This window comes from Leptosomus discolor, unplaced genomic scaffold (genome assembly GCF_034619465.1).
Source record: "Leptosomus discolor isolate bLepDis1 unplaced genomic scaffold, bLepDis1.hap2 HAP2_SCAFFOLD_43, whole genome shotgun sequence".
In the NCBI taxonomy this organism is placed as follows: Eukaryota; Metazoa; Chordata; class Aves; order Leptosomiformes; family Leptosomidae; genus Leptosomus; species Leptosomus discolor.
Window position 1 is genome coordinate 69,005 of NW_028237934.1, and position 144,179 is coordinate 213,183.

At 50.4% G+C, this 144,179-nt stretch overlaps 1 protein-coding gene across 1 annotated transcript; it reads left to right on the top strand.

Moving 5' to 3' along the window:
- The first annotated feature begins 17,295 nt into the window (after positions 1-17,295).
- Positions 17,296-96,341, top strand: LOC147412353 (uncharacterized). The gene is made up of 3 exons (XM_086481442.1): positions 17,296-17,440; positions 21,505-22,131; positions 96,280-96,341. Exons 1-3 carry the CDS (start codon positions 17,296-17,298, stop codon positions 96,339-96,341), a joined length of 834 nt encoding a protein of 277 aa, XP_086337568.1.
- The last annotated feature ends 47,838 nt before the right edge of the window (positions 96,342-144,179 follow it).

Below are 144,179 nucleotides of genomic sequence, written 5' to 3' on the forward strand. Positions count from 1 at the left end.
CTGATAGCACAAAACATGCCAATGTTCAAAGGGTGACCCCCAGCTCAGGCTTCTCAGTTCATCCCTCATTTTCTTCCCAGAGTGCGCCTGACTGCAAGCACCACGAGACTCTGGTCTGAGACTCTCTCAGGCTCACGTCACTGTGCTCTGCGCCAATACAAGAGGGAAATAAATATTGTTCTCCTGAATTCTGGACCCACAGAAGCTACACACTAAATACACAACCAGATCAGCGCTCTGGCACGCCAGGGCCTTTTGCCCGGCCTCTAGAGGAACTCCTTCACCTCACAGCACAAGTGACACAGCGTCGCTGCCTCGCCCTTGCAGAGGCTACTCACTGGCACGGCACAGAAGTGGCGGCCATGCCTACAACAACCCGTGTTTAGCAGAGTCCATGTCCAACAGCTTCTACCAACCACGGGGCAGGCGCCAGGCAGCAGCTGGAGAAGCGTCCTCAGCCTCCTGGAAAGCAGGGCTGCCCTTGGAGAGCAAGCTGCTCTGGAGGTTATCTGAGACGGCTGCTGCAGAGCTGGGATGGTTTCCAGCAGACACCTTTACTACATGCCTTGCCCAGACCTCGCTGTCTCTTCCCTTCTCCTCGTGTCTCAGAGCCAGGACGTCTCTTCCCAAGTCAGGTATATTCTGTTTCCTTCGCTGGCTCATTTCAAACCTGATTTAGTTCAGGCCAGTCTACTGCTGACTCTAAGGAATAAATTTGTCTGCTAGAGGACCTCCCCACACAAACGCACCACCACCTTCCTCCCTCTGCAACCCGCCCCCAGCAGGAAGGTCTGTGGCTGCTCACCTGAACGTCTGCAGGGAGGGGCTGCTGGTCCACATCTCAGATTAAGAAGGGTTGCCCTAAGGCCAGGACAATGCTGACTGGCAGGGAGCAGACGTTTTTTAAAGAGAGAGGCTTGTACTGAAGAGTCAGGAAATCACTGGGTTGCTACAGAAACAGAAGACAAGGAAAAAATAACCTGAAGTGCCCATGGATCTCCTTCCCCTTCCAATGCATTTCAAATTTTTCAACCCCCAAAGTGCATACATCTCTATTTACTATTTTTATTAGTTTCTACCCTTCAAGAAAGTTCTTCTCTAAGTATATCGGATGTTTTTCATGTTCAGAAACCACAGCATCCCCCAGGGGACAGGGAAACAGTCTTGGGTACGGATGAGGGAACAGGACCCTGAGAGGCGGCAGCTGCCTGAACAAGATCAAAACCAGAAAGTGAACCCAGACCCTTTGTCTCCAGTTTCGTATGCTCTCTTGGGCAGAAAGGCACAAGATGATCTTCACTCACAGACAGTCATTTCTTACAACCTTATCGGTTCCAGTAGCCTCATAAAAGCAGTGATGCCAGTCAGAGGAGAAAAGCAAGCAGGATTTGGCCCGTAGCAGAGAGCCTGCAGTAGCCCAAGGTTGGCTTTGAACACTTCAAGGCACATACAGCCAGCTAGAAACCTCAACAGTCCGCTCGCAACGTGTCTCCTGCTGCCCCTGCTACAGCGACAAGGTGTCTGTAGCCTCAAAGCTACCTCAGCCTAAGCTATTTCTTCCTGTTTATGCATTGCTCTGGGCTTCCTGCACGGTTTATATAAACTAAACTGTGTTTGGGAAACCAGTTCTGGATGTCCTGATATCAAACAGCTGCAGTGTCATAGCACTTGAAAAATCGGAGCGCGTGGCATCAAGCAGACCACAGGCAGACATCGGGGGGGCTGAAAAGCTTCTAACTAAAATCTGAACTGCCTGCTCACAGGAATTTGTGCTTCTCTGGAAGCCTGGGAACCAGAGGACAGACCTGAAAACACAGAAACTAAATAATGAAATATCTTCTCTTTTTTGACACCTCATGGGAGAGGAAAAGATGATGCAGGAGTCAGGATCAGAAGAACAAAGGGCATCTGCTTTGCATTGGTGTCATCATCACTGCAGCTGAGGACATCTGCAGGTCCTTTGAAGAAAGTAAGGCTTGGGGAAACGCAGAGCTAGCATCCATACCAACAGCAGAGAAGGCAAAGAGGGACAAGAGATGACAGTTTTTCCTCATCAGACTGAGGCGTTGACAGGAATCTCAGTCTGTCTCAGCTTCCCTACAGGATCGGTGTTAAGACATCACCATGCCTCCGAGGATCCTCAAAAACCTCCCTTTTATACTGAGTACAGAAACTGGTGGCTCTCTAGAAGTGGCCCTGATCCCCCCCACGATCCCTGAGCAGCTGTCATCTCAGTTTTACTTTGGTGAAGTCAAAAAAACCAGTCCCATCTCTGAAAACAACCTCACTTACTTTACAAAGCACCTCAGAAAGGGCAGGAGGGGGTTGAGCATCTCTCAGCTGCAGCGATCTGCTCTCCCACCTGCAGCCCCAGCATTCGAGGTAGCTGTGCAAAGCCCACGCTGTTCTCCTGGGTCCCCACACACCATCTCACCCCGTGCCCTTGGCTCAGCAGCTCAATTCTGTTTCCACATCAAGAAGGGCAGAATAGAGCTACTGAGACTGTCCCTGACCCCAGAGGAGCAAAAGGATGATCTCAGACCAACAGCCAAAGCCCCGCGGACTTGGAGAAGCTGCTTAACTCCCTCCTTTGAACACCAGCACACACACCCCACCGGCTTCCAGTCCTCAGCCACGCTACTGAATGCCAGGATGCAACCCAGAGACTTACCTTCTCCATCCGGAAAGTGATTTCTCTGGAGGACAGTTGCAGAACGGGAGCAACAAACTCACACGTGACATCCACTTGCATTATCTGTGCCTTCCCTGCCTCGCTCCCCACGACGGCGTGACACAGCAGCCGCTCCTTCACCACCTGCATGCAAGAGTCACATGTCACCCAGAGGGTCCAGAAAACACCCTGCATTTGCTGGCCACCCAACCACGGGCCGTGCTCCTGCCACACAGTTACAGTCCCTGGTCTCCTCGATCGCCCCCTTTTCTCTCCGTGCCGCGTCCTGTTTATTCTGACCCCAAAGGCCCGCAATGCTACACCCCAACAGCCACAAACGGCACTCGCGAGTCACGTGCTGCCTACAGCTGTAATAACCCCTGCCCCAAAGGATTATTGGTTTGGTTTGTCCTGTTGCCAAGCATAAGGCTTACAGAAAGCTGTAGGAACTAGTTAGAAAAAAGTATGGAACTATATTAAGAGAAAGAAGTGATAGAAGGGCCAACGGCAGCAAACGCTCCTTGGAAGCCAAGTGGAAAGCATCCTTGGGAAAAAAAAATAAATCAAATAGCCAGCCAGCCTTTAGGTAAAGGGATCGCTCATTCCTAGGATGAGCTGTGCCCTCCTAGAGCTGGTTTTAAAAGAAATCTCCCCAGGAAAGACATGCCTTGCACTTCACGTGAAAACCCTCTGCTTAAGTGGCATGCTTCAAGACTTTTTCCTGAGTTCGCATGGTTTCACTGCCTCAAAATTCCTCCCTTCATTTCTCACTCTTCCCTCTGGTACAACACCACAACCCAACTCCTCCTCAGAGCCTACAGACTTGAAAATCATCACGTGCAATGCAGGGGGCTGGGCTTCTGGCCAACCTGAAGAGTATTAAGTTCTCAAGACCTCAGGAAGGTGGAAAGCCTGCTCCCATGGTGTTGGCTTTGACTGCAGGAGCCAGGTAGCCACAGCTGAGCTCACAGATCCCCTTTTGGCCTTCCAGGCAAGACACCCTCACCAGTGCCCTCATCACTAGTTTCTTTCTGGAACCTTTTTCCCCTCTTCAGCAAAACCTCTGGGCTCAGAACTGCACAGGGACAGTCCCGCTGCAGGCACCCAGGGGAGTAATCAAGTCTGCCTCAAGCTACTGCTGAGGGAACCCTTTAAGACACCTTTCAAAACACCAGAATCAGCAGGAGCTTAACGCAGATTTATTCTGCATTTGCTTAAAACACCTGTGCCCAGCGGTCCTGAAGCCAGGGAACGCACACCAGGGTCAGCTGGCAGCTTCTGCACAGAGCTGGGTTTCCCCTGGGAAGAAGGGCATCCAGGGACCCTGCTGAAATGTTCCCCCCTGAGCTGCCACCCGAGGGTGCTGCAAGACCCGACTGCCCTTGGGACACTGGGGCAGGCTCTTACGGAAATATTGACCAAAGTCAAACTCTCAGTTATAATGATCCCTGGGAACAGTTTCCCACGTGGACGAACGTCACTCCGATCACGAGAGCTGACACCCTGTGTTCGTTTTTCTCCTCCAGGACTCAGCGCTAGACAAGCCCTCTGCCCATGTTTGTCTACAGAGGAAAAATGATGCTGCTCCCAGACACTCCCTCCCTTCGCAGGTGCTTTTACTCACTGCTCCCCCAGTCACATTACTTGGCAGTTTTTCATTTACTTTCTGCCTGTATTCATCATCTCAGTGAACTTATTTTCTCTGCCCTCCCTTCCTGCCTCAGCACACGACACCTTGTAACCCCCCATTTGCCCCTGAAGCAGCAACACTTCCTTCGGCCTATATTTTGGTATCAGCAAATTGGGTTTATGGTAGCTATGGCAACACGAAAAAGCCTTAGCAACTGACAGTGGCCAGCAAGGAAAGCCACTGGGGCTGCCACGGTAACTTGTGGCCTTAAAACAGTTTCTTGAAAGCACCTGCTCATTTTCGCAGGCAAATGTCAAGGTGCTGCAGAAGAAGTCCCAGGGGAGGTGATCTGACGGGGAAGGGACAGCCCTCGTGGGGGACCTCACCTGGGGAGTGCTGGAGGAGCCTTCCAGCATCATCTCCACACTCTTGCCCAGCCTCAGCTCTGCCCTCAGCAGTCGAAGCTTAAACACAGGGCAGGCAGGCTGGGGCCTCTGGGAGGAGCTGCTGCCCTTGGCCTTACTGCTGGCAGGGGGGCGATCACGCTGCCGAAACGGGGCAAAACCTTCCGTTGTCCAGTAGAGCAGGTGGGTGCGTCGCCCTTTGTTCGTTACCTTGAAGCGGTAACGGCAGGGATCCAGGCTAGGAGAGAAGCAGAGATGGAAAACGTCACGGGAGCTGCTGTCTCCCAGCGGTCGCCCCGCTGCAGCGCCCCGACAGCGTTCTCTGACGGCACACTCAGCAATAAAACCACCTCCGAAAAGGCTGACCCAGATCAAAGCTTCAGCAAACGTCAGACCTTGGCTGCCCCTAAGTTTATCACCATCCAGCAGCTGGTGTCTCTGCATACAGCAAGAAAAAGCTTCCTCAAGATCACCACCTCAGTTGCTGTGGACAGAGCATCACCAGCCTTTGCTGCTCAATTATCAGAGCATTTCTCCAAGGTGCTTCCTGCAGCTCTCACTGCATCGGATGCTCAGCTGGCCTTGTCCTGGCTGCAAGGAGATGGAGCAACAGCTTCACTGCCATCTCACCTTCCCCTGGGGAGCTGCTGCCTCAGGTGGCTTCCTCTGAAGATGCTATTGGGAAGCTGCAGGGTGTATGGACTCATCTGGTGATCTGGGCACCACTGGCCTCGCTGGTGAGGCCCCTGCCCTGGCACCCATGTTAGCCCCCTCATCCCCCCACCCCTTAGGGAGCACCCAGCTCTCATCGCCCCCAACACAGCACCCTTTGCCTGAACGGTGCAGCTGTTTTTGTGTTTTAGGAAGACAAACGCACTGTGAGAACACACGATCAACAGAAGCTTCCCCAACACGAACACAGCAGCAGGACCGGGTCTAGCTGCTGAGGGGGAATGGAGTGACAACAAGGGATGAATAACTGGAGCCGATGTAAGCCAAAATGGATATTCAATGGAAATTGATTCCTTAAGGTAGAGAAACACTAACTGCAGGCTAGTCTGGAGCAATTCTTTTACCTTCCATAAATCTGAGCATGGCCAGGAAATGTTCCTGCAACAGTGACTGTTTTTTTTCGAAAGGTACGGAATATGTGGCTGACAAAACGCATGTCTGCCACAAGCAGCTAAATACAAACACAGAAGTGACAGCATAGAACAAACTTATCCTTGAAACAGACTGGTGAAAATGATGTGCACCAGCTCAGTATGAAATGGTTTATGTTGCGGGCAGCAACAGCTAAAAGCTTGGAGAAGCTTTGGGTAGATGCAGAATTGGTGGCTCTGGGAAAGCCCAACTCGTCCGAGGTGTTACCTGGGTCCCATCTCAGCTCACCCAGTGGCAGCTCCACAGCCAACAGCGATGGCAACAGCTCCAAACCAAGTATGCAGGCGAAGACATGAAGGGTGGCAGAAGACAATGGCACCGATCCCATTGACATTGTCCCCTCTGTTGTGTAGCCAATTTGTGGCTGCACAGAGCACAAGCACCACCCTCCCTGCAACGTCCCTGCTTATGTGGATGGCTTGTGGGTGCACATTTATCCCCCCCGCCCCAAATCTATCCTAAATGCTTAAGGTAGGATTAACCTCCCCTTTCTACCCCAAAATTTCAGTATCAGAGCACTGTGGACCCTCTTTGCAGCCAGGGAAAGGAACAGACACTGACAAGACCATTCTTCTCATCCCAACAGGTCTCCAACACAAGGCAAACAGCACTTTGAAAAGCCTTATTTTTCTCTCATTTATAAGAACGTGCCCACCTTCAGACACAGGCATTAAGAGCAGGGAATCCCCTCCTTCGAGCTAAGCTCTTTCAATTAACACTCCCAATTTATCCCACCCAACCTCAGCGGGCTTCTCCCCCTCTCCCTTTCAGAGCTGCTCCTGCAGCCGCCTCGCCTGCCCGTGCCTCGGGCTGCTGCTGCGGAGCAGACGGCCAGGAAAGCCAGCAGGAGAAAGGAGGGAAGAGCGACTACGTCTGATAAAGAGCAGCCTGGCAGGGGAGCTGGGAAAGAGGAGTGAACTGAAGCATAATGCAGGGCAAAGAAATTCTGCTGCTCCTCCAGGACTGCTGGGCAGAAGGGAAACAAAACAGCACCATTCATTTAGCTGAGGGGTTGCTAACAAGCTACCGCCAAGGTTTGCTGTTGTGGCGAGACGATACTGCATAGCGAACGGAAAAGCAAGCAATGCTATTGCAAAGGGAAAGAGGTTTATACTTGTAATGTAGCATTTTCCAGCCGGAGGCTTCTGGGACCTGCTGTTTTCCTCCAAATTTTTGTTTGGTAGAGTGAGAAAATAAATGGTTTATAACTGAAAACAATTCAGTGACAATTGAGCAACTGCTTTCCATTTGGATGGCTTTTGAGGGTATCTAAGAACTTTCAAGTGGCCATAAAATGTCTCTAAAGGAATCCCTGGGGCTTCAGTGAAACAGAGCCAGGACCTTGAGCACTAAAGAACCAGCCTGAAGGACCACAGCCAAACTCCTCCTTGCTGAGCCCACGGGAGGAGTGGGAGCTGAGAGATACCCTACCTGAAGTGAGGTCCCAAGTTGAGCTCCGGAGCAAATCGTTCGTCGGTGACGATCGTGGTGCCGATGCCAACAGCCCGGACAGGGATGACGTAGGTACAGCTGTTCTCGATGTACACGTTCACCTCGTCCTCGAACTTCTCAGTGTTGCCCAAGTTTCCTATGACAGCCACAGACACCTCGGCCTCGGGGGGGATCACTCCTTTACTGGGCTCAATCCTCCAGCACGAGTATTTGCCAGACTGTAAGACAGGGCAAACACTAACTTAGGATGGAACCCAGGAAGCCTGGGGGAGGGCAGGAAAAGGAAAGACTAAAGATTCGAAGGTAAAAACCACAACGGCTTAATTTCCCTAAATCTAAGCTACGGTGTCTGGAAACAGCAGCTATGCAGGAGCTTATACAACCTCTACTTTACCCTCCTTTAACAGACTCACTTCGCTGACCCAGTTTTGCCCAAGCCAAGGGATGCTCATCCTCCAAGAAAGTTATTCCCCCTCCAGTCTCTCTTTTGGAGAGTGGGCCAAGAGAAGCTGCTTTCTCTCTCCTGGCTTCCCGACAACAGTGGCCGCATTTGGAAAATTCAGCTCTAAGTGGTTACAGCAGGGCAGTAAAGCCATAAGCACAAAGAAAACTGCAAGACATGTTCTGTGGACATGACCCCAGCTTCCCAAGCCCTCTCCTCCTCTGGTTTCTCTTGCACCTCCCTCTGTAAATGGGGCAATAAGGGTGCTGGACCCCCAGACCATCTAAAACCACAGTCACAGGGAGCAAGCTTGCTCGCAGAAGAGAAGCTGCATGTAACGCTCCTTGTCCAGCACGAAACACACTGGGGTGTAGATGTACGCCTTCCAAGTGTCCATCACTGTGTTGGTGGTACCTGCACCCCACAGTTCAGTGCTGGGTTTGGGACGACAGGCACTACTCACCCACAACTCTGCAGTATTGTAACAGAAGGGGTTTTTCCTTTTTTTTTTTTTTTTTTACTAGAAACCAACGCTGTGCTTGGAGGCCTGACACAAGCCAAGCAAGGCTAGATCCAGGTGAAGTCCGCTCGAGTTTCCATCTGTCAGGCTGGCAGCACTGAGCTTTAACAGGCCACCAGCCAGCCCGGGGGAGAGAAGCATCAGAAAACCAAGCAGCACTCCAACGTCACGGGAAGCATTTTAAATAACCCCCTCAGAACGACCTCTGCTAACAAGGGTAAGACGAGCTGGAGGCCAGGGAAGCAACAACCTGGTGAGCACTCAGGGTCCCCGCAGTGTGTGTAGGTGCCTGAGCTACGGCATCTCCTTAGGCTGGCTGTGCCCAGCACGGAGAGCAGGTCAGGCCTGCACGCCTGCATCCCAGGATGGAGCACGCCAAAGGCATCAAAAGGATTCAGGCGCTGGCCAAACTAATAAACTCAGCTCCGTTTAATTTGTCCTCTAGAGCTGCAAAAGAAAGTCTTAGGTAAGAATGGGATGGAGGAAGGCAGTTGGCACAGGGTGAACACTCACTGACCACACAGGATCCCACCAACCCTCTTCTGCTGTCGCTGCATCCCGCCCGTAGCTGATCGCCAGGCCTCGGAGGCAGCCACTGCGCTGCCATCGGCCCAGGGCCACCCAGCCAACACGTTCCTACCGAGCCGCTGGGCGGGAGGTTCTCACTGACATCAATGTACAACTCTTCCTCTGATTCAGGCGGGCACAGGGTAGCTCGCTTGAAAAGGAGACCTGGCAGCTCTGCTCCAGAGGTGAAGCGGCAAGTCTGCTCTCTGACAAAGCTCATTTATCAAAGCTTGGCCACAAGCTGGGCAGTAAGTTGTACCCAAGAAGCTATTACTGAGGAATAATGACAGGCTGTCTCGATGGAGCCAGACTCTGAACCTCCCAGAGTGGCCCAGCGCAGACCCAGCAGGCCCTGCCAGGCCAACAGCCCGCTCCGGAGGAGCACCATTTGCATCATGTCCTCATTCTTTCAGGTAGCATTTGGTGTGGGTCCAAGGGGCAGCACAGGGCATCGCTGAACAGGAGACCTGACAGGACAAAAGGCTCTGCCGGGCTAGATTCACTCGGGTTTCTAGGTCAGCTTCTGCCTACACCCATCCAGGCTGTGTCCCAGAGACAAGAAATCTCTCAGGGTCACACTAAAAAAATTCCTCCACTTTGAAGACCACGCTCTAACTTCTGATAACATCCCTGCTACTTGCTTAGCCTTGAATGCTCTGGAAAATGATGCAATAGCTGTAGGCACTGGATAGACAAAGACGGTGGCTATTTTTGCCCCTGTAGGGGCTTGCACTACTGGACATCAGAGTCCCTGAGTTCTAGGCAAGCGTTGGGATCAATCACTCAATCAAGAAGTTCAATGCTGAGATCATTAGCTTCTCCCAGGCCAGATTTCCAGTGTGAAGAAGAGCTGCCAACATTTGGTTATAACCAGCGTGCATCTGAGAGATGGCTGGATGGCTGCCCTGAGGGATGACTGAGGAGCCACCGCACTCCGTTCTCCTGACGATACTGCAGCCCAGTTCATTAAAGGGATCCGGTCATTCTGGCCTTGCGCAAGCGAACGAGGAAGCAGAACTCAATATCAAAAATGCAGCTGTGCTGTACCAAGGCCCAGCTCTAGCAAGACAGCATTCACACCTCGTCAGGCTGACCCATCGCTCCTCGCAGAGGTTGCACACGAAGGGGAAATAAAGCCCTCTCCTACCTCAGCTGTGCACAGAGCCTTGTCCCAGCTGTCCCAGCAGGCCCAAGGTGGGGGACCTCGTGTTCTTCCTTTCAAAGCTACTCTTTACCACACAGGCTGCCAGTGACAGAAGACAGCCCAAAAGTACCCTAAGCCCCAGGAGGAGGTGGAGATCAGAGCCTGAGGCTGGCTAGATGCTCCCACCAACAACCAGCCTCCTCCTGGCACCTCAGCACCAGCATCTCCCTGGCAAAAGCACAGGCACCACTTTGGTTTAGCCTCTGCCCCAGAGCACCAGCAAGGGGATGTTCTACTGAAATCAAGAGACATGGCCTCTAAAGCCAGCAGAAAAGACAAAAATTGAAGTGTGGCACTCGCTGCCACTGACAGTGGAGCCTAATTTGTCACGCTTGGTTCAGCTAAGAGACCGCCGAGTGAGGGGACGAGGCTTGTCTCCATTTGCGTCCCCTGTCCATAGCTCCAGATCCCACCTGCTCTCCCCATTGGGCTGGGGAGACCAGTGCCACCACTCTGCACGTTGGGGTTCTCCAGCCAGGACACAGCTTGGCCGGCTGTGGCCAAGCACAACGGTTAATAACCAAACTCCTCCTGCTTTTCCCCTGGGAAAAGCACTTAGCGGAGTCACTCTTGCTTGCAGGAGCCTAATTGCCTTCAAGACTTCCACCCTTCTTCAGTTCAGCTGGCCAGTGGGTGCAGCACAGTACGACAAGTTCAGTTGCCCTAGACAAGCAGAATAACAATTTCTTTGATTACTGAAATACAGCAATTTTGAAAGGGCATGAACAGCTCCTTCATGTTGACCTACTCCTCCAGACTTTTCTACCCAAGAAAAAACCAAATCCTCCCCTTGCTGGATCCAGACGATTCTCTAATGGGGCTGCCTGGCAGCTGGGAAAGCAACCTGACAAGGACAAGCACATCAGACACAGGATTCAGAGGATGACATGGGATGACACACTGGTCCCAAGGGTCGCAGACCCGCAGACACCCTGGCAAGCAGGGATAAGCCAACACAGGCCTCAGGTATCAAGTCCTTCAAACTCCTCTTCAAACCCAAAAAGCCCCATCTCAGCACACAGCTTTGGAGGTTCCTTACTTATTTCCTTCTGGTGGCAGAGATGCTCAGTGCTGCTCCCTGCAACTCGTCCAACAGAGAGGACAGGGGGATGGGAAAGCCTGTGCACGAGGGGTACTCCAGGTAATCCCGTGTCGCTATCCCAAACTGAAGTTATCCACCAAAACCATCTCTGCTTGCTCAGATAATGCTCTTTTCTCCCATAAAGCAAGAAGAAAGCTTGACTTGACAGGAACAGCAATTTGCACATGACAGTTAAGGATATCACCGAGGTGGCAGCGTGGCCATCTGCATTCCAGCATTTGCCTTTGGACAAGACACCAGCCCTTTACTTGCCCTGTTGCTGCCCCTTCATTTAATCTCACTCAGTTTGTCAAGCTGCCAGTCAGTGTGCTGTAACATTGCTGATCCAACACCACTGTGAAAATTTCAGTCAACAGCTCTATCTTTCAAGTGGGGACCGTGATCTCTAAGCCTGACTGCAAACAGCCACAGTTTCCAGATGAGCCATCAAACGGGAGCTGGGGAAATCCCACCTCACCATCCTGCAGGGATCTCCAAGCAGGAAATCAAAGCAGAGGCTTTGGCATCTTAGAGAGCACAAGACTTGGGTGCAGGGGCACAAGTGAATGAAGGATGCCCAAGCCACCCACCAGCTAGGCTAAGGGGCAGCCGGAGCCAGTTCTGCTCTCGGATGTACGTGTGCAAGTCACCCTGACACCCCACTGCATCTCAAATTTGAGTTCTAAAATTATCCAGTCCTCTCTTCTTTCCATCAATAATCTGCCAGGCAGCCTAAGGCAGCAGCAAAAGGGCAAAACTTCAACTGAGGCACCAAAACAGCACCAAAGCAGGCAGCTGCTGAGGGCAGGGGAGCAGCTGGAGCACACCTCACCTCCACAGTGCTGCTCCCGCCCGGAAGGCTCAGCATCACCGTGTTGAGGCGTCTGAAGAGCCCTCGTTGAAACAACTGATCGAGCAGCTTCTCGGGACCTGCCTGCTTGAACATCTCCATGACAGCAGCAGCTGTCCTGAGAAGCGGAGATGCTCACCAGGAGGTAACTCAACCCTGGGGAGTCAGCAGCGGGGACTATGGAGCAGCAGAGCCCATCTTACTGCAGGGAGAGAAACCATCCCCGAACCACTCCTATTATTGTTCTGCTTGTCGATTAGGCACAATATTGGCGGAGCTTGCAGTGAAGTAGGACAGGATTTATTGCTCAGTCCCATACAATAGGGCCCTGAGGCAATGGAGAGGCACATCTACTCCTGCCAGCCCCCCCGGGTACACTGCAAGCTGCCCAGGGGAGGGAGGGAAGGCATCACCCCAGGACAGAAGTACCTCAACAGCTCTGCCTGTCAGTGCCTGGTACAAGCATGCAAAACTCAGCATTTATACACCAGCACCACCCATCCGAGGTGGCCTGCTCTCTGCAGAGATGGAAAGTGCATTTTCATTGTGGAGTCAAAGAAAGCTGCCCTGGGAATCCCCCACTTGGAGATTACATTTATCCCCCAAACAGCTGGAAAAGCAGCAAGAGGGAAATTCAGCCCCTTCCTCCTTAGCCCAGGAGGCTGAGCCCGGACTCTCACACACTGCCTGATGCTTTATCCACAGACACAGCCAAGCCTGCCGTGCCAGGGCTGAGTTTACCAGCTCCACAAGTCCAACCCACCTAGCATGGAGAACAAATCTCTCCCGAGCCCTGTTTGCAAGCCCCTCACAGCAGGGAGCACATCCCACCCAGCCTCAGCACACGAGCCGTTCCTGGCTGCAGCAGCCTTGCTCTCCCTGCCAGGGGAGCAACCCAAGCTCTTTCTGCTAGGCAGCTTGGCACACGAGGCAGCCTCCAGGAATTAAACAGCCTTTTTCTGCAGCCGGTCTCCAGAGAGGCTCTGCCACACGACGGAGTCCGCAGGCTGAAAGTACACAACCTCGAAAGTGTATTTTTCTGCAACAACCCAGCTGGTTTGATCCCCAGTAGGTGTGAAACTCGCCTCGCCAGGAGCAGTTTGAGGACAGACCTCACACCCTCGTTTCTACCATTAACAGCAGTTTGACACAAAGTGAATGCAGATGCAAGAGGCAAACCGTAGGGAAATCTGTGCTCTTTCTGGAGCAAAGGGGCACAGGGTTCTCTTGAGCTCAGAGCTCCAAACCCCACGACTCTCACAGCTAAATACCTTCCACAAAATAAAGGGAGAACTTGTAAAAATGATCCAGACTCTTTTCTGCTCAAAAATCTACACAAACTCTACTTAACTGAGGGGTGCCCCAGCTAAAACTGCCCCAGAGCCAGGCTCCTCGTGCCGCATTGCAACGGAATAGCTTGCCTTCTCTCTCAGACAGCAATATGGAAATGTTGCATGTAAAAATCAAGTCACAGGCTGCTACAGACCAGTCATTTTCATTGGAAAACAGCCCCACAGCTACTTACCATCTCTGCCCGGAAGGACGCAGGGATGACAGTCTGATTGGAGAGGCGGAGAGTTCGAGAAGCATCTTGTAGAACTTGGATACTGCCGAAATTTATCTTACTCGGATGCATGTAGACAACCGGTCCTTCTCCAATGCTCACTAGATGGATTTTCTGCTCCAAGAAGCAGGTAGGAAAGATAAAAAAAACCAACAGCAAACGTTTAAAAAGACTAGACAGCTCTAAGGGTACTCCTAGGCTGGGGATAACTACATCTGTTTGGAGTTTTCAGTGTTGTAAGACTGAAACAGAAGGCCTGGAGCAAGTGTGGAAACTGGAGTGATCCCATCTGAAAGTCACAAGCTCCCGTTACCAGAGGATAAAGAAACCCTGTTCCCCACGCTGCCTTCTTCACATCTCTCCCACACTGTTACCTTCAGGAAAGCTCAAATCCAGCCTTGCACAAAACATCCCCTCAGCATGGTTTCTTACACAGCGCTTGCTTTAGCGGCGTTCGGGGAGGTCCCTGGGTGCTCCTGAACAAAAGCCCCAACGAAGCAGCAGTCGCTCTTCATCTAATGACACAGCAGAGTACGAGACCCAGGGACTGTGCTGGGTTTCACACTGGGCTTCTTATGGCATCTCCCATATCCACCATTACATGCTGTGTCGGACACTTAGATCACCACCGAAGAGGACACCATCCTTCCTCTTCTCTAGGCATTAGCTGTTGCTTACGCCATGAATCCCTCCTCCTCTCACCCACACCAGCCATATCAAGTTCTTGTTTTCCCTGGAAGAAGCCCTCTGCACTTCATGCCCCACCAAGATGAGTCACACAAAGGCACACTTTTCCCCTCGCACTCACCAGTGGGGATCCTTCACTCCCAAACACCGCGATACGAGCGATGGTGTCCTGCTTCCCCATCACCTGGGCTTCCAGTGTGAACGGGACCTCCACCGAGCTGTGAGGCTGGATGATCCCACACGGCACAGGGCTGCAGTACCGCACAGCAGCGTCCTCCTTGCGTTTCTGCAAGGGACAGAAGCAAATGCAACTTCAGAGGGACTTCTGAGGAAACTTTAGACTCCTTAACATCTACCACATTGGCAACTCACACACATTTTTAAAAATCCCTAGGAGAAACGCAGAAAGGCACAGCCCAACACAACATGCAAGACTTGCATGGGCTTAGCACCCTCAGGGCGTTCAAAAGCTGCTGCATCCACAACCACCCACTCCTGTGCTGGCAGCCTCCTTGCAGCAGCTTTTCACAACCCTCTAAGTTCTCCTGCATGAAAGCATCCCAAAGACCAGAATATCAACTGCTTCCTGAAGTTTATATTCAGGTAGGCTCCTATTTAACTGCTTCCTAAAGATTATACTCAGGTAGGTTCCTGTTCTCAGCAAACCTTTAGGTTTGAATATAAACTAGCAAGGTCTTATCCAAACCACTTTTTTTCCTTAATAAACCCCTTGATAACCTTTGAGGGCAGGAGGCGGACGCGATGCCAAACCTGAGGAAGAACCCTGTAGCAGCCTGGAAGATCGCTGTCGTTCACAAGGGTCAGCGTCTGCTGGCAAGGGACTTTCAGTAGGCACTGTTCAAACGGCACGACGGGGATGAGCGCTCGCAGCAGAGGCACCACGCATCTAGGCAAAGAGATGGCCGAAAGGGAATTGGGCACACTGAGAGAATGTAGAATGTTCACTCCCCAGATAGCGTGAAACGGAGCCTAACACATTTGTCACTGTCAAATAGACCTTTAATACCCCTACAGTGATAAATCACCTTTGACTTCGTTTTACTCAACAACCTCTTGTAAAGGAGGGGCAAACCCTGAGACTCAGCATCACAGAGGCTGCCAAGGGCCCAGGCAGAGCACGGTGCCCTGTCCCACAGCTGTCCCACCAGCTCTGCCCCTCCTCTGCCCTAGGAGGCTTGCAAGGACCCTCCCAAGGGTCCCAGCAAGGCACGACCTCTGGAGAAGCCTTCCCACCGAGGACCAGGCCTCGCCAAGACTCAAGGACACAAGACTCCAGTAAAAAGACTCCCTCCTCTCCCACACCACTGTTGCCCTGCCTGAAAACTCAGCCATTTGCCCCAGCGATGGAGGGCACAGGCCACCACCTGCCTCATGCAGCGGGTGATCATCCTCTCCCAGCTCCTACAGCTACCTTGGCCCTTCGCCCCCACGGGTCCGTGCGCTGTCTGTGCCCACTTGCTCTTGTTCTACAAAACTGCAGCCCAGGCGCTGACTGGATGACTCTGCCTGGGCGAGGGAACAGCACCAGGGAACTGCACCCCTCTTGTCATTAAACTGACACCCACTGCAGCCCAACAGGACTGAGTCTGGCTGCAACAAGAACAACTTCTGGCTGAAGTCTGAGAACATTGATGCTCAAAAGAAACCTGAGCTCACTCACCTTCCACATCAAGGACTGCTTTCCCCTTCATAAGATCTTGCCTTTATTTTTCCCTCACCAGTCCTGCCATAAGCTCCTTTCCCATTTGCATGTGTCTTCACCAACCGAACCAGACACCAACTTTCAGCAGGCTGCTCGCTGCGTCCCAAACAAATGTTGTATTTCGGTCGCAGCCCAGCACAAGCCCACCACTTGCAGGGAGGAGAGGTGGCCCTTTGGAAATTTGTTACACCTCAAGCACCAAAACCAAGGCCAATAATGAGTATAATTACTGTTCCCTCTCAAAAAAGGCTCAGGGCCGTGCCTGTCCGCTGAGCACAGGTGCTTCTCCACACGGGCTGCTTTCAAAGCCCTGCTGTTCTCGTACCCAGCTGGGCAGAACTCGCTCATTGAGCAACACTTCTCATTTGGAGCTGGAGCCAACAAACCAGGTGCGAGGCAACGTGCTGGTGATGGATGCACAAGGAGAGACGAGGAGCTGCAAGGAAAGCGCTGATACCTGGCTGTGAGGAGCAGCGCCGACACTTCCTTGCCCACACCATCCACGTCCACCACCAGTGCCAGCTCGTAGCTCCTCACGGTGTTGGAACACAGGGTGACCTGGTGGAAGAGAAGAGCATCAAACACTTCATGACTCCCAAAAGCCATTATCCAAGGGTGGTGCCCTCCGGTTCTCGTTCCATGGTAAGGAAAGGGACAATTTTGCCTTAATTCTGCTGCTGGCCCACGGGTAGAACACTGCCTCTGGGAGGAACAAAAGGCTTCTGACAACATCTTCTGTGTTAAATACACCTTGCAGTTAGCAGGACACATGCAAGCCAAATTAAAGCACAGTTAGACTAACGCTCTACCCACCACCGTATTAAAATCAAGGGATGAGTTTTTAATCTCAACTCCAACAGCAAAAAACCAGAGGAAATCTGTTGACTTCAACAGAATGAGTTCAGCTTTACAGCGGGAAGCAGAGGGCAAAATGGGGCCCAGCAAAAGTCCACAAACAGCAGGAAAACACAGAAAATGTGCCACTCATGGCTGCCAGAGCTTTTGTAGTCCCCGTTGGAGATCGCCGCAGTGAACACAACTCATTCTGCACAACAGGAGAGGAGAAATAAGACCGGGAAGAAAAGCAAACTGCTTTATACAATGACATCTCTTTTTTTTAACAGCCACCTTCTGTCCTCATCCTTCCTCTGCCCACTCTAAATCAAAGAAATTGCTCCAAGCAGCTCTCAAACACATGAATGGCTTCTGTACTTGATCACAGGGTGCACGGTCTTCAGCTTATGATTTTGGAAACAAAACGTTTCTCCTTCAGAAAAGCCCCACAGTAACCCAGCTAACAAAAGCCCAACGCTACTGCAGGGATATCACGCGTGTTATGCTCCAAGCCAGCATCACCAAAGCCCTCCCATACACCCATGAAGCTTCAGCTCCACCTGCTGAAGCACGTACGGCCGGACTCTTCCCCTACCTGGATATCCAGGTGTCCCTGGGAACGGAGGGTCCCTCTGCAGGGCGTTATGGTAAATTCCGTCGGCTTGACGTGACTTTGGGCTCCTCTTCTCCAGGATGACCGAGTGTTGTCCACCACTTGAACAAAACTGCTGACACTGGGCTCTCCTGAGCCATCCCCAGGAATGCGAAGGTTGAAGGTCACGGGTACCGAGGACGTGTTAGTGAGGCGACATGACAAGGTACAAGGAAAACCTGGGAAAATAACACAAATATGAATTTATCCGCCAGTTATCCCATGATTCCTGGTGTCAATATTCTGTTATGATCAAACTGCACTTGGAGTTCAGCTCTTTTGGATCTGAATTACAGCTGATGGAGAAGCTAAGCGAGGAACTGGTCGTCACTTAAGTTCCCTTTTACGCTGATCACGGATTGCTTCATTGGAAATGCCCTCTCTTAGCGACGTTGAACACCAGTTTTTCTCTCTCTGACTGTGAGGAGCACTCTCGCCAAAACTAGCACTAGTTATTTCTCATGTAGGAGTCTGCACCCAGACAGACTATTTCTTCTGAAAATTCAACCCATAACATTCCCTATTAACTCCACAAACATTCCTCCCACAGTTTTCAACGTATAAAAGGAGTGTATTGTCATCGAGGAGAAGCTACAGTAAGAGAAAGGAAAGATGAAATTGGGAACTACAGCATGATGCAAAGCAATCTGAGGCAGCTTCTCTAGGCAGGATCCTTAAGGCACCTCCTGGTGTAATAAGTAACATATTGTGCTTTGTTCATTAAACCTGTATGGGAAGGTATGGATGGAAGATTTCTGTGCCCGCAAGGCTTGATAGCCCAACCGAAGGACATCCGGCAAAGTAAACAGGACCCGCAGCTGAGGGGGTTGAGTAATCACATTCTTGCATAAGTCCACCCACAGGGCAACGAGGAAGACCTTCAGCCTTCATCCTTACGATCACCAGGAGGCAGAGAAAGACCCCCCAGCAACAGAAGGAACATGCGCAGAGTATCGACCTGATTGCGACATCGCGAATGCAGGAAATGAGACTGTATATAATGTGCTTACACGAGGCGGGAAGGCGCGAGCCGTTGGCGGAGCGCAGACTCCCCGGCCGCCCAGCGCTGCCTTTGCTCTTGTTCGCTTGCTAATATAATAAAATTCGCATTGGATTTTGACACTTTAAATTGTCCGTGTCTCTACCTATCACAATTTGGTGCCGTGACTCGGATCACGACTAGATTGTGGCCTGCAGCTGCATTGGGGAGGCGCCCCGCCATCCGGCGGCCCCTGCAGCCCTCAGGTCGCTTCTGTCTCGACCGACGAACCTAAATTGAACACTGAGCAAAGGAGAACCGGTAACCCTGTAATCTTTGTGCACGAAGCTCCGAACGAAGACGCAGGACGCGTGAGTATAGGCCGGGAATCCGTTCGGTTTGGGTTGGGTATCCTGGGGCACGGTGTATGAGACGTCCTGCCAGGGCGAAGTGAGTGCGGACCCTCTAGTAGTGCGTTTCTCGTAGCCCGCGAGGGAGCGAGCCCCAAACGAGGGGAGCGGTTGGTGTGTGTGTGTGAGTGCCTCAGAAGATGGGACAAAGGAAAAGCAAGCCCTTTGAGCCCATGGGAGAGGGGCCCCATGTGAAATTGCCCCAAATACCGCCCGATAGTCCCCTAGGGCTGATGTTGAAACACTGGGATAACTTTCCCTCTAGGCAGGGAAAGGATAAGGTAAAAATGATCCATTATTGCATAGAGGTCTGGGGCGGAAAACAGATTCAAGGAGACCATCTGTATTGGCCTGGTTTTGGATCATTTGAGGATTGGATATGTCAGGCGCTAAACATTTATGTTAACTCAAAGGAACCATTTAATTTGGAAGAAAGTGAATATGCCAGTCTGTGGATGGTGGCCGACACTAGGGTAAATTTATACCCTTTAAAAGAAAAGGGGGGTGGCTACCGAGGGAGGAAGAATAGAGAGGAAGAATTAATAAAGCTTTCAAGGAATATCAAGAAGCAGATGAGTCGCCCACTAAATGGTTAGAGAGACTACGAAAGAGTCTCCAAATGCATTCCAGTCTGAATGTAGACACTCAGGAGGGGCAGGCCCTGCTGAAAATGCAATTTGTAGCAAACGCATGGGAAGATAGTAAAAGAAAAATTGAGAAGACAGATGATTGGCAGAACAGAGGTTTGGACAGGCTGTTGAGGGAGGCACAGAAGGTGTTTGTCAGAAGGAAAGACGAGAGGTTTAAGAAGCAGGCAAAGGTGATGGTAGCAGTGGCTCGGGAAGGACAACGTGGAGGTGGGATTAGATCGACTCACAAAACGGACCCAAGACCCGGGGTGGAAGGAACAAGGAGAAAGGACGTAGGGTGTTATTATTGTGGGAGGAAGGGTCATATGAGAAGGGAATGCAGAAAGCGGCTGCAGGATGAGAAAATATTCAAGGAGGATTAGGGGTGTCAGGGGCTCTATTTGCTGGGGGCTAGACGTAAGACCGAGCCCTTGATAAAAATTAAAGTAAGTCCCCAGCAACAGGAAATCGAGTTCCTTGTGGACTCCGGGGCCGAAAGGTCCACAGTACAAGAATTACCCCGGGGATGTCACTTGTCCCCGGAGACAATGCAAGTCATTGGAGCAAAAGGAGAGCCTTTCGGGGTTCCAGTAATAAAAGACGTTCTTTTTGAAATGGAATCTAAATTTGGGGTGGGATCCCTATTGTTGGTCCCAGAAGCAGATTATAACCTATTGGGACGAGATATGATCATCACACTGGGCATTAATTTGGAAGTTAAAAATAATGAGTTGCAAGTAAAATTATGTCCCCTTAGGAGTGAGGATGAAGTAAAAATTAACCCCGAGGTTTGGTACACTCCGGAGACAGTGGGCAAATTAGATATCCCACCCTTCACTGTAACTATCAAGGATCCGGAAATTCCAATAAAAATAAAACAATACCCAATCTCACAAGAAGGCAGGATGGGGTTGAAACCAGAGATTGAAAGATTAATTAAACCAAGGCTACTGGAACCATGCATGTCTCCCTTCAATACACCCATCTTACCCGTAAAGAAAACTGATCGGTCCTATAGATTAGTCCATGACCTACGGGAAATTAACAAAAGAACACTTGCAAGGTTCCCAGTTGTGGCAAATCCGTATATTTTACTCAGCCAGCTGGGACCTGAAAGTAAAGAGACCTTACTAACCCCATAGTGGGATATCCTGGTTTACTTACTACAGAAACCTCCATACGAACAGCTGAAAGAGGGTGGACTCACGCCAGCCGAATCAAAGGACCCGTAAAGAATCAACAGTGGCAAGTGACCAGTGTACCCGGGGACCTAAAAATAAAATTTCAAAGGACCTGAATGAACACCTTTAAAATTGAATATAGTGAGAATCCAATTCTGACTGAAGATGGGCATGTAGATGCTGAAATCAAGTGTGGTATATTAACTGTTACCCATTCGTGTGCTTTGTGTGTAAGGTGTGTCGGGAACGGTGGTGGGCCCATTGCCGAAACGGAAGACCCCAAAGAGTGTCTGCCGGATCTGCTGGGAGTGGGAAAGGGAACTCACAGAATTGGCATTAAAATTAAAAGAATCACAGGGAGAGATTATTCTTGAATCAGAGGAATGGTGGGAGATATTTGCTAAAGGAATTCGGCCCAAAAATTATTGTTACCATTCGAATGAACCAATTCCTTTTGTCGCTGAAATAGTAAGAGGGCAGTGCCGGAAGTTCCTGAAAGGGGTGAAGTGCAACGCACCCCAAGTTAAAGATACCAACTGGAGTTCATACATCCTGAGGCAAGTGGCTAAAATAAGCACGAGTCCTCCTGAAGAATTCCTCTGCTGCCGAGAAGACGGTACCCCTCGTGGCTCGAAGCAACCGAGTCGACGAGCGAGGCAGAGGAGTAAAAGACTATGGAGGAATGAACCCAACGATTGGGACCGTAAAGCAGTGCTTGAGATCCTGCCTCAAGGATGGTAGCGAAAAGGCGAAGCCCTGGAGTGCAAACGACAAAAATCAGGGACGGGTATCAAATCGGGGTAGGAATAAGCAATTGGTATATTACAAAAACCACCACTTTTCCCGATACGTATTTATAGGGGCAATCTGGGTAGTATTATGCATCCCTGTTTGTGAGCCGTACGCGCACGAACCTTTTAAATGGACCCTGTTTAGATGGGAAGACCAAGCTGTAGTACAGACAAAAATAGTCTCTGGACCTCCCAGTTTTACTCCCACATTGTGCCAACTCGTGCCAATACAACCATGCTTAAACCTGAAAGGGTTTTATTTTTGCCCTAGTTCAAATCCAGGAAGGACCTATTGTAATTCACCAGGACATTATTATTGCACATACTGGGGTTGTGAAACCATAGCATCGGACTGGGCTCCCGGGGGAGGGAATGACAAGTTTATTACAGTAACATGGGGACCAGTGGGATGTGCACCCCCTCAGCGTGATAGTTCTGGTGGTATACTATTGTCTGGAAATTGCCAGTTTGTATACATGAATATTTCTCAAGACCAGAACCCTACATGGTTTGTGGGAAAAACTTGGGGAATGCGTTATTGGGAACCAGGAACTGATAGAGGAGGACTGATACTAATAAAAAAAGAGACCATTCCAAATGATCCGGAACCAATTGGACCAAATCCCGTGCTAACACATGAACAAACTCTGGGACCCGCGAATGATACTGAAACTAGCAATGATACCCAGTTTACTGGTAATAATACTCACTCTGGTATAACTATCTCAGAAGAAGAAAACTTAGAAGGAAATACCCTATGGAAAGTGATGCAAGCTAGCTACCGAATACTAAATAAGACTAACCCGCAAATAACCAGCTCCTGCTGGCTATGTTATAGCATTAAACCGCCCTTTTACGAGGCTGTAGGAATTACATCCAAGGCTAGGCAGGTAAATGGGACAAACCCTGCACAATGTTTATGGAGAAAAAGGAAAGGATCAGGTCCAAGGTCTCACCTTGGAACAAGTAACGGGAAAAGGACGGTGCGTTGGGACAATTCCACCCACAAAACAACATTTGTGTAATGTAAGTATTTCACTCACAAAGGAAGCTCCTGCGGATTGGTTAATACCAGCGGCAAACACAAAATGGGTGTGCTCAAGCATCGGAGTAACACCTTGCTTGAGCCTCCGAAATGTTAATAAAAGCAAAGATTATTGCATACAAGTAGCAATAATTCCAAAAATTGTATATCACTCAAATGAGTTTGTCTACAATTATCAAACCACCCCCGAGCACCATCTTGCTAGGAGGGAACCGTTTACAGCTCTGACCATAGCCGCCCTCCTTACAATTGGAGGAACCGGAGCGACCACAGGGATGACCTCTCTATTAATCAACAAGCTGAATTTAAGTCACTTAGAGTAGCAGTGGATGAGGATTTGAGCAGAATAGAAAAATCGATAGACGCATTGGAAAAATCACTAAGATCACTATCAGAAGTGGTGCTTCAGAATAGACGCGGCTTGGATTTATTATTCTTGCAGCAAGGGGGATTGTGTGCAGCTTTAAAGGAAGAGTGCTGTGTGTATGCAGATCATACCGGAATAGTACGGGACACAATGGCAGAGCTAAGAAAGGGGTTGGAACAACGAAGGAGAGAGCGAGAATCCCAACAAAGTTGGTACGAATCATGGTGTAACCATTCTCCTTGGCTTACTACTTTATTGTCAACATTGGCGGGACCATTAATACTGCTCACTTTAACGCTTGCATTTGGACCTTGTATTTTTAATAAAGTTATCGCGATAGTTAAGAACCGTTTAGAAGCCGCTCACCTGATGCTTGTTCGAGCGAAGTACGAATCGGTATCCGATGAGCCCGATTTGGCAGAAACCCTTATTTTGAGTGCTCAAGAGCTACAACGGTTCAATGAACAAAATAATGGACAAAAGACAAAGGGGGGATTGTAATAGGTAGCATATTGTGTTTTGTTCATTAAACCTGTATGGGAAGGTACGGATGGAAGATTTATGTGCCCCCAAGGCTTGATAGCCCAACCGAAGGACATTCGGCAAAGTAAACAAGACCCGTAGCTGAGGGGGTTGAGTAATCACATTCTTGCATAAGTTCACCCACAGGGCAACAAGGAAGACCTTCAGCCTTCATCCTTACGACCACCAGGAGGCAGAGAAAGACCCCCCAGCAACAGAAGGAACATGCGCAGAGTATCGACCTGATTGCGACATCGCGAATGCAGGAAATGAGACTGTATATAATGTGCTTACACGAGGCGGGAAGGCGCGAGCCGTTGGCGGAGCGCAGACTCCCCGGCCGCCCAGCGCTGCCTTTGCTCTTGTTCGCTTGCTAATATAATAAAATTCGCATTGGATTTTGACACTTTAAATTGTCCGTGTCTCTACTTATCACAAACAGAATTAATTAAAAAATTTCAACAAAACAAGGAACAAAGTCTGAAATACAAATTACTGGGATAAACCTATGTTAAGGCAGGTTTATTAAATGCAGTTCTTCTGTCACAGAACAGATTGACAGAACAGTCGAGGTTGGAAGGAACTTCTGGAGACCATCTAGTCCAACCTCCCTGCTCAAAGCCTATGACCTCGTCTAGTCTTTCAGTTGGCTTCGGATTTTTTTATTTGACTCCAGTTTCTACCCAAAGGTATTCTGACAAGTGTTCAAGCCATCCAATCCCAGTTAACCTTAAGCCCAACAACAAAGAAGCAAAAGAAAAGGTAAGTGAAGGTAGTTTTTCTTCAAGGCAATAAATATTATTAAACATCACCAATTAACATGTGTACGCCCTGCAACTGAAGCATCCTGAATTGACAATAATTACAGCAGTGAGTCTAAAGTTTTACAATACTTACTTCAGAAAAAGCAATTCCAAACCTAAGACTTTGCAGCTGTTTAGTTTAATATCCACCTACACCTGTTCTTTTACTCATTTTATTGACTCTATCAGCCTGTCTGGGCTCTACATTTTTCAGAATGCAAGATGTATATAGATATGGTCCTACTTTCTATCTCAATGAACAGTGACACACTAAAGTACTCGGACATTTCCGATCATCACTCCAAGCTGGGCTAAAAACTGGCTGGATGGCCAAGCACAGAGAGTGGTGGTGAAGGGAGTTCAATCCAGCTGGCGGCCGGTCACAAGGGGTGTCCCCCAGGGCTCAGCATTGGGACCGCTCTGGTGTCACGTCTTGATGGATGAGCTGGATGAGGGGATCGAGTGCTCCCGCAGGGAGCTTGCAGATGACACCACGCTGGGTGGGAGCGTCGATCTGCTGGAGGGCAGGGAAGCTCTACAGAGGGATCTGGACAGGCTGGATTGCTGGGCCAAGGCCAGTTCCACAAGTTGCAACAAGGTCAAGTGCCGGGTCCTGCACTTCGGCCACAACAACCCCCAGCAGCGCTACAGGCTGGGGAGGAGTGGCTGGGAAGCTGCCCGGCAGAGAGGGACCTGGGGGTGCTGGTCGACAGGCGGCTGAACGTGAGCCGGCAGTGTGCCCAGGTGGGCAAGGCGGCCAACAGCATCCTGGCCTGTGTCAGCCATGGTGTGGCCAGCAGGAGCAGGGAGGTGATCGTGCCCCTGTACTGGGCACTGGTGAGGCCGCCCCTCGAATGCTGGGTGCGGTTTTGGGCCCCTCAGGACAAGACAGACACGGAGGTGCTGGAGCGTGTCCAGAGAAGGGCAGCGAAGCTGGTGAGGGCTCTGGAGAGCAGGTCTGATGGGGAGCAGCTGAGGGAGCTGGGGTGGTTTAGTCTGGAGAAGAGGAGGCTGAGGGGAGACCTTACTGCTCTCTGCAACTGCCTGAAAGGAGGCTGGAGTGAGGTGGGGTCGGTCTCTTGTCCCAAGTGACAAGCCATAGGACAAGAGGAAATGGCCTCAAGTTGTGCCAGGGGAGGTTTAGATTGGACATGAGGAAAATTTTCTTTACTGAAAGAGTGGTCAGACATAAGAACAGGCTGCCCAGGGAGGTGGTGGAGTCACCATCCCTGGAGGTGTTCAAGGACGTACCCATGTGGTGCTCAGGGTCCTGGTTTAGTGGCGGGCTTGGTAGTGTTAGGATAACGGTTGGACCTGATGATCTTAAAGGTCTTTTCCAACCAAAATGATTCTTCTCTGTTGCGCCAGGGAGGTTTAGATTGGACATCAGGATAAATTTCTTTACCGAAAGGGTTATCCAGCATTGGGACAGGCTGCCGAGGGAAGTGGTGGAGTCACCAGCCTTGGAGGTGTTCAAAAAACGTGTTGATGTAGTGCTTCTAGACATGGTTTAGTGCGCATGGTGGTGTTAGGTCAACGGTTGGACTTGATGATCTTAGAGGTCTACTCCAGCCTAATGATTCCATCATTCTATGATCACTACTGGCACAGTTTTAAGAATGGGTCAGTTCATACCTCAGAGCTATTGTTTTAAGCTCTCTGACAGCTCAAGCAGACAGTGTGTTACTGGATTGACTTGGTTTTGGTGTTGAATGTTTCCTGGCAACTACAACTACAGAACTGGTTCTCATTTGAAAACAAAATCAAAAACACAGGTCTACCTCTGTTCCCAAGATACTTTCTTTTATGTCCCCTGGGATTGCTGCTATTACTCTAAGAAGTTTGGCTTTACACAAAATCCTGCTTAAATTGAAGATGGCAAGGAACAGCATGTATTACACAAATCTGCACACAAAGTTCCACCAACAGAACTTCATTGATTCAGGTTATGAAAATTTATGGCTACTGATCACCATGTTCAGAAAAAGGAATCAAATAGCTACACAAGTTCACTACAAATATTTCAAATCTTACTGTATTAAGCCTTTGAGTGGAATGGATCATCAAAAGCAACAGGACTGCTTAAAGAATGGAAGAGAACTTGCATTTCCAATGCACTGAGAAAAAAAATAATAACCACCATCATCATCATTTAGTCGGATCAAAGTAAGTCCTCGCTTTTTATCTGTTATCTGTTTAAAGGCTCCATATTTAATAACAGAGCTTTAATAAAGAACAGAGGACTTCCCACATTTAAGATACCCAGAGGACTTCATTAAGCTCCTCAGTACAACCTGACACCTGAAATAACAACATCCAAACAAAACACAGACATCTCACTGCGTTACTCAAAGGTCCATGGGGACTAAGGGTTTCTGTACAAAAGCCGGGGTAGTACAGATCTGGAAAAAACCAAAACCCATAAAGCACACTGGAGACTTTCTGGACTAAATAGTTGCCAAAGGAAGGTGCAATGGAGAGGGGATAAAACTAAACAAAATACAATCCGTTTAACTCCCAGGACACTGTACACTTTGTAAGTGAACAGGACAAAGTCTCCTTATCACAGTAACAGGTAAAACTTGGGGATAACACTATAGATTAGCCATGAGAGGTAGTTTTATGCATTTTATGCATATGAATATAACTTTTGATGAAGCTATTACAAAGTAAACACTTGAAGCCAGTTTATTCCCTACTAGTTGGTTTTCTGTAGTGGTTTTATTGCTTTTTACCCAAGGGCTTACAGAAATAAGCATTAATTAGGTCTTTTTTTTTCCGCTGATGGCAGAATACACACATGGTAATCTGCCCAAACCATTGTTTTCCCATGCTACAGCTACTGGCATAGTAGAAGCTAGCCCTAAAAGAAAAAAAGAGAGGACTAGAAGCTACTGAATATATTTTCCTGTTCATTGTCAGAGAAGTGATTGTCTCGATCTCTTTCAAAACAGACTTTGCTTTATACCCGTGTGTTTAGATACCCTTGCAGCTGGTTACCCTATGGAGAACTCCAAAGATTAACAGCCAAATCTGAAGACCCAGGTGAACCTTGTAAAACACCATTCAGTGATTCTGCACCTTCCACACTGGTTTTGTTCAGCCATGTGCCTCTAGTGGTATATTCTACTTTTTGTAGTGAGATGCTCTAAGAGCTTTTACCGGCACATTATGTCAGCTTACGTGCCCCGTCATGACAAGCTTGAGTAAGGAATGCACTTGAACGCCAAGCTATGACTTTTCCTAAAGTCACTGGACGTGACCAGATCCGAAAGCACGCAGGGTGTTAACGTCAACGGTGTGATACACTTTGCAACAGCCCTACTGCTCATTGCTTAGTGAAGACACACCTCAAAAGAGCACTTAAGTCTTCCTCAGAAACTATCACTGACATTTCCAAGAACTGAAAAGACAGGCTGTCTTTCTGAAGCCGTGCAACAACTTCATGCTAATCATCCAGTGTCAGGAGACAGATCAAGAAGTTGTACAAGTTCAGAAGTACACTGACAAATCATACCTCCAAGTTTTTTGTCCCTGAGGTCGGTTGGAGAGTTATCGCTGCAGTGAACTCACAGTCCACAAAGATCACTAACTAGTAAAATGTTTTGGGGCTGTTGAACTATAAAGTTGCAACTGTCTCTCACTCAAAATAAAAAGGTTGTCAGGACGCACTCAGTTTTGTAAAGCAGTCAGAGTACTACTTAACTAGAGGCTCTAGTTTGAGACTGGAAAACTCTCTGAACACCAGTATCACAGAACACAACTATTCCCGTTCTCGTGTTTCAGATTTGGAAGTATTTGCATCTTATTTCCAGTACTAATGGCATCACTTTTGTTCTAGCCAGTTTTATTATTTTGCTGTCCTGGCTCCCGGTCCTTTTGAGAGAAAGGTTTCATTCAGTCCTTTGAACAATAACGATGAGGTTACTAACAATGAGTTTAAGAAAGAACTGACACACACAAACTTGTTCAGGCATCCAGAACAAAAGAACCTGGAAGTGTTGAGAGCAAAGTTCAGGACGATGAAGAAAAGGATCTATTTTTCATTTGTAATTAGACCAAGAAGGGAAAATGCTATAAAGTAGATTCAAATCATTTAGATCAGATTACCAGTGCAGCACTGTGCCAAATTATAAATTAGGACTTTACTTCATTTGACATTTTTATCGTTATTAGAAGCATTTTCCAAAGCCTCAGTAGAAATTGATGGAAAAACCAAAATCTGAACTCTCACACCCTAACCATCAGACTGCTCTTCAGTCAACACTTACTCTTCCAGTGGTCATTCCAACACTTGGGACAACTGAAATAAACAGACTGTAACCAGGAATAAAAATCTGTGCTTTAAAAGTATTTTGCATAGTTAAGGCCAACACTTGACTGATTATTGCAAGTCCTGGCCAATTAACTTGAGTATATCAAAAGTAAAATAAACACAAAGTGCATTGAGAGCAAAGCACAAACCAACAGGAACTTCTCACACAGGTGACCGCCACAGCATAGTATTAATAGCGATGGCTGGGGCTGGGACAACCACCTGAAAACCTCCTATTGATGGAAAGTAAGACTAAGGCTTGTGCAACTCTACAGAGAAGCTGGCCATTCAAATCCCTGGGGCTCTAGCCCTTTAAGAGACAAAGAATTCCTTTATTTCTAGGAAAAGCAGAAAAGAATTGCCATCGAAACCACCAGAAGACCTTGAGATCTAAAACCACAGGTCAGGCTATTTATTTTGTCGTGGCTTTGGTCAGAAACTCATTCAGCAGTGTCACCGGGGTGTTTCTGCACTGTCCTCTTCTAAAATGAATGCTCCAGCAAACTTCATATTCATTTCTTCAGAAAACAAAACAAAACAAAAACCACCTTTAAGAGAAAAACCCACTATATTTCTAGCTCTTTGATGACAAAGGCAGACTTCCAAATAAGAATCATTTCAACCCTGTGCCTGTAGAAAAATTGTTCCTCTGCCTGCTCTGTTGCTATTCAGAGATTTCTAAGCAGCTACGAGTCCCGACCAGACAAACGTAACAACTTCAAACACTCCTGGCAGAGGCCTGTTTATTATTTTCCAGTATGACTGTCTGCCAAGTTTCCCTGTCCAGGGTTTGGCTTGGCTTTGTTTGGCTTTTTTTTTTTTTTAAAAAAAAGAAAGGAACTGTGTGAGCTAAGCTGTGTCAGGGACTCTCCTTCCAACAGTTCTTGCAGAAAGTGGAAGTGCACCAGCACGTATGCAGACTTGTATCTGAATACGGTTCAAAACCATTACAAGACACAGCACAGTCAAAACCTTAGTCTTCAAAAACCAAAATGCTATGCTGTGAGTCTTGGAAATCATTTACCAGTACAGAATACTCAAAGTTGTTCTTAACACATGATGAAAAAAGCATAAACTTTAATGAAATCAAGCTGAAACTGATGAACACAGACATCTTTGGCTCCCCTCAAAATACAACCTTTTAATAACACCTTTGGTTTGATGACTTTTCAATGCAATTCTACAGCGCCTGTTTCCAGTCTATTGCCCATCAGTTTAGCTGTACAAATCTGCACACGGCGTTACAGCACAAAGGCACAGATCTGGTGAGGGTTTCTTAGAAGCACTGCTGCACACTGTTATCTTAAATGATGGTCTTGTGATTAAGGCACCTAAAGGCAAGAAAAGGAGGACGAACCCCCCTTCAAACCCCTCGCGACCCTGTACAGGTCATCCAATCCCTCGCTCTATATTCCACATCTAAAATACCAAATTAAGAATTGCTCAAATATTTTAAATTTTTTAAAATCATTTGCTAACTGCATACGTGGCACTCAGACACAAATGCAGTCAGGCAGTCTGTATGGGCGATAAACACTGAAAACAATTTCTTTGCAGGAGTAGAATTAAAAGCAAGAAAAAAATCAAGAGCCTTTGCAAAGGTTCTGCACACAATTCTCAGCTTTCAATCTGAACACGGTCTGGAAAGGCCAACGCGAAGGAATCATCCTCTGGCGAGAGTTTAATCCAATCTCAAATAACTCCAGTAAAAGCACCCAACAACAGAGATATTGCTTAAAAGGGCAGTGGTTTGACACGGCAAGCCTTTTGATGACTCTTGCTATTAGGAGGTTTTCAGGTCTTGAGGTACAAAACTCTGTTCAGGACATGAACTGGGGAGTTGTGGGGGAGACAAAACCCTGAAGTTATGACTGCATGAACAACAGCAATCACTTAAAAGTTACCATCCTGAAGAACTAAAAACTTAAGCCCATACACGACTCACAAATGAGACCGTGGGTTCTGCTGCTTCTCTCCTACAAATAAGTAACTCTCCTTGACAATTATGCATTAGAAAAATGCAGGGCTCCAATTTTTGTTTCTAACTAAAAACATTTGTAGCGTATTTCTAGGAAAAAAGGATTAAGGGTGGAACTCCTGGAGGCAGCCAGACATACACTGATTTTATAGGAATTGTGATCATTCTATACTTTTGAAAAACCACGTTCTCGATGTTATGGAGCCAGACCAGGCAGATCATCTCCTGACAAACTTCCTTGCACCCAACGGAAGGATTGCCCCTTGAAATTTTAATCATGTCTCAACTATTAAGAAACTGTCTTAAAACAAAAAGATAGATCTAATACATGATTTCCTACAACAACGGCAAGCTAACAAAAATATTTAAATGTGACATTTTGGACACATTCATCCTGTTATTGTGGCTGCTACTGGTCAATAGCCAGGGATCAAGGTCTCTGTTAACACAGACAACTCCAGAACATAATCCTCACATGAATACACTACCTCTAGTGCTAGCAGTACCCTGGTTTGAGGAGCTGAAACAGCAGAATTCCTCTGCAGAGCTTCAGTGTGTGCAGCATTTCAGGACACACAACTGGTAGAAAATCCCCTGCCCTTCTTTAGTTACTCATCGCAGCATCCACAGGCAGCTCACAAAATACTCTGAAACAGTAAACTACTTTCAGCTCCAGAACAGCTCAAACCTCCATTAGGGCTAACAAAGAACTCAGTCATTTGAGGACAACACACTGAGTTGACCTCCCGAAGAAAAAACCCGAACCAAAACACCCCCCAGCCCTCCTCAGCTCAGCAAATAAATCGCATCAGGCTTTCCCCTCTGCTTCCCCCTGCCCCACAATTCTAAGTGACTTTCTAGTCTAAAGGCACTCACAAATAGCCACACCGTGCCTTTGTCCAAACAAGCCCAATGAAATCAGACGGCTTCAGAAAGCAACATTTACGCCGTGTGACGGCTGCCGCATCAAACCCTCGCACTAGGAAACTCCTGTTCACTATTGCACACCACGAAACATCTAGGATTATTAACAAAACATAAAAGAAAAATAATGCAAGCTACTGGATTTGAAAACTCAGCCATCCACCTTCGAGGAAGGTGCAGATTCAACTGCATGACCAAGCTTCCAGTTTCAACTGATGGCTGCTGCAAAGCAGCTGTAAAAACGGCCAAAGTTTTGCCCTACTCAGTTTGAAGCATTACTTGTGCTTCTCCTGACCCTTCTACACCAAATTATCTATCTTCAGATAATAAAAGCATTACGCTGCAATCTTAGTCGCCAAGGTTTCTCCTAAACCAACTTCTTACTAAAGGGTCTTTGGCCAACGCCACTCTGATCTACTGTTACTTTTCCATCACCATTTTATCTCCACAATTTTATTGTCAAATGTATAAGCTTCGGCCTCTCGCCGTCAATGTTCTGCTATCAAAATACCAAGTCCCTGGTCACGAGGGTACTACAAGTAAAAAAATGAAACCGCTCAACCTTTAGAAACTACAGAATTCAAACATCCAGTGAAATTAAATGGTTTACTACGAGACAGATGACTATTGACAGAAACCAGATTATTAATAAAATTAAAATATCACATTGCTAGTGGTTTCCACAAGAGAATGACATTCTGAAAAAGCCGAAGGCTATCTTGGAAAGAATCAGATGTTGCTAAGGTTTTCTTTCAACAACTCAAGCTCCCACAAAACAAGTAAGGTATTTATGGAAGCAACTGAAGAACATGACAAACAAACAGGCTACAGAAAGCCCCCTGAGCCTAAAGAAGAGATGATCAGTTGAAGAAGTGACCTGTTTCTCACTGTGTTTGTGTTTTGTTCTGTTTTTTAAATCTGCCACATAGGCACCTAGATTAGGCAGCTCCACCAAGCTTTCTCTGCCAGCAAAAGTATTTTCTTGTGCACGCATCACCCTGCAGTCAGGCTTGAAGTCTGGCTGGTTTTAGTTTATTTCTGCTGATACACGGGGAAGATGAACACTAGATATTTGGAATCCATTTTATTTACATTTTCACATCCCTTAACCTAAATATAACCACCCAAATTTTCACGAAAGCAGGCAACACAAAATGTGCTCACAAACTGCACAGTGCTCACTATGTTCAACACCTCTTGGACACTTCTCAGCCAGGGGGACTTTGTTCTCCTTCTCTCCTCTCCCACTGCACAGAGCAATCAACCTCACCTAACACTTCACCTACTTCCAGCCACAAGTCTGGAGATAAGAAATTCCAGGGGATGAGTCAGCCCCGTGAACCAAAGCAAGCGAAACCAAAAGGGAGCACCTTGGATCACTGGTCCCTGTTGTTGCAACTCCCACGTCAGCATTTTCTGCAGCCCTGGCTCTCAGCGCTCTCTTCCTCCAGCCACCCCCACCCTCCCCCCCACCTCACCTCACATGCTCTGCATCTCCCTTTCCGCTCCCAGCCTTCCTTTCAACACATCCTCCCCTCCTCCTGTTTGTCCACTCGGGCAATCCCTCCTACAAAATCTCACTTCAAAATGACGACTAACAATATTGCCATGCCATCTGTTTTCGTAATATATCACTCTTCCTACACCTTTTAACTCCTCCTTTTATAGAGAACAGAATTCTTTTGGAGTGAGGACTATCCACCATTACACTGTCTAAAACAACTGGTTTCTGTTCTTAAGTCTTTCATCTTTAATATAGCCGTGGTTAAAAACGACTATGTATTTCCTTGATTAGGTTTCCAACTGCTGGCATAAGAACACAAGCTCACCAAAACCTGACATGCTGGCACAACCTCTAAATGCTTAGCAGAGCTTTAGTCTGTTCTTTCCACCTATCCTATGGTGGGTGGTTTTGTTGGTGGGTTTTGGAGGTGTTTCAAGCACCAGACTCAAAACAGAAATCTAGACTGTAAAGGTACTAAATCCATCTCTGCACGGGCATTGCAGGTTCACAAACATACATGTGAATGCACAAATTCCTTAAGAACCATCCATTAAAAAAGAACATAATAAAGAATGACCTGAATTACCATGGCAAGTTAAATTACTTTATGCACAACATATGCCACTCTTCTGAAGTAAAGAAAACATGGGACAATTTAAAACTGTATTTCTGGTACAGAACACCTTCTTAGTCAAATGACGACTTATATTCAGTTATTTTAGATCATTCCTGTGTTTTCTGTTCAGGTAATACATACCATCAAAAATCAGAAAATACAGACCCAGGATTTGTCACTATTACTTTAGTCATACCATACCCAAGATATCTACATAAAAGTTTTCTAAAAGCTACAAAACAAGCCTTGCTGTAATCAGAAATGAAATGCAGCGCGTACACGTTCACCCCAGAGGACGGCATGTTAAAAAAAGGAAGAGGTAACAACAAAACACACCCTGGAGAGCTCTAAACCAGATTTGGCTGTTATGCAGCGGAGAGAGAAATGAAACTGAAGTGAGGAGAAGCAGCCTTGCGGTAATGCAACACAGAGGCCAGTCACTAGTGGTGCTCCAGAGGTCAACACTGAGGCAAATATTGCTGAACACCTTCATTAACGGCCTGGACAGTGAACAGGTGTACCCTCAGCAGGTCTGCAGATGATAACATTTGGAGGAGTGCCTTACACACCAGAGGGTTGTGCTGACATTCAGCAGGACCTCGGCAGGCCGGAGAAACGGGCAGAGAGGAATCTCCTGAAGCCCTACAAGGGGAAATGCAAAGTCCTCACGCGGGGAGGAATAACCCCGTCCCTCACTGCGGGCTGGAGGCAGACTGTCTGGAAAGCAGCTCTGCAGAACAGGACCCGGGGTCCTGGGTGAAGCAGCCAGCAACGCGCCTCGGCCACAAAGGCGGCCAACAGTGTCCCGGGCTGCATTAGGAAGAGCACCAGCAGGTCGAGGGACGTGACCCTTTCCCTCTGCTCAGCACTGGTGAGACACATCTGGAGTGCTGGGCCCAGGTCTAGGCTCCCCAGTACAAGGCAAACACGGACATACTGGAGCCCGATGAAGGGCTTGGAGCATCAGACATACAAGGGAAGGCTGTGTGAGCCAGGATTTTGTAGCCTCAAGAAGGACTGGGGGCGGCGGGAAAGAATCTTATCGATGCGTATAAAAACCTGATGGGAAGCAGTAAAAAAGAGTGGGTCTGACTCACCCAAGTGGTGCCCAGTGAACAGACAAGAGGCAACAGGCACAACTGGAAACACAAGAAACTTAAAAAGGAAGTTTTGGGTGGGTTTGGTATCTTTCTTTCTTTTTTTTTCCCCCCTCTTGCTGTTTGTTTTGTTTTTCTGTGAGGGTGGTCAAACACTGGAACTTACCCAGACAGGCTGTGGCGTTTCCATCCCTGGAGCTGGTCTAGGTGACCCTGATGGGAGCAGGGCGCTTGGACTAACTAAATGATCTCTAGAGGTCCCTTCCAACCTGAACATTAATCTGAGGGTAAAAAACCCACTTCTGTGGTAGGAAACAGAGGAACAGATAATACTCGCAGCAGAACTGGGTTGGTTTTCCTGCTGCTATTTACACCTAACAGTAAAGATGATTAAGCCTCAGTACTACAAAGCTAATTCAAACAGCCTAAAAGTCAAAATAGTTGATACCAAGTATTTATAAAACCAGCTTCATTTTACCTCAATGTAAGAAACTGCCAGACAACATCAGGCTCTACAGTTTTTAATAATGAATAGTTACTCATGCATTGCATAAATATTATTACATCATATCTCGTATGTATGCAAAATCAGAACTACAATAAAATAGGTTCCTCTGTTTCAATATTGTATCAATTAACCCACTCATCTACTTAATTTGGAGCTGTAGATGCATCAGGTCACAACAGCTTTAACATCTCACATGCCTCTGTGTCTAAACAGGGAACAGACAGACCATTCTAAATACAAAAAAACCCAACCCAACAACAACAAAAACCCCAACAAAAAAACTTGCTCTACTATAATAACTGGGTGAGAGGGAAAGATACCATTACTGTGCTTTTCTATTATGTTTTTGTCCTGCCTAACATCTAACGTACATATCAACACCTCACTTTCAAGATGTAAGTCAATAAAACACGCAGAAATACCTTCATCCCCAAGGTCAGCATTACACAACGTGAGTATAAAATGGATCACAACAAGGATGCTGAACACGGCTCACATCTCAAAGAACACGGCTTTTTTTCCAACTCAGTAATTAATGCATGAGTAAACTACAATAAGTATTACATTCATTTTCCTAAATATTAAACCCATTAGAAATTTGTTCTGACGGTCAGAAACACACTTGAGACACGGGAAGACTGTAACCCTGAGCCCATGGAGAAGGGGCAACGAAGAAGTGGGATGTGACATGAGGAAGTCTCGGGGGCAACACGGGCCAGGGGTTAGGACGTTCCCTTCTGCAGCGCAGCACCAGTGCCCGCCGTTGTAGGCACTTTGTACCACGCTAGCGTAGGACCACCATAAAACCCCCACTTTGCAAGTCCTGCACAAGTCTCCCTTGTGACTACGCCCAGAGGTTTCCCCTCGCACACTCACCCCTTCGCCACCCGCCCCGCAGGAACACACCTCCTGCTGTGCCGCCTTCACCCCCGCGCGCACAGACTGACCCCCCAGGTGACAACCCAGGAATCATTTACAGCCACATGAAACATCTGAATTCGAATTACTTCACATCTCCAGCTTCTGACTAGCAGCACGAAATTCAGTGGCTTTAATTGTGAAACAACCTTTCCTAATTCTAAGCTGCTGAAATAGGCTGCTGAGTCAGCACCATGTAAAAACTTAAGTCTTACGCTAAAGGGGGAGATGAAAACACAGGAATTTGTGCCCCCCTGTGCTGCACAGTAATCCCACCCCGAAATTCCACTCCCCGTGGCTGAGCGTAGGCTGTATCTAACAGACCCCAGCCTGGCACGAGCAAACCTGTCCCCACGGCATTCCAGAAGTCTGGGCAGAGACCGACTGCTGCTCCTGGCCCCGGCAACTCGGACCCAGGGGTCTCCCTCTTCACCACCTGACGTTGCCCTTGGCAAGCGAGCCCTGGTTTGAACACCTCCCCAGCAACCCACCAGCACAACTGGTCTTGTACCAGACAGCTGCCCTTTTTCCTCACAGAAGCAAGGGGCTCAAGGAACTGGAAGACCAGCAGCCAATTATCTTTCCTAATCACAAAACAACCCCGCAGACCTTTACTTCAGCTGATGGCAAACTCCTTCCGTTCACAGCTCAGTCCTTGCACAGTCCTCACCATCCTCCAGGAAACTGGGTGGGCCTGGAAATAACTGGGTTCTCTGGACATACACACACTCTTCACCTTGAAGGTGTACTGATAGCTACACCCACAAGGTACCCCAGGGGTCACAGCATACAGGCCTGTTCTTCTGCCAGAATAAAACACACAGCGCACACCCAGAAACCTGTACCGTGAACTCTGGTCTGAGAATCAGAGCTTTTAAAATCCCCAGTTGCTGACACTGCTGAACTGGTAAAGCACGGTAGAGGTCTAAAGCTTTTCCAAGAAACTTCTCTGCCTACGTTGTATTTACGTGCACAGGCTACAGGTATTTAGAGGTTCTTATTCGTGAGTGCCTAAATTTTAACCAAACCTTCTGAAGCACAGCAAGTTCTCCACTACTTCAGGGTTCTTTGTTTTCGAGGAGACTTTCACACTTTGAATCAGCCTGTCTCTAGCTAGATGAAGCTAGCCATTTCTATACCCCTTCATTGCCAAAAAAGCTTGTTTCATGTCCCCCCGAGATGAAGGTGTTTGTTAACTGACCTGCTCCCGTCTCTCCAATCCCACACGTGGGACCAGTCCGTAAGTATCGCCTCGGGGTTGCTCAGCCACAGCTTTCCAGGCTCAGCTTCTCCTCGTCCACCAAGCACCTCGTAAAAAAAGACGTAATTACAAAAGTTACTGCCTTTGCAAAGTTGTGGGATTCTAACTGGGCAGAAAAGTTCCCCAAGTCATCATACTACCCAGTGTTACAGCACCCTCAAACACAGGGCTCAACTGGCGGTTCACAGGAAGGCCGAACACTCCTGCCTCGAGCACAGCCACACTCAGAAGCACCAGGAACACCTTTGGGGGCTGTAGCAGTTTGGGCTGTCTAATTGCAGTCCACGGGCCTCAGTCCGTTAGAGTTTGCATCCAGCAGCGTGCCTGGCTACGTCACCCCTGAGCCATGACTTTTCCCAGTCCTTCCCCCTCCACCTCTACCAGGAGAGTTGTTTCAAGGGACACAGGAAAAGTTGTGTTTAAAAAAATCCAAACAAAACCACAAAACAAAATAAAACAAGAGATAATTCTAAAGCCTCACTGATTGATGTGAGCGAGCTTAAAGCTTTGCAGAAACTTCAGGCAAAGCACCTAGAAACTGAAATGGCTATTTTTATCTTCTTTGCTGGAGGCACCTACACAAAACTGTTTAGAAACTCCACCCAAAAGGGAGCGATTCCTAGGTACTGCCTTTTTATTTGGGTTGAGGTTTGGGAAACCGTAGAACAGTAGGTACACCAGAGACATCAGAGAGGACTTCTCTGAAGGAAGGTGAGGCTAAGAACGCTTCTGAACACACTGCGAATGGTCAACACAGCATCAAATTGGGACTGCAGACAGTAAAACAGTGTTGAGTCCTTCATACCAAGTAAAATACCATCTCCCCTCAAAACCCACACCGACAAGCAGCAAGGGTTACTGACACTGGCATTACTGAAGCTACAGAGAACTGTGCCTGCTGCAGCTCAACAGCTGAAATTTTTACCTCACCTACAAAGCCAAAAGCTAGAACATTATCTTCCCATGGAACATACTTATTTGCCACTTAAGAGGCCACCTGAATGCAAAACCATCGGCTCCGTTCCCGCAGCTTTCAACAGCGAGGGTTCTCCTAAGGAAAACCCACTGTGTGCTGTAAGAAAGCACAACCAGGGGCATTGATTGTCATTTTGCTCCAGTTAAACACAACCGCATCTCCGAGCCCAACGATTCAGCTCTGCCCTCCCTCGCTTCCCGGCGAGGTGACCTCGAGTACGGCGTCACGGCCAAGGTGACAAGTCCCGAAAGCTGCGGCTTCCCAGTTCAGCTCCCAGCCCCCACGGTCTGCAGTTACGGCAAGGGCCGTCAAGCACTTCCCTCCCTCCCTCCCTCTCTCCCTGCCTCCCTGCCTCCCCCCCCGGCAGCGCCGAGATGAAACCCTCTCACCTCCACCCCGCCGCGGCCGTCCCCGGCAGGCGGCTCTCCGAAGGCACGGGGCGGCCAGGGAAGGGGAGCGGGCCCGGCGGCAGGGACGCAGAGAGCGGGACCGGAGGCCCCGCGGGCGGACGCCGCGTTACCTCGCTCCCCTCCGGGGCCCCGCAGCGGCGCTCCCGCCGGGAGAGGCCTCCCGGCCGCGGGGCTGCAGCTCCCTCGGCCCGGGCCGGGGCTGGTGTCGCGGCAGCCGCAGCGCCGGCCCCGCCGCCGGACGGCGAGGCGGCCCCGGCAGCGCCTCTTCCCCCGGGCTCTCACCGCAAGTGCGAGCGGCGCAAGAGCGCAGGCGCCGGCGCGGCGCGGGGAGGGCGGCCCGGGGCGGGGGCCGGGGCGGCCCCTCCGCTGCCCGGGGGAGGGCGGGCGCGTCCGGGCCGCGTCTCCCGCCGTGCCGGCGCCTGCGGGACAACGGTCCCGGGGCTGCGAGCGTCCCGCCGGTTGCTTCCGCCTTCGGTCCCCGCTGCGGCGATGAACGCGCTCGCGGGGCGGCGGGCGGGAGGCACGCGCGGCTCCGAGACAAAGCCGCGATCGGGCACAGGGTCATCGGCCACCGCCGGGGCTTGGGGCCTGACCCCCCCCTCTGACGAGGCTGCAGAGCTGGCAGGTAGGAGGTGCCCTTGGGCCAGCGCCTTGTAGCTCCTTTTTAGCTGTTTTTCATCTCAAAACGGAGCGCGCGAGCTGGGGAGGCTCGTGTGGCGCCGTGGGGGATGTGGCTGGGGAGCTGACGTAGGCAGGATCTCCCTGCGGTTCCTTCCCTCGGGCAGAAATCAATCTGAAACTCGACTTTCCCGGGTGAGTTCGCCTTCCCGGTGGCAGCGTGGGATCCAGGAGCAGCGTCGTGAGTGATAAACCTCATGTTCGCCTCCGTGGTCAGAGCTGAGGCTTCTGCTTACCCGCTTCAAACACCCCCCCCGCCCCCCGTTCTTTTTTACCTTCCAATCTAGAATTTATTTTCCTCTGTGAGAGAAGGGGAAAGTACTGTTTCTGTGAGGTACATAGTGGTAAGGGGATGGCACGACTTGCAACTGAGGAAACGGTTTCAACCATTGAGTCTTGACGGTGCTGTAAGCCTTTGTGTTCTGTCTTGATGGTCACTGCTTTTTAAACAAGATCGAGCTCGTTTTGTACTTTAGATATAGGAAGGAAAGGATTGCAGAAGAGTTGGATTTGTGGGACAACAAGGGGAGGCAACTCATCCTACTTCTACTTAGGGGAGAGGGAGTGGGGAGAGGGAGTGGTTTGCGGGGGTTTTTTTGTACTTGGTATTGATGTCCTCAACTTGATTGTCATTTAAAAATGCAGCCAACAAATGAACCAAACCCAAAAACCACAACCAAAACCAACCAACCAACCAAAAAAACCCCATACAAAAACCCAAACTGGTTTGGATTTTGCGTTTCAGTGGGGTTTTTTTCACTATGGTGAAAATTCTTGTTTTAAGACAGCTTATAGTAGCTTCTCAGTACCTCCCTACTTCTGGCAAATTTGGAAAATCCAAGCCTTGTTCTACACCTATTATGTTCTTAAGTTTAGGCTGTAGAAGTTGTAGGCATTTGAACATCTGAAACTTGGGCCATTTTTTGGTTTAAGTGTATGTTTTAAGAAAGTTTTAGTCATGTGTTTAGTGCCATTTGTGTTCAGAAAAATCACAGAATCACACGCTCTGCTGACTTGTGCGTCTGTGTATCTCTTTAAATGTGTGTTTTGAAGCTTAATTTGGCTCTGTGTAGTTAAAATCTTGATGTTTACCCAAACTGAGTTTTTCGTGAGGCCACTTCACCTCCAGAGCCTGGGAAGCATTTGCTGAAGCAGTGCTGTAACTGACTCAAAGAAAACTCACTGACAACTCAGTGTTATTAAGCAGGGATTCTGTATTACGGTGCCGGGCAGCACGGGGGATGGCTCCTTCCACCCGTGCTCCAACGGGTTAGCAAAACACATCAGTTCCTATACACAAAAATCATACGTTTGTGAAAATGAATTTGTGAAACATACCTTTGTGTAGAAACTGGAGTCAAATTAAAAAAATCCAAAGCCAACTGAAAGACTAGACGAGGTCATAGGCTCTGAGCAGGGAGGTTGGACTAGATGGTCTCCAGAAGCTCCTTCCAACCTCGACTGTTCTGTCAATCTGTTCTGTGACAGAAGAATTGCATTTAATAAACCTGCATTAAAAGAGGTTTATCCAACTAGTTTGTATTTCAGATTTTGTTCCTTGTTTTGTTGAAATTTTTTAACTCATTCTGTTGTCTTCAATGACAAGAAGGAATACCTGAGTCATTTCCACGTAGTAGAAATTAATGGAATCAAAACTAAAACCAAGTTTTCAGCTCTTCCTCAGTGTTGAAAGTTTTACAAGACCTTTTTTAAAGGTGTTTTTTTTCTTTTATTTTATTAAGCTATCTTGAATATTCCATAGTAGACGAAACAAATCTAAGAGGGAGATGGTCATAGACCTAGGGATTATTAGTCAGATGACTGAAGAACTTGCTGAACACTAGAAAAAAGAAAACAAAACCAACCCAAACCCCTCGCTCTTGCCAGATCCAGTCCCTGAGCACCTCATCACACACCTGAGCTCAGCACTGGACACAACTTAGTGCAAGGCAGCAGCAGCAGCTCATGCTGCTGCAGAGCTACACTTTCAAACCCCAACCTGTTTGTGAGGTAGCAGGGTCTGGTTAAAGCTGTTGGTTCTCTGAGTTCATTGATAACGTCAGAGTTAAAGAAATTAGACCGAAGCCGTTCAGTACAATACTTGAATGTGTAGTGCGTCAGGCAGAGGGCTTTTGAGCCGTGATTGAGTTGCTTACAAAGAACAGAATCAGGATTACATGGGGCTGTTCTTTGATATTTTGGGATTTTCAGTCCTTTGCCACCCATGTGTGTAATTTTCAGCTATTTTGTTTTTTATTGTGAATGGACACAGTGAATACCTGGCTATCAGTGCTTTTAAAGCCTTACTAAAGCATTGAGTAATAAATAAATAGGACTGGTTTTTCTCATGTTGCTACCTCCACATGCAACATTTTGTGATGTCTCGAACAAGGTGACAGTTCTTAAACTTTTGGGGTTTTATGCTTCCTGTACTACTTGTGGCATCCTCAGGCAGAAAGCACGATACCCAGAGCAAAGCAGCAGACTTTTGAACTGGGCTAACTTGGATTCTTCCCTTAGTTCTCTTGCTGCAAAGCACGTTCTAGTTACTCCTCACGGTTAAAAGCTTGGAGGCACAATTACCAGCTGACACAGCTCCCGTGTCATTTCTCTGTTTTCCCAGATGTTGAAATCATAATGCAGTGCCTCTTTCCTGGAATGATGACCGGGAAAATGCTCACCAGCTGCATGTTATACTGTGTTTTCTTCAGTGTTCTGCAAGTCCAACAAAACTACAGTTTAGTAAACGCTTGTTCCCTGACTGCAGCATGGCCATCCGCACATGTTGTTGCAGCCTGTTGGGTGTTTATTTTTCCATAGGTAAAAATTAGAAGTACTTGATTTTCAGTTATTAGGGCTAAATGATGAGGAAACACATGGAAAAGTTCCACTGTATGTGATAGAAAATGTACCTTAAAAGCAAGAGCGTGGCTGTTTATTTTGGAAAACTGGTTGTCCGTGCTTTAAGTTCAGGAAATGTGAGTGTGTACTCGCACAGTTGGATACAGCCGTGTTTACTCTGCATTTCTGAAATTACAGTGACTGTATCCAACCTGTTGTGCAGTATCGTGTGGAGTCCGTGGTGCTGCGTATTGCAAAGCCAACGAATTGTGTTCCTGGGACACCCAGCATCCAGCAGCGAGCTCAAGGGAAAGCCCTGCAACGTGCTCCCTCAGTACCGGAGCCAGAATCCCGCTCCTGCGGCAGTGCTGTTCTCATGTGAGCCTTCCAGCCGCTAGAGCCTTCCGCTGGGATAGCGCACAGCTACTGGTTTTCAGCCTGCCTGGGACAGGTTGAAAGCTTAGGGAAGTAAGTGGTTCATCTTTTCTCACAAACTTTAATCTTTTCGAAGGTACTGAGAACCCTTGGGTTTCATTGGAAACCAGGGGCAGGTGTGAATAGCACCATTTTCTGCTACACAATAGAGATGATAAAAATCTACCCTGTGGGTGTGTGCATGCACACACACATACCTATGCACATCAATAGGTATTTTTAATTAAACCGAGAATTAGACTGTTCTGTTAAAAAAGAAAAAAATCAGCTCTGTATGTCCATGTGTGTAGGGCTGTCCCATTCTTGTGGTGAGGCCGGTTTTTCCTATTGCTTCAGAATAACTTAGAATGTCACATAAATGTACTCCCTGTTTTCCAAACTGGACTGGTATTATTCGGCTGTATGTTAATAAATGATTGTTGTTCTCTTTTAACAGTTGTAGTTCATTCTGGTCTTAACTATGCGAAATGGAAAGATACAATGAGTTACTCTGTGTGGCCTCTCTTATGGAGCTTAACAGCGATTCTGTTGATTGGAAATCTCATGGGTCATTATAACGTGTTATTTGTAATTGTACGTAGCTAAGAAATTTTGAATGACAGTATGTTTGTTTATAGCTGAGATTATAATTGTGACTGTATCCTTGGTAGTGTTACCAGCATTTAATGTGAGTTGGTGGGTTTCCTTGCTCGGGCTGTAAATGAAAGAATTGTCGTCATATTTCATTTTCCTCTTTATCAGACAGGATGCATTCCAATCTGGCCGTGCATCTCTCAGAGCCCTTCTTGACTGACTGTACCAGATTAGAGATGATACCCCAGTGTCACCCAGTGGAGGAGCTTTTGTCAAGGTGATGATATCAGGGCTCTCTGACAGGCACTTTCCCTTCCTGTCGGCCGAGCAGCTGGAGATCAACTTGATCTTGTGGTTTCTCTTTTGCTGCATTACGAGCAGACAGAAGGGGGGGAGGTTCAGTCTCCCATTTCCCCATGTTTTTTGGTATTTGTCAGATGGCTGAACTTCTGGCAGTTCAGGAAATATTTACACTTTATGCTTTCATGTACACTGAAGGCTCATTTCATCAATAATTCAACTGTGTTTTACTTGTGCAGTTTGGGGATCAAACAGTAATTATCTGTGTGTAACACGTCATTCTTCCTCTGCCTGTAGAGCAGAATGTCTTCCCAGAAAAAGAGTCCTGGTTCGGGAGATGAAACTCCCTGACCTGCTTTCTGTTGTTCTCATTTTATATGAGGTGTCTGCTGGCTGCTTGGTAAGGAAGTAATAAATATGGCCTGGAACTCTTTCAAATAATTAGCCAATCACCAGCATACACCTATTTAACGTAAACCACAAACTTCAAGTAAAGAATATTTGCAGAATTTTTAAACAGTGTTCCTTTAGCATTTAACATTTTGAGAATGAACAAGTAAGTCTTGAAGTCCCGTTTCAGTTAACAAGGGTATCTAACCAGGGGGTGAGTGGGGCTGATGAGAACAAAGAACAACAAGCTGTTTACCCTGCCCTTGAGAGCTTTGCCTGCATTCGGAGTTGCTCGTGGTAGTTGTGGGAAGAGCCAAATCATTGGTGCCTGAGGCACCTTGCACATTAATTTGTCCTCTGAACGGCGATTATCTTAACAGTTCTGGGTTTTGCTTTTACTCCTCACTCTTTAGGTTGGGCTTTTGAACGTGATTTTTTCCTTGGTTCCCTTTGTGGCAGCCTTCAAGAAGAAAGGGTGTGCTGGCGGGAGTGCTGGGAGGGATCTTGGAGCCGAGGACGGCGGTGAAACAGCCCGTGAAGGCTTATGAGCCTGACAAGGCTGTGACTGGAATGCCTGCAGCTCGGCAGTCGGGTCTGGAATTTACAGCTGACGTCACGGGCGGTGCCAGCGGTGCTGATGGCTCTGGAGGAGGGCCGGCGGGGGCGGGGCGGCGCTGCCGCGGCGGGGGCCGCCGCTGGGGAGAGCGGGGCCGGCCCGGGCCTGGGCTGGCGGCCGGTCTGGGCGGCGGAGAGCGGCGGAGCCACCGGCTGCTCGCTAGGGGCTGCTGGGGAGCGGCGGCCCCGGCCCCGGCGGCGTCGCGGGGCTCCCGGCGGGCGGGCGGTGCCGGACTCCGCTGCCCGGGGCGCGGGGCGGCGCAGGCGCAGCGCGGACCCGCGCGGGGCCGGCCGGGCCGCGGGTGCCGGTGCCCGCGGGGCAGGAGGAGCCGTCGGCCGAGCGGGAGCGCCGGGGACCGGGGCAGGCGGGGTCGCAGTGCCCGCGGCGGGGCCGGGGCAGGGGCGTCTTTGGGCCTCGGGTAGCGGCGGGGGGGGCGGCAGGCGGCGGCAGCGACCGTGCGGGAGCCGCCCGGCCCGGCCCGGGTGCGGGGAGGGGAGGGGCCCCCCGGGTGGCGAGCGGTTTCGCTGCGGGTGTGGAGCGAAGGGCGCGGTAGAGGTTTCCGCGGGGCTGCCCCGTCCGTGCGGGCCAGGCGGTCTGGGAGCCGTTCCGGCTCGGCCCCGCTCTCTCCCGAGCCAGGACCCCCAGGGGTGCGCCCTGGGGCTCCGGTGGCTTCGCGTCAGGGTCGGGACGGGCCGTGGCGAGGAGTGAGGCGGCTCCGACATGGCCGGGCTGGAGCTTGGGTCAGCCCGTCCTGCTCTCCCCGCCTGGAAGCCTTGTGGGGGAAAAAACAGCTTGTCCCGCGCTTTTTTCTTTTTCTTTTCTTTTTTTTTTTTTTTTTTTCTTTGATGACCAAAGGACGATGGCTTTGTGCTGGCATCAGAGCCGATAATCCCGGGAAGTTTTCATTCCCGCTGAGCAGTGCTTGCACAGCGTCCGGGTCTTTTCTGCTTCTCCCACTGCCCCAGCAGCGAGCAGGCCGGCCGTGCGGAAGAATTTGGGAGGGGACAGAGCCGGGACAGCGGGCCCCAGCTGACCGAAGGACTGTGCCGTACCGTGTGACGTCATGCTCGGCAGTAAAGAGCTGGGGGAAGAAGGAAGGGGGACACGTTGGGAGCGGTGGCGTTTGTCTGCCCAAGTACCCGTAAGGCGTGGTGGAGCCCGGCTCTCCTGGAGGGGGCTGCACGCCTGCCTGCCGATGGGAAGGGGTGACTGGAGCCCTTGTCTCGCTTTGCCTGTGTGCGCAGCTTTTGCTTTGCCTCTTAAACGGCCTTTATCTCCACCCACGAGTTCTCTCACTTTTACCCCTCCGATTCTCTCCGCCGTCACACCAGGGGGAAGTGAGCAGCGGCTGTGTGGGGCTGAGCTCCCGGCGGCGGTTAAACGGCAACTGTGCCGACGGCTGCTGTTCCTGCCCAGAGGAAAGGCCGGCAGGGGATTAGGTGTGGAAGAGGCGCGGGCTGTTGGTTTTGCTGTTCAAAGTGCAGGGAAGGCTAACGGAGGGGTTATGACTGCGAGGGCAGAAGGAGGGTGGGGGCGCTTTGGGAGAAGCCCCGGGCTGCGATACAGCGAAAGTTGGGCAAGTTCCTCCCCGCGGGGCAGGGGGAGGCTGCAGCCGCTCGCCGCGACCCTCTGCGTGAGAGCCCGGCCGGGAGCCGCTGCGCCTCGCCTGCTCCTGGCTGCGGGGGGAGATGCTGCAGCCCAGGAGGTCCCGTCGGGTCTGGTTCAGCATCGGCTGGGGCAGAGCCCAGGCGCTGACGAACCTCCTTTCCCCGCGGCGAACGCGCAGAGACGCCCCGGCCCCCGCGGTGCTGCCGCTGGTCGTGTCCGTCTGAGCGAGAGGGGTGCGCAGCGCGGTTCCCGGGACAGAGCGGGCCCCCGGGGAGCCCCTGCTGGCGCCTGGTCTGCCCGTGCGTGATCCGGGCTGTGCCGGCGAAGGACGATTTGAGAGAGGCACCTCTGTCTGTCAGGGATTTGAACTCTCCCTCACTGTCAGCAGTTCTGACTGAAATAGCGGAGCTGTTGCGTTCCAGGGTGCGGAGCGAGGGCCGCGGTAGCTGTCTGTGCTGCCCCGGGGCGCTCCGGTGCCGGGCAGGACGGCGGCTCCGTGCCGAGCGCGGGGCGCTGGTTTCTGCCGCCCGCCGCGGTGGAGCTGCGGGACCGTCCCCGCTCCCTGGGGGGAGACTTGCCGGGCCGGAGGCTGAGCACGGGCCTCGGGTGCCGAACGGCCGGAGGAGTGACAGGGGGTCGTGGCTGTGGAACGCTCCTGCGGCGCCTCGGTCTGGTCGGGGGCGTTTCCAGCCCCCACAGCCCAGCCCCCGCCCTGCCGGTCTCCTCCCTCCTGCCCTGCCCCGCCCGCCCCCGCGCTCCCAGCGGAGCCGCAGCCGGCGGGGACTCGCCCGGCGCCCGGTACGTCCCGCCCGGCGCCCCCAGCCGCCGGCCGGGCTCGCCTCTGCCGCGGGCGGACCGGCTCCGGGAGCGGCGGGGGCGGGAGGCGGGGACGGCAGCGGGACCCTCCGAGCCCCGCGTCCGCGGGAGGGGCCGGCGGGAGCAGCTGCCGTGAGCGCTCCGCTCTCCGCACGCCTCCGCGGGGCGCGCTGGCGCGGGCGGTTTGCAGGCAGAGAGCGGGGTGTCTGTGAGGGGCCGAGCGCGGTTTGGGGGGAGGTGGCAGCCGCTCCGGCCGGAGTCGGTCACTGCCGAGCCGCGCCGTCCCGGGGGAGGGGCGCGGCGGTGACGGCGGGGCCGGGGCTGAGCGCTGCCGCCGGGGCGGGCGCTGGGACGCGGCACTGTCCCCCGGGCGCTGCGGGGGTCCCGGCTCCCGGCTGGTCTCCGCTGGGCGCAGGCACCGGGAGAGGATTTGGGGGGCGCCGGCCGATGCCGAGCTGCCAGGTCGGAGCCGGGCGAGGAGAAGGCCCGGTCTCTCGCTGATTCACGTCAATCGTTGCCGTTAAAAGGATTCGCGCCTCGGGGTGCGAGCCCTCGGCCCTGCCCCCTCGGCGTGTCCCCTGAGCTCGGCCGTCCCTCGGCCCCCACCGAGCGGGAGCGCGGCCGGGGACGGAGCGGAGCGGGCTCCCCGGCACCCCGCGCCCCGCAGGCGCCTTTCGGGTGCGTCATTAGTGATAATAATATCCGTTCTTTTTGTAGCGAGATTGAGGATGGATGGGGGAAAGCGATGGGAAATAATCGCCTTTTTTTCCGGTGGAAATAAGGAAACGTGAAAATCATGCACTGGGGGGGGGGGGGGGGGGGGGGGAATTTCAAACAGAAAGAAAAGGCTTTTATTGGGAAAAATATGTCTGTAATCAAACCTGTCTAAATTAAATGCTGTGTACAAACCAGAAGTCACCAACCAGCAAAAAGTATACGCGCTCAGTTCGGTTTCCCCTTAGTTTTATAGTTTCGCTTCCGACTCGAAATTTCCAAGTGATTACCGCTCCGATTTCAAGGCTGAAAGAGCATTTTCTGTAAACGTTCGGTTTATAAGTACAGGGAGAAACACGTATTTGGGGATCCTGATATTCAGGCGAACGCGCCAAGAAGAAACCAGCTGCCGGCGGCGGAAGAACAAATGAACGGGAGAGAAAGGTGCGGGGGATGCCCTGCGAATAAAGTAATCGCTACAGAGATATTTAGATGTATTTAATGGGATGCGTTATTCAAAAGCCCTGCTGACTGGTCTAATCATTTAGAATCGCCTGTTTTCCTAAAAACTTTACCAAATATTTACACTCAATAAACATTAATCGATTAACAAGCCGGTCATGCTCTTACAGGACCTTTCCTGCGGTCCCGCCGTCGCGTTGTCCCCGCACGTCTCCACCGTTTTGTCGTTTTGACAAAGTATAACCGGAGCCCTTCAGGCGGTGGTGTTTATAAACCAGCTCGTTTGGGCTCGGAGTGAGTCTCTCCGTCCATCCACATCACCAGATAGAATAATAGTAACGAATCAGACAGGGAAGATCCGGACTGAACCACCGGCCTTTTCCCTTTTTCCCCAGGGGTACTGAAGTCCCGAATCACCAATTCTTCTGACTTTCTGGCCGTTGATCCACGGGAATTCGTAGTTCAACGACAAAGGTAACAACAAAGCATTATTCGACTGTTCGACAGCTGGAGGAAAAGGGTAACTCCTGTGTACGAGCTGCTGCTGAGCTTGGCCAGATTGAGGGGAAAAAAGGGCGAACAGCCCGGCGGGGTGACGTCAGGCGCACCCAGCGCGCTGTCCGGGCTCCGGGGCTCCTTTCCCGGCGGGCCGGCAGGAGCCCCGGCGGGCGGCAGCCGCTGCGCTCTCTCCCCCTGCGCAGCCCGCGCCCTCCCGGCCCGGCCTCCCGCTCTCCCCCGCGGCTCCTCTGGCTGCCGGTGGCGGGACCCGGCTCCCACGGCCGTTCCCGGCTCGCTGTCCCGGGCAAGGCCGGCACCGCGCCCGGGCTCCGGCGGCGGATCCCGCTGCCCCTTGCGAGGTGCGGTGAGACCCGAGTCCTCCGGCCGAGGCGGGGGAAGCCGCGCTCGGCGCCGCTCCTCGGGGCCGGGCCGGGGGCCGGGTGCGGAGCGGAGCGATGCTCTCCCTGAGCCCGCCCGGGGCCCCGCTGCTCCTTCGGCCCCGCTGCCAGGGGCGGCCCGGAGCCCCCCGGGAGAGCCGAGCTCTGGGCGGGCGGCCGGGCTGTCCCCGCCGCTCGGGGGGAGGGAGGGGGGCGGCGGGGCCGGCGGCGGCCGAGCTCCCGCGGGGGGACCCGCCCGTCCCCGCCTCCCCATCCCGGGGCAGCGCCGGCGGGGCTCGCTGCTGCCCACCCTGCCCTCCCCGGGCGTTTGCGGGGCGGACGGACACCCGCCGCCGGGGCTGCCCGGTGCCGGGGATGCTCCCGCCGTGCCTCGGTCCCGCCGTGCCCGGGGCGGGGGGGCTCTCGCCCCTGCACCCCCCGCAGCCCCCTCTTTTCTTTGCCCCCCCCGGCGCCGCCGTAAAAGGCGGAGCTCTGCAGGGGGCGCGGCGGGGACGGGCGCGGGTGCCCCCGAGCGAGAGGCGACTGCTGCCGGGCGGCCGCTGGCCTCGCCGGGACCGGCGAGGGGCCCGATCCCGTCCGGCCGCGACTTGCCGGCCGAAGCTCTCCCCTCCCGCTGGCAGCGCTTCGCCGGCGCTGTCGTGCCGACCCGGCGCTCCGCTGTGACGAGCTTTAGCGGCAGCGGCGCTTCCCCGCCCGCTCGACCCCTCGTCCCGGCCCCACCGTCGATTATCCCGGGCCAGCCCGGGAAATGTCTCGAGGGGCAACGGCCGGGGGCCGGGCCGGGCCGCGGAGGGTGGGTGGGCTGCTGCGCGCCCGATCCCCAGACAGCTCCGGGACTTGATTTTCGCGGGGGCCACTGCAGCGGCGGAGCCCGGGAGAGCGGCGCTCCCCCTCTCCCCTCCTCGCCCCGTATCCCCGGCACTGGTTTCCCTGTGGGAGGGGGGAGCAGTCGGCCCCCTCTCCCCCGCACCGCAGCCGGCGGCCCCGCGGCTCCCCGCCCCCTCGCCCCGACCTCCCCGCCCCGCTCCGCTCCGCTCGCCACCCGGGCCCCTCCGGGAAGGGGCTCTGGCCCTGTCACCCGGATCCTGCCGCTCTGGCCCCCCCGGAGGAGGGCAAGGAGGGGCCGGGGGAAGGAGCAGGAGCGGCGAAAGCGGCGTGAGAGGGAAGGAGGACACTGCCCCTTCCCGGGCTCTCTCCCCCCGCCCCGTGGGCAGAGCCCAGCTCGGCCAAGCCACGGGCGGGCCGGGGCCGGGCCGGGCGCTCTGGGGGTTCCCCCGCGGCGGCACCGCCGCCCGGCCTGGCAGCCCCTTCCCGCGGCCCCCTGGGGCCCGACGGCGCCGGCCCCGAGCCGAAGGAACAGCGCGGGCGCGCACCCGGCGGCACCGGCAGCGCGGGCAGAAACGGCTCCGACCGGAGCGGGGCGCCGGGCGCGGGGCCGGGGCCGCTGCGGGGGCGTTTGCCCTGCGGGACAGCGGCGGGGCCGGGGGCTGCGGGGCGCTTCCCTCCCGTGAGATACGGGGAGGAAACTCTTCCCGGGAGGGCGGCGAGGCGCTGGCACAGGCTGCCCGGAGCGGCTGGGGCTGCCCCTGCCTGGCAGGGCTCCAGGCCAGGCTGGACGGGGCTGGGAGCGACTGGGCTAATGGGAGGTGTCCCTGCCCAGGGCAGCGGGTGGCACTGGGTGGCCTTGGAGGCCCCTTCCAGCCCAAACCCTTCTGGGATGAGTCTGGGAAAGAAGCAGAGCAAACACACTCTAAGCACCAAACTAGTATATGTTAATCCAGCTTTGTGATGAGAACGTACACTGCAGCCTCTGCCTTCCTCAGTCAGTACACATGGATTACATCAGCTGCATACATTAAAATTAGGGAAAAAAATCAATGTCAGACTGGTGACTTCAGCTCTGTTCGCTGCACAGATTCATACAGGAAATGTGTCTGTTCTGCGAGGGAAACAAACAAAAAAGGACAATAAATCCAGTAAAGAAACCTCACAGAAAAGTCCTTACACCAGAAAGAAAACAACGACAATTCAAACGAGAAGAAAAATGTCAAATGATTCAATCTTCTGGGGATATTCTAAAACCTGATGCTTTGGGGTGGGAATTAGCTTTGTATTTGTTCTGGCACCATTTACTCCAAAATATACCACACTAAAGCATACAGCCCTAGTTGGGGGGGAGGGCGGGGAACAACACCCCAAAACCAACAAACAAAAACATGTCTCTGCTTTTATTCACTTAACATCCCGGAGAAGTTAGATAATGGAAAAGTAATTCTGTGGAGCCTTGCTAAGTTTTAATGCATTTGTAATCATTAATTATTCTTCCAATATATTGAATTTATTCACAGTGAATGCGAACAGTTTAAACATCTTGTCTCTACAATGGAAAAATTAGATATTTATCACAATTATTTGTCAATATTAGAAAATTGTTTAATCTTCCTCCATATGCAATCTCTCCAAGCGGGCAGAGAGATCATTCTTTCTAGTCTAATTCTGTTTAGGATGACTGAACACCTACACAGAACGTTAAATGCTGCTTGCAAAGTGCTCTCAAAATATAAGTAACCCTCTTCACCACCTCTTGAGTGGGTAAATATTGCACCTTTTTTTAAAGGGAGTAAATAATGTCATTTAAATCTGTTTATGATAGTGTAACCCAGGAAAGATCTCAAAGGAACTACTTTGGTACACAAGCAGCAGGTACCCAGAACATGGCTCAGCCCAGTGGGGTCGGTAATTTTCAGGAATTCTGACTAACTGTGATTATTTGAGTGTTGGATGCAGTTCACTGGGCTGCAATGAAGAGAGCTCACGCTTCAGTTACCACACTGACCTAACTAAAGCTTCGGACAGTGTTAATCCGCAACTCGACTAAATCCGAATGGCTTTTCCTGGTTTTTGTTCCCACTCGGTCCACTTCGTGGAAAAGGCCACTTTTCTTCACGATTTGAGGACTTGCCTTTTCCTGAGCTTCTTTTTCCTGGGAGGAAGGCAGAACATTTTTTCTCATCTTTAGAAAAGGCACCCAGACAATGTGGGCTCAGAAGGAACTTGTGTACCCCTTCAGTACTGCAACTCGTGATGCCTGACATTCCTGAAGGTGTTACTCTTGTCCTTTTGGTGGCATTTTGTTGTGCAAAATTTAGGTGCAGAGTAGCTGCGCTGAAAATGCCCCCTGGGAAATCCCCAGGCCCCTTCCCACTCGTCAGTGGTGCCAGGGAATTTGTTGAGCTTTTTAAATGACATTGGCCAAACCTGTAACTGTTAACCTCCAAATGATTTAGCACTGCAGATGATCAAGGTCCAGTTCACGGGAGCACTCGCTGGTGCTGTTTAATTCAATACCAGAGATGCTGCCAAAAGGGCTCCCTCAGACAGCACCTCACGCTCACAGACACCGGGTAGGTTCTTCCATACCCTCTTAGAGCAGCGGTGAACAGCAGCAGAGGAAGGCCATGTGAGGAACCCAAGCTCATCCATTGTCTCAAGGACAGAAGAGTGGCTCATCCTCTTAAGAACACAGCCTAAAGAGCATCTGGCTTCAAACCGCTGCTGTGATGAACAGGTAGAAGGTGTGCAGGTTTTTGTTGGTTTGGTTTGGCTTTTTAAACCTTTTACTTTTAAATAAAAAAGGGAACAAAAGGTATTACGTGTCTACAAAGAGACAAGGCACTGTCAGAAGAGTAGGATCTAGTAACAAGCAGTGATGGAAGAAATAGAGACAGAAAATGGGAAGGCTCAGCAAGTCCCGAAGCACGATCCACAAGTGAAGTGATCCTGTCAGCAGAGCACTTTTTGCCATCAAAATACTTGATCAGCAAACAGTTCGGTCCTTCAAACAAGGGACATCCGAGCAACGAAAAAGTGAAAAGGGAACACGTATCTTGAAAGACAATGCCTGAAGAGGGAGTTCTTTCAGAGGAAGGAGAGATTGGAAGAGACCTCCAGGCTCATCATAGACTTACTGAACTCCGTATTAAGCAAGAAGGGGTTGGCTGGTTGCTTTCTCCTTTCTTTATTCCCATTGGAAGGCCGTTGCAGAACACAAATCTTCTAACCATTATGAGTCTTCTTGTAGTTTTCAGCTTAAATTCACTCAGGGCCAGGCGGTACACGTTTTTTCTGGTGCCCATACCTTTCAGCTTAGTAACTGTTCTCCCTAAAGCGTTATTTCCCTCGTCTGCATTTACAGCACTCACCCCACTCTTCTTCCACTTGCTTTTCTAGCCTAAGCAAATCAAGAACTCCTGGTGTCATCACACAGGTCCACCCCCCATGTCCCACCGATCCCTGCAGCTCTCCTCTCCAGTTTTTCCAGGGGGAGTTCGTCTTGCTGGTATGTGAAGGGTCAGCAGGGAAACCACATCAGCCCAGCTGGGCGCTGTTCAGGGGCAATAACTCTTCTCGAGGGCTCCTGAAACACTTGCCCTGACACACTGCAGGGCAGCACTTTCTTATCCCCACAGCACACTGGTGTCTCCCAGCTGCTCTCAAGTGCTTCCCTTCAGCAACCTGCAGGTCTCCTCCCCCCTCCTCAGTTCTGGCCAGCTGAAGCACATCCAGCTTACGGCTCTAAAATTCTTTCCCCCTTCTAAATGTTTTCTTGGGGGTCTCTGCCCTTCAAGTAAGTAGCTTATTGTAACAGGACAAACATAGCACTGGGGGTCTCCCCAAGTAAGCAAACACTTAAACTGTTAATTTAAATGTAAAAATTAAGAGGAAGGGAGAAAAAAATGACAGCTAAGTGGGAAGGGAAAGTTTATTTTGGTGCGTAAGCAACTTGAATACTTCTGCTGCAGCTGTAGCAGAGGGCTGGCACTTAGATGTCTGATCCTGAGAAAACCAAACATCCTTCCACTAAGGTTTCAAATGACACAGTAACTTCATCTAAGAGAAGACAAAACGCATACATACCAACATTGCCACCTGTTTGTAGGGCCGTCTCAGCACAACGTTTCTCTTATGGCACCAAGAACTTACTGGTATGAAAAATTACAAGCTTTAAGTGCTGTTTTAAAGCAATTCACAGTTAAAGCAACAGTAGTGAGAAAATAGTCAAGAACTTGAGTGGCAGAATGGTAAATGATTCGTAACTTTCTCAACAGCTTTTCCTACTGATGAAGCTTGGAAGCATCTCACTGTTTGGGAATGACATACTCTGTTAGTGTTGGTCTGGTTAGAAACTCAGCAGGATGGCTTGTCCATCACGGCAGGTTTTCCATCGGAGGAAAGAAAGAACCGAGGAAGAACTATGCAGAAAGAAGGCCAGCAGGTACCAGTTTCAACTAACTTCCTCCTGGGAGCAGAATGAAGCTTCTCTCTACAAACAAAAACTGCATCTCTCTCAGGATATTGGCTATTCTAGGAAGTGTGTTTTTTCCACTCTTTGCCTCACTAGAAAGCTTTTTGGCCCAGAAGGTTTTCTCCTGATGCAGAAATGTGAAAGCACTGGGAATCTTGCACATTCATATGGGAAAGCTGTTGCCCACTTAGCTCTGCAGCTGCGAGGGCAGATGCTGCACCGGTAACACCCCCCTGCAAACAGCAATGGGCTTTGCCTTCTGCCCCAACACATCACAGGTGAGCCATGTCATGAGGAAAACCTGCTCAGTTACAACTCCTGGGCCGGACGAGCAAGGACACCACCAGCAGGTCTGCAGGTCAGAAGCCCGGTGCTGGTGCCCCACTTCAGGTTCTTGACACAATGATAAGTCAGCATGAGAAACTTAAAGGTGGAGTGGTTCCTGTTGGAATGCCAAAATAGAGGAGAGATCTGGCCTCTGGGGGATTTTAAAAAAAGAAAGCAAGATCTTACTCTCTCTCTATTCCATTTTACAAAATGAAATGCAATATGCAAAAAGCAATCAAGACAGGATGAACAGTTACCAACAAGTAAAACAAATTTCCTGGAATTATTCTGGAATCATATAATCCCTGTCCTAAGGAAGCTACATGCCTTGAAGGTGCAAGACAGCCAGTGACATGTCAAAGGTGAAAGTGTTTCTGAGGTAGTTCAGCTACCTTTTAGCTCATCAGCTGGTATACAGCCTGGGTTTTAAAAGAGCTTGTGCTGGATAGAAGAGTCAGCGTTGAGTTGCACTATCACAGGAAGCTGAGGGGAGCAGAACACCACAAACCAGATTCAGCATGAACTGGCACACAGCTGACAAAACGCTCATCCCTTTGGCGTGGCAGGCTGGTCGTGATTTGGATGTGCCAACATCTCTGTCAGGAGCTGCCGTGACTTCAGGAGCTGTTGTTATCCCTAAGCAGTAGCCAGCACTCATTGGCATTAGGGCTGGGGTGAGACCGTGGCAATTACTACGCTCACTGACTCAGCCTGCAGTAAATCAGTCAATCAATCAATCAATCAATTAAATCACATGTAGCACAAAAGGGCTGTCTTCAGAAGTGAATGGCTCTGTAGATAAAACAATGGAGAAGATTAGTTTCTAATTAATTCTGACGTTCTCTGTCCTCTACTTTGATTCAAGACCTCTCTGTACTCAGAAACTCTACACTGGGATAGCCCAGCAGGAGCAGTGGGGAACGGCAGACCGGCGGATCAGGACCTATTCCTTGTTCTTTGTGTTACGCCAATAAACCTTAAGGACCATAGATGTTACTCTCTGAGAGCAAAAGCAGGCCTGATGAAGGGGACTGCGATTTTTAGAATGGGTCTCCCATATATCATAACTAGGTATCATGAAAAACATTATTTTGATCACATTTCCCAGTTCCTTCATAGCCAGAAGGAATTTCATGACTGGCATTTTCACAACCACTATACTAGCAAAAAGGCTTACAAGCCTTTTTATCCTTTTACACCTGTTCCAGAAAAGCATTTTCCACCCTCCAGCCCATGACCTCTCTAAGCAGAAAAGTCCTATCTGCCACATAAGCTGTCATAAACCAGGCAGGATATGTCAATGTTTCAAATACATCAGTATTTATAAAATTAGAAACTTTAAAGCACAAAAAGGAAAAAAAAAGAAAAAAGGATGGTGGGGGAAAAATGATATTCTACCTTGACTGTTATGTTCTTAAGCTGACAGTATTTAACATTAATGTCTCTGTATTTCCAGGTCACGGTTGAACAGTTCTATTTGTGGGTATCAGTGAGAGATGATCTGCCTTTCACCAGTTCAGGCACTTCACCTACACTTATTCACAGATTATTATTATTTTTAAATGTTTCAAAGGTTTGAATCTGCCCCTTCAAGGTATAATGGGGAAAAAAGCATATTGTAACTGAAATTAAATTACACTTCTCTTGATTTAAATACAGGTTAAATAAAGGTTAGCTCCACCTGTACATTCATCCACAAGAATGTCAACACCTCCAACTTCACAGACACCCATAAGCTCTTTTCGTAAACGCAAATTCCTAACGACAGAACACCGCTCTGTGACAGTGAAACAGAATGCACACAACCAGCATTTCCCTTTTTGATGAGAAAATGAACATCTCTAACAGACAAGCTGGGATTAAAAATCAACCAAATCTGGACCCCAAAGGCAGTGTGGGTTATGATATGCCGCCATAGATCTGGACTCGACACCCGACAGCAATCATGCACGAAGGAAAATTTTAGAAAGTTGTTATGCAGAGGTTTAACTAGAGCCTGGCAGCTTAATTAGGGACAGGAAAGGTATTTGCACGGCAGTCCCATGTGCAGTAAGGCAAAGCGGTGTCACAGTTCCGTTTCAATGCCGCACCCACCCTCCAACAAAACAAGGACACTGCGTCTGAGTAACATGGGTGGAAATCTCACCCGCCATCCCCAAGTTAAACTGGGGCATTTCTTCACTTTCTGTCACTTCCCTCTGGCTTGGTAAATCTTTTGCAGAGTCTGATGCCAAGGCCCGCAGCTTTTTCCTGTTTCTAACAGCGGATGTCTTGGTTTTCACAGGTTGGTTTGTTGTTGGGCACCACTTGTACCCGGGATTTGCCTTCATAAATTCATCCTTGTGCTAGAAAAGAAAAGGAAAAGGACCCGTTACGCCAGTCATGGCACTATACTATTCACAGGGCAACAGAGCGCACCCCTTGTAAGAGGATTTAATACAGTAAATAATCCTTAAATATCTTGATTTTTAACAGTTCAATCACATGCCGAGAGTCTCACTGACAACACAATTTAATAGGAAGAAATAATAAGATCAGTAGAGCTGTATTTAAAAAAGTGGGTTTTCTCTTCCCTCTCCTGAGGCTCTATCACCCAGAGCAGGCTGAAGTTCTGGTCCTGCAAGCTGCTCTCCAGTGCTTGTACACTCACTCTGGGAAACAGACACCATTTGAGTAATTTTGCAGGTACAATCTTGGTTTACTTTCTAGTTTGAATGCAATTAAAACATACATTTAGCAATAAATGCAGCATGATGCTCCCTAACTTGCACTCATTGTTCTCTAGGAGATCTGTATTTTAGAATAGTTGAGTATACGCTTTCCCAAACCAGGCACCAAATGTAAACCACTACCAGTATCATTTTGTTTTCAGTAATTTCTGATACATGATCCCAGCGTTCCTTCCAAATGTACCGTGCTGCATGGCTGCATACAATAAACTGGGACCATTTAAAACTTTCTTTGGCCCAGAGCACACCGCACACATCTCACTTGTTTGCTATATTCTTGGTAGCAGGCACCAAAACAAACAAAGCCAGGCTACACGTAGCAGGGTGGGGGAAAAGCTCTGGATTCTCAACAGTTTGGGGAGTAGGGAAAGGATGGGGACCTATTTCGTTCACAAAATGCAACAGTGATGTTTTCCAAGTATCTTGCTGATCTTGCTGTAGATGTCTGCCTGACGGCTGACAGGGGTGTACAGCACTGGCTGCTGTGGGAGGCCACCCAGCAAGGACCAGTGCTGACCCCAGGGAGGAGGAACCCAACACCCACCACCTTCCCGGGCACTCAGCAGCTCTCGATGGCAGCAAAGGACCAGAAGAGCTGTTTTACCCTGAAGCACACGGCAGGGCAGCTGCAGGAAGTTCTCCTGGGCTTGCACATGTTCCCACCCACCAGCTGCCGCCAGGCCCCACCACGGCACAGAGAAGCACCTACGTTTCACGCGTGTGCCTGCACAGAAACACGCGCAGAAGGAAGAAAACCCCTTGGGTGTCCCACACAGAAACAGCTCCGGGAACCTGGCCCTCTGATGGAGTCCCTGCAGTGGTTCCCAGCCCAACACCCCACACGCCTTGCGGCAGGATCACCATCGCACGTGCGTCGCTTGCTTCCATTTCCATCTGAACCTGCCAGCCGGCACTTGCTGCCTGCAGGCTGTAGCAAGGGGGAAAACTATTCAGTGGCCAAGCAGCTCAGCGCCAAGTGAACCCGCCGTGTGAAAGCCTGGATTTACAGGAACGGCTGTAAACAACAAAACCCTGCAGGGCTCGCTGACCCCCCCACACCCCCCGCCTTTTCTGAATAGGGCCCGTGTCTTTAATCTGCAGCCTGAGGACTGCAACACTTCTCACCTCGCCCCTTTCCCCCAGTTCGGTTTGGGAGCTCAGTAGGCCACAAAAATAGCCTGGTGGAGGGAAGGGAAGAGGAGGGGGTAAGGGAAGAGATGGGAGGGAAATACACAGTGAAGCAGCTTTGCCTCCCCTCGTTAAAGCCACAGCCCACGCAGGAATCACGTTTCCAGCCTGCAGAGTGGAAAGCACAGAACCGCTAGCAATGAGGTGTGTGAGCTCTTTGTATCAGCCTTGCTGCTTCGAGTAACCGAACTGTTCCACGGAGAAATCCGACGAGCTGACAGGCTGTCCATCACAGGAGAACCGGAACGCCTGCCATTCACCAGACAAGGCAGCGATCAGCTTTCCATCGGTTCCCAACAGGAGCAGTTCACGTGAGCTGCTGTATGAATGGATTTGCTCTGCAAAGCCAGGGCTGAACATTAACCGACCTCCCCAAAGGGGAGGGAGCAAACTGCGGGAGGGCAACACTTGTCCCCTCCTACCGCAGGCGGCTGCCAAAGCAGCAGCACAGCAAGGACAGGAGCTCCCAGTTGGGCTGCCTGTACCTGCGGAACCGCTGGCCGAGCACTCATGGGCAGACCCGTCCAGCTCCGTCACTGAGCAGCAGCAGCCGGGATTCATCAGGCTGCTCCCTGCAGGAACAATCCCCACTGCCGGGGTCTTGCTGACGCACGGCCGTGTTTAAAAACAACGGGCTTTCTCGCAAGGGAAACGGGGCTTGAGCAACCGTAACCTGGCTGGCGATTTTCCAAGGCAGCTGGATATTCCCAGTAAGGCCTGTGAGAGTTAACAGAAGAACACTACCCCTGTTATGGGAGTAACTAAAAACGCTGGAGCACGTTTATGAGTGGCCAGATTTCATTTTCCCCTCGGTGAAGGGAAACGCTAACGAACGGCAGGAACGCTTGTGGTTCCACTTGATAAATCCTCTCAGCTAATGGGCTTATATCCTAGATCGTGGAACTTTAAAAGTTAAGTTGATCAAGGGAGTCTGCAGGATACAAATAGACAGCCTGCTGCTAAGGAAACCACCAACAGAAGCCAACACTGAGTTCTACAGGCACAGCACGAGCTCTCCAGGGCAGGTGTTTAAAGAATAAAAATTATATGCTATCTCTCTTCTACACATTCTTGGAACCAGTTGTAATGATGCAAACTACTTAGATTTATTGTTTTGCTTTGACTGTGAGTATGCAATTTGTTCTTCATGACAAGAAAAAGAAATAAATCGCTACGGGAGCAATGATTTCTACAGCAGTATCATTAATAGTTTCAAATCTGTCACTCCATGCAGAACTCCTGCAATTATTTTCCTTGTTAATGAATGAGTTTCCTTCATTCAAGACAAAAGGCTAAGAAAAATAGTGATGGATCTCCTAACTGCCCTTTTCCCACACCTTTCAGGAAGCTTCACCAATTTGTGAGTGGGAATGCAGAACAAACCAGGAACAGCTGGACAAAGCTGATACTCAGGTATTTCTACACTGTCACAGACAGGGAACTACAGAGGCATTCCAGACCCCGCTTCAGAAATGACCTGCCATGCAGAACACTTCAATTTCCCTGTGGGCTCTTCCATGCTCACACAAAGTACTGAACCGCCAAACCTTGTACCCGTGTGTTAACAGTAACAGACAACTTCGGGTGACAGGTACAGGTACAGAGAATGGTTTCTCCATCATTTCACAGCTCTCTGTGCTTCTTGTAGCGCTCCACCGTTGCTGGACAAATGAGAGATGTCCTTCCTTCTGACTGGCCCTCCATCATTTTTCCTAAGATCGAGTTCAGTGGTTACCCACAACCTACATCACGTGGGTAACTACAGGGATCTGTTCTGGGGTGATGTTATCAGCCTGAGTGCCTGGCTGTGTCCCCCTCACTCTGCTATTGAGATCTGCAGCCTTCCTGGGGCCAGCTTACCAAGCAAGCTATTTCTTAAAAGACCTCATTTAAATTTGAAGTTGACCTAAAGATACTTTGTGAAATATGGGGATAAATCTCTTTTCCTTGCTCCCAGTTAAAGGACTCTGACGATGGGTTGCTCTCTGATTCAGACACCGGACTCTGCCTCACGAAACGCTGCTCTGTCGGAAACTGGGGAACAATACATAGGGAGAGTACTTCATGAAACACTAAGAATTTTTAAATTCTTTAGCATCAAAAGTAAAAAGCAACTACATTTGTTGACTACGCTTTTTCTTTTGTCCACCTGTATTATAACAGCAACCTGTATTACCGATAGCAAATGCACAGCCTGAGCGAAGGATCACTGGTCAGCTGACACTGAACTGTATGTTACTGTGTTCAGTGGCCCCTGCCCATGCACTGTCCCCCTGTTAATGCTCGTACCGCAGGGATTACCAGGTGATATCTACCACAAAATACGTAGATTTGTGCCAATGACTACTAGAGCCAGGTTAGTTTGTGTACACAGACCAATTTCTTTTCATTCTGGTCCGAAGGACCACGTGATTCAAAGCAAGAACAGCAGCTGCTCTGGGCACCAGAATCCCACTGGGGAAGCTGAGGAACTCAGGGAAGAGGAAGACCTCACAGAAAACATTGAATACACAGAGAAACAGAAAACAGGCAAATAGGTAATGAACTCCCTTTACATCCCGGCAGAACACACCTCCTTGGCCATGTTAGTGTATTTCTGCTCTTCTTCTGTCTCTACAACAGCCCACCGACCCGCCAGGACCTTGGTTGCATCACGGCTATTGAGCCAAGGGTGGTCTTTATGCACGAGAGCGCGATGGTGTTTGCAGAACAAGAAAAACGCATTCACTGGTCGGCGAGCTCGTTGCTCTGAGGACTTCTCTTCGGTTCCATCAGCATCCCGCTCTAAACCATCTGCGCCAAGGAGTGACACCTAGCAACAACAAAAGGGAAGGGGTGAGATCCGAGACGGAGCTGAGAAGGTAGCACAGCTTGTCAAGAGCATGGACTGCTACCCACTGTTCCTCTTTCATGTGGGCATGAATGACCTAACAAGTCACAACCTGTGTGGAATCAAAGAAGACTACAAAGTCCTGGGGTCAACAGTGCAAAATTCAGGTGCCCGAGTTACCTTTTCCTGCATTTTACCAGTTAGGGGGAAAGAGGCAGCCGCAAATCAACAGATAATGCACATCAACTCTTGGTTGTGCGGCTGGTGCCGTTGTGAGGGCTTTGGGGTGTATGACAGTGGGGCATCCTTTGACATTAACCTATTGGGGAGGGATGGAGTTCACCTGTCTGGCAGAGGCAAGGGTATCTTTGGTAAAAGGCCAGCCAGCTTGGTAAGGAGGGCTTCAAACTGAATGTGCCCAGGCATGGGGTCCAGGGTGGCAATGCCCCTGCCGTTTCATTTGACTGGGGAATAGACCAGGCGAAGCAGAGCAACAACAAGTGTCCCACAGCTGCCTCTCCAGAAGAAAACCAGAAGGCCAGCTCCCTCCAGGGCATGTCTAGTTATGGTAGATCCTCCTCCGTCCCTCCAGGGAAACCTGCGTGCTCAGTTACCTCCCCAAAATGCCTGTACACCAATGCACACAGCACGGGGAGCAAACAGGAGGAGTTAGAGATCTGTGTGCGGCTGCAGGGCCGTGATCTCATAGCACCAACGGAGACACGGTGGGACAGCTCAATGACGGGAACACTGTCATGGATGGCTACGGGCTCTTCAGGAAAGACAGGCCAGCCAGGCGAGGTGGGGGAGTTGCCCTCTGTGAAAAAGGATCTGGAATGTATCGAGCTTTGCCTAGGGGAGGGACAAGTTGAGAGCTTACGGGTGAGACTTAAGGGGCAGGCTAATGTGGGTGACACTATTGTGGGTGTTTACTACAGGCCACCTGACCAGGAGGAGGAAGTCAATGAGGCCTTCTACAGCCAGCTGAAAGTGGCCTCACAATCACAGGCTCTGGGTCTCATGGGGGACTTCAACTACCCTGACATTTGCTGGAAAAGCAACCCAGCCAAGCAGCCACAGTCCAAGAGGTTCCTACAGAGCACTGAGGACACTTTCTGACACAGGTGGTGGAGGAACCAATGAGGAGAGGGGCGCTGCTTGACCTCATACTGACAAACAAAGAAGGATTGGTTGGAGATGTGAAGGTTGGGGGCACCCTTGCTGTAGTGACCACGAGATGGTGGAGTTCAGGGTCCTGCATGGGAGAAGCAGGGCACTAAGTAGGATGGCAACCCTGGACTTGGAGAGCCAACTTCAGCCTCCTCAAAAACCTACCTGGAGGAATCCCGTGGGCTGGGGCTCTAGAAAGCAGAGGGGCCCAAGAGAGCTGGTTGCTATTCAAGCAGCACTTCCTCCAAGCTCAAGATGGGTGCATTCCTATGAGGAAGAAGTGGAGCAAAGGAGGCAGGAGGCCTGCTTGGATGGGCAAGGAGCTTCTAGTAAAACTCAAAGGGAAGAAAGAAATGTACAGCAGGTGGAAAAAGGGGCTAGTCACTTGGGAGGGATATAGAAACACTGCCAGAGAACGCAGGGATGCAACCAGGAAAGCTAAGGCCCACTTGGAATTAAAGCTAGCCAAGGATGTCAAAAACAACAAGAAGGGCTTCTTCAAACACACTGGCAGTAAAAGAAAGACGAAGGAAACTGTGGGCCCATTGCTGAATGAGGTGGGTGCCCTGGTGACAGAGGATATGGAGAAGGTGGAGTTGTTAAGTGTTGCCTTTGCCTCAGTCTTTACTACTAAAGCTGACCCTCAGGAGTCCCTGACCCTGGCACTAGGGAAAGAAGTCAGAAGAAAGGAAGACTACCCCTTGGTCGAGAAGGATTGGGTTAGGGATCTTCTAGGTAAACTAGACACCCACAAATCCATGGGCCCTGAGGGGATGCACCCACAAGTGTTGAGAGAGCTGGCGGATGCCATTGCAAAGCCGCTCTCTCCCCTAAAATAAATGAACCAAAGCTTACTGCACATTAGTGCGGAAATAAAAATGTATGCTCAGCTCCAAGAATTCAAGTGGTGTTCAGAAGGTTGTTTTCTTAAATTGTGAACCATTTAACCCGAGTCATCACCCTGAAGCAGCAGTTCTACTCTAAAGAGGCTTTTGAGCAAGATGGGTCATCATCCTCTAGGCTGAACACACATTTAGGAGATCCGAGACACAGAGTAAGTCAGATCCTGGCTGTTACACAGGCACCACTTACTACAGGAAGACACACGGTCGCTCTTTGCTTCAACTTTGGAGTGAATCTCTGCAATCATCAACCACAAAAATCCTCAGGATTTAGCCCCACTGATGGAAGGACTGAGGCCACAGACTGACTTCAAACTTTACCTTTGCAGCATGGCCTGGAAGCCCCCAGCCCCTTAAGTATGTCGAGCTACATAATCTATCCTCTGTGCCCTCTCTTCTCTCCTATAAAATAGGGGGTCGTTCATAGCATGAACAGGTAAAATATTTCAGCCCCTGTATTTTAATAAATCTGTGTTTCCAAATCTTTTCCCCCCCATTTTTGCTTATTCAAGTTCTCCTAAGTTTTGACCTGCATTTCAGAGACTTTTTTGGGATTCACTTGTTGCTGATGCCTCTCTCAGTCAAATGTAGGATTGGCATAATGAAAAATGTTCTAATTCTCTAGTACATCGCATAGGACTTTTCCTCTTAAAAAAGGGATGCTGACATAGTGTGATGAACTTGTTTTCCTTTGGATTGCTTCATCTACCATATTGCTACCACACTTCATGGGCACTTCTGTCATAATTGTTGATATATTCACATACTATTAATATAATTATGAGAGAGAGAAGCTGTCCCATCAAAAGAAAATAAATCCAATCAAATGCAAAACACAGCTAACATGGACACTTTCATTCATTTTTTTTGTATGGAAGATTTTGGCAAGACACAGCGTAACTACTTAGACAAGGCACTCCATGGTCACGTGAATGCACATATGATTATATGACAGCACAAGTTTTACTGGCATTATTTACTTTTTGAATGGCAAAACATCAGTGGAATCCATTTAGAGGACTTTTCAGATTCTATTTATTTACCCGATTTTTTTTCCCCTCAACACATCATCAGTACCATGTTAGTTGCTTGTTTTGTACGGGAGATGGGAAGCTGGCAGACAGAAGCAAGCCAAAATACCGACTCCTGCTCTCCCTCTCAGGGATCCCTGAGTGCTGGCAAGCATCCCTAGCAGCAGGCTTTTGGAAAGAGAGCTGGACCTGGACTGTACCAGAACCGAAGCATGGGTTTAAGCTTGGCCGTTAAATAGTTCCCTGGAAAGTCAGAGTCTTTGCAGGATTTGGGGCTTAAAAGTATAGAAGCTTGTCCCGGTTTGGCTGGGACAGAATCACAGCCCAGCCACACTAGGCAGTTCCAGGGCAGCCGACCTGAGTTAGCTCCAGGGGTAGCCCACACCATGATGGCATGGTCATTCTAAAGGGGGAAGGTTTGCTGAGGAGAGGGAGCTCCTGTGGGGTTCCTCTGGCTTCTCCTCAGGACTGCCCTCTGGCCAATGGGGACAGCTGCATATTCCCTTGGCTAAGCACGTCTCTGGTGGTATTGGTGGTGTTTTCACTAAATCTGCTGCACTTCTACCCCAGGTCTGCTCTCCTTTTCCCCAATTCCCCTCCCTGGCTGGTGAGGGTTCACCAGGTGACAGAGTAACTGTTACAGCTTAGCCCCGGGTACAGGCTCAATGTAGACAAGGATACACGACACCCACAGTGCAAAGTCTGCAATAACTGGAATTTATGAACCATATCACAAAAAAAGGCTTTTCTTCTAAAGTACAAGTAAAAATACCATGTATCTTTTAAGGCAGACGCAATGGCTTTTAAAAGTTAGCAGGAGGGCAGACAATTAAAACAAGCTAATGAGATTTTACAAGACATTTCTCAGCGTAAGGATGACAAGCGAGAGATGCTATGGAAAAAGTAGGAATACTCCAACAAGACAAGACAAAAGTACGGACAGCTTTGCTTACAGGAAGCCATAGATGCTTTATAACATCACCAGAGGATGCTTGTCAAGGCTGACATTCATGATCCACTGACAGCAAGAGATACCTTCAGGGTGATGTTCTACACCTCCCTTTGGTGCAGATACAGATCAAATAGAAGAGAGATATTACACCAGTAAAAAAAATTAACAATTCCATTTCTTTTTATGTGTGTGTGTGTGTGTGTGCTGGCTGTATTATTTCCTTTCTAGTCCTTGAAACATTAACCAAAGAATGACAGTTTTATTGGATGACTCAGAAATACGTATACCTAATAGGGCTTCAGAGAGAAAAAAATAGATTCCTTAAGAAAAGAGCTGGATGGTGGGGTGGAGCAGGGGAGAAGAATAATTGTTCAGGTTTTTTACAGCATATGTTTCTATTTCAATGAGACAACTGTATGCAGGTCTTCTTTTTCTTTGAGTGTTCATTAAAAACAAGTGTTTGATTACCTTCATGAACATTAAGTTTTGTTTTCCTCCTATCATCCTCTGTTATTTACAAAACCTGATAACAGACAGCAGACTGACTTCTGCGGTCCTCGTTTTGGGACAAGCTCACCCCACAGTTGACCTGTCACCAAGAATGCTGCTAGTGGTTGTGCTGAACCAGCTGCACTCACCAGGCATTGCCCAAACTACGTCTACAGACACAGAAATCCTTACAAAGCTCTTCAAAAGCAACCAGGCGCTGTAAGGCACACAGTGATACAGGCTAGAAAGAAATCCAAGACCTGCAGAAGCAGAACCCTGGAGATGTGAATTTTGACTACGGTGGTTTTGACTTCCCTGTGGGAAGGTTCTCTGTGGAAGAATGTCTGAACTTCAGCAACGCTCATCTCACCTCCATGAGGACAGTGGAAATGAATTTCTGGTTTCCTGTTACCTTAAAACCCCATTTCCTGGAGTCCAGCTGGGCCCTCAGCTGACTCCATGCAGATAACTGGTACAAAGGAACAAAGGGAAAGTTTCAAGTGGATTTCCCACACCTTCTGCTCCGTTTTACACGATCTAATTCTCTACTACCTTGTAAAAACAAATACCAAAGAGAGAAAAGGGGACCAAACTATGGCACTAATGGCTTGGTGTACTGGGGGTGACCGAGGCAGAGACCTGAGCTGTTCCAACAAAGAAGCAGGCGACTGGGACATGAGTTCATGTTCTCACAGGTCTAGTGGGCTGAAGAGGTATTTGAACTTTCAAATAAATGCAAAAGGAGATTGCTGGCAGTAAAATACACCTACATCATGCAACAACTTTTTTTTTTTTAAAATAAATTTCTTTTCACTCTGGAATAACTGGACCAGAATATTTCTATAATGAAGAACAAGAACTGGTTGACGCTAATTACTGACTAGTCAGTGAATATATTCTTTATTGTTGCACAGCCGAAAAACATGAGCGAGCTTTCTAATTTTCAGCAATGTGATGGTTTAATGGAGGATGTGCTGAGACTCAGTGGAGCCCTGTTTGCTAGCAGAGGTTTGGGACAGACTGTCACGCCATGAAATTCTTGGCAACACAGCAACAGGTCTCACTTAATTTTTAACGACATACTCTTCCATCTTCAGAAATTTTTTTAAACTGACTTAAAACTCAGATCTGAGTTACTTGTTTTGTTCTCTAACATATAAAATCAAGCCCCAAGATCAAGAGGATGTCAACAGCACTTTTTAAATTATTTTTTTTTAAGTGAATCTTTCGTACCTAATAATCTAAAGGGCGTTTCAAGTGCTGGCTCTCTCCAAATCTGCTTTTAAAATGGAAACCACACAGACAGCGAGTGCACAGGATGGCACAAGAACCGAACAAGAACACCTCATCCATTCAACGCATAGAAAAAGCTTGCTTATTCTGTGCAAGGAATACTCTGCCCAGGTGTGCTCGTGTCACCATTTCAGGCAACTGTACTAAATGAACATGAACCTTTCCATCAGACTTAACCATAATATAAAAAATAAAGCTTGAAAAGTCAGGAGAAGATACGTAATCTACTGCAAAGTCTTTTAATGATAGCTAATTTTAAACAAAGATTTCTTTTTTGTTTTTCTTTCTAGTTCTCTTCTTTTACAGAAGACAACATGAAGAAATACAATAAAACAATATTTTACCTTGTAGGGATTTCTTCAGCCTTCAGGAATGTCCTCATTGAAATAAGTGGGAGACAGGCAAATCCTGCCTGCTACAAAATTGCCCTCAAAAGACACACTTAGGAACCGGATCCTATCGTTACAGTGCATGAGCACAGCGATCAGGAAATTAAAAAGACAAAACTTAGCATAGATCTCGATTATCGGGTCTTCCTTACACCCCTGTCAGAGAACAAACACAGATGACTGGACCTGAATTCCGCATTTAACCCAAATTTGTGAGTGCCACATTAGGTATGGTACCGGAAAACCAAGGTAAGAGTGTACCATCATCAGGCTGCCAGCAAGTGCTTGTTGTCAGTAGGGCAAACTACTTGGCAGCTGTAATCTAGAAAATACACTCAAAAAAATAAAAAAAGAAAAGAAAGGAAAGAGAAAACAGTAAAAAGTCAGGGAAAGACGAGGGAAGCAAAAAGAGTGAAAAAAGGGCAAAGGAAAAAAAAAAGAATGAAGAAATAGGGCAAAGAAAAATAAAGGAAAAGCTCTGTGAAAGCTCATTGTTTAGCTTGAGAGAGACAAAATAACGGGCTTTGAATACAAAAAAAGACATCAGCAATTAGCCTTATTTTCCACATCCTTAATGCAGAGCACAAGTGGGTGGCTCTGCTGAGGGGAAGGAAACTGGAGGCCGAGCCCGTGGGAGCACTCGCTTACAGGCAGCGGCACAGGAGCAGCAGAAGGGAAGTGTCTGCCAGGGGTCACCCAGCGCCAGGTCATCGTGGGTCATTGTCCCTACTCCATAGGCTGAACATAGAAAAAAATCATCTCATTAAGAAAACTAAGTGGTGCATGACATTGCAAATATGTAACTAAAAAAGTATTTTTTAAAAGGACTCAAAATGTCCTGAACACAAGTAGGACAGGACTTCGGACAATCTTTATAAATACAACCACCGCCCCAGTTCTCTGAAGTCTTTCATTATGCTGCTGTTTGCTGTCTTTTTCCCTCCATTTGAATGGTCGTTCCCCAGGCTGAATGCCAACAGCCACTTATTAGGTAAAACAAATCAGTACATTTATCTTAAACTTGTCAGTGCTGGAAGGTACCAGCTCCCAGGCTTGTGGGAGTCGGCCCCTAGACCTACAAAAATAACCTTTATAAAGTGAGATATGGTTTAGGATATGGTTAAGCCTTTATTTTCTACTATGCTTTATCCTAAATACACCTAATCCCTGAAAAAAGTCAGGACCTCAAACACTAATTATTCATTTTGTAAAAATAACAAAGTACCCAGCACTTTCCCAATGGAGTTGCTGAGGCTGGGCACAGCAGGTTTGGCTCTATTTTGAACCAAGCTTTAAGGAACCTCTCGCGGATGAAATGGCAAGCCACCCACCCTGCAGGAAACGCTCGCTCTGCCCGGGCAATGCAGCTGCTGCTTGGCAGAAACACATCGCTTCCACACCAAAACAAAACACCGACGCCACTCCAACACGGTACACGTCCCCCAGCCCAGCAGCTCCGCAGTAGGTGAGCATTAAGTGCGGAAGGGAAGGAGGTGGCACGGGAAACAAGCCTGCCCAAATGGCACAGCAGTGTGGGAGCAGGAGGGATTGGCACGCCGTGGGCGATGGGTCGGGGAAAAGGAGGAGGACGCAGCAGAAATGCGGCCGCTACCCAGTGCCAAAGGTGACCCGTGCCGGGGCTGCGATGAAATGGCCAGTAACCGCATCACGGCACTGGTGCCCGCACTGGATACAGCGGGGCCAAAAGGGAGCAGCTGGGGTGCTGGCCCCAGGCAGGCAGGCAGGCAGGGAGGAGCAGGCAGGCAAGGGCTGCAGGGCAGCCCAGGGCAGGGCACCCCACCGGCTGGCTGCCCCCCAGGCTGGCAGTGCTCCCGGGCACAGCGAGGGGCACGGCTGGGCGCCAGCTGATGCAGCTGCTGGGGTGCGGGGGGACAGGTCCCATCGGCCAGCCAGGCACTGCTCCTGCTGTCCCCAGCCCCCGAGTGAGGGGCTGGGCACGTTGGCTGCTTTGGGGCTCCTGCACCCCTGGGTCACCTCTTCAGCCATATCGAGCCCCCACCCAGTGTTTTGGGAAGAGGGAAATGACAGGGAAGAGGAGAAGCCAGGCTGGCGTTCAGCAGCTCTGCTGAGCCATGCCCTCACTGGAGACCTTCGCAGGCCCAGAGGAAAGCCAACGAGGTGCTCGAGGCTTACTCGAAGCAGGCTCCCCGTGAGCTCAGGGTTGGAGGAGAGGGAGGACACAGAGCAGGGGCCAAGCCTGGGCAGCAGGGGAAGGGGTTGGAGGTGCTTACTTCTAATGCGGCTTTGGAACCCAGCCCTGGGGGTTCCAGGTGCCAGCCCAGGGGGAGCAGGCAAGGGTGGGGCAGGCAGGGAGGCAAAGGGAAGCTTACACCGAAGGCTCACCCTTTTAAAACTAAACTTAAAACAAAACCCCAACCACAAGCAGCATGCACCGTGGAAATAAACCACCAGCCAACCTGCCCAAATGATGGCCTGCAACTGTCTGCAGAGCGGCTCACTGGTGCAGCTGAGGGGAACACTGCTCACCACAGAAGGACGCCAACTAAAGAGTCTGAAGTAGCCAGCCAGAACCCTTTTGCATTGACTTTTATTTTTCAGATTGTGTGGCTTTCTTCCATAGTCACTTGAAAAAAAGCAGTTGGCTGAAGACTCATGTCTTAGGCAAAACAGGCCACCTGCTATTGCAGGGCTCATTGCAGCCTTCAGCAGCTGCAGAGGCAGGAACAAGAAACCCGGCAAGTCACAGGCCACAGCTACACTTACTGCACTGAAACGTTAACGAGACTCCAGTGACACACCCCTCCAGCCAAAATTCCGGGTCATAAAGCACAGAAGACAGCCACTTCTTGGAGTGAGAGCTGCCTTTCCGGACACCAGGCACTAACCTCCCCAGGCGCCAACCAACGGCCACAGCAGGTCTGCCCGCAGCCACGCACATCCCCTGGGAAAATCCACCCAGATCAGCCCAGTGCTTTCCTTTGCCTGGAGCTCCTGGAGAGCAGGCAGGAGGTGCCCTCGCTGCGTGCTCTGTGCAGCGCTGACGCCAAGGAGATGGGCACCGGAGAGCAGCGCCAAGCCCCCCCCATGAGGTCAGTCACCCCGGGGGTGGATACACTGGGACACCTGCGCTCCTAAACCTGGCCCTGCTCCTAGGTGAAGGAGGCAGGACCCACCCAGCCAGAAAGCTTTGTCGTCCTTTTGCTCCAAAGCAGCAGTTCTTTTTGCTCCTACGTCTGCTGCCACAACAGGAGAGAGTGCCAAGAACCCCGGGAGGGTGAGCAGAACAAACGTCCGAAATCCCAAATGCAGAGGAGGCAGAGTCAGTGCTTTGCAGGGCTTCCCCCCAGAGCCGTTTCTCAATAGCACACTTCTCCTCCAGAACACAGAGCAGGCTGTGAAATGCCTCCACCTCTCAGACAGGGGACGAGTGCTTGTCTGCAGAGCAGTACAGAGCACAGCAGCAGCACAACCCAAAACCCACTGACTTTTAGCAGGTTAAAGTAGGGGAGAAATTTTGACAGACTGAATAGTTGCATGACAATGAAAACAGGGGTCCAGAACCGAGGAAGCACTCACATACAGACCCTGAAACATTGTCCACATAGATCAGTAATACCTGTATTTCTCTTTTTTCTGAAGGCAGCATTTTAAGCATCAGGAATGAGCTTTTAATGCGGACTAGATTCCTTAGTGCAGTGGTTTAATTTGATCACAGAAGAAGGAGATACAGCTGAAGGAACTTTGACTCTGTTTTTGGAAACACCACCATCTCGCAGAACTATGCAGATCCACTTAAAATCCTTTTGGGTCTAGCAAAATTTGTAATGATTCTGAAAACAGATGTACCATCTCATTACACAAGTTTCAAGTGTCATCTAGCGGCTATTTTCACTTTTATTTCAATTTGGCATTTAAAAATAACTTTCCCCCTTCTTAAATTTTAAAAAGCTTGTTATTTCTATCATTACTGTTATTTTATTATGCGACTCTGGCTCCTGCAATGGTAAGTAGATGCCTAAGTTTAAGCATTCAGATGGACTGAATCTGAGCCATAAGACAGCTGATTTCAGGACTAAAGAATTAAAAGAAAAAGAGAAAAAAAATCATATCCATCTTGTCTATAGAAACAAAACAAGGCACAAATGTCAGTTCATGATTTAGAGCTTTTTCAGTACACCTTAATCACTTCTTACAATGAGAAAATTCTGACACGTTAAAGTCCGTAATAAAGCGTATTCTAAGCATTCCTCACATCAGATAAAGCCAAAAATCCACAGTGCCATGTCAGGAGGTTTGTGTTTTACACTAACCCAACTGGTGATCTCACACAGGCCCAAAACTTTGATACTCAGCTCAAATTGGTGATTTATCATATCACTCTCATAATGGGAACAATTAGTTCAAGTTTTCTGTCTCCTACCTCAAATAGCCTCTTATTCGCCAAGAATAAGGAATGGAGCTGACTAGGTAGCCGGAAAAATGGCTAAACCTGCACATGCAATGCAGCGTGCCCAAACAGGCATCAGACCTGCACTGCATGCCAGGCAGACATGGCGTGAAACATGCAAAGCACATCAAATCCTGAATCCCATGTGTCACAAAGACATGCAAGTCCATTTATGCTGCAGCCTGCTAGAGCTCGGTGACAAGACGCGCTGTACGTAAGCCCTACACCAAATTAGAAGCCAGTTACATTCCTCAGTGAGTGTTTGATATTTGACATTTTTCTTTCCCCAGATCACCTCTGTCGTGTAACTTTTCACAGGCTGTTACAGAAATTCAACTCTGCAGGCTTCTAAAATTTCCTGCTTGTTTAGGCCATGGAAGTTACACTACATATACAAGAACAAGCCCTTCTTTACACAGGAGCTCACATTAGTAAATCCAAACCAACTCAGCTACCTCCAATTCTTATTTCAGTCTCAGAGCTGTTGATTCTCAGTTACCTTAGGCTGCTTCCTCAACACCACAAAGCTCAGAGGATGTCAGGGGAATAAAGCTGTACTGAATGTTGATAGTGGTTGACAGGCAGCTGAATATGAGTCAGCAGTGTGCCCAGGTGGCCAAAAAAGCCAACAGCATCCTGGCTTGTATTAGGAATAGTGCGGCCAGCAAGAGTAGGGAGGTGATTGTCCCTGTCTACTCAGCACTGGTGAGGCCACACCTCAAGTACTGTGTCCAGTTCTGGGCACCTCAATACAAGAAGGTCATTGAGGTGCTGGAGAGAGCGCAGAGAAGGGCACAAAGCTGGTGAAGGGCCTAGAGAACAAGTCTTATGGAGAGCGGCTGAGGGAACTGGGGCTGTTTAGTCTTAAGCAAAGGAGGCTGAGGGGAGACCTTACTGCTCTCTACAACTGCCTGAGAGGACATTGTAGAGGGGCAGGTGCTGGTCTCTTCTCACAGGTAATTAATGACAGGACAAGAGGGAACGGGCTCAAGCTGCACCAGGGTAGGTTTAGGCTTGACATTAGGAAAAAATTTTTCACTGAAAGGGTGTCAGGCACTGGAATAGGCTCCCCAGGGAGGTGGTGGAGTCACCATCCCTCAATGTGTTTAAAGGTCATTTAGATGTGGTGCTTAGTGGTTGATGGTTTAGGGGTGTCCTTGGTACAGTAGGGTTGATGGTTGGACTCGATCTCAAAGGTCTTTTCCAACCTGAGTGATTCTATGATTCTAATGTTGGAATTTACATCCATGACATATGTGGCTGCCAGTGTGTCACAAAACCCAGACTGATTTCAGATGAAAGAAACCACAAAGCTGAAGCCTTACAAGGCAAATAATTGACTACTTCGATTTAGGTTAAACAGATTTATGAGCTTAGAAACAGGACTAAGTTACTGCAATTTGAGTAGCTGAGCTGTACAGCACTTCAGCCTACAGCAAAGCCAGGTCAAGCACATTTTTGGCTTATGCAAGTCAAACAATCGGAGATTTGAATGTTGCTTACGGAGCAGGCTACCACCCACTCACTCATTCCCAGGCAGGTTCTTTCTTTCACCCAAAAACATTGTACATAGATTTTGTGTATTTTTGTGAAGAGGTTGTTTATACATACATCTCATGTGTAAAAGTAACTTCAGTGATGTTAGCCCCTGAAAGGAACATGCATAGAAGCCAGAACTTTTATGCCATAGTTGTGCTGACAGGAGAGGATCTAACAAATGAGGAGAAAGCAGTAACAATGGAATTCATCATGTGATTAAATAATTTTAGTTGATGACCCAGACAGAAAGAGAAGTCAGGCAGTGAGATCTGCTGATGACACTAAGCCATCACTTAGAGGAGCACCAGAATATCACAAGCATGATGCTGAGCACCTCAGTAATGTAACAGGGTTGAAATTCAATAGCAGAGACCAATGCCATTATGGACCAATTCAAATTTTAGTCAAATTTAGTCAAATTTAAGTCACAGGTCACAACCTCAGCAAGGCCCTTTCTTCAGCTGACTACACCGATTCACAGTACGTAGACGATCTGCCCCATGTTATCAATAAACAACTTGCACCCCCGGAGCTCTATAAACTATTACCTCTGGCTTGACAGCAGTAAAATCTACCCACCTTCTTCCTACCAGGACTCCTTGATAAATGGCAACTGCTGCTCAAACCAATGCTAGAGATGAAATACTTCAAGATTTTGAAGTGTTCACCTAACCTCTAGCACAGAGATTATTCCTGGTGAAGATGTTACAGTCTGGAAGAGCTGCAGGCTGGAGGTGCCCGCCCGAGCCTGAGGACATGGGCTCAGGAACCCCCAGGACCCAGGAGGCCACCGTCTCCGTGGAAAACAGAAGCGCCACAGAGACCCAAGTAAATGAAAACAGAATGGCCGCTCCCAGTGCTCGTCAGGATGCTGATTCCCCGTTTGCTTAGGACCTGCCAACACTTCAAATGTCCTTTTGAAGGGACCAAGTTTAAGAAGTGCTGTCAAGCAAGTGGGAACTGCAAGCAAACCTGCCTGTGTATCCCTACAGCTCACAGCAACCAGCTTCGCTTTCATTTACCAGCTCACTCAGAGCCACTGATGCAACAAACTTCATCCCCTAGTAAAAAGCTTTTTCAGGAGCTGTACGATACCAAAGTATTCCAAACACTCCAGCAACATAACCCTTTGCCTAAGGACCTCACAGCTTAAAGAGTATCTGATACACAAAGCTACACAAAACAGTAACCAGCTTCCAAATTGGAAAAGGCTCCTAAAGGTGCTAGAGAGCTGAGAACTATCCCAGCTAATCACATTAGATGTTATGATCCTGGCTATAGTTCAGAATCACACAAACAGAAAATGCAATCCCCTTCCAACTTGTCAGGGGCTTATCCACATGGACTTTGTCTGAAAATCAGAGGGTGATACAAGTATGGGAAGTGCTTTTCACTATCACCTCCTGATGGATCCCAAGTCTTGCCTCCTAAATCCTAAGAGACTTTAATTCTAAGAGGCTGGGGGGGGGGGGGGGGGGCAGGGCCGGACAGGGGGGAGAAAATAACATAGAGGCATCTCATCTGAACACCTGACATGCCCATGCATCCACCAGGATTAGGACAGGTTTCTGCCACCTGCTCCATGCTAGATGGAGAGAGAGGGGGAGATAGGGCTGAGAAGAGAATGGGTTTATCCTGAGTTTCAAAAGAAATTTTCCTCCTTCTTTCTACACAGCTTTCCCTTTGGGTGGAACAGGGTGAGCGCTGAAAGGGCTGATCTGGCGATACCCAACTGATAACGCATTTCAAAAGGAAAAACCTAACTTTCATAGGTTAATTCAGCTTATGCCCTCAAATAAAGTCATGCAACTGAATTTCTCATTACGACAAAGCTTGGCATAAGGCATAGTGTTTCCATATGAGCAGAAGTTGCTTTCACTTGGACGTTTACACAGCTTGCACAAGTCTGGAAACTTGGCTGTGAAAAGAGAGTTGAAAACACAGCGGTTATCTCCTCCCTTAGGTGTGCTCCTGGGCCCTTTCAGACCACTCTGAACTACTGGGGACCAGCCTCTTTGCCTTGCCAAGCTCTTCCAAGCCATTATATGGGACCTGCTCCCACAAGTGAGGAACTGTTCTGCAGAGGAAAGAGGTGGTTGACAGTGCACATGCTTGTCTGTAGAGTGGGCACAGCAGAGCCACAGCATTGCTGTACGTGCTGCTACTGCTACGCAACAACTGCTGAGAGAGAACAGCAAGAGCTCCTGGTTACCCGTGTGGGAACACAGGAACCATCAAACAAGGACCTGCACAGTGGCCATGAACTTACTGAGACCAGGAAGACGCCTGTGCACGCACGCCTGAAGCTTGGGAAGACAGGTCCTGAAGGTGTGTACATCAAATTCCAAATCTGTTCATTTTAATGTCCTCCCCAGCCTAAAATAGCTCTGTAATCTTGCTGCAGTACCTGATATTTATTTAGTACTACATATACAATATATCGCTGTTCAATGAAAAGCTTCTGGGCACTATAAACAGATAACTGTCCACCAGAATAAGGCCAATTTTAATTCCACTTAGCCAGTTCTCTTTAGTTCTCCAAGCGTTCTCAAAAAGGCCTCCATTGCAAGCAGCTGTAGATCATCAGCACAATCCATAGTCCAACACATTTTGCACTGAAAAAATGTTAACCTAGAGCATGAAATGTTTAGTGCAAATGAAAGTTAATCATCTGATAATATCAGAATACCTGAATGTAGCGATATTGCTTGTTTTCCTGAACATCATTTCTTAATAGTGCATTAAATGGGTAAGACACTGTTCTTTTATTTTCAGCCCTCATTCACCCAAGTTTCATCATTCCTTAGAAATATTCATGAAACTAGAAAAAAAAAATTAAGCAAAAACATTAAAGCAAAGTCTTCAATAAGGAGGAGAGAAGCGTACATCCAGCTTCTTGTGGCTAGAGAGAGGGCAGTCAGAGCAAGGCGAGTGAACACGACCATCAGAAAAGCAAGAGCTGAGCAGCCCAGGAACCACAAAGCAGAGCAAAAAGGGAAGGCAGGGGGGCCGAGCTAGAAAGAGAGACAAGGAGACCCAGAAAAGACAACTTGAAATACAAGTGTCAACTAGTCTTCAAAAGCCTTTGTGACTTCTCAAGTGTTTATTCAAAGGAAGGTGTCTTCATGATATGTCTTGCAGCAATCAACCTCTCCAGCAAACACCTCCTGAAGGCTGCTGCGGCAGCTCTGCTCAGCCAAGCACAGCGCTGCAGTCCAGTATCACCTTCACGTATCATAATTTTGATCTGAGTGTGCTGTACCTGCTGTTGTTACAGGCAGCTGGTAACATGCTCCTAAGTGAGAGGAGGTGAGAAAATATCTTCTGTTTGCATATATTCTTCTTAACTGTTACTCATCTCACACCTTAGCCCTTATCGAAGAGCCACACCAATTTAGTGTCCAACCACCCGAGCTGCAGGAACGATTCAGCTAAGAAACAAAGGCAGAAAACAGAGGATGTTGAAAGAGTTCTTTGTACGAAAAGGAGGAAATCCTACTGCATTTTAAATCTCATGTGTAAGCAGCATACATGGCCTTCACTTCGGCTCTGCTGAACATTGCATCTCCCAACAGGTCTTTGCCAAATGGAGGGGTACGGCTGTGCATAACCGAGTTCACTGCTCTTTGCCCAGGGCCTGCACAGGGGGATGTTTACGAGCCTTCACCCCAGAACAGCTGGCAATGAAGAGGCACCAATACAGAGGGAGCTCAGGGAAAAAGAAAGATAAAGAAAGGCCCTTTCGGTGTTGTTCATCTATCGAGATACTTGCACTATTTATAGGGTAGGTAGAAGACAGAATCTTACAGAGAGAACTTCTTAAGACCAGAGGAGATTCCAGGACTGAGTCAACAATTGTATGGTTTCAAATAACAGTCATTATGAACTCCACAGTTTGGCGTCTAACTCTGAAGCTTCAAGGACTTGCAAGTTATTTTTTGGGTTTCAAATAATAGAACCATCGGGCAGTTACTTTAATTAAAGTCAAGAATTTTAAAATCAAGAATTTAAATGAACATAATTTGAAGAGCTGAATCTTTAAATCAGTCATTAGATAGCATGAAACCCAAGAAAAGAGGAGCTGTTAATAGCAACACCTCTTTGAAGGCTATTTTTATAAACTCTTGTGAATTTTATTACAAATAGCTGATAATCCACACCCCCCCAGCACTCTTATGCTAGGCCTCAGCACACTTAATGTCTCTATCAACTAATCAAACTGCTAACACCACTACTAAATGAGCCTTTTACTACAATGTAGGGACATCCCAGATGTTCTCTCGCTGGTTTTGAAATCTGAGATAACAAGCAATAAAACAGAGTTATGTTTATGATCCACAAGACAATGTTGAGCAAATCAATTCCGTTACTGTATTTCATTAACATACCTGCATTTGGGGGATTTAAAGGGGAAAGCACAGCCAAGACAAGTAAGTAGGCATGAAATTCTAAGACAGAGAGGGTTGCTTTGCATTAATCTCAATGTCATTTAAAAGAAAATGACTAAAGCCATTAATTGTAAGGTATTTCCAGTGTCATACCTCTGTTGGTGCACGTCAACTCTTCATACCAGTGCAAAATGCTTCCCACCTGCATGGCAGAACAGTCTTCAAGCTTCACACTGGGAAAAGAATTACAGAGATGTAGTGCAATAACGGTGATTTTGGCCTCAAATATCAGGCAACTCATTTCTATCTCAATATTCTTTTGTTAGTTCACTGAATGGAAAATACAGTGGACTCAGTAGACTTTGAGCACAGAACATATGCAAACACACAGTTTCTATGAGGCAATGTGCATACAAAGTGGGAGATGGAAGGGAATCAAGCTTGCCCACCAATCCTGTCAATGTTATTTCAAATAAACGAGAGCAAGCAAATTTCAGAGCAGTGAAGCAATTCAGAAAACACAGCAACAATGAAATCCACAATGAAGCATCTTTAAGTAAAATGAAAATGGTAATGTTTCCATTTGCTTTATTTCAAAAAAGCATCAAAAATGCTTGTTTTCATTTAGCAACTATTTCTGCTTCTTCAGCTCTAATTACTAGCTTGCAGTTACTACTTTATCCAGTGAAGTACAAGTCTGACCTCTAGTGACCGCAATATGCAGATTGAGTGGGATTAACGCCGTAATTTCGCCGCCCCCCCCCCCCCCTTTTGACCAATGAAATATTTGAATCCTGATGATTCCTGCTTGCAAGATAAGATGGGACAGACAAAAATCATGTAAGAAGGCTGGATTCATACCATAAAGAGAAGTTGATCACTGGAGTTTATTAAAGGGGTTCTCACCAAGAACAAACTCAAGCCACTCCAATTTGGTTTTCTTTGGTACCGTGGAAGCCACATGGTTTGCTAGAGGAAAGCAAACAAACAAAAACCCCTGCATCTTACAGGGCTGCATGGAATGCTGAAGACAGGCAAACTGCTCTAGGTAAGACAGAGACAGTAAATGACAACAACAACAACCACCCAAACAAAAAGCCAACCAAACAAAAAACCCCAAACATACACACACAGGAAACCCATAAATAAACCCCACCAACCTGCAAGCGGGACTTGCTCTTTCTTAGGATCTGAAAGGAAACACGGAAATTTAAACAGCAAAAAAGGAGATCGGAGGAACTGGATTTTCAAAGGGAGTGTGTGTTCAATCTGAGGTTGAATCAACTGGGGAAAAGGAATCCCTCTCTTCACAAAGTGTAACAAAGTGTATTGCAAAAGCGAACATTTGGCACCCCGCAGTTACAAGTTAGGGCCAAGAACGTTAAAGCACTATTGGATGAGCCATTTCTTCAGGTGCCCTGCAGATGACTGAGGAAATGGGTCCCCAACGCTGATCCTCTTAACGATCCTCCTCAGGCCATGGAATACACTTGCAAGGCTGAAAAGCCCCCCGGGGAATGGAAAGAGAATCACCTCCACCACACTGTCAGGTCAGACAGCTTTCTAGCTCGCTGCATGGTACTTGGGGAAGCAGCCTTTCACACCTCCAAATTATATTCTATGTTCATCTCAGGCACACAGACACGGAAAGTTACACGGTATGATTATTCCATTAGCATGTTGCAAATTCTTGGAATCCAGTGGTTTCTGCTTTCCTTCAGAGCAAAAGATGACAAAACTCCTAAGTGCAGAGGAATGTTTAAAAACCTAAGTCGCATGCATGGGGACAAAAACCCACAAAGCTGAAAAAGCCTCCTTGTCCAGCTTCATTAAAAAGAGGGACACATCAGTAAGCAACCACTGCTCTTGGATGCCTGTGTTATGTGGGGTTTTTTCAGTGGCTCGAATTGGCCCTGTGCAAGCAGGGACTCTCACAGAGAGGCTGCCTTCTCAACAACCCCTCTCCAGTCCCATTTTGTCTCAAAATGGGAGGCACTGCATTTAACTTAAGGAAATAAAGATACTCTAAGTATGATTACAAGTCCACAAAGACATATTTAAAAACAGACTTACAAGAGTGCTAGAACAAAGCTGGGTTTTAAAAGGCAAAAATTAATCCTAGTTGCTCTTGCTGTTTCATCTCAAGAACACAACATTAAAACTATATCATGGTACCAAGTTTTACACACAGATTACATAAACTTGCTGTGAATGTATAGATGTGCAGTGCTCTGTGATCTTTGATAATTTTTGTCCAAGTGTGCCTTCAGCTACATTTTCAGTCTTTTCCTTCCTCTTCAGGGACATAGGTTTGGGTCAAGAAAATTCTAGTCCTGGTTTGCAAAGACTCAACTTAATCCAGAATTGCATTTTTGGGAGCTAACTCAGAAGGGGTTTTGCACCTATCAACAGGTCTTAAGTATCTAAGAGAGAAAAAGCAAAACTACAGCTGAAGAAAACTTCCAAACATAAAATGGTTTGGGTTGGAAGGACCTTAAAGATCATCTAGTTCCAACCCCACTGCCATGGGCAGGGGCACCTTCCACTAGACCAGGCTGCTCAAAGTCCTGTCCAACCTGGTCTTGAACACTGCCACGGAGGGCACTCACAACTTCTCTGGGCCACAACATGATAGAAGCAGAAAGGCTGATACACCTGACCCTTACTTAAAAGATAGACACTCTTAATGTATACTAAGTTCAAAACCAGGACTAGCACTATGCTCACTGTGAACACTGAAGCTGTAATGTTTGAATGCTTCCAAGAGTACCATAAAATCTTCACAGGTCAAGCCACAGTTGAGGGCCAAATCTCTATGGGATTCTTGGCTGATGAAAACAATTATGAAAAAGAAATACCATCAGCCTCGGGCACCGCCATTTTACCCAGCACATACTTTGCACCAGGAAGTGGTCACATTTAATGGCAACTAAGGATTCATTATTACATCTCAGAAATAAAAATGGATGTCAGAGAAACACATGGAGCAACAGCGGGACCATCTCATTGTTTAATTACCTTGATAAAGTGACCACATGCTTAGTACAGACACTGGCAAACACACGTTTATGAAACTGAAGCATCATTTACGCTGTCTCTAAACAACAGGAAGACTATTTACTCCCGAGCATCTCAGGGTGAGTGGACCCTCTGAGTACGCAGGGAAATCTGTAGGGAGTTTGTGGAAATTCTGCCTGGGCCTTAATTTCAACAGAGTCTGTTGAAATTTTTTCCAGCCTAACAAGATTCATCCATCCATCCACCTCCAAGACGCAAAGCAGTGGCAAAGATAGTGTTATGTTGCTGCTGATTTGGGTGGGGTCTTTTGTGAGTCTTCTTGCTTTGTAAGCTCGCAAAAGAAGAGTTCTAACAGCAGAGCTTGACATAAAACCAGGCATCATTTGCAATCTAGTCACCCATCAGGACAACCTGTAAAATTAGCTTCTTCACATGTTCATTGCCTCAGTAAATCCACCCTGACCTTAGGGAGGTCTAGACCTTTGTTTTGCAAATGCTTTCAAAGGACATATTAACAAACCTCACCAACTTGTGATCTGCAGAGGTATATTCCCCTGTAGCTTCTTCAACTCAAACTACAAACCACGTTAACACTTCCTTCAGTTGCGAGACACATCAACCATGTATTTTGGTGCCTCTCATTCAGTACAGACCAAGAACAGCCCTCTCCTTCCCACACCAGCTCTTCACTTCCACAGCTTTCCTCACCTTTACCTACCAGCAGGCTGAAGGAGTCATCTAGTGCCCACAGATAATTCCCGCAGCCTCACCCGCTTCTTCAGTCCAGCTGTCAGGGCAAGACACCAGAGGTCTGAACCCTTCAAGTACACGCAGCCCTGACAAGATCCGGGCGGTGAGCCTTTGCGTCCCACGTCACTCATTACCTCATTAGTATTGCTGTTGTTACCGTTGTTTCTTCTCTCTTCGTGCTGTTCCATTAAAACTGTTCTTATCTCAACCCGTGGGGTTTCACCCTTTTCTCCCCATTCTCCTCCCCACCCCGCCACAGGGCGAGGGGTGACTGAGCGGCCGCGTGGTGCCTGCTCCCAGCCGGGCCCAAACCACGACGGTCCTTTTTGGTGCCCAACATGGGGCACGAGGGGTTGAGACAACGGCAGATCTGGCCAGAGCGCGTTGAAAGGTCTGTCACACCCCTCTGTGACAGCAGTTAAATCACCGCTGGTCACGCTGGTTCGGCTGCTCACGCGGCGGTGCTGTGTCAACTCGTACAGGCACTGTGTGCTCCCTGCGCTGATGGTCGGGACCTCTGGGAGGGGGATCAGGACTAGCATCTTGCTGCACCGGCTGATGTCGACTTAGGGTCTGATTGCATCCCTGGCCACTGCATCACTGGTCACGAGGTTAAGCTGGTATTTGTATGTGGCATTGCTGTCATGCCCAGCCCCCAGGCACCTTCTCACGGCATTTGTTACTCATCGCACCCAGCCCACAGAAGGGACAAAGGAGGTCACTTTCTCCCACTCTTCCACCTCTCCTTCCACATTCAGGCTCATTATAGCAGCTTTTGAGAATTCCAAATATCCCTGGGATGCCCAAGCCAGCATGTTCTTGCTCTATCTCCTGAATGTGTCCCAGGGTATCGTTCACGGTTAAACAAACTTTTGCTAAGAACACCACCCAGAGATCTGCCCTGAGGATGGATAATTATGAGTGGCAGGGTGTGTGGGAGAGTACGGGCAAGTGCCTGGGACAGTGGTCACCCCCACTGTTTTGGAATTTCACCCCTGAACAAATACAGAATCCTGAAAAACTAGTAAAATACTTGGAAAAGGTATGCTGTCACCCTGGCAATTCCAGAGAGACACAAATCACTGCAATATGCTGGGGCCTGGCCCATGCCTACCGAGCCCTTCTCAGCACTGGTCAGTGCCCTCAAGGGGAAGAGAAGGTCTCTGGACCTTCTGAGTAATTTTCACAAGGAGCGACTCTGATGAGGATTAGAGGGGCCCTGCCTCCAGCCAGGGGGAGGAAAGGGACAACCGGCTTTACTGGACTGCGTGGGCCCGATGACCTGGAACGTCAGACCCACAGGAGTCTAAGGCTCCAGGAGACGCTGGTGCACACTGTACCCTAATGCCATCGAGCTATAGAGGGGCAGAACCCTTTCGTCTTTCTGGAGTGACAGGCGCATCCCAACAGCTAACTGTACTGGAAGCTGACCTGAGTCTAACTGGGAATGACTGGCATAAACACCCCATTGTGACTGGCCCAGAGGCTCCATGCATCCTTGGCACAGACTACCTCAGGAGGGGGTATTTCAAGAACCCAAGAGGGTACCTGTGGGCCTTTGGTATAGCTACCTTGGAGACGGAGGATGTTGAATAGTTGTCCACCTTGCCCGGTCTCTCAGAGGACCCTTCTGTGGTGGGGCTGCTGAAGGCTGAAGAATAACAGGTGCCAATCGCTACCACAACAGTACATCGGCGGCAATATTGCACCGACCGAGACTCTCCGATTCCCACCCATGAGCTGATTCGTCAACCGGAGAGTCAAGGGGTGATCGGCACAACTCGCTCACCCTTTAACAGCCCCACGTGGCCAGTGTGAAAATCTAATGGAGAGTGGAGACTAACAGTAGACTACGGTGGCCTGAATGAAGTCACGCCACCCCTGAGTGCTGCCGTGCCAGCCACGCTAGAACTTCAATCCCAACTGGAGTCAAAGGCAGCCAAGGGGTACGCCACAACTGGTATCGTTCATGCATTTTTCTCAATCCCTTTGGCAGCAGAGTGCAGGGCACCGTCTGCTTTCACTTGAAGGGGTGTCCAGTACCCCTGGAATTGACTGCCCCAGGGGTGGAAACACAGTCCCACCATTTGCCATGGACTGATTCAGACTACACTGCAACAGGTGAAGCTCCACAACACCTGCAATACATCGATGACATCATTGTGATGGCCAAACCATCTGGTTCCCGACATCTGGATACCAGCATCTGCACAAAGCACCTCTGACCAGTGCAACTGGCGCAGCAGCTGCCCCTGGGACTCAGCTGGAACCACAACTGGTAGCAGACGCTGTGCTGGGCCATCTCTGTGCCTCACCAGCCCACGCAAGGCATGAAATTGAGCGTCGCTGCAGCGAGGCTCTGACTGATCCCTTCCTGCTCTGCAGGCTACAGCACGTCCACGCATGGATCTGAACCTCAGCTTCCAAAGTCGGACGGTTACCAGAGGGAAATACACTGACCGGGTGCTGCTTTCTCCAAGGCTGTCGGGATTTCCTTTGGAACTTGGGAGGTTTTTTGGGAATAGCTCCCTATTCTAGCTTTCTACTTCCCTCTTTAACAACATTAACAGAAAGTATGAAGGTAAATGTCACGCGAATAAAATACTGAAAATGAGTTCTTACTCTGTAAAGTCAGCAAAGCTGGACTACTCACCCCTGGGATGCCAGCTAGGAATCAGCCTGGGATCCAGCCGAGGAGTTGGAAAAGCCCTCCCGGTGGCCGCATCTGCAACCAAACACCCACAAGAAGTTACCGTCATGTGTTCTGACCCACGGGGCCATAACTGAACAGCAGAACACAGAAAGGGGCCACATCATGACACAGCACAGGCGCGCAGGGCTGCGTTCTCACCCCCGCAGAGGCGCCTGGCTGACTTTGGGCTTTGAGCTGGCAGCTCCAGAAGGTTTAAGGACAAGGCCATGACGCACCCGCGCGACCTCTCTGCAGGCCAGCCCTGGAACCCAGCCGGGAAGCTGGACAGCCCTCGCCTGCAACCGTGTCCGTGAATGAACACAGGACAGAGCAGCTCCTGTGAAACATTTCAATGTGCTGCTTCAGGTCTGAATGCCAGCGAACGCAGCTCAGACACAGGACTGCTCCAGAGCGCTCCTCTCGCCTTCTGCTCAGGTGCCTCTTGCAGATAGTTACCGGCTGCCTGCAGTGGTGTGGAGCTGTCAGCTCCCTGGAACTCCCAAGGCTCCTAATCAGGCTCTAGCTGAGAAGCTTGATAAGCCAGGCCAAGGCCATTGCCTGCAATCCAGCAGAGCTCAGAGAAGTTTCCATGCACACAGAGGAAGCCCACCCCTGGGAACCGGAGGAAAAAGCGACAACAGGCTGTTCCAGGCGGCAGCAGCGCTACCCCTGCCTGTTCCTGCAGGCTGGGGACCTGTGGTTCATCCGAGGGGAGCAGGACTGCAGGACTGGAGCAGAAATGCTCCTGTTTTCCCAAGCAGACCTCTCCTGAGCGTGCCCCTCTGGGGTGGCCACGAGGCTGACAGCTGGGATCCAGCCAGGGAGTGGCAGAGCCATGGCCCTGGGCACGACTGCAGCCAGCCCGGGGAGAAACGCTGCCGTGGGCTGTTGTCTGGCTCCCGTGGTGCCACGCGCTCACTCGCCCTGGCACACAGCGGGGGCAGGCTGCCCTGGGGCAGGGCACTGTGGCACAGAGCCGGGTGTCCCCACAGGGACTTAGTGCTGGGTTTCTTACCCTGCACGGCCGCTCCCACCAGAAAATGCCCCCAAAGCAGCCACAGCCCCTCTACAGCTCCCCGCAGGGTGTCTGCCCCCTCTGCCTGCACCGTGGTGCCTGCCTGGCTTGCCCGGCCCGGCCCAGCTGCTCTCCCAGACCCAGCCTTAGCCTTGGCCCCGCCGCCGCCCCACTGAGGCGCACTGGATGCCACACTGCACTCCTCGGGGCTGGGTGCTGGCCCTCTGCCTGCCTACCTGCTCCCTGTGCTCGTCTTGGAGCAGCCTGCGGGCTTGCAGGACCACCAGGAGGAGGAGAAGGAGGCGGGTAAGGACCCGGGCCCCACACGCTCGCACCATGCTGCTACCGGCTGCTGCTGCTGCCGCCGCCGCTGCCGGAGTGTTGCCCACAGCTGGCGGGGCACAGCACAGCAGGGCAGGGCTCTGTCACCTCAGAGACCTGCCAGACCCCACGCCCCACCAGGCCCCCTCAGCGTACCCCTGGTGCCATTGAGTTACCGAGTCTGCACACTCTTGTGTTTCCTCGTTCTCCGTGCGCAGGGAAGAAGCCGAAGTGGAGAAGGGTGGATGGACCTGTTTTGGGAGGTGTCGTGTCTCTAGTACCTCACCTGTCGTGCCTCTAGGATAGAGCTCTTGTGTGAATACATTTCAAAACACCTTTCTCTGTCTTTGAGATGAGAGGGAGAGTTATATACCCTGTTTGCTTTCTGGGTTAAGAAATCTAGGAAAACAAGGCCTGTCTTCTCAAGTGTGGCTTCAGGAACCCACTGGTGAAAGAGCCTGCAAGGCTGGAGCAGATGGTGAGCCTCTGAGGACAGCGACCTGTCTAACTGCAGTGCACTTCAAAGTTAATGGCTGAAATACGTGGCTGAAATCTTTTGTGCCTTTCCTCGGGAGCCAAATGCACTATGTCTGACCTCACAGGCACGCTGGTTCTCCAGATGCCCGCGGGCTATACCCAGGTGGGTCCGGAAGAGCAGTCCAGGGTCACTTCTGCTGTCCCCTCCACGTGGGCACCAGATACGTCAGTGTGCTCAGAGGTGCAGGTCCCGCCCTGCCCAGCGACCGGTAGTTTGTATCAGGTGATAACAAACAGCACGTAAGCGCCTTGACTGAGCACCGGTTTGGTGTCAGGAAGGGCTGTTGAGGCCTCTTCCATTCGGTGCCAAAGCCCGTTACCGGCCTGCAAGTACAGACCAGGCTGTATGAGGGGGCTCCATCTGATGCCTTCGAGTTCAGCTGATGACAAAACCAGGACACAGCGCAGCTCTTTCACCTGCAGCCGCTTCGCGTTTTACCTGCAGAAGGTCCTGGGCAGACCCTCGCCTGCCCACGTCCACCTCCAGGCAGCAGCTCAAAAAGGCCTGAAACTCAGTGCACAGTTGCTCGGGGTTCTGCAGCTCCGGTGTCGCGTTGGTCGCTACCAGATACGTCACCTAGAGAGAACAGAAACACGAGACTCCACCTGTTTCTTTCTTACCCAGAACTGCTCACAGAGAGCCCATTTTTTAAGGTCCAGTCTTCGGTGCCAGTTTCTTCCCTGGCAGAGGGTTAGAGATGATTTTTCTATACCTACAAAAAAAAACACCTGATGCAGCCACAGCTACTCCAACATCAACATGATCTTGCCTTGACAGCTGATTGCAGTGGCTGACTCAGTATGAACTCCATCAGCAAAAGCACATCTTGTTTCTCCATGCATCGACACCAACTTTACTGGCTATTTTAAAGAGTGAATTCGGGCCAGCTGTATTATTTCAAAGGATGATTACATAAAATGCATCCCTGCAGTGCTCACTGCTCCCTAAAGTACAGCTTCCTTAAAACAAACCTAGTCCAGATTTTTGCCCTGTTCTAGATAAAAATGGTAACCAGATGAAAAAAAAAAGTAGATCCATCAGCTTATTCCTTGGATAAACAGAAACATTTGGAATCTCATTTTCTACACAGACATGTAAGCTGCGTACACAAATATACTACGAAGAAAAAGCATCACTGGGCAGACAGGAGCCACCGCAACTATGTCTTTCAGCAGTCTCCAAATTCCAGATCAGCAAGTCTTCCTGACAGACCTCAGGCCAAGGAATTAGAACAGAATTTTGCAAAACATGGAGCGAGCATTATCCAGGGCAGTTCACTTGGAACCAAGGTCTCACATGCTGAGAAGCTGGACAGATGAGTTCATTCTGCTTCTGCAAGACGTTCTTTAGAAACGCAAGACAAACATTTTGAACCGTTTGCACCTAAACTTCCAATATATGTCTCAAATATACAGCAATAATAACAGAAATAGATCTAGGAGTCTTCCATAAAAACGTCTGCCATGACAAGAACAGCTCTGCGCTACTGGCGTTTAAAGACACGGTGGCCAAAGGGACTTTGCTCTTATCCTCTTAAACACAGAGGAAAAATTCCAGGCCTAAAAAGGCAAATGAACTATCCTAGAGGAAAAACAATAAAAGGAAGTTTCTCTACTTTTCCCACAACAGAAGTGTCACAAAATCAGTCCTGTCCCGTCCCTCTGCAGCTGCCCTCAGGCACCAGGCACAGCGGTGAGCCGGAGGGCCTGTCCTCACTGCGGTTAAATGGTGCTGCCCCAGGGACGTCCCTTCTCCTGCGGTAAAGGAACACAGCACCCATGTCAGCCTTGGGAATTTTATTCCGGCTCCATTCACCTGGCTGTGAAACAGGAGTGCCAGGACAAAGGGAGCTCTTTCAGCTGCTCCTTTCTTCACAGAACTCCAATCAGCAGAGTCATCTGTAGCTGGGTACTGCACCTTTTAAACAGTTCTACGACCACAGAAAAAGATCTAGGGGAAGCTGAAGCACCTTCTTGCCGTGTCTCTTTTGCTTTCCTGTGATCCAGCTGGCAGAGAAAAACAAGGACAGTACAAAGGAAAGAAGTGTTTGCAGTAGCTGCAAAGGGGCAACAAGCTCATGGATTTCTTTAACGTACCCAGAAACAAGAAGGGATTTGGCATACAGCTGCAGTCTGTGAAAATGAGACCCTAAAGTCATCCGGGGCACCCAGATACATGACAGAACAACATATGGATGATTTAGAAGCCGGAGACTGTAAAAGATTCGCAGCATTTGGAAAATGGCTACAGTTTTGAAGAAAATTGATGCAGAGTGGTTAATAAATGCAAAAGCAAACAGAAATGCCTGGGATTTGGTTTGTTGGGTTTTCTTAAAACTGGAACTGGGCAGGTCTAACCAGCATTTCAAAGGATATTTATCGCACCAGTATTTGTCCCTCAGGCCCCAGGCATACGCCTGGTGGAAGGAAATCACAGTGAGAGAAAACAAACACCGTCACAGAAATATCCAGGCCACTCTTGGCTGGAAAATGGTTCATTCCTGTGAGTTCTGCATCGGCTGGAAAGAACGTGAGCAACAGGGGATGCATTTGCTCCACATGTGGAAAACGAGAATCATATCTACATTCAGACTGGTGTAAACTCTATGATCAACGATCCTTTAATGCCCTTAGAGTACGTTTAGGTATTTCAACTCCTATCAGGAACGGAAGCTGCTGCGTGCCTTGCACTGTTAAAAAAAGCATTCACGAAAATGTGAAAGAACATCCTTTGGTTTCCAGGCTTCGCAGAACTCCCTGGATGGGGTCTAAATGTGACTATTAAACTCAACAGCTACTGTGTGCCATCAGCTAAAAACCTGACCTGCAAACACAGGCCTTGCTTATCAGCTCTCCTGTCTGGATGCAGCTGAGAGCTCTCACTGCACCCTGTGATTCCACACACAACAGCAGAGGGATCCTGTCCCTGCTGGGGATGATTCACCTTCATAAAACCAGCTGGGAACTGGGAAACTTCAGGTGATCCACCACAAGCTGTTCACTGTTCCCAGCTCAGGGGCAACAGCCTCTGCCCAAGACTCCAGGAGTGAACACAGACGGGACCAACTCCAGGTGACTGATTTTAACCTCCTGCAGGTTGACTCAGACACCTGAAGATGCCTTGAAGCTCCAAGTGCTGATCTCAACTCCCGCAGCAGACGAGGCATGTATGAAGAAAAAGAGCATCTCAAATAATCTGGGCAAGGGCAGGAATGGCTGAATGTGAATTTGATCAGAGAGAAAAAATCCAGTTCCCTGCCTCACAGTTGACCTGAGGCTTCTCGAGGAGCCCTAATCAACAGTTGAGGTTAAGGAAGCTGGGAATTTTCAGCCTGTAAACCAGGGACACAGGCCTACTGCCACCCTGCCAGCTGCGGTGCACTCAGCTGACTCAGCATCAGGCTGAACCCAAACCTGTTTGCTTCTTCTGAGATAAAAGCCGAACCAAAAAGCCCACCCCGAAACAGGCAGCTCAGATGCAAACCCCAAGCCTAAAGGTGAGCTAAAGCCCAAACCAGAAAGGTCACTGAGACAGGTAGGTCAGATGCAAACTCGAACTCTAAAAGTGAAATAAAAACCAGAACTAAAAAGCTCACCCTGAAACTGGCATCTCAGATGCAAACCCCAAGTCTAAAGGTGAGCTAAAGCCTGAAACAAAAAGCTCACCCTGAAACACGCAGATCAGACACAAACCTGAACTTTAAATTTGAAGCTAAAAGCCGAAGCAAAAAGCTGACCCTGAAACAGGCAGGTCAGATGCAAACCCAAACTCTAAATTTGAAGCTAAAACCCGAACCAAAAAACTCCTCCTGTGAGGGAAGGGGCTAAGGAAATCTTGGTGAAAATATTATTGCTTAATGATGATCTAGATTACTGTGTAACCCAAAGAATTAGGCTAATGGATACCGCTTAATATTTTGCTGACTATTGTACAAACTAGTTGAAGCAAGGAATGTTGTGGCCCCTTACAAAAGACAATTCCTGATAAACTCACAGAATCACGAAGATTTATGGCTCCACACAAGGATAGTTCCTGATAAGAACCTAGGGGATGCCTCAAGGACCGACTGAAACCAACCCTACGGTTTGAGCAAGAGCCAAGGAGCAACTGAGTCTGCGCAAGAACAAGGGGTTACTAGCGGTGACGAAGAGGAGCCATCAGCCTTCATCTCCACGACCCCCCTACCTGCCCCCCCCCCCCCCCCCCCGACGACCACCACAAGGAGGCACTGCGCAAGCGCAGTTAGGAGGAGTTTATGGAAACGACCTTTTGGAACTAATTTTAATACAAAGCAGGGACAGGTTATGCCTATGTATAGGTGTATTGGGAAACCTTGGGTATATGTAGCATCTGACCGTTTAAATCAGAGACAAGTTGCCGCGTTGGGGCGCGCACGATTTTGGTGGGGCTGCTCCCCGTGCTGCCCAGCGCTGAATACACATACCTACTTTACAGTCTCACAGATTGGGGAGTGCGTTTTCTGCACATCACCTGAAACAGGAAGGTCTGATGCAAACCCAAACTCTAAATTTGAAACTAAAAGTGAAACCAAAAATCTCACTCTGAAACAGGCAGCTCAGGTGCAAACCCAAACCCTCAACGTGGGCTAGAACATGAACCGAAAAGCTCACCCTGAAATAGGAAGTTAAAATCCAAACCTAAACTCTAAACAGAACCCAAACGTGAAATGACATAACCCCCCGCTGCTCCTTTCTGGACCACCAGGCTGCAAGGGATGTCTTTTCAAGCTGAACTGAAGAGCGCATCAGCCTGCTCCTGGTGACACACGGGCGTTGTGCCAGTGCTCAGGAGCATCGGACTGGCAACATATACAGAAAAATGACATGAAACCTACAATCTAGATCTAAAATCCAAGGCAATGAAAAACCTAAGGGGATGCAAACCCCAACATCTAGATAAAAAGCCTAAAGCAATGTAGAGCCTAAAGTAAGGTAGACAATAACATCTGGACGTAAACGCTAACATCTAAACGTAAAGCCTAAGCCGATGTAAATTCTAACATCTAAACGTAAAGCCTAAGCCGATGTGAACCCCTAAGCCGATGTGAACCCCTAAGCCGATGTGAACCCCTAAGCCGATGTGAACCGTAACATCCAGATGTAAACCCTAAACCGATCTAAACCGTAACATCCAGATGTAAACCCCTAAACCGAGGTAAACCCCTAAACCGAGGTAAAAGGGAACATGCAGATGTAACCCCTAAACCGACGTGAACCCCTAAACCGACGTGAATCCCTAAACCGATGTAAAAGGGAACATCCAGATGTAACTCCTAAACCGATGCAAACCCCTAAACCGATGCAAACGGTAATATCCAGGTGTAACCCCTAAACCAACGTAAACCCCTAAACCGACGTAAACCGTAACATCCAGATGTAAACGCAAAACCGAGGTGAAACCCGAAACCAAGGTGAACCATAACATCCACATGTAAACCCTAAACCGGTGTGAAACCCTAACATCCAGATGTAAACCCTAAACCGATGTGGAACCCTACACCAACGTAAACCATAACACCCAGGTGGAACCCCTAAACCGAGGCAAACCCCTAAACCGAGGCAAACCCCAACATCCATATGGAAACATTAAACCGATGCAGACCCTAACATCAAGATGTAGACCCCAAAGCGAGGGAAGGCCCTAAAGCGAGGTAAAGAGTAATATGCAGATGTAGACCGTAAAGCCAGGTAAACCGTGACATTCACACATAGACGCCAAAGCGATCTACGACCCCAAAGCCCTCTACGACCCCAAAGCCCTCTACGACCCCAAAGCCCTCTACGAACCCAACGCCAGGTAAACCATCACATCCAGATGTACACCCCAACGCCCTCGACGACCCCAACGCCAGGTAAACCGTCACATCCAGATGTACACGCCAAAGCCCTCGACGACGCCAAAGCCCTCGACGACCCCAAAGCCCTCGACGACCCCAAAGCCAGGTAAACCGTCACATCCAGATGTACGCCCCAAAGACCTCGACGACCCCAACGCCCTCGACGACCCCAACGCCCTCGACGACCCCAAAGCCAGGTAAACCGTCACATCCAGATGTACGCCCCAAAGACCTCGACGACCCCAACGCCCTCGACGACCCCAACGCCCGGTAAACCGTCACATCCACATGTACGCCCCAACGCCCTCGACGACCCCAACGCCCTCGACGACCCCAACGCCCTCGACGACCCCAACGCCCGGTAAACCGTCACATCCAGATGTACACGCCAAAGCCCTCGACGACGCCAAAGCCCTCGACGACGCTAAAGCCAGGTAAACCGTCACATCCAGATGTACACCCCAAAGCCCTCGACGACCCCAAAGCCCTCGACGACGCCAAAGCCAGGTAAACCGTCACATCCAGATGTACACCCCAAAGCCCTCGACGACCCCAACACCCGGTAAACCGTCACATCCAGATGTACACCCCAACGCCCTCGACGACCCCAACGCCAGGTAAACCGTCACATCCAGATGTACACCCCAACGCCCCCGACGACCCCAACGCCCTCAACGACCCCAACGCCAGTTAAACCGTCACATCCAGATATATGCCCCAACGCCCTCGACGACGCCAACGCCCTCGACGACGCCAACGCCCTCGACGACGCCAACGCCCTCGACGACGCCAACGCCCTCGACGACGCCAACGCCCTCGACGACCCCAACGCCCGGTAAAACGTCACATCCAGATGTACGCCCCAACGCCCTCGACGACCCCAACGCCCTCGACGACCCCAACGCCCTCGACGACCCCAACGCCCGGTAAAACGTCACATCCAGATGTACGCCCCAACGCCCTCGACGACCCCAACGCCCTCGACGACCCCAACGCCCGGTAAAACGTCACATCCAGATGTACGCCCCAACGCCCTCGACGACCCCAACGCCCTCGACGACCCCAACGCCCGGTAAACCGTCACATCCAGATGTACACCCCAACGCCCTCGACGACCCCAACGCCCGGTAAACCGTCACATCCAGATGTACGCCCCAACGCCCTCAACGACCCCAACGCCCGGTAAACCGTCACATCCAGATGTACGCCCCAACGCCCGGTAAACCGTCACATCCAGATGTACGCCCCAACGCCCTCGACGACCCCAACGCCCGGTAAACCGTCACATCCAGATGTACGCCCCAAAGCCCTCGACGACCCCAAAGCCCGGTAAACCGTCACATCCAGATGTACGCCCCAAAGCCCTCGACGACCCCAAAGCCCGGTAAACCGTCACATCCAGATGTACGCCCCAAAGCCCTCGACGACCCCAAAGCCCTCGACGACCCCAAAGCCCTCGACGACCCCAAAGCCCTCGACGACCCCAAAGCCAGGTAAACCGTCACATCCAGATGTACACCCCAAAGCCCTCGACGACCCCAAAGCCCTCGACGACCCCAAAGCCAGGTAAACCGTCACATCCAGATGTACGCCCCAACGCCCTCGACAACCCCAACGCCCGGTAAACCGTCACATCCACATGTACGCCCCAACGCCCTCGACGACCCCAACGCCCGGTAAACCGTCACATCCACATGTACGCCCCAACGCCCTCGACGACCCCAACGCGCGGTAAACCGTCACATCCACATGTACGCCCCAACGCCCTCGACGACCCCAACGCGCGGTAAACCGTCACATCCACATGTACGCCCCAACGCCCTCGACGACCCCAACGCCCGGTAAACCGTCACATCCACATGTACGCCCCAACGCCCTCGACGACCCCAACGCCCGGTAAACCGTCACATCCAGATGTAAACCCCAAAGCGCTCTACGACCCCAAAGGCCTCGACGACCCCAAAGCCAGGTAAACCGTCACATCCAGATGTACACCCCAAAGCCCTCGACGACCCCTAAGGCCTCGACGACCCCAAAGCCAGGTAAAGCGTCACATCCAGATGTACACCCCAAAGCCCTCGACGACCCCAAAGCCCGGTTAAACCGTCACATCCAGATGTACACCCCAAAGCCCTCGACGACCCCAAAGGCCTCGACGACCCCAAAGCCAGGTAAAGCGTCACATCCAGATGTACACCCCAAAGCCCTCGACGACCCCAAAGCCCTCGACGACCCCAAAGCCAGGTAAACCGTCACATCCCGATGTACACCCCAACGCCCTCGACGACCCCAACGCCCTCGACGACCCCAACGCCCTCGACGACCCCAACGCCCGGTAAACCGTCACATCCAGATGTACGCCCCAACGCCCTCGACGACCCCAACGCCCTCGACGACCCCAACGCCCGGTAAACCGTCACATCCACATGTACGCCCCAACGCCCTCGACGACCCCAACGCCCTCGACGACCCCAACGCCCGGTAAACCGTCACATCCAGATGTACGCCCCAACGCCCTCGACGACCCCAACGCCCTCGACGACCCCAACGCCCTCGACGACCCCAACGCCTGGTAAACCGTCACATCCACATGTACGCCCCAAAGCCCTCGACGACCCCAAAGCCAGGTAAACCGTCACATCCAGATGTACGCCCCAACGCCCTCGACGACCCCAACGCCAGGTAAACCGTCACATCCAGATGTACACCCCAACGCCCTCGACGACCCCAACGCCCTCGACGACCCCAACGCCAGGTAAACCGTCACATCCAGATGTACACCCCAACGCCCTCGACGACCCCAACGCCCTCGACGACCCCAACGCCCTCGACGACCCCAACGCCAGGTAAACCGTCACATCCAGATGTACGCCCCAAAGCCCTCGACGACCCCAACGCCCTCGACGACCCCAACGCCCGGTAAATAGTCACATCCAGATGTACACCCCAAAGCCCTCGACGACCCCAAAGCCCTCGACGACCCCAAAGCCAGGTAAACCGTCACATCCAGATGTACACCCCAAAGCCCTCGACGGCCCCAACGCCCTCGACGGCCCCAACGCCCGGTAAACCGTCACATCCAGATGTACGCCCCAAAGCCCTCGACGACCCCAACGCCCGGTAAACCGTCACATCCAGTTGTACGCCCCAAAGCCCTCGACGACCAACGCCCGGTAAACCGTCACATCCAGATGTATGCCGCAAAGTCCTCGATGACCCCAAAGCCCTCGATGACCTCAAAGTCCGGTAATCCGTCACATCCAGATGTACGCCCGAAAGCCCTCGACGACCCCAAAGCCCTCGACGACCCCAAAGCCAGGTAAACCGTCACATCCAGAGGTACGCCCCAAAGCCCTCGACGACCCCAAAGCCCTCGACGACCCCAAAGCCCTCGACGACCCCAAAGCCCGGTAAACCGTCGCGTCCAGATGTACGCCCCAACGCCCTCGACGACCCCAACGCCCGGTAAACCGTCGCGTCCAGATGTACGCCCCAACGCCCGGTAAACCGTCACATCCAGATGTACGCCCCAAAGCCCTCGACGACCCCAAAGCCCTCGACGACCCCAAAGCCAGGTAAACCGTCACATCCAGATGTACACCCCAACGCCCTCGACGACCCCAACGCCCTCGACGACCCCAACGCCCTCGACGACCCCAAAGCCAGGTAAACCGTCACATCCAGATGTACACCCCAAAGCCCTCGACGACCCCAAAGCCCTCGACGACCCCAAAGCCCGGTAAACCGTCACATCCAGATGTACACCCCAAAGCCCTCGACGACCCCAAAGCCCTCGACGACCCCAAAGCCAGGTAAACCGTCACATCCAGATGTACGCCCCAACGCCCTCGACGACCCCAACGCCCTCGACGACCCCAACGCCCTCGACGACCCCAACGCCCGGTAAACCGTCACATCCAGATGTACGCCCCAACGCCCTCGACGACCCCAACGCCCGGTAAACCGTCACATCCAGATGTACGCCCCAACGCCCTCGACGACCCCAAAGCCCGGTAAACCGTCACATCCAGATGTACGCCCCAAAGCCCTCGACGACCCCAAAGCCCTCGACGACCCCAAAGCCAGGTAAACCGTCACATCCAGATGTACACCCCAAAGCCCTCGACGACGCCAAGGCCCTCGACGACGCCAAGGCCCTCGACGACGCCAAGGCCCGGTAAACCGTCACATCCAGATGTACACGCCAAAGCCCTCGACGACGCCAAGGCCCGGTAAACCGTCACATCCAGATGTACACGCCAAAGCCCTCGACGACGCCAAAGCCCTCGACGACGCCAAAGCCCTCGACGACGCCAAAGCCTGGTAAACCGTCACATCCAGATGTACACCCCAACGCCATCTACCACCCCAACGCCATCTACCACCCCAACGCCATCTACCACCCCAACGCCGGGTAAACCGTCACATCCAGAGGCACACCCCAAAGCCCTCTACCACCCCAACGCCGGGTAAACCGTCACATCCAGAGGCACACCGCAAAGCCTTCTACGACCGCAAAGCCTTCTACGACCGCAAAGCCTTCTACGACCGCAAAGCCTTCTACGACCGCAAAGCCTTCTACGACCGCAAAGCCTTCTACGACCGCAAAGCCTTCTACGACCGCAAAGCCTTCTACGACCGCAAAGCCGGGTAAACCGTCACATCCAGAGGCACACCCCAAAGCCCTCTACCACCCCAAAGGCAGGTAAACCGTCACATCCAGAGGCACACCGCAAAGCCTTCTACGACCGCAAAGCCTTCTACGACCGCAAAGCCTTCTACGACCGCAAAGCCTTCTACGACCGCAAAGCCTTCTACGACCGCAAAGCCTTCTACGACCGCAAAGCCTTCTACGACCGCAAAGCCTTCTACGACCGCAAAGCCTTCTACGACCGCAAAGCCTTCTACGACCGCAAAGCCTTCTACGACCGCAAAGCCTTCTACGACCGCAAAGCCTTCTACGACCGCAAAGCCGGGTAAACCGTCACATCCAGAGGCACACCCCAAAGCCCTCTACCACCCCAAAGGCAGGTAAACCGTCACATCCAGAGGCACACCGCAAAGCCTTCTACGACCGCAAAGCCTTCTACGACCGCAAAGCCTTCTACGACCGCAAAGCCTTCTACGACCGCAAAGCCTTCTACGACCGCAAAGCCGGGTAAACCGTCACATCCAGAGGCACACCCCAACGCCTTCTACGACCGCAAAGCCGGGTAAACCGTCACATCCAGAGGCACACCCCAACGCCTTCTACGACCGCAAAGCCGGGTAAACCGTCACATCCAGAGGCACACCCCAACGCCTTCTACGACCGCAAAGCCGGGTAAACCGTCACATCCAGAGGCACACCCCAAAGCCCTCTACCACCCCAAAGCCGGGTAAACCGTCACATCCAGAGGCACACCCCAAAGCCCTCTACCACCCCAAAGGCAGGTAAACCGTCACATCCAGAGGCACACCGCAAAGCCTTCTACGACCGCAAAGCCTTCTACGACCGCAAAGCCTTCTACGACCGCAAAGTCGGGTAAACCGTCACATCCAGAGGTACACCCCAACGCCATCTACCACCCCAACGCCATCTACCACCCCAACGCCATCTACCACCCCAACGCCGGGTAAACCGTCACATCCAGAGGCACACCCCAAAGCCATCTACCACCCCAAAGACAGGTAAACTGTCACATCCAGATGTAGACCCTGTCCCCCTCCAAAGCCTGCCAAACGTCCCCCTCCAAAGCCTGCCAAACGTCCCCCTCCAAAGCCTGCCAAACGTCCCCCTCCAAAGCCTGCCAAACGTCCCCCTCCAAAGCCTGCCAAACGTCCCCCTCCAAAGCCTGCCAAACGTCCCCCTCCAAAGCCTGCCAAACGTCCCCCTCCAAAGCCTGCCAAACGTCCCCCTCCAAAGCCTGCCAAACGTCCCCCTCCAAAGCCTGCCAAACGTCCCCCTCCAAAGCCTGCCAAACGTCCCCCTCCAAAGCCTGCCAAACGTCCCCCTCCAAAGCCTGCCAAACGTCCCCCTCCAAAGCCTGCCAAACGTCCCCCTCCAAAGCCTGCCAAACGTCCCCCTCCAAAGCCTGCCAAACGTCCCCCTCCAAAGCCTGCCAAACGTCCCCCTCCAAAGCCTGCCAAACGTCCCCCTCCAAAGCCTGCCAAACGTCCCCCTCCAAAGCCTGCCAAACGTCCCCCTCCAAAGCCTGCCAAACGTCCCCCTCCAAAGCCTGCCAAACGTCCCCCTCCAAAGCCTGCCAAACGTCCCCCTCCAAAGCCTGCCAAACGTCCCCCTCCAAAGCCTGCCAAACGTCCCCCTCCAAAGCCTGCCAAACGTCCCCCTCCAAAGCCTGCCAAACGTCCCCCTCCAAAGCCTGCCAAACGTCCCCCTCCAAAGCCTGCCAAACGTCCCCCTCCAAAGCCTGCCAAACGTCCCCCTCCAAAGCCTGCCAAACGTCCCCCTCCAAAGCCTGCCAAACGTCCCCCTCCAAAGCCTGCCAAACGTCCCCCTCCAAAGCCTGCCAAACGTCCCCCTCCAAAGCCTGCCAAACGTCCCCCTCCAAAGCCTGCCAAACGTCCCCCTCCAAAGCCTGCCAAACGTCCCCCTCCAAAGCCTGCCAAACGTCCCCCTCCAAAGCCTGCCAAACGTCCCCCTCCAAAGCCTGCCAAACGTCCCCCTCCAAAGCCTGCCAAACGTCCCCCTCCAAAGCCTGCCAAACGTCCCCCTCCAAAGCCTGCCAAACGTCCCCCTCCAAAGCCTGCCAAACGTCCCCCTCCAAAGCCTGCCAAACGTCCCCCTCCAAAGCCTGCCAAACGTCCCCCTCCAAAGCCTGCCAAACGTCCCCCTCCAAAGCCTGCCAAACGTCCCCCTCCAAAGCCTGCCAAACGTCCCCCTCCAAAGCCTGCCAAACGTCCCCCTCCAAAGCCTAAACCGATCCAAACCCTAAAATCCCGACGTAAACCCTAACCTCCGAACCCTAAACCGATCCAAACCCCAAAATCCCGACGTAAACCCCAACGTCCCAACATAAACCCTAAACCTAACACCTAGGTGTAAACCCAAACGTGAAATGACATAACCCCCCGCTGCTCTTTTCTGGACCCCTGTGACCGTCCCTCACCAGGTTGCAAGGGATGTCTTTTCAAGCTGAACTGAAGAACGCATCAGCCTGCTCCTGGCGACACACGGGAGTTGTGTCAGTGCTCGGGAGCATCGGCTCAGAAACAGATTCACAAAAACAAAAGTAAAATGACATAGAACAAACATGTGAAATCGAGGCAAAAAAAGTAAATGTGTAATTTAAACTGAAAATTACAGAAAAGTTAAATGTAAAATCTGAATCAGAAACGTAAACATAAAAAGAGATAGAATCTAAATCTCAAATCTCAGCCTAACATCCAGACCTAAAATCTAAACATAAAGTTGTATAAATACTAGATGTTAAATCTAGACTTAAAAAGTTGAACTTGAAATCTGAATGTAAAATCTAACCCTAAAATCAAATTGTAAAGTGACATAAAACGTAAACATAAAAACAAAACCTAAAATGACGTAAAATCTAAATGGAAAATAGGACAAAATCTAAACCGAAAATCGAAATCTAAAATCTAGACCTAAAATCTCACTGTAAAGTGGCATAAAATCCTGCTGCTCCTTTCTGTACCTCTATGACCGCTCTTCAGCTCAGAAACAGATTCAGAAAAATAATCTAAATGGAAAATGCCATAAAATCGACAGGCAAAACCTAAACAAAAAAAGGTCAACTCTACACCTAAAATGACAGACTTCCCTCAAACAGTATTTATAACCTATCCAAGTAAGGGGACGCCAATACTTCCAATAGGTTTCATAATCCATAATGTAGGTCTTTGTGCTCAACTAGAGATTCTGATTTCAAACAAGAACAAACAATGAAATAACCCCTTTCCCCACAAAAAAACCCCACACCAAACCAAAACCTTCCTGCCGTCATATTGGCACGCCAGGGCTGTGATCTAACCTGCTTTGAGCCAGCTCTAGAAGCAGAAGGAAAGGTTGCTTCCCAGTCCAGGCACAGCAAGAGCAGGCTGCTCCTGACGGGATGGGGATCTCCGGGCCAGCAGGACCTACCTCAGCATCCCAGTAAGGCAGCAGGGCAGCCCCAGAGGTGGCTACAAGTCCAGATCACCAGGCAAAGCCACGGGGACAAGGCAGGGCCCATACCAAGCCAGGAAGGTAAGTCAGGATCACGGCCAGCCAGCACAGCCAAGGTCAGACACAGTCCCGTGGGGGCCAGGCAGGCCTACAAGGACAAGACAGACAGACAGAACAACAGCCAGCATGCTGGGGCCGGGAGCAATGAAGACCCACACTCCCACAGCACTGCTCAGGGAGAAGGTTATAGCCTCAGGCTGAGCTTCAGTGGAGCTCCTGGGCTGGGGGCAGGCTGGGGGGAGACCCCAGGAGAGGCTGAGCAGGGTCATTAAGGCTGTTCTCGCCCTTGGGGCCCTGGAAGTGAAGGTTCCCCCCAGAAGGGAAAAAGGGTTTTAAAAGACGGAACAAATATTCCCATTCCATTATGAGGAAGGCAACTCTACTTATATCATGGCCACAGGATACTGAACTAAAATCAAACCTATCACCTGGAATCTCCCTCCTACCAATCCCAAGGCACTCGCTTGTCCAAGCTCGTTTCCAAATCCTGCAAACTTAGGAGAAGAACCCATATTCCTTCTCGCTTCACCATCAGCATGTGAAGTGGCACTCCTAAAGAAATCACAGGCAGCTCAGTGTCCAAGGAAGGCTTAAACAGGGAATACTTCTTCACCGACCTTTCAGGAGTAGCCGGAGGAAACCTGCCTATCAGATTTGAGTGCTCAGGAAACGCGGGATACCTTTACAGTACAGATTAAACATTGCTCAGAACAGGACCACAAGAAAACTGGCTGCATTCATCTTACACGATGGTCCTGGTACCCAGCACTATCTCCTCAAGGCACTTGCAGGAAAGTGGATCTTTCCACTAAGCACAGCTGATTGGATAGTCCCCAACTGCCCCTGGAGAGGAACAACCCCAGGCACCAGTATATGCTGGGGGCTGCCTGGCTGGAAAGTGGCTTTGCAGAAAAGGACCTGGGGGACACCAAGTCGAACACGAGGCAGCAACGTGCCCTTGCTGCAAAGGCGGCCAACAGCACCCAGGGCTGCCTTGCAAGGAGTGCTGCTGGCAGGCTGAGGGCAGTGATCCTTCCCCTCTGCACAGCTGTGGAAGCAGAGCTAGAGGCGACTTGGAAATTAGACTAGGATTAACGGTGCAGCAGTGTTCCCCCGCTAAGGAAGGGCACAAAAGCAGAGTGCGGCGGGTACACAAGGAATCCATTCCCCAGGAGCTCCCCAGGCAACCTTGGCTGTTGGCAACATCAGGGGAGCTTGATGTGCTGACTCTGAGAGACAAACGGCACGGCACAGAGGGTGGGGGCGGCCAGGCTCTGCGGTACCGCCCTGCGATGGGAACTGGATGGTGCTGCGGAACCGATAAGCTGCGTATTTGCTACCCGGGGCCGACGCTGTCATTCCTTGAGAGAATACTGTCCTTTGGGTGGACTTTGCCCATCATAATCTCACTATAATCCCAGAACACGCCTCCATCCCAAAAGCTACCCGCCTTCAAGGTGCGGCCATCCCTTGCTAAGCTTGAGCCCTGAATGTCTCTAGCCCGTACCTCTAAAAGTGAAGCGAGAGAGTTGGACACCAATCATAATGAGGGTCTGTACGACTGGAGTCACTCAAGCTCCACCCAAAAAGTAAAAAATAGTATAAAAATAGCTTAAGAGGAGGATGTTCGGGAAGATGTCATCGCTGACAAGTCACAGACTCCCTTAAACTTCTGGGATCAGTCAACAGGCTGAGCCTCTCTTTCCCCCCACAGGGAGACCTTTGGGTAAGACTCAAACACTCGCTTGCACCACGTGCTCCCCAGCAAACTTAGAAATCTCTGTCGAGTTGCTTTTATAACTTAATGTGTTTTATAGCCAGGCTGTGTTACTCTTACCTGAAACTTGCACGTGCTTTGCAGACAGTGAGTTTATCACCAGCAATCCAACCAACTTGTGTGTCTGTTGCCTTGGTGGCACCCAACTAATCTCAAAGACAACAAGAGAATCGACATAAAAGAATGTTAAAGGTCTGGTTTCATATGTAAGGTTAGGAGTGACATCGCTGACTTCACTGTAGTTTTGTATATAAGACCCAGCTTTAGTTCTCAAAAGCCGTGCTAGCTTTATGGAGTTACCACCTCACACCCTTTTTTGTGCAGACTGGAATTAAACCAGTATCTGGACTCTGAGGTTGTCTGCTCTTTGTACACTGGGTAAAAGAACCCTGATTTTGGGACAGCAGAACCTCCAGGCCAGCAGAACAAAAGGCTGCTGAGCATCAAACAGATGGAAGCACTTTGAAGAGCTTTCAGAACTCAACAGTGCTCTGCCACAAGGTTTGTGGTGACGCAGCCTGAAGCTGCTTTTCAACAAACGATCCAGCTTAGTACCTGCCAGCACTCTAACGAACAGCAGTCTCTCAGCTCAGGGCTCGGGTTTTAGAGAGACTTGGGCCACAAACAAATGCCACAGATGTAGAAAACTTGAAGACTGAGAGCAACTGAAACGTAACTATTATTTTCCATTCCAGCAACCAGTTCTAAAACTACTTAACTCGTGCACTTCCGTAACAGAACACGGTAACTAACAAAAAGAAAGCCTTTTCTTCAGAACAGATTAGTGCGTTTTACAAGAAAGCCACCATTGCAACTTACAAAGTCAGCATTATCATTAGCAATGCACCTCTCCTGAAGAGGGAATCCCGACCCTTTTTCAAATGTCAGCTGCAAGACTGTGTGAATAAAAATCCCCACAAAAACCCCACACCAAATCCCACCCACACTCATACCCCAAAAGCTCCATTTAGATTATATACCCACGTATTTATAACAGGTCTTCAGAGATGACAACAATAGCAATTCTGGTCCTTCTCCTCCAGGAACCAGCTACAAAAGAGTAAGACAATTCTGTGTTAGTACCATAGCGCCGAGTTCTACAACCCCCTACGTGACAGTTCTTGCTTTACAACACTTTAGCAGATGGAGACTTCACGGTAGACCACAAAAGTGGTTTTTAGATCCACAATTACCTTCCTCTTCCAACACAGGAAATCAAGTTACTGCCAGAGAAGCACATGCCAAAAACAATCTCCAAACTAAAAAGAATGTTTAACAAACCACAAAGGACATCCAAGATAACACACATTTTGGGTTTTGTCTTTATTATTCTCTTCAAGATGATTCTGTCTAGAAACACTACAGCTCATTTTGAAAAGGACAAAGAACATGCTTCCCTTCAGGAAGAATTTTTCCAATTGCTGATTCTTCCCCAGACTGTTGTTATACTGGGGAGCTCCTTTCCTCTTGCCAACTTCTGTTGCTATGCAGAGCCCAAAAACTAAGAGCGAACCTGAACCCTTCTACAGGCAGCAGGGTCAGCACAGCATTTTACTGTTAAGGAGGTAGAGAACGGAATAATAGAAAAAGAAATACCAAATAAAAAATATGAATAAGGGGAAAAAGAAAAGACTAACCATTTCTTTTACTTATATATATATCCTAATGTCATATATCTAAATATCTCTTATTAACCATTTTAAGCCTCTTAGCCATTCCTTTTCCATTTATAAACTCTTAATAAATCAGCTGAGCACTTCTAAAGACAAAAAACTTTGCCACTTTTTGGACTGCGGTAAGAAAATTCTAAAGCAGAGTCTTCCTGGCGTGGGGTGAAGTGTCCCCAACAGAGACACAAGCCCTAACACAGGAACAGATCTGTGTCTTGCTGAAAATTTGCACTCCAAGAATCACAAGTTCTGCTCCAGGGCAGTACAGCACTATTTTACCCCCCAGACTTTGGGTTTCCTCTGGGCTGCGGCTGCTGAAATCGCCCCCCCGTGTGCCCCCAGGCCTTCTGCTGAAGGGGGCTGGGCAGAGGGGTGGTGGGCGGGGTGGTGCATGGGGGCTGCATCACCCCCATGGCACAATGCCCCGGGGCAGGATCAAGGGAGCCCCCTGCCTTGTCCCTGCCAGAGCTGGCCCGGGCAGCCCAAGGGAGACATCCCCGAGGAGGTCCCTGAGGAGCCGGCGGAATGGCTTGGAGGGACTGAGGGAGGACGAGCGGAGGCCGCACGGGGCTGCTGGGGAGGAGAACCACCAGCGACAGCCGGAGGTGCCCAGGGCTGTCGGGCCTTTCCAGCTGGAGAGCAGCGGCCAGGCAAGGGGATGCCTTCTGGAGGAGCACTGCGGAGCTCGCCATCCTCACCCCTGCGGAGCCAGGGGCAGCGGCAGTAAGAAGGGGGACGCAGGCACGCTGGCAGGGGTGCCAGTGCTTTGGAGCACCCACAGGTGCCCTGCCAGGCGTGGTGGAGGGGGATTCTGGCCCCCGAGGTCGATCAGGCCGGGGGCATTTGGCCGCTCTGGGCAGCCCCGGAGGTGGCTCCAGGTTGAGGGAGAAGCACGGGTCAGGCACCTCCTGGGAGGCACGACCAGCCTGTGGGAGAAGGAGGAGGCGGCAGGTCATGCTCACATGCTCAGGGAGCAGCCGATCACCAGCGCTGGGGTCAGGAAGGAATTTTCCCCCGGGGCAGATTGGCACTGGGCCCTGGGGGTTTTTTGCCTTCCTCTGCAGCACTGAGCACCACCACTTGTGAGGGCCCCTCTGCTCCGGTTTGGCTGGGTCACTGCCTGCTGCTCCTGCCCCACGACAATGGCCTCTCGGGCCCTGCAGCTGGGCGGAGGAAGGCTTTTTTACCCCCGAGGTGGGCTAGCAAGTGTCCCCGGGGGTTTTTTGCTTTCCTGCGCAGCACAGAGCACGGCCCCTTGCCAGGGCTCCTCTGGGCCGTTCTGGCCAGCTTCTTGCCTGCGGCTCTCGCACCTCCCAGGCGCTGCTTGTGCCCTGGCTCTCTCGGGCTCTCGTGCCCTTTGCAGTTTGTAGCGGGAGCGAGCTCTGCTCTTGCCTCGGCTCCATTTCCCCAGGGGTTTGGGCTTGGGCAAAGCAGCCTGTGCCTCGACAGATTCCACCCGTCCAACCTAACCCTAAAACGATATAAAACAGTAACCTGAAACCCAAACCTAAAAACTATACCTCATTATAAAAAATAAAGTCTAGACTTAAAAAACAAAACATAACATATAGACATATAATTATGTAACATCTAAACATAAAAAGACATCAACGAAGTCTAAAGCTAAAATGACATAATGTAAGCTAAAAGCCCGAACAAAAAAGCTCACCCTGAAACAAGCAGTTCAAATGCAAACCCGAAGTCTAAAGGTGAGCTAAAAGCCGAACCAAAAAAAGCTCGCCCTGAAACAGGCAGCTCAGATGCAGATCGTAACTCTAAAAGGTGAGCTAAACCCCGAACCAAAAACCTAACCATGAAACACGCAGGTCAGATGCAAACTCGAAGTCTAAAGGTGAGCTAGAAGCCGAACCAAAAGACTCACCCTGAAACTGGCAGGTCAGATGCAAACCCAAAATCTAAAGGCAAGCTAAAGCCTAAACCAAAAAGCTCACCCTGAAAAGGCAGCTCAGATGCAAACCCAAACCCTAAAGGTGAGCTAAAAGCCAAACGAAAAAGCTCACAGATAAACAGGCAGATCCAATGCAAACCCAAACTTTAAATTTGAAGCTAAAAGCCGAACGAAAAACCCCACTCAGAAACAGGCAGGTCAGATGCAAACACAAACTCTAAACGTGAGCTTAAAGCCCGAACCAAAAAGCACGCCCTGAAACAGGCAGGTCAGATGCAAATCCCAACTCTAAAGGGGAGGTAAAAACCGAACAAAAAGGCTCACCCCGAAACAGGAAGGTCAGATGCAAACCAAACTTGAAATGTGAGCTTGAAGCCGAACCAAAAGGCTCACCCTGAAACAGGCAGCTCAGATGCAAACCCAAACTCTAAATTTGAAGCTAAAAGTAGAGCCGCATTTTAAATGAAATCTCAAACTTCCCCCAGACACTTCAGACGCATTTGAGGATTTCAAAAGCTGTCATTGAACTGATCTGCGAAAGAACTCCACAACCCAAGCTGATGGTGAAGCAGGTCTGTTTATTACAGCTCTGCAGCACTGGGTGCAGCGAGGGTCAGGTACCCTAAGGATGCTGCACCCCGAGCCGCGGTAATTGCGTCCTATTTAAAGCAACAAAACTTACATATTTACCTATTTATCACTCTGTCCCGCTTCGGATGTCAATTAGATCTCCTCCCCCTTGCGCAGGCACAGTCTTCCCCTTCGGGGGTCTTTTGGTGGTCTTGGGGAGGAAATAAGAGTTCCTCGACAGTCTTCATCATGACTGTCCTTTTGAACCCGTCCTCCAGAGTGAGCAGTTCAGCCACAGCTGGGCAGTGTCTCGTCTCCACACACCCTCCCACCCCCACCCCACGACCACAGCTCAAGGCAACATCCCCCTCCGTGGTCACGGTCTCTTGCACAAATACAATTCCTCCCCCATCCCCATCTCACCTAAAACAATGAAGCAGGCCTTCGAGTGATCAAGACCCTACTTGAGCACATCGAAGCAGGCCTTCAAGTGATAAAGACCCTACTTAAGCCCTGCCAAGGGCTGGGGGTCACACTCTTGTTTACCAAAGACAAGGCTAGCTAGCTAATATTGCAGAGACTAAAGAATATCACATATTTCAAAAAGAACATTTTCAGATATTTCCTACTTTCCCATATCAAAACACATACACACGACTATTTTTGAAACAGTACAATTCACACCGCGACATACACTACAGGTACCTCCTTTTTCAGAAAGTTTCCTTCCTACTAGCACCATCTGCAAACTCATCTCTAGTAACTGTTTGTCATCCGATGGTTTTGGCAAGGCTGAACAAAACCTTCGGAGGGGGCAGTGATATTTATCCTCAGCGAGAGGAAAACACAGGGCCGGTAACATTCCAGGATTCATTTGTCATTTGAGCCCAACTATTCTCTTTTAGCTATCCCATCAGATATCGAGGGGGCTGTTAAAACCTTTAGAACACACGGCAGATTATACTAAAACCACCCACTGCCAACCTCCCAGGAAGGCTCTTCAATTCCGCTGTACGGGCCCCCACACCTGCCCTTCTGCACAGCACACACAGGCTCTACACAGCTCTCACAGAAGCCTCTCACAAAACAGTCTGCCTAAACCAGCGGAATCACCGGAGGAGAAGCAACTGGCCCCTGTGGCACTGAGCTCATCGCCCACAGAGGCGGTGCCAGAGCTTTTAGGAGTGCAGCATTTAAGGTAACTAGAACCAGAAGCGAGGAATTGTTATACAATCAACTTCAATCACAGTCATTCTGTCGTTATTTAACTAAGAGTGTATTTAATAGATCAACGCTGATTTACTTGCTTATAAAATATACACACAGATCAACACAAGGTATTTTTAGCCTAAAACCTCGGTATTTGACAACATCCCAAGACACAATTAAAGTGTCTTTTCCCCTGAACCTTCTGCAAATGCTAGAGCTTTCCACAAACTGCATGTTTTACACACACAAATAACACGTACAAATGGACTCGTCACACTTGCAACACTGCAGAACACAAACATTACTTTTTACATCTTCTCAACACTATTTCCTAGTAACAACACTGTCAGAACTTCAAAACATCAAGGCCACTGGAGTCATCTCAGAATTCAAACACCACAGAGCTTTCAGTTTTCTTCTGTTAAGTTCCTCATCACCGTCAGCCACCCAGGAGAACTCCTCCCTTCCACTCACGAGGGTGTCGTGACTTTAAAAAACCCCAAAGGCAAGTTCCCTACGGCGCACCCCCGCACTCCGCGGCCGAGCCGCCCCGCAGGTCACTCCCAGCCCCCGGCACACAGTAAAACGCAGCGGGCAGACACAAACCCTCCCCAAACGCACCCCCGTTTCCCCGCAGGGCCGACCCTGCCCCGCAGCAGGCGCTCGCCCGCCCCGCACCCCCCGCCGCCCCAGGGCCGCTCCGCCCCTCCCGCCCCGCCACCGGCACGGCCGGACCCGCCGCTCCCGCCCCGCAAACCCCCTCCCCGGCCACGCGCCCCCGAGCGATCGCTTCTCTTTTCCGCCGAGTCCCTTGCGACCCCCGTCCTGCCCCGGCCCCGGCTCCCCTCCCCAGCCGCTGCCCGGCCCCGTGGCTCCCCTCGGTCTCTCCTCACCGCCGCCCTCGCCCTTTCTTTTTTTTTTCCCTTTTTGCCCCTTCCCTCCCAGCCGGCCCCAGAGCACCACCGCCGGGGAAGAGGCTGGAGCACGGACCTACCGACGCTGCCGGGGCCGGGCCGGGCCGCGCCTCCCCTCAGCGCGGAGGACTGACGGACGGACGGACGGACGGCAGCCTCGTGGCAGCAGCCTGGAGGACCGCTGCGCGCCAGAACAGCCTCCCCGACCTAGCCACCAATCACCGAGCGCCTCGCCGGCCCGCCTTCCCATGGCAGCCAATCACGGCGAGGTGGGGGCGGGGGCTGCCGCGGCCCTCACGGGCAGCCTCTGCCTCCATGTTGGCGCCCTGAGGCGGGGCTGGGCTGCGGCGGGCGGCGAGACGCCGCCAGGCCCGATCGCTCCCTGCCGGGCGGGAGAGCGGAGGTCCGGGTTTGAGCACAGCGGGGGAGGGCGGGCGGTGACACGCAGGGTGGGCGGTGGCAGAGCTGTTGTGGGGGTGGCAGGGGACGGGGAGCGGCAGGGAGGGTTGTCCTGGTGAAAGGGCTGGATGCCGTTTGAAAGCGGCGGTGTCTGCTCTAAAGCAGCCTAACGAGCTCTGGGATGAGAAGCCTAATTAGGCCTACTGAGCTCTTTGGTGGGAAGACAGCTCATCCTTGCTTCCATTTCAACTTTAGCTCCATTTAATTAACGAGTGAACAATAGCAACAAACGCTCGTGTTATCATTTCCTCCTTATGGATTTGTCAAAACTCATGAAACTACAGCTTCACATTCTGTTCTCTATGCCCTTACAAAGAATTATTTAAAAAAGACATGTGTGTTACGTTACGTATCATGCACCTATGACGTTTGAGGGCCCTGCATGGGGTGTCTGTGGGGTGCCTATGAGGGGGTGGTGCCTATAGGGCCCCTCACAGGGGGTGTCTGTGGGGTGCCTATGGGGCAGTGGTTCCTATAATAGAGCCCTGCATGGGCTGTCATGGGAGGGGCCGTACAGTGTCTTATTGTGTTCTTATTTTGCTGTTAAAGTTCTAGGAAAAGAAAACTGGATATGCCATCCTCGTGTTACGCGAGTGGTCAATCGCCAGCCAGCCGATAGGTGACAGACTCCTGAAAATCACTTTGTGCTCTGCTTTGAGACTATTCATTTCTTAACATTTTCAATGGAAAAAGAATCACCCCTGTTGCCAATCTGCAGTGGTTAAGAAAAACTCCTCTACACACAGTGAGATCAGTAGAGACGTCCTTTATTAACAATGCGCACCGGGGACATGGGATCCTTCCCAAAGATATCCACCTGCACGTTGCAATCAACAAATATTTATACATTGAATTCATAGAGATTCAGTCTATACAATGCATATTCATTATCCTTTTCTCGATGATTGGTTCTTCTTCTCTCGCTTCTGATGCAAATTAGCATGGAGCCTCTGTCGTAGTCTTGTATTGTTCCCTTGTGAGTAGGGGGTATAATTTGGGTAGGTGGTCCATGAGTCGGAGGTCTCGACCACTCCTCGAATTGACCATGTTTGGTCAAGGAACATGTCCTTGGCTCGTAGGCTCTTGGCTCGTACCTCCTTTGGTCACGATTCAAAGATTATACACAGCGGGAACCATCAGAAATCCTGTCTAGCAGACATCTTGGACTGCAACACATTATCCTTGTTTCTAACCACTAACAGATCATTGGTTAATGAACACCTCAGGTCTGGGACTTTACAGGAGTATCCTAGCAGCATTGGCAGTACAGACAATTTGATCATTTATTCCGTTTGAGACTTATTTTCCCAAAATAATCATTAGTCTCTCCTACTAATATCCACTAATTAGAATTCTTGATATTCCAATCAAAATGGGAAAAGTAAGGGGACTTCTAAGCAGTATTCTAAAATCCTAAATCTGGTGATTTCTGCGACACCCCTGTTCTGTGCAATGTTTGAAACACCCCTGTTTCCAGCACCGGCCTCTCCCAGTGGTTGCACTGCTGTTGCCCTGAGGAAGCGCCGTGCGGGTGGGCCAGGGCTGTGACATTCGGTATGAGCAGTGGGATGACCCCCTGCAGGCAACTGCTCCCGGGCAGAGTCAGCAGCAGGCTCTGGCACCCCTTCCTCCAGAACACGTCCTGGATATCGGGATGAGAAATGTAGGGCTGCGTCAGCGCTGTGCAGGCGGGGCTCCCACAAAACACCTCTGTGCGGTGGGTGCTCCACTGTGGGTTGGTTTGTTTCTGTGGGGAGCTGCCCCTGTGTCTTAACTCTGAAAGGAAACCCGGGTTGTCCTGGGTTGTTTGCCTTGTTGTATTTTCCAGAATTGAAGGTGCGGGCAGTTGAATTTGAGACACACGTAAAACCCGCCAAAGAACATGTTCTGAAGGCAAAGTGGAATTAACCTCTGCAGTGCACCGCTGTGCGATATTCTTGGGGCTCTGTTTTGTTTAATAGATGCTTTGATCTATCAAAGTCAGGCTGGGGAAACAGTTTTTAAACTGATGAAAATTTCGAGACCAAAATTTTTGTGAATAATCTGGATAGGTACTGCCTGGCAGGTGTCATACCCATGTTTCTGAACAGGTACTTTTCACTTGCTCTTAGTAATAGCTCCTTAAAATGTTGCTAAACTGCCAAAACTCCCAGAGGTTAGAAAAGGACGAGCTGCCTTCTGATTGAGCCGGATCTTTCCGTTGAAACCTGTCCCTGTTCCATCTCCGTCATTTCTTTGGGTGTCAGAACTTCAAGCTTGTGATTTCTGTTGTAGGATGAAAGAGGGGCGTCTCAAGGAGTCAGTTTGTGAACAAAACAGATGAACAGCTGGTGCTGGGCACTCTTGTTCTAGTGTCTTGTTAGAAGGCTTGGAGGGGAGGTGACCATTTCATTACTGTGCTGTCACTCTTGTTTGTGTTTCAGGCCTGTTTGGGGACAGACTTCTGCAGTACCCTTCTGGAACTGGGAGTGAGTCGTTGGGGGTAGGGGAGTGTTACTGCCTTTGTTCTGAACATGTTTGCGTTGCTGCTGTGTTTTCTGTTTTCAGTCGTGATGAGATGGATGTGTTTGGGGTGTCCCTGCACCTCCTTCCTCCTCCGGGAGCTGCAGTGTTCATTGGAACGTGTTGGAGTAGACAGGAGGTTTCTTAGCCTGCGCCTGCAAGCTTGTGTTCCTTTCCCGCTGCCGTGTGTCAGGGCCCTTGTGGATGTCTCTATTGTACTAGTGTGGTATTGTGGCAATTGAAGGCACGGGCTCAGGCTGAGGTGAAAGCTCACACTGAGACACCTTTGTTCAGCAGGCACACTTATTTATACCCAGCTGAGATACTGTATTTAGCAACAACCTACTTATACCCAGCGGAGATACTTTATTTAGTAACAAACTTATTTATACCCTCTTGCGAGCCCTGGTAACTGTTAACGTTCCCACGGCTTCCCGCCAACCAAAGCAACCGTGCCTGGCTGGCTTCCAAAGGTCGCCTCTGACTTACTCCTACATAGTATTTCCCTTCCATTTACGGCTCAGCCCCTTTCGGTCTCCCCACAGAGAACGCTGCCCAGATTATCAGGGAAAAAACAGGCACGATGAAGACTCCACAACCAGTTCCAGTGCTCGGTCACCCTCACAGTACAAAAGTGTTTCCTGATGTTCAGAGGGAACCTCCTGTGTTTCGGCGTGTGCCCATTCCTGCACACGTACACACATACCCTTATGTACGTCTCTTCCCTCCAGATCACGTGAAAGAAGTGTGCAAAACTGCTCTCAGGCGTGTTGCTCAGGCTGCTGCGGGGTGGCCGGCCTGTCTGTGCTGGCAGCGGAAGGGCCCCCTCACAGTTTTAGGGCACCCTCTGGGGTTAATCAGACACGTGCCGTGTGCTGGTGCAAACACCCAGTAGAGCTGTCGCGTGCTGGCTTCAGAATGTCTCTCTTTCCTTATTTTCATTTAATAAAAACCAAAACAAAACAGGACTTGCTTATCAATGCTCATGAAAGGGACTTAGCCCTGCGTTCCCTACGAGCTGCTGTTCAGGGGTGCCAGGACCTGCCCACCCGCCCCACCAAGCACCTCCCAGCTGTGAGTGAGCGCAGGTCTCACTGCTGCAAGCTGGGGTGCCCCTGGGGTAACAAGGCGCAGGCACAGGGAGGGCAGAGCTCGCTTGCCCTGAGGAGAAGTGCAGGAACAAGGGGAAGAAAGCGAGTGCCTTCCGCTGTGTGAGAGAGTGACATTTCCCAGCACCCACTGCACTGGAGAGCTGGAGCAGACACTGGCAGCAGCACTGAGCTTGTAGGTACTGCGGGAGTTTAAAAGACAAGTCAGCTTCAAAGTGCCCGTGAGGTGCAAGAACGGGGTGAGATGAGCTGTGCTGTTGCTGTGTTTCCTCCCACATTTCTGAGTAGCTCGGAGCATGAACCTGTCCCCCAGTCTCCCCTGTCCTGGCCTCATGAACGTAGAGGAGCAGTTGGCAGAGCAGACTTTGGGGTCTGCTGATGCTGCTGCCTCCTGACTGTGAGAGGGAGAGAAAATGGGATTCTGAGGGAAGAAGAATCGCCTAAGGCGAACTGCAGAGGAAGTCAAGCAACAAGTAAGCTGATACCCGGACGCTTAAAGCTGGCCACCTGCTGTATTTCACCATGGCAGGGATTCCAACAGCACAACCTTTTACCTTGGATTGAAGATTCTTTTTTCTTAGATGTCTGAAAGAAGGTAATCTACAGCTGTTTGATGGATTTCCACTGACAGCTGAGGATTTAAAAGACTCCACCCTCTAAACTACATGTGACAGAACACTGAACCAATAAACTGCTGCTTAAAAGTAGAAATGGGAAAAAAATAGGAAAAGCTCTGATAGATTGACACCCACTGAAAAACAAATTTATTTCAGGAAAACTGTAAACAATATATACACAACAAGCTTAAAGGGGTTTCTCCTCTTGCTTACAGGAATGTACGTTCTTTTTGCTGATGTGCCAACACTCCCAACAGTTTTGACGTTACCCGCAATCGGTGCCCCTGGTGATATCACCATCCTTGGCCATGACTCTCCCAGAGCCGTACGTACTTTCCTGCTGTCCCTTCAGGTACAGTCGTGACAGCACCCTCTGGGTTCTCCTGTCTCTTGAACTGTGATGTGTGTACTTCTCTCTGGCCATTACTGAGCTCCATAGTTTTGTTTCCATCTCTGCATTAAAGAAATGTGTAGAAGTATTTAAAAAAAAATAAATTAAGGACTATATATAGGCTTCAGCTTAATCTCAGAAAAAACATTCAATATGCAAGCCTAAATGAAGGAAGAACTTAAAAATAGGATGTTTGTGTAAAGCCTGTTAAGTGTCATCCCAGCTGGCTGGTACTCAAAAACCTGTTTCTGCAAAACTGACCTGACTTCTTTATACTTGAGAGCCTCTACCACACCTCTTCTGCACTAAGTCTATTGCTGCAGCAGGCCAAGCAGAGTGTAAACTGTGATGTTTTGAGTGCTCTCAGTTATCAGCTGTCCGTCAGACCTGCCTGCCGCACCACCTTGGTTCTCCCATGTTCTCCAGAACTATGCACAAGCGAGAAAAATCCCTCAGATTAGGGTAGGAGGAAATACACATGGCTATTCAGCCTTTATGTCTCCTCCAAGCTATCAAAAAACAACAAAATCCAACTTTCCAGCAGTACATCCATGTTTACAGTGCAGTATGTTCCAGTGTGAACTTCTCGAGCTGGCTCTGTCACCACGCCCTGCCTCTGTCAGTGAGCCCAAACTGCTCCTCTCCCAGCAGCAGCCTCGGGCACCTGAAGAGGTAAAGCTGCTGGATATGAACAGCAGCGCTGTCTGGAAAGACACTTTCTTCTGCCCATCCCTAAATAATTCTTCATAGTTTGATCAGGGAAGGTAATTTCTTTCTTGCCATCAGGAAATGCTTCTCTGAAGTGTCTTTGGGGACAATATGCTGATTTATGCAGGTGTGTATCTGGGCAGCAATTCTGAGGAGTGGCCGGGTTGGCTGATTTCTTTCCCATTCGTCCGTTTGGAAACTGCAAGACCTCTAAGCCGTCAGAGTATGTCTGAGCTTCAGCATAATAATAACTCTGCAGAAACCAGTTCAGATTTGACATAACTGGTGAGAAATTTTATATGCGTGTGTCCACGTCTGCCTAAATACTGATAGAAAAATGCAGAAGACGGAGGGTATCGCCTCTGTTGGATCAGGCGTAACTGCTTCACACCCCACTGAAGAAGGTCGTAGTTACGGTCTGCCCACCAGGACCCGCTTTTTTCCATGTCCCACTGGGGAAAAACAGGGGCTGAGCGGCATTTTTCCCAACCTTTTCAACTGAACGAGTACATTATGGAGAGGTCAGCATTGAGCCATCGCACTCACCTGCTCTTTCCTCTTTCACAGCTCTGCCCTGTGGAGTTTCAGAGGGCCAAGCTCTCATTTCTGGCCGTGTCTCCTCGCTGTCTGCATATGCAGGTCCAGGTGGTCGTGACCCATGAGCTTCATTAGGAGAGGTGTCCTGAAGTGACACCGGGCATGGAGCATAACCTCAAATCAAGCTTTGTCTTTACACACGATTTCTTTCCTAGGCTGACAGGTATTTTAGGAAACCAGGAGCATCAGGGGAGGAAGATAAGGCTGGGAAGGCATAAACACAATCCGGGTTTTATGCAACTCCAGTGTAATTGAAGCGGTGAGACAGACGGAGACCCAGCAATAACGGGGGGTCTGTGGTCAGCTGTAGTCCGGACCGAGGCGGAATTCAGTGGTGTGTTGTAGCACGGTGCTCCGCTGCCTTGAGTCGTCCACATCAAGGTGTGAAGCAACTGATGAAGGCTCCTAAAGCCTGAACGCTGCCTGCAGCAAGGAACCGCAGAATTAATTCAGCTGTTCACAAGGTGCTTGTGCCTGGACAGTGACCGTCCCAGCCGAGCGCTCGCTGAGTTAAGCAATAAACTCACTTCTGTGTCTCTGTCCCCTCCTGTCCCTCCGTGTCCCACGTGTGTCACTCCCCATGTCCCCAACCAGCTTTTGATTGCAGGGCTCTGTGTGTGTGTATGTCTGGGCCCCCCCTCATTCTGTATTGGAATGGTTGGTGGCCACCTGATATCCTGGATAACAAGGAAAAATGCCCACGGCTCGGGACTGTTCATTCTGACACCATTTTGCAGCTCCTGTTGTTTTGTAAGCGGGAGAAGCAGCGGGATGAGGTGCCCTGGGTGCAGCTGGTTTCACGTGACGAAATATTGATGCGATCCAGCAGAGACGGGGGTCAGTGTGGAGAGATTCAAATGGCTCTTCCTGAGGTGAGCTCTGGAGTGCAGCAAGGATTGCTGCGCTGCTGCTCTGCTGTGTGCAGGGCTGTGGCGTTAAAAGCTTCAGAGTGAGGAGGAGGAAGATGGGGAAAGGCTATGGGTGCTAAAAGGCAGGCTTGGAGCCTAAAAAGGAGGATGTGGGCCCTACAAATGGGGCTTTCCAGCCTAAAAATGGGTCTTTGGGTGCTGAAATTGAGGCGTTGGACATGAAGAAAATGAGGCTTTGAGCCCTAAGGGAGAAGCTTGTACACTAAAAGGAGGGTTTGGACCGTAAAAATGCGTCTTTCAGAACTCAAACTGAGACTTTGAGCCCTAAAAGAGGGATTTGGACCCTCCAAATGCGGGTTTGGACTCACAATGCAGCTTGGGCCCTAAAAATGCCTGGCAAGATCCTAAAAACGAGGCTGTGGAGCCTGAAAGTGAGATTTTGCAAGTCAAGCTGACCTTTTGGACCCTAAAAATGAGGCTTTGGACATGAAGAAAATGAAGCTTTGTTCTCTAAGGGAGGACTTTGTACCCTAAAAGGAGGGTCTGGAGCATAAAAATGAGGCTTTTGGGACAAAAAATGGCACTCCGAGCAGGGCGGGAGCAGGGCAGGGACAAAACTCAGTGCCTCAAGTGGGGCAGGAGCAAAGCTAGCCACCCTGATTTGGGCAGGGGCATAAAGAGCCACCGGAGCAGGGCTGGAGTAAATCCAGGCAGCCTGTGTGGAGAAGGGGCAAAAGGAGCCTCCCCAAGCAAGGGAGGGGAAGAACCGAGGGGGACACGATGAGCAAAAGGCGCCCGAGCAAGGCTGTGGCCAAACGGGATGCCCCAGCGGGGGATAAAAAGAAGAAAGTCTCCCCGGGTGGAGCAGGGGCAGAACGAACTGCCCTGAGCTGAGCAGGAGGAAAACCAACTGCCCTGAGTGGACACTGGGAAAACTGGATGACCTCAGTTTGGGGCAGGGGCCAAACCGGCCAGTTCAAGTGGGGCAGGAATAGCAACCAGCTGCCTCGTCGGGGCAGGAGCAAGACTCACTGCCCGCGGAGCAGGAACAAGGGGTTGGAGCAGACGTCCCGAGCGGGGACAGCCCAAAGCTACGCAGGCCAGGCCGGGCAGGAACAAAACTGCCTCCAGGCACCGCGAGCGGGGATCTGGCTTGACAGAGAAGAAAACATCAAAGGAAAAACCCACGGAGACCACCAAAGAACCAGAGCCTCCCGCTTTCCTTAGTATTGCAGCCAGCAGGGAAGTACCACATGAGACTTCTGGTAGCGTGGAAGTAGAAGCCCTGACCCCAACGGAGGAGGCAGCACCCCAAAGCCTTCCAGGTCAGGGCAAACCAGAGGGCAGTGACTGTGGCTGCAGGAAATCAGCGAGATCTGCAAAGGTGCTCTTGGTAAAAGCCTGGTGTCAGAGGGCCTGCTGACATGCCTGCACGCTGGTGTGGACAGAGGTGGGTGGCTTTGGTGGTTCGTTTACAGCCTGAACTGCAAAAGCCTGGCTGGAGTGGGTGGAAAAGCCAAAGTCCGTGTTTAAGGTGGAGTTTGAGGACTGTGTGATGGGAATGCTGGGCCTGGTCACCTGAGATGCTGGGGGCAGGTGGAGGTGATGGATTCCACAGTCCAGGGCAGGTCTTCTGGAGTCCTGCTGTCTGTGTTCCTACTTACTTAAGAAACTTAACGTCTCCCCTTTTGTCCCTCACGGTCTGAGAGGCAGCTTTTTGACTGAAGGCTCTGTTGGTTCATTTGTCAGCCTGCTGACAGAGGGATGCAGGAGCTCTGTCATCTGTAACCCTGAACAATTCGCGTGTTGCTATGGAAACAGCTCTTGTGGTTGTGAGCGGAGTTCACAGTCCTGTGAGAGGCAGATGGGTGTGCTTTGGTGGTGAGCTTTGCTGCAGGTGGTGAGCGAGAACCCTTTACCTCGTGGAAGTATAAATTTGAGATAATTTCTGGAAGATTTCAGTGAGACGTCTTGAACTGTATTTTTCTGATTAGTAGAGCTATAGGTGTAACTAGAACAGTCAGAAAAGAAAAAGATATTTCTGACTTAGGGAAATTGATTAGTGTAAATCTCTTCATCTCTTTCTCTTCTTTTCTACCTCAAGAGATCCTGACTTTAGAGGTAGTATAAAGACCGGGGGCGAGGAGGAGCTAGTGGCCAGTATCATCATTATCCAGGTTAAAATAAACAAATAAATAATCTGTAACACTTTCAGGAATGTCAGGCATCACGAGTTGCAGTACTGAAGGGGTACACAAGTTCCTTCTGAGCCCACTTTGTTTGGGTGCCTTTTCTAAAGATGAGAAAAAATTTTCTGCCTTCATCCCAGGAAAAAGAAGCTCAGGAAAAGGCAAGTCCTCAAATCAAAAAAAAAGTGGCCTTTTTCCCAAAGTGGACCAAGTGGGAACAAAAACTGGAAAAAAGCCGTTTGGTTTCGGTCGAGTTGTGGATTAACACTGTCCAAAGCTTTAGTTAGGTCAGTGTGGTAACTGAAGCGTGAGCTCTCTTCATTGCAGCCGAGGGAACTGCATCCAACACTCAAATAATCACAGTTAGTCAGAATTCCTGAAAATTACCGACCCCACTGGGCTGAGCCATGTTCTGGGTACCTGCTGCTTATGTACCAAAGTAGTTCCTTTGAGATCTTTCCTGGGTTACACTACCATAAACAGATTTAAATGACATTATTTACTCCCTTTAAAAAAAGGTGCAATATTTACCCACTCAAGAGGTGGTGAAGAGGGTTACTTATATTTTGAGAGCACTTTGGAAGCAGCATTTAACGTTCTGTGTAGATGTTCAGTCATCCTAAACAGAATTAGACTAGAAAGAATGATCTCTCTGCCCGCTTGGAGAGATTGCATATGGAGGAAGAGTAAACAATTTTCTAATATTGACAAATAATTGTGATAAACATATGATTTTTCCATGGTAGAGACAAGATGTTTAAACTGTTCGCATTCACTGTGAAGAAATTAAATGTATTGGAAGAATAATTGATGATTACAAATGCATTAAAACTTAGCAAGGCTCCACAGAATTACTTTTCCATTATCTAACTTCTCCGGGATGTTAAGTGAATAAAAGCAGAGACATGTTTTTGTTTGTTGGTTTTGGGGTGTTGTTCCCCGCCCTCCCCCCCACTAGGGCTGTATGCTTTAGTGTGGTATATTTTGGAGTAAATGGTGCCAGAACAAATACAAAGCTAATTCCCACCCCAAAGCATCAGGTTTTAGAATATCCCCAGAAGATTGAATCATTTGACATTTTGCTTCTGCTTTGAATTGTTGTTGTTTTCTTTCTGGTGTAAGGACTTTTCTGTGAGGTTTATTTACTGGCTTTATTGTCCTTTTTTGTTTGTTTCCCTCGCAGAACAGACACATTTCCTGTATGAATCTGTGCAGCGAACAGAGCTGAAGTCACCAGTCTGACATTGATTTTTTTCCCTAATTTTAATGTATGCAGCTGATGTAATCCATGTGTACTGACTGAGGAAGGCAGAGGCTGCAGTGTACGTTCTCATCACAAAGCTGGATTAACATATACTAGTTTGGTGCTTACAGTGTGTTTGCGCTGCTTCTTTCCCAGACTCATCCCAGAAGGGTTTGGGCTGGAAGGGGCCTCCAAGGCCACCGAGTGCCACCACCCGCTGCCCTGGGCAGGGACACCTCCCACCAGCCCAGTCGCTCCCAGCCCCGTCCAGCCTGGCCTGGAGCCCTGCCAGGCAGGGGCAGCCCCAGCCGCTCCGGGCAGCCTGTGCCAGCGCCTCGCCGCCCTCCCGGGAAGAGTTTCCTCCCCGTATCTCACGGGAGGGAAGCGCCCCGCAGCCCCCGGCCCCGCCGCTGTCCCGCAGGGCAAACGTCCCCGCAGCGGCCCCGGCCCCGCGCCCGGCGCCCGGCGCCCCGCTCCGGTCGGAGCCGTTTCTGCCCGCGCTGCCGGTGCCGCCGGGAGCGCGGCCGCGCGGTTCCCTCGGCTCGGGGCCGGCGCCGTCGGGCCCCGGGGGGCCGTGGGAAGGGGCTGCCAGGGCGGGCGGCGGTGCCGCCGCGGGGGAACCCCCAGAGCGCCCGGCCCGGCCCCGGCCCGCCCGTGCCTTGGCCGAGCTGGGCTCTGCCCACGGGGCGGGGGTAGAGAGCCCGGGAAGGGGCAGTGTCCTCCTTCCCTCTCACGCCGCTTTCGCCGCTCCTGCTCCTTCCCCCGGCCCCTCCTTGCCCTCCTCCGGAGCGGCAGGACCCGGGCAACAGGGCCAGAGCCCCTTCCCGGAGGGGCCCGGATAGCGGGCACAGCGGAGCGGAGCGGGGAGGTCGGAGCGAGGGGGCGGGGAGCCGCGGGGCCGCCGGCTGCGGCGCGGGGGAGAGGGGAGAGAGGAGAGGGGGCCGACTGCTCCCCGCTCCCGCGGGGAAACTAGTGCCGGGGACACGAGGGGAGGAGGGGAGCGCCGCTCTCCCGGGCTCCGCGGCGGCAGTGGCCCCCGCGAAAATCAAGTCCCGGAGCTGTCTGGGGATCGGGCGCGCAGCAGCCCACCCACCCTCCGCGGCCCGGCCCGGCCCCCGGCCGTTGCCCCTCCAGGCGTTTCTCGAGCCGGCCCGGGATAATCGACGGCGGGGCCGGGAAGAGGGGACGAGCGGGCGGGGAAGCGCCGCTGCCGCTAGAGCTCGTCACAGCGGAGCGCCGGGTCGGCACGACAGCGCCGGCGAAGCGCTGCCAGCGGGAGGGGAGAGCTTCGGCCGGCAAGTCGCGGCCGGACGGGATCGGGCCCCTCGCCGGTCCCGGCGAGGCCAGCGGCCGCCCGGCAGCAGTCGCCTCTCGCTCGGGGGCACCCGCGCCCGTCCCCGACGCGCCCCCTGCAGAGCTCCTTCTTTTACGGCGGCGCCGGGGGGGGCAAAGAAAAGAGGGGGTTTGCGGGGGGTGCAGGGGCGAGAGCCCCCCCGCCCCGGGCACGGCGGGACCGGGGCACGGCGGGAGCATCCCCGGCACCGGGCAGCCCTGGCGGCGGGTGTCCGTCCGCCCCGCAAACGCCCGGGGAGGGCAGGGTGGGCAGCAGCGGCAGCCCCGAGACCGCCCGCAGCCGTCCCGGAGCGGGCGAGCCCCGCCGGCGCTGCCCCGGGACGGGGAGGCGAGGACGGGCGGGTCCCCCCGCGGGAGCTCGGCCGCCGCCGGCCCCGCCGCCCCCCTCCCTCCCCCCGAGCGGCGGGGACAGCCCGGCCGCCCGGCCAGAGCTCGGCTCTCCCGGGGGGCTCCGGGCCGCCCCTGGCAGCGGGGCTGGAGGAGCAGCGGGGCCCCGGGCGGGCTCAGGGAGAGCATCGCTCCGCTCCGCACCCGGCCCCCGGCCCGGTCCCGAGGAGCGGCGCCGAGGGCTGCTTCCCCCGCCTCGGCCGGAGGACTCGGGTCTCACCGCGCCTCGGAAGGGACGGCGGGTTCCGCCGCCGGAGCCCGCGCGCGGTGCCGGCCTTGCCCGGGACAGCGAGCCGGGAACGGCCGTGGGAGCCGGGTCCCGCCACCGGCAGCCAGAGGAGCCGCGGGGGAGAGCGGGAGGCCGGGCCGGGAGGGCGCGGGCTGCGCAGGGGGAGAGAGCGCAGCGGCTGCCGCCCGTCGGGGCTCCTGCCGGCCCGCCGGGAAAGGAGCCCCGGAGCCCGGACAGCGCGCTGGGTGCGCCTGACGTCACCCCGCCGGGCTGTTCGCCCTTTTTTCCCCTCAATCTGGCCAAGCTCAGCAGCAGCTCGTACACAGGAGTTACCCTTTTCCTCCAGCTGTCGAACAGTCGAATAATGCTTTGTTGTTACCTTTGACATTGAACTACGAATTCCCGTAGATCAACGGCCAGAAAGTCAGAAGAATTGGTGATTCGGGACTTCAGTACCCTTGGGGAAAAAGGGAAAAGGCCGGTGGTTCAGCCCGGCTCTTCCCTGTCTGATTCGTTACTATTATTCTATCTGGTGATGTGGATGGACGGAGAGACTCACTCTGAGCCCAGACGAGCCGGTTTATAAACACCACCGCCTGAAGGGCTCCGTTTATACTTTGTCAAAACGACAAAACGGTGGAGACGTGCGGGGACAGCGCGATGGCGGGACCGCAGGAAAGGTCCTGTAAGAGCATGACCGGCTTGTTAATCGATTAATGTTTATTGAGTGTAAATATTTGGTAAAGTTTTTAGGAAAACAGGCGATTCTAAATGATTAGACCAGTCAGCAGGGCTTTTGAATAACGCATCCCATTAAATACATCTAAATATCTCTGTAGCGATTGCTTTATTCGCAGGGCATCCCCCGCACCTTTCTCTCCCGTTCATTTGTTCTTCCGCCGCCGGCAGCTGGTTTCTTCTTGGCGCCTTCGCCTGAATATCAGGATCCCCAAATACGTGTTTCTCCCTGTACTTATAAACCGAACGTTTACAGAAAATGCTCTTTCAGCCTTGACATCGGGAGCGGTAATCACTTGGAAATTTCGAGTCGGAAGCAAAACTATGAAACTAAGGGGAAACCGAACTGAGCGCGTATACATTTTGCTGGCTGGTGACTTCTGGTTTGTAGACAGCATTTAGTTTAGACAGATTTGATTAGAGACGTATTTTTCCCAATAAAAGCCTTTTCTTTCTGTTTCAAATTACAAACGCTTTTCTCCTCCCTCCTTCCCTCCCCCCCGCCCCCGCGCCCCAGTGCATGATTTTCACGTTTCCTTATTTCCACCGGAAAAAGGCGATTATTTCCCATCGCTTTCCCCCATCCATCCTCAATCTCGCTACAAAAAGAACGGATATTATTATCACTAATGACGCACCCGAAAGGCGCCTGCGGGGCGCGGGGTGCCGGGGAGCCCGCTCCGCTCCGTCCCCGGCCGCGCTCCCGCTCGGGGGGGGGCGAGGGACGGCCGAGCTCAGGGGACACGCCGAGGGGGCAGGGCCGAGGGCTCGCACCCCGAGGCGCGAATCCTTTTAACGGCAACGACTGACGCGAATCAGCGAGAGACCGGGCCTTCTCCTCGCCCGGCTTCGACCTGGCAGCTCGGCATCGCCTGCCGCCCCAATCCTCTCCCGGTCCCTGCGCCCAGCGGAGACCAACCGGGAGCCGGGACCCTCGCAGCGCCCGGGGGACAGTGCCGCGTCCCAGCGCCCGCCCCGGCGGCAGCGCTCAGCCCCGGCCCCGCCGTCACCGCCGCGCCCCTCCCCCGGGATGGCGCGGCTCGGCAGTGACCGACTCCGGGCGGAGCGGCTGCCACTTCCCCCCAAACCGCGCTCGGCCCCTCACAGACACTCCGCTCTCTGCCCGCAAACCGCCCGCGCCAGCGCGCCCCGCGGAGGCGTGCGGAGAGCGGAGCGCTCACGGCAGCCGCTCCCGCCGGCCCCTCCCACGGACGCGGGGCTCGGGGGGTCCCGCTGCCGTCCCCGCCTCCCGCCCCCGCTCCCCGCCGTTCCCGGGGCCGGTCCGCCCGCGGCAGAGGCGAGCCCGGCCGGCGGCTGAGGGCGCCGGGCGGGACGTGCCGGGCGCCGGGCGAGTCCCCGCCGGCTGCGGCTCCGCTGGGAGCGCGGGGGCGGGCGGGGCAGGGCAGGAGGGAGGAGACCGGCAGGGCGGGGGCTGGGCTGCGGGGGCTGGAAACGCCCCCGACCAGACCGAGGCGCCGCAGGAGCGTTCCACAGCCACGACCCCCTGTCACTCCTCCGGCCGTTCGGCACCCGAGGCCCGTGCTCAGCCTCCGGCCCGGCAAGGCTCCCCTCGGCGGAGTGGGGACGGTCCCGCAGCTCCACCGCGGCGGGCGGCAGAAACCAGCGCCCCGCGCTCGGCACGGAGCCGCCGTCCTGCCCGGCACCGGAGCGCCCCGGGGCAGCACAGACAGCTACCGCGGCCCTCGCTCCGCACCCTGGAACGCAACAGCTCCGCTATTTCAGTCAGAACTGCTGACAGTGAGGGAGAGTTCAAATCCCTGACAGACAGAGGTGCCTCTCTCAAATCGTCCTTCGCCGGCACAGCCCGGATCACGCACGGGCAGACCAGGCGCCAGCAGGGGCTCCCCGGGGGCCCGCTCTGTCCCGGGAACCGCGCTGCGCACCCCTCTCGCTCAGACGGACACGACCAGCTGCAGCACCGCGGGGGCCGGGGCGTCTCTGCGCGTTCGCCGCGGGGAAAGGAGGTTCGTCAGCGCCTGGGCTCTGCCCCAGCCGATGCTGAACCAGACCCGACGGGACCTCCTGGGCTGCAGCATCTCCCCCCGCAGCCAGGAGCAGGCGAGGCGCAGCGGCTCCCGGCCGGGCTCTCACGCAGAGGGTCGCGGCGAGCGGCTGCAGCCTCCCCCTGCCCCGCGGGGAGGAACTTGCCCAACTTTCGCAGTGTCGCAGCCCGGGGCTTCTCCCAAAGCGCCCCCACCCTCCTTCTGCCCTCGCAGTCATAACCCCTTCGTTATCCTTGCCTGCACTTTGAACAGCAAAACCAACAGCCCGCGCCTCTTCCACACCTAATCCCCTGCCGGCTTTTCCTCTGGGCAGGAACAGCAGCCGTCGGCACAGTTGCCGTTTAACCGCCGCCGGGAGCTCAGCCCCACACAGCCGCTGCTCACTTCCCCCCGGTGGGACGGCGGAGAGAATTGGAGGAGTAAAAGTGAGAGAACTCGTGGGTGGAGATAAAGGCCGTTTAAGAGGCAAAGCAAAAGCTGCGCACACAGGCAAAGCGAGACAAGGACTCCAGTCACCCCTTCCCATCGGCAGGCAGGCGTGCAGCCCCCTCCAGGAGAGCCGGGCTCCACCACGCCTTACGGGTACTTGGGCAGACAAACGCCACCGCTCCCAACGTGTCCCCCTTCCTTCTTCTTCCCCCAGCTCTTTACTGCCGAGCATGACGTCACACGGTACGGCACAGTCCTTCGGTCAGCTGGGGCCCGCTGTGCCGGCTCTGTCCCCTCCCAAATTTTTCCGCACGGCCGGCCTGCTCGCTGCTGGGGCAGTGGGAGAAGCAGAAAAGACCCGGACGCTGTGCAAGCACTGCTCAGCGGGAATGAAAACTTCCCGGGATTATCGGCTCTGATGCCAGCACAAAGCCATCGTCCTTTGGTCATCAAAGAAAAAAAAAAAAAAAAAAAAAAAAAAAGAAAAAGAAAAAAGCGCGGGACAAGCTGTTTTTTCCCCCACAAGGCTCCCAGGCGGGGAGAGCAGGACGGGCTGACCCAAGCTCCAGCCCGGCCATGTCGGAGCCGCCTCACTCCTCGCCACGGCCCGTCCCGACCCTGACGCGAAGCCACCGCAGCCCCAGGGCGCACACCTGGGGGCCCTGGCCCGGGAGAGAGCGGGGCCGAGCCGGAACGGCTCCCAGACCGCCTGGCCCGCACGGACGGGGCAGCCCCGCGGAAACCTCTACCGCGCCCTTCGCTCCACACCCGCAGCGAAACCGCTCGCCACCCGGGGGGCCCCTCCCCTCCCCGCACCCGGGCCGGGCCGGGCGGCTCCCGCACGGTCGCTGCCGCCGCCTGCCGCCCCCCCCGCCGCTACCCGAGGCCCAAAGACGCCCCTGCCCCGGCCCCGCCGCGGGCACCGCGGCCCCGCCTGCCCCGGTCCCCGGCGCTCCCGCTCGGCCGACGGCTCCTCCTGCCCCGCGGGCACCGGCACCCGCGGCCCGGCCGGCCCCGCGCGGGTCCGCGCTGCGCCTGCGCCGCCCCGCGCCCCGGGCAGCGGAGTCCGGCACCGCCCGCCCGCCGGGAGCCCCGCGACGCCGCCGGGGCCGGGGCCGCCGCTCCCCAGCAGCCCCCAGCGAGCAGCCGGTGGCTCCGCCGCTCTCCGCCGCCCAGCCCGGCCGCCAGCCCAGGCCCGGGCCGGCCCCGCTCTCCCCAGCGGCGGCCCCCGCCGCGGCAGCGCCGCCCCGCCCCCGCCGGCCCTCCTCCAGAGCCATCAGCACCGCTGGCACCGCCCGTGACGTCAGCTGTAAATTCCAGACCCGACTGCCGAGCTGCAGGCATTCCAGTCACAGCCTTGTCAGGCTCATAAGCCTTCACGGGCTGTTGCACCGCCGTCCTCGGCTCCAAGATCCCTCCCAGCACTCCCGCCAGCACACCCTTTCTTCTTGAAGGCTGCCACAAAGGGAACCAAGGAAAAAATCACGTTCAAAAGCCCAAGCTAAAGAGTGAGCAGTAAAAGCAAACCCCAGAACTGTTAAGATAATCGCCGTTCAGAGGACAAATTAATGTGCAAGGTGCCTCAGGCACCAATGATTTGGCTCTTCCCACAACTACCACGAGCAACTCCGAATGCAGGCAAAGCTCTCAAGGGCAGGGTAAACAGCTTGTTGTTCTTTGTTCTCCTCAGCCCCACTCACCCACTGGTTAGATACCCTTGTTAACTGAAACGGGACTTCAAGACTTACTTGTTCATTCTCAAAATGTTAAATGCTAAAGGAACACTGTTTAAAAATTCTGCAAATATTCTTTACTTGAAGTTTGTGGTTTACGTTAAATAGGTGTATGCTGGTGATTGGCTAATTATTTGAAAGAGTTCCAGGCCATATTTATTACTTCCTTACCAAGCAGCCAGCAGACACCTCATATAAAATGAGAACAACAGAAAGCAGGTCAGGGAGTTTCATCTCCCGAACCACGACACTTTGTCTAGGAAAACATTCTGCTCTACAGGCAGACGAAGAATGAAGTGTTACACACAGATAATTACTGTTTGATCCCCAAACTGCACAAGTAAAACACAGTTGAATTATTGATGAAATGAGCCTTCAGTGTACATGAAAGCATAAAGTGTAAATATTTCCTGAACTGCCAGAAGTTCAGCCATCTGACAAATACCAAAAAACATGGGGAAATGGGAGACTGAACCCCCCCCCCTTCTGTCTGCTCGTAATGCAGCAAAAGAGAAACCACAAGATCAAGTTGATGTTCAGCTGCTTGGCCAACAGGAAGGGAAAGTGCCTGTCACAGAGCCCTGATAGCGTCACCTTGACAAAAGCTCCTCCACTGGGTGACACTGGGGTATCATCTCTAATCTGGTACAGTCAGTCAAGAAGGGCTCTGAGAGATGCACGGCCAGATTGGAATGCATCCTATCTGATAAAGAGGAAAATGAAATATGAAGACAATTCTTTCATTTACAGCCCGAGCAAGGAAACCCACCAACTCACATTAAATGCTGGTAACACTACCAAGGATACAGTCACAATTATAATCTCAGCTATAAACAAACATACTGTCATTCAAAATTTCTTAGCTACGTACAATTACAAATAACACGTTATAATGACCCATGAGATTTCCAATCAACAGAATCACTGTTAAGCTCCATCAGAGAGGCCACACAGAGTAACTCATTGTATCTTTCCATTTCGCATAGTTAAGACCAGAATGAACTACAACTGTTAAAAGAGAACAACAATCATTTATTAACATACAGTCGAATAATACCAGTCCAGTTTGGAAAACAGGGAGTAGATTGATGTGACATTCTAACTTATTCTGAAGCAATAGGAAAAACCGGCCTCACCACAAGAATGGGACAGCTGTACACACATGGACATACAGAGCTGATTTTTTTTTTTTTTAACAGAACAGTCTAATTCTCGGTTTAATTAAAAATACCTATTGATGTGCATAGGTATGTGTGTGTGCATGCACACACCCACAGGGTAGATTTTTATCATCTCTATTGTGTAGCAGAAAATGGTGCTATTCACACCTGCCCCTGGTTTCCAATGAAACCCAAGGGTTCTCAGTACCTTCGAAAAGATTAAAGTTTGTGAGAAAAGATGAACCACTTACTTCCCTAAGCTTTCAACCTGTCCCAGGCAGGCTGAAAACCAGTAGCTGTGCGCTATCCCAGCGGAAGGCTCTAACGGCTGGAAGGCTCACACGAGAACAGCACTGCCGCAGGAGCGGGATTCTGGCTCCGGTACTGAGGGAGCACGTTGCAGGGCTTTCCCTTGAGCTCGCTGCTGGATGCTGGGTGTCCCAGGAACACAATTTGTTGGCTTTGCAATACGCAGCACCAGGGACTCCACACGATACTGCACAACAGGTTGGATACAGTCACCGTAATTTCAGAAATGCAGAGTAAATACGGCTGTATCCAACTGTGCGAGTACACACTCACATTTCCTGAATTTAAAGTACGGACAACCAGTTTTCCAAAATAAACAGCCACACTCTCACTTTTAAGGTACATTTTCTATCACATACAGTGGAACTTTTCCATGCGTTTCCTCATCATTTAGCCCTAATAACTGAAAATGAAGTACTTCTAATTTTTACCTATGGAAAAATAAACACCCAACAGGCTGCAACAACATGTGCGGATGGCCATGCTGCAGTCAGGGAACAAGCGTTTACTAAACTGTATTTTTGTTGGACTTGCAGAACACTGAAGAAAACACAGTATAACATGCAGCTGGTGAGCATTTTCCTGGTCATCATTCCAGGAATGAGGCACTGCATTATGATTTCAACATCTGGGAAAACAGAGAAATGACACGGGAGCTGTGTCAGCTGGTAATTGTGCCTCCAAGCTTTTAACCGTGAGGAGTAACTAGAACGTGCTTTGCAGCAAGAGAACTAAGGGGAGAATCCAAGTTAGCCCAGTTCAAAAGTCTGCTGCTTTGCTCTGGGTATCGTGCTTTCTGCCTGAGGATGCCACAAGTAGTACAGGAAGCATAAAACCCCAAAAGTTTAAGAACTGTCACCTTGTTCGAGACATCATAAAATGTTGCATGTGGAGGTAGCAACATGAGAAAAAGCCAGCCCTATTTATTTATTACTCAATGCTTTAGTAAGGCTTTAAAAGCACTGATAGCCAGGTATTCACCGTGTCCATTCACAATAAAAAAGAAAATAGCTGAAAATTACACACATGGGTGGCAAAGGACTGAAAATCCCAAAATATCAAAGAACAGCCCCAGGTAATCCTGATTCTGTTCTTTGTAAGCAACTCAATCACGGCTCAAAAGCCCTCTGCCTGACGCACTACACATTCAAGTATTGTACTGAATGGCTTCGGTCTAATTTCTTTAACTCTGACGTTATCAATGAACTCAGAGAACCAACAGCTTTAACCAGACCCTGCTACCTCACAAACAGGTTGGGGTTTGAAAGTGTAGCTCTGCAGCAGCATGAGCTGCTGCTGCTGCCTTGCACTAAGTTGTGTCCAGTGCTGAGCTCAGGTGTGTGATGAGGTGCTCAGGGACTGGATCTGGCAAGAGCGAGGGGTTTGGGTTGGTTTTGTTTTCTTTTTTCTAGTGTTCAGCAAGTTCTTCAGTCATGTGACTAATAATCCCTAGATCTATGACCGTCTCCCTGTTAGAGTTGTTTAGTCTACTACGGAATATTCAAGATAGCTTAATAAAAGAAAAAAACATCTTTAAAAAAGGTCTTGTAAAACTTCATATGAGATATAAAAATACGGAAAAAATAACATATCTGAAATCTCTTCCTAGTGCTATTCCGTTTCACATCTTTTCCAGCTAAGGAGAAAAGGAGTATCTACATAAATGGCAGTGATGATTCTTCTGAGAGAAAAAAAATTATTTGAGGTGACTGGGAATTGCTGCAACTGCTATTGCTGTGATCTGGAAAGTTTCAGTGGGAACAAAACCTGAGTGCACAGAAGGAAAGAGCAAAGAGCAGTCAGGACAGGACATGCAGCCTGTTTCTGTGCTCACCCCCACGCACGGCCATCTGAGAAAATGACAGGCAGCACAGGCTCTGCGGGCTGCAGCCGTGACCGCTCAAGCACCCCTATGTCGGCAGCACGCCAGCCCCCCCTCCCTGGCCCTAGCTCTGCGTTTCTCCTCCCTCGCTCCAACAGCGGCACTTTTCGGGGAACGTGGTGAACCGGGTCAGGGAGCTGAACTGGCAAATACCAACTGAACACCACCGGGGTTCTGCGGCCAGGGCCACCCCCCGCCCAAAACACAGGGCCAGCACCAGCAAGACCAACAGGAACCTGCACTGGGGCATGAGGTGACCCAGGCAACTGCAGTCCAAGGGAAAAGATGGCAACGCTCTTGAGTTGGGTTGGAGTGTTAAGGACCGGCAGCTTCAGACACTCCCGTTTCGGGCTGGCTCAGGACAACGCTGGTCTGCTCAGGACAGCAGTTTCCAAGTTGTCTTTTTGTCCACAGAAGTTGGCAAAATAATCAGTCCTGGTCAGCTCAGCTACAGTCTGTTAAGACAGAAAGCAGAAGGAGGGCAGGAAAGAAGAAGGAGGGCAGGAAAGAAGACAACAGCAGCGCAGACCACATGAGTGAGAGTAGTTGTCTCTCGTTTCAGGTGCGGTTCAGGGCTCATGCGAAGCCATGAAAACAGTCTAGTTAGTTCAGTCCCTCAGAATCTGGGCAAGGAAAGCCCTTGGTATTGCTGGAAACTGCTGGGGTCTCAAAGGAAGAGCAGTGTAAGTATCACTCTGTCCTGCTCCCGCTCCCTCTGATGCTGGTATCGAAATAACAGAACCACACACAACTTGCATGACACATGTCCTTAATAAAGCCAGAGCCCTTCTTGTCTTACCATCAGACCTCACCCAGAGGTCTGCTTCACAGCACGTGTCACTCAGAACACACTCGATGCAGCTTTGCCAGCCCTGGAAGAAAACCATCCCATCTTTCTAAGGCGTTCTCAATTTATTGGTTATTGTTTTAAAAAGCATTGATTCTCAGATTCAGTCAGAAGAAGAGACTCACTGGTGTGATTACCTCTGGGGCACTCATTGTTAAAAATAAACAGCTATTTTTAACCTCTGAGACTAACCATTCAGTCCATTAGTACCACTTTTGAATGCCCTTCCTTTACATTTCATGTCATGCAAAACAGTTTTCTGTGACCTTATGAAAATACACACACTAACTGAAAAGATACTGGAGAATGATTGTATAAAGACGGGTTTGCTTTTGTGAAGTGTGAGGAAAACCAATCTTACCTGGGAGCCCTTTGTTCATACGTGTAAGAACTGAATGCCAAAAAGTCTCGCCATCTCACGCGTTCCCTGAATCCAATCCAGTTTGTCTGACAACTGGAGATTCCCATGGACCCAGCCAACAGAATGAGCAACTGTTTTCCATGTGTGAAAGGCAACGCCTCGTTATAAACCATCAAGAGGGTGTTGCTCTTTCTACTAATAACAACGTGGGTTTATGACAGCTTGTTACAAACCAGCAAACAAAATTCCCCCCAGGACATTCTCACACGGCTCTTTCAAAAACGTGGCACACACAAATAAACACTTATGTATTCTAAAGAGAGACACAGACGGTGCTACAACAAAGGCCTATCTCAATGCTGTTAAGGCCTATCTCAATGACACACTTTGTACTGTTTTCCCCACTCCCCCAAAGGACTACTGAAACAGAAACTCCAGTTGCTCTTCCCCTGTTTACAGGGTTTTTTAACTGAGTGGACTTTGGTGGAACAAAACCCTTCAATATTAACAATCCAAACAACTGTTAATATAACACCTTCTGTATTAACAACACCTATCTCAGCTGCATATAGATTTATAATTTCAGCACTAAACCAAGTTTCCACCTAGTTGCAAAGTATTTAACTTGAACAGAAATCATCTGTATGTCATGAATGACGCTCAGATCAGCACTCAGCTTTATGAGCTGTTCACACCACACAACTCCAAATCACTCCAACGAAGAGTGAAGCCCGGTGTGATTCATGTCATATAAAGGCTGTTTTTAAGCTGCTGTAGTGACTGTCTTAATATCTCGCACACTGTTTTGTTCTCCTTTGGAGCCTAGCTTTGTTGGCATGCACCGTGAAGTAAAACAGAAACCTGGCAGTTCATTAAAAGTCTTTCTGAGGAATAGCACATACAAAATAAATACCTTCCAGAACTTCAAAATGGTCCATCTATTCAGACACGTTGGAACTGGGACTGAGCATTTGCTTTGGTTTTGTGTACTTTAAACAGAAACATACAGAGAGATGAAATATTGAGGGTACAACTACACAACAGAGCACAGCACAACAGCAGAGTAAATAAGCTCATGTTGCTGCATACAGACTGTTCCAGTACCTGAGCTAAACTGATTATTTCTCCCTATGCTGACTTTAGCTTATACCAATTCCCATGTTAAGGATCTGGCCTTAAAAAGAACAAACAAACTGGAGGAAGAGATCCACCCATAGACATCTGCCTTATTATCAAACCAATCAGACAGCACTCAGAGAGTAAATAAAGGAAAACGGTGATGAAGAACATGAAAGCCCACGTTTTCGAAAGGGTAATTCATTAGATGCACCTAGAAAAACACAGAGGCTGCGTTAACCTGCGTGATGTCTTTCATCGTCAGAGAAATCCCTACTTTTTAAAAACTGTGACAACTCAATTTATTAACTTTGTATTAGGATTCTTTGCTAAAATGGTAAACGTACACACTTAGAAGTCCCGAACTATTTACAAGTCAGGAAAGAATGTCCCTCATCAATCGAAAAGAATAGGCGGAACTAAGTAAATCACAAAGGTCAGGTCTGAATTTGGTCAGAACAAGACTTCTAAGGACTGAACCATCTGAGTATTAAATGTAAGGTCTTAAACAGCAAAGCAATGAGTAAGTCTGACAGCTTAAATTAAGTTCAAGTAGTTAATTTCGTAAAAGCACCACACTTGACAAGTTGTGAAAATGGGTAAGTTGTTCTCAAAACCCAGAAAGGACTGAAAAGGAACATCATCACGTAACATGACTGAAAGGTAAGGGCTTCAGTATTTTACATTCCAGTAACACACAAAACCCAGTCTGACCCAGTGGTAGAATGCTCTATTTGAAAAGGTGTACAAACTGAGAACAGGCAGTTACACAAGTTACATGAAATGTTCAACAAAATCTACAATCATTAAAAACCCCCCAGTCAGTCAAATACATTAACCTTCTGAAACTTTACCTCATTTCTCATCGTTCTGCAAACATTTAAGATAATTCGCCCAACAATATTGATTTCACTCACTGTATCTGACCCAAATTCATCCAGCCCCGCTTCAAATCGGTTCTCTGTCTTTTCATCTAAAGACATTAAAAGAGAACAGATTTAGGCAAGTTACAGGACAGTCAAGACCAGACCAAGCTATCCCTCTTCTAATTTGAGCTCTCTAGAAAAATAAGAATCCATAAAGACTGTCACCGATTGCACAAGATTGTGTATTTACCAGTCTTCCACACGATCTCCAAAAAAACACTCCCCCCAGGTTTTCCTGCTCCTGCACATCCAAGATAACGCTTCCTTCGTTTTCAATTGAAATGGTGTCCATGGCAATATATTTTCCATAGCAAATACATTGGTTAAGCAATGCCCAACACTACTTCAGAGCTACCTGCATGCACATGAGTGCACAACACTAAAAAAAAGAAGTTATTTCTGCCCTGAAGCATTTCTAACTCAAGGCTTTACTTGTAATGATCTTACCTAGTCGGAACGAGGTCACGGGAGAGAAAACTCAGTGCCTTCTGCCCAGTAAAAGCAAACCCACCGCGGCGGCAGCAGGCAGGCGTGAGTTCTGGATAGCCCAGACGGAAAGAGAAGGGAATAGGAAGGCACAAACGGAGAGGCAGAAGCAGCACTCGGAATCTCTCTGTAAGGGAACGGTGACTATGGCACAGGAAGAGATACCCTCTTTCGCCACCCTTGGGTTTTTTCATGCTTTGAAATACTACAGCACAAAAGAGGACAGTCTGTGTGGCAGACGTTTCCTGAAACTGTCTTTTGTCAGTCAGCCTAAGGCTACGGTTTTGGTATTTTCCTGAGTTTACAGGGGTCTTGTTTAAAAGGTACAACACAGGTTGAAACTAAATATGAAAACACACTGCAGTATTTGATCCTCCAGTCTTGTTCCTTCTTAGTAGTTTCACAGAAGAGAAAGCACTTTGCAGCAATTTTCCCTCCATTCTAAATCCACACCCATTTTTCAGCTGCTGGTTGTGTACTCTGCACTACTCATTTATCAGAGAGCCCTGCACAGTACCCTACTCAGAAAAAGCAGAGTATTTTGGACAGAGCATACAGCAGTGTGGATACACGATGCTTTGCAATAATGATCGGAACGGAGCAAGTAGTTCCTTGGGCCGCCATGAAGCACATTGACCCTTGAAGACAGAAGTAAAAATTGCCTGAAGTTCTGCAGAACTGCTGTGAAACAACGTAATACAGACTTTGAAATACGCATCAGATCAATCCAAATACGGGCAAGAAAACCTATTTGTTATTTACTGACCTTACCAATAAATCACAGAGCCTTAACAAAATTTGGCAGACCTTTCATACACTTTATAAAAATGCACACCATCTTTTTAACCTCCTGACTGTTTCAGATTTTTAAAGAAGAAAAAGAGCAATTTGCCTTTTCAGGTTTGTTTGGAAAAAAAGCCCCACAAGCAGCAACATTTTTTCTTCTGCTTTTCTTCATTTCCACATGCTGGATCTCCTGTGAAAGTGAAGAACTTAAATTCCCCCCCACCCCTCGCCCCGTTTTGGTTTTGTTTGGGTTTTGGTTTTTTTTTCTTGGAAGCAGAAGCTCTCAGTTCGACATTCAGCAGTGTCATCCTAGTTCTCTTTTGACTTGTTTAGGAGATTCCCCATGTTTCTTGAGTTCACTTCATGTCTTGCTGGTCACAAAAGAGACCCACTGCCCCGATGAACAAGAGACTCCGCGTGTGACGAGCATCGCAACATCACCAAACCCTGTGGCGCTGTACAGCTGCTGGGGGCAATATATCACCAGAACCACGTGAGCCTCCTTGGAAACGAAGAAAGAAGCAGAACTGGACCTTCTCCCTATCTTGCAAGGGCATGAGATGAAATACAAAGAAGTCTCCTCTCACCCTCTGCTGCCCACGCCCTAACTTTGAGCTGTGAGGCAAAGGAGGAAACGGGAGGCCACAGCGCGCACCCACAAAACGCCGCTACGCACAGGCACAGCACTCACTGCTCTTGTGCTGTGTCCTAAGGAGCTACGAACAGTTCCCCTGGAGGTGGCAGAGGCAGCACCAGCCTCAGCTGATAAAGCCAAACCAGAAAGAAGTCCACCTTGCTTTTTGGGAAGTTGAGATCCCAGGAAAGGGAAGGAAAAGCACCCTCCATTTTTATTTTGATAGGAGGAAAGAGGAGCACAGTGCTTGAAGGAGCACTTCTGTTCTGAAAACACAGCATGTGAACAAGGGAGGGAAATAGGAAGCATAGGGGTTGGAAAAGGACAAGGAACACAGAGGGGGTCAAAACCACGGACAAGGAGGCCACAAAGCAACAGAGAACACCCCACTTGTACGTTTATGGCCATGCACGCAAGCTCACCCTTAGGGCATGACGTTTTTGAGAGGAGCTCCTCAGTGTCAACATTTCCTTGTCTTCCTCCTGCAGCTCAGGCAGAAAAGAATACTGACCTTACAAGAACACGAGTTCTTAGAAACATTTTAAGTGTTACACATTCCACTTCTGGGTGTGCATCTACCTCCATAAACCTAAACTGTTTCCACTTCAGCAACTTGCAAACAAACCCTTTCCTTTTAAAGTAAACCTCTTAATGATCCAATTTGAATGTGTAACAACTTACACTGAGGTTTATGTTTGCTGTAAGCCATTAAAGTCATTCCAATTAAATGCTTTTAAATGTTAAGGAAATCATGTCTAACACAAACCTTCGTAAAGAAAATCAAACCATGGAAATGGAAAAGCAAGCAGCCTAGAATTACAGAGTTGTTCTAAATCCAGCTTGTGACAGAGACCATCTCTCCCAAGCAGGTGCAGAACAAGTAACTTCACTTTGTCTTTCTCAAACAGATCAATGATATTCATTCAACACTGAGGAAGAGCTGAAAACTTAGTTTTGATTCCATTAATTTCTACTATGTGGAAATGACTCAGGTATTCCTTCTTGTCATTGAAGACAATAGAATGAGTTAAAAAATTTCAACAAGGAACAAAATCTGAAATACAAACTAGTTGGATAAACCTATTTTAAGGCAGGTTTATTAAATGCAATTCTTCTGTCAGAGAACAGATTGACAGAACAGTCGAGGTTGGAAGGAGCTTCTGGAGACCATCTAGTCCAACCTCCCTGCTCAAAGCCTATGACCTCGTCTAGTCTTTCAGTTGGCTTTGGATTTTTTTAATTTGACTCCAGTTTCTACACAAAGGTATGTTTCACAAATTCATTTTCACAAACGTATGATTTTTGTGTATAGGAACTGATGTGTTTTGCTAACCCGTTGGAGCACGGGTGGAAGGAGCCATCCCCTGTGCTGCCCGGCACCGTAATACAGAATCCCTGCTTAATAACACTGAGTTGTCAGTGAGTTTTCTTTGAGTCAGTTACAGCACTGCTTCAGCAAATGCTTCCCAGGCTCTGGAGGTGAAGTGGCCTCACGAAAAACTCAGTTTGGGTAAACATCAAGATTTTAACTATGCAGAGGCAAATTAAGCTTCAAAACACACATTTAAAGAGATATACAGAGGCACAAGTCAGCAGAGCGTGTGATTCTGTGATTTTTCTGAACACAAATGGCACTAAACACATGACTAAAACTTTCTTAAAACATACACTTAAACCAAAAAATGGCCCAAGTTTCAGATGCTCAAATGCCTACAACTTCTACAGCCTAAACTTAAGAACATAATAGGTGTAGAACAAGGCTTGGATTTTCCAAATTTGCCAGAAGTAGGGAGGTACTGAGAAGCTACTATAAGCTGTCTTAAAACAAGAATTTTCACCATAGTGAAAAAAACCCCACTGAAACGCAAAATCCAAACCAGTTTGGGTTTTTGTATGGGGTTTTTTTGGTTGGTTGGTTGGTTTTGGTTGTGGTTTTTGGGTTTGGTTCATTTGTTGGCTGCATTTTTAAATGACAATCAAGTTGAGGACATCAATACCAAGTACAAAAACACCCCCGCAAACCACTCCCTCTCCCCACTCCCTCTCCCCTAAGTAGAAGTAGGATGAGTTGCCTCCCCTTGTTGTCCCACAAATCCAACTCTTCTACAATCCTTTCCTCCCTATATCTAAAGTATAAAACGAGCTCGATCTTGTTTAAAAAGCAGTGACCATCAAGACAGAACACAAAGGCTTACAGCACCGTCAAGACTCAATGGTTGAAACCGTTTCCTCAGTTGCAAGTCGTGCCATCCCCTTACCACTATGTACCTCACAGAAACAGTACTTTCCCCTTCTCTCACAGAGGAAAATAAATTCTAGATTGGAAGGTAAAAAAGAACGGGGGGCGGGGGGGGTGTTTGAAGCGGGTAAGCAGAAGCTTCAGCTCTGACCACGGAGGCGAACAGGAGGTTTATCACTCACGACGCTGCTCCTGGATCCCACGCTGCCACCGGGAAGGCGAACTCACCCGGGAAAGTCGAGTTTCAGATTGATTTCTGCCCGAGGGAAGGAACCGCAGGGAGATCCTGCCTACGTCAGCTCCCCAGCCACATCCCCCACGGCGCCACACGAGCCTCCCCAGCTCGCGCGCTCCGTTTTGAGATGAAAAACAGCTAAAAAGGAGCTACAAGGCGCTGGCCCAAGGGCACCTCCTACCTGCCAGCTCTGCAGCCTCGTCAGAGGGGGGGGTCAGGCCCCAAGCCCCGGCGGTGGCCGATGACCCTGTGCCCGATCGCGGCTTTGTCTCGGAGCCGCGCGTGCCTCCCGCCCGCCGCCCCGCGAGCGCGTTCATCGCCGCAGCGGGGACCGAAGGCGGAAGCAACCGGCGGGACGCTCGCAGCCCCGGGACCGTTGTCCCGCAGGCGCCGGCACGGCGGGAGACGCGGCCCGGACGCGCCCGCCCTCCCCCGGGCAGCGGAGGGGCCGCCCCGGCCCCGCCCCCCGACCCCCCCCGCCCCGGGCCGCCCTCCCCGCGCCGCGCCGGCGCCTGCGCTCTTGCGCCGCTCGCACTTGCGGTGAGAGCCCGGGGGAAGAGGCGCTGCCGGGGCCGCCTCGCCGTCCGGCGGCGGGGCCGGCGCTGCGGCTGCCGCGACACCAGCCCCGGCCCGGGCCGAGGGAGCTGCAGCCCCGCGGCCGGGAGGCCTCTCCCGGCGGGAGCGCCGCTGCGGGGCCCCGGAGGGGAGCGAGGTAACGCGGCGTCCGCCCGCGGGGCCTCCGGTCCCGCTCTCTGCGTCCCTGCCGCCGGGCCCGCTCCCCTTCCCTGGCCGCCCCGTGCCTTCGGAGAGCCGCCTGCCGGGGACGGCCGCGGCGGGGTGGAGGTGAGAGGGTTTCATCTCGGCGCTGCCGGGGGGGGGAGGCAGGGAGGGAGGGAGGGAGGGAGGGAAGTGCTTGACGGCCCTTGCCGTAACTGCAGACCGTGGGGGCTGGGAGCTGAACTGGGAAGCCGCAGCTTTCGGGACTTGTCACCTTGGCCGTGACGCCGTACTCGAGGTCACCTCGCCGGGAAGCAAGGGAGGGCAGAGCTGAATCGTTGGACTCGGAGATGCGGTTGTGTTTAACTGAAGCAAAATGACAATCAATGCCCCTGGTTGTGCTTTCTTACAGCACACAGTGGGTTTTCCTTAGGAGAACCCTCGCTGTTGAAAGCTGTGGGAACGGAGCCGATAGTTTTGCATTCAGGTGGCCTCTTAAGTGGCAAATAAGTATGTTCCATGGGAAGATAATGTTGTAGCTTTTGGCTTTGTAGGTGAGGTAAAAATTTCAGCTGTTGAGCTGCAGCAGGCACAGTTCTCTGTAGCTTCAGTAATGCCAGTGTCAGTAACCCTTGCTGCTTGTCGGTGTGGGTTTTGAGGGGAGATGGTATTTTACTTGGTATGAAGGACTCAACACTGTTTTACTGTCTGCAGTCCCAATTTGATGCTGTGTTGACCATTCGCAGTGTGTTCAGAAGCGTTCTTAGCCTCACCTTCCTTCAGAGAAGTCCTCTCTGATGTCTCTGGTGTACCTACTGTTCTACAGTTTCCCAAACCTCAACCCAAATCAAAAGGCAGTACCTAGGAATCGCTCCCTTTTGGGTGGAGTTTCTAAACAGTTTTGTGTAGGTGCCTCCAGCAAAGAAGATAAAAATAGTAATTTCAGTTTCTAGGTGCTTTGCCTGAAGTTTCTGCAAAGCTTTAAGCTCGCTCACATCAATCAGTGAGGCTTTAGAATTATCTCTTGTTTTATTTTGTTTTGTGGTTTTGTTTGGATTTTTTTAAACACAACTTTTCCTGTGTCCCTTGAAACAACTCTCCTGGTAGAGGTGGAGGGAGAAGGACTGGGAAGAGTCATGGCTCAGGGGTGACGTAGCCAGGCATGCTGCTGGATGCAAACTCTAACGGACTGAGGCCCGTGGACTGCAGTTAGACAGCCCAAACTGCTACAGCCCCCAAAGGTGTTCCTGGTGCTTCTGAGTGTGGCTGTGCTCGAGGCAGGAGTGTTCGGCCTTACTGTGAACCGCCAGTTGAGCCCTGTGTTTGAGGGTGCTGTAACACTGGGTAGTATGATGTCTTGGGGAACTTTTCTGCCCAGTTAGAATCTCACAACTTTGCAAAGGCAGTAACTTTTGTAATTACGTCTTTTTTTACGAGGTGCTTGGTGGACGAGGAGAAGCTGAGCCTGGAAAGCTGTGGCTGAGCAACCCCGAGGCGATGCTTACGGACTGGTCCCACGTGTGGGATTGGAGAGACGGGAGCAGGTCAGTTAACAAACACCTCCATCTCGGGGGGACATGAAACAAGGTTTTTTGGCAATGAAGGGGGAGAGAAATGGCTAGCTTCATCTAACTAGAGACAGGCTGATTCAAAGTGTGAAAGTCTCCTTGAAAACAAAGAACCCTGAAGTAGTGGAGAACTTGCTGTGCTTCAGAAGGTTTGGTTAAAATTTAGGCACTCACGAATAAGAACCTCTAAATACCTGTAGCCTGTGCACGTAAATACAACATAGGCAGAGAAGTTTCTTGGAAAAGCTTTAGACCTCTACCGTGCTTTACCAGTTCAGCAGTGTCAGCAACTGGGGATTTTAAAAGCTCTGATTCTCAGACCAGAGTTCACGGTACAGGTTTCTGGGTGTGCGCTGTGTGTTTTATTCTGGCAGAAGAACAGGCCTGTATGCTGTGACCCCTGGGGTACCTTGTGGGTGTAGCTATCAGTACACCTTCAAGGTGAAGAGTGTGTGTATGTCCAGAGAACCCAGTTATTTCCAGGCCCACCCAGTTTCCTGGAGGATGGTGAGGACTGTGCAAGGACTGAGCTGTGAACGGAAGGAGTTTGCCATCAGCTGAAGTAAGGGTCTGCGGGGTTGTTTTGTGATTAGGAAAGATAATTGGCTGCTGGTCTTCCAGTTCCTCGAGCCCCTTGCTTCTGTCAGGAAAAAGGGCAGCTGTCTGGTACAAGACCAGTTGTGCTGGTGGGTTGCTGGGGAGGTGTTCAAACCAGGGCTCGCTTGCCAAGGGCAACGTCAGGTGGTGAAGAGGGAGACCCCTGGGTCCGAGTTGCCGGGGCCAGGAGCAGCAGTCGGTCTCTGCCCAGACTTCTGGAATGCCGTGGGGACAGGTTTGCTCGTGCCAGGCTGGGGTCTGTTAGATACAGCCTGCGCTCAGCCACGGGGAGTGGAATTTTGGGGTGGGATTACTGTGCAGCACAGGGGGGCACAAATTCCTGTGTTTTCATCTCCCCCTTTAGCGTAAGACTTAAGTTTTTATACGGTGCTGACTCAGCAGCCTATTTCAGCAGCTTAGAATTAGGAAAGGTTGTTTCACAATTAAAGCCACTGAATTTCGTGCTGCTAGTCAGAAGCTGGAGATGTGAAGTAATTCGAATTCAGATGTTTCATGTGGCTGTAAATGATTCCTGGGTTGTCACCTGGGGGGTCAGTCTGTGGGCGCGGGGGTGGAGGCGGCACAGCAGGAGGTGTGTTCCTGCGGGGCGGGTGGCGAAGGGGTGAGCGTGCGAGGGGAGACCTCTGGGCGTAGTCACAAGGGAGACTTGTGCAGGACTTGCAAAGTGGGGGTTTTATGGTGGTCCTACGCTAGCGTGGTACAAAGTGCCTACAACGGCGGGCACTGGTGCTGCGCTGCAGAAGGGAACGTCCTAACCCCTGGCCCGTGTTGCCCCCGAGACTTCCTCATGTCACATCCCACTTCTTCGTTGCCCCTTCTCCATGGGCTCAGGGTTACAGTCTTCCCATGTCTGAAGTGTGTTTCTGACCGTCAGAACAAATTTCTAATGAGTTTAATATTTAGGAAAATGAATGTAATACTTATTGTAGTTTACTCATGCATTAATTACCGAGTTGGAAAAAAAGCCGTGTTCTTTGAGATGTGAGCCATGTTCAGCGTCCTTGTTGTGATCCATTTTATACTCACGTTGTGTAATGCTGACCTTGGGGATGAAGGTATTTCTGCGTGTTTTATTGACTTACATCTTGAAAGTGAGGTGTTGATATGTACATTAGATGTTAGGCAAGACAAAAACATAATAAAAAAGCACAGTAATGGTATCTTTCCTCTCACCCAGTTATTATGGTAGAGCAAGTTTTTTTTGTTGGGGCTTTTGTTGTTGATGGTGGTGGGTTGGGTTTTTTTGTATTTAGAATGGTCTGTCTGTTCCTGTTTAGACACAGAGGCATGTGAGATGTTAAAGCTGTTGTGACCTGATGCATCTACAGCTCCAAATTAAGTGGATGAGTGGGTTAATTGATACAATATTGAAACAGAGGAGCCTATTTTATTGTAGTTCTGATTTTGCATACATACGAGATATGATGTAATAATATTTATACAATGCATGAGTAACTATTCATTATTAAAAACTGTAGAGCCTGAGGTTGTCTGGCAGGTATCAGGCTTTCTGTGTGTGAGGTTAACTCCTTCAGGCTCATTTTCTTTTAAGAAAATGTTTAGGCTCTGCCATATCACGAATGCGGCATCACAAAGTAAACAGTGAAGTAGTTTAGTTGTCCAGCTGTTAGAAACACAGTAGGAAATCCCTGGCTTCTCAAGCCGTAAACTGTGATATGAGTTTGCATAATACAGGCATTTCTAATTTGTCTTGGTTAGAGAAGACACTTCACTATAGTCTGCAAAGGAAGTGTGATTTGGCCATTTTCTATCTGTTTCCATGTGAAACTTTTTAATGGCTTTTTTTGCTTTCTATACCTTTAGTGATGATTGCTAATAAGCTTCAAGAACTTCTTATTACATCTGTGGTTTGTTTTTTTTTTTTTTTTAAAAAAAAGGAGATAAATGTAATTCTGTCTCTTTTCAGAGGTGTTGGACCCACGCAGTCATTGTCAGAAGTCCTGTAGGTGACTTCAGAGAGGCACCTATCCAATTATTTGCTTGAGAGTTGAAATACAGAAGGAAATCAAGTGTAATCGCCTGTGTCTACACTGACATTTTCTTTGAGGAGAAAGAAATAGCAGAAACAACTTCTAACCTGCTGTACAAGAGAGCAGAGTGTCCTTCCTGTTTGGCTCGCAGGCAGCGCGATGCTTGTCTTCCCTGGAGTTGGTAGGGATCAGAACGACCCTTTCTCACGGGGTCTGACGTGCGTGTCTTGCCTGCAGGAAGGCGCTCAGCTGCCGGGCTGCCTGCCTGCCAGCCACCCACCCTGCCTGTACAGGCTGCTGCTCCTCTGGCGTGGGGAGCTCTGCACCAGCCTCCGTCTGTGTCAGGCTGGGTGTCCAGGCTGGGCAGCTGCTGGGGAATCAGGGTCAGCCCAGGCTCCTCGTTCCACCTGCGCAGTGAAGGGGCGGATGGGCACGTGGAAGCGGCTGATGCGGATGTTCAGAAGCCGAACGTCCAGCAGCGCTGCAGCTCGTGGCTAGTGCCAGCTGTGGGCGCTGGCTCTGAAGCTGCCTACCTAGTCTTTCTGCCTCTTCTTCTGGAGGGGTTGTGCTCAGCGAGGTGTATGAACAAGGCCTGCCAGTGTTCTTCTCTCTGAGGGCTTTTGTGTGCTCCTGTGCTCAGCCATCGGTTTGTAAAGGTTTGCTGGTACAATCTAGGAAGTTAAAGTGGTTTATGCTGTGGTGGTTGGGGGAAGTGAAACCCTGACTTTTAATTGAAAGTGGTGGAAGGATCAGCTCCTCAAATGGACTGTGCTGGCACTAAGGTTTGACAACTTCTGTAGGTCTTTTGAAGGAGAAATCTCATTGCATTTGGCAAGACTATGGGCGTCATCTCTTGATGTCCTGCATCTTTCGTAGTAAGAGCTTGAAAGGCAAGGCATCAAACTTTTGTTTGAACCCAAAAATCCGCCTACGATTTTCTGTTGCTCTGTAAAATACAGAGAGTAAAATTTTGACTACAGTAGCTAAGTGAAGTGAAGCACCACTGGAATTCATGTTTGAATGCATCTTAGCTGGTTGAGCCGTTTTATTCCATTTTAGCCCTTTGGTGCTTGGAGCAGACTGGCTTGTCTGTTGACACAGTGTCTTGGACAGAAGTGTAATTTTAGAAATGCTGTAACGCTGCCGTAGTGGTAATACAATGAAAGCAGAGTTAAATTCATGCTTTGAGGTGTAAGGTTGTCGGTATTATTCGATGCGGTAGTCTTTGTATCTCTAAAGGAGTCTCACAATGTTGCTGCTTATATATAGAAACAATAGCTTGTAATTCACTAGGCAATGCTGAAGTATGAAACAAAATTTCGTTACTTTCTAAGGCAGTATTTCCTTTCAACACACCAAAAAAGCCCTTTGAGAAATTGCAAGGCCTGTTTATTAGAGTAAAATCATAATGAAAATGGGGTTTTCTGTTTACATACGGCCTTTTGTTTAGTTGGTGATTCTTGAATTGTTCTTGTTGCTACTTGTGGTGTATGGAGGTATCAAAGTTTTGATTTATTTCCTACCAGCTCTTGGCCATTTCAAGCTCTTGAGTCTTTCCTCAAGATTTCCGTGACTGCTTCAAAATGAGTATGTGACTGTTCAGTTGGGCGTTTCTGTCAGGTGCTTATTCAACTGCAGGAAGACAGAACCAAGCTGTAAATCCAGCCGTAAAGAAATCAGAGGGAGACTAGATGTCATGTTAGGGGAGACATTAACAAACGAGCCGACGTTGCTAAATTATTGCTTTGCTTAACAAGCCTGAGTGCAAAGCAGCTGGGGACACTGAGAGTAAACAGCATACAAGATACCTGTTGGTGTGTGGTGAGTGTTGTAAAACAGATAGGTGAAGTGTTTTTAAAAATCAGAATTCTGATTTGGGTGTGGTTTGAGGCTGCTACGTGACAAACTTTACAGAAATAGGTACACATTTTAAAATTGCATTTGAAGGGTGTTAGCCTGAGAAATGTGTGTTCAGTTGACAGGAGGGCCTTTGGAGAAGGCAGATTAGGAATTTACCTAAAACAAAGCAACGTATAATTTGAGGAATATTATAACTGCTGTCCTTAACTGCCACCTTATGTATTTGTCTCTTTTTGAAGGGTTTTGTATTTTACATTATGAAATCACTGATCCAAGAATGAATCTTACTTCAGGGCAGCACAAACACTCAGCCAAAGAGGAGGATGTTCTGAAGTCACTGTTGCGTGCTTTTGATGGCGAGTTTTTCTGAGGCTAGGTGTGATTCAGAGTAGGGGTTTGCAGTCAGCAAAATCTGAATGCATTTCAGGTAGGTGTCTAAGTTTGGTGGCTTCTCCTTGGTTTTCTGAGAGGGGAAA

Coding starts and splice junctions, on each gene's coding strand:
- LOC147412353 (XM_086481442.1), top strand. CDS start 17,296: ATGCTCCAAGCCAGCATCACCAAAGCCCTCCCATACACCCATGAAGCT. Junction 17,441..21,504: donor TCCCTCTGCAGGGCGTTATG/GTAAATTCCGTC, acceptor ACGTATTTATAG/GGGCAATCTGGGTAGTATTA. Junction 22,132..96,279: donor CAATGATACCCAGTTTACTG/GTAATAATACTC, acceptor TACACCCCAAAG/CCCTCGACGACGCCAAGGCC.